Genomic DNA, 114,688 nt, shown 5'->3' with positions numbered 1-114,688 from the left:
GTGTCCGTGTGTGGGGACAGGCGGGCTGTGTGTCCGTGTATGTGTGTCCGTGTGTGGGGACAGGCGGGCTGTGTGTCCGTGTATGTGTGTCCGTGTGTGGGGACAGGCGGGCTGCGTGTCCGTGTATGTGTGTCCGTGTGTGAGGACAGGTGGGCTGTGTGTCCGTGTGTGTGTGTCCGTGTGTGAGGACAGGTGGGCTGTGTGTCCGTGTGTGTGTGTCCGTGTGTGAGGACAGGTGGGCTGTGTGTCCGTGTGTGTGTGTCCGTGTGTGAGGACAGGTGGGCTGTGTGTCCGTGTGTGTGTGTCCGTGTGTGAGGACAGGTGGGCTGTGTGTCCGTGTGTGTGTGTCCGTGTGTGAGGACAGGTGGGCTGCGTGTCCGTGTATGTGTGTCCGTGTGTGGGGACAGGCGGGCTGCGTGTTCGTGTGTGTGTGTCCGTGTGTGGGGACAGGCGGGCTGCGTGTCCGTGTATGTGTGTCCGTGTGTGGGGACAGGCGGGCTGCGTGTTCGTGTGTGTGTGTCCATGTGTGAGGACAGGCGGGCTGCGTGTCCATGTGTGTGTGTGTGTCCGTGTGTGGGGACAGGCGGGCTGCGTGTCTCTGTGTGTGTGTGTGTCCGTGTCCGTGTGTGTCCCTGTGTGAGGACAGGCGGGCTGCGTGTCCCTGTGTGTGTGTGTGTCCGTGTGTGAGGACAGGTGGGCTGCGTGTCCGTGTGTGTCTGTGTGTCCGTGTGTGAGGACAGGTGGGCTGCGTGTCCGTGTGTGTCTGTGTGTCCGTGTGTGAGGACAGGTGGGCTGCGTGTCCGTGTGTGTCTGTGTGTCCGTGTGTGAGGACAGGTGGGCTGCGTGTCCGTGTGTGTGTGGGGGGACAGGCAGGCTGCGTGTCCGTGTCCGTTTCCGTGTGTCCGTGTGTGAAGACAGGCAGGCTGCGTGTCCCTGTGTGTGTGTGTGTGTCCGTGTGTGTGTGTGTGTGTCCGTGTGTGTGTGTGGGGACAGGCGAGCTGCGTGTCGTGTGTGTGTGTCTGTGTTTGAGGACAGGCGGGCTGCGTGTCCCTCTGTGTGTGTCCGTGTGTGAGGACAGGCGGGCTGCGTGTCCCTGTGTGTGTGCGTGTCCGTGTCCGTGTGTGTCCCTGTGTGAGGACAGACGGGCTGCGTGTCCGTGTGTGTGTGTCCGTGTGTGAGGACAGGCGGGCTGCGTGTCTGTGTGTGTCTGTGTGTCCGTGTCCGTGTGTGTCCCTGTGTGAGGACAGACGGGCTGCGTGTCCGTGTGTGTGTGTCCGTGTGTGAGGACAGACGGGCTGCGTGTCCGTGTGTGTGTGTCCGTGTGTGAGGACAGGCGGGCTGCGTGTCTGTGTGTGTCTGTGTGTCCGTGTCCGTGTGTGTCCCTGTGTGAGGACAGGCGGGCTGCGTGTGCCTGTGTGTGTGTGTGTCCGTGTCCGTGTGTGTCCCTGTGTGAGGACAGGCGGGCTGCGTGTCCGTGTGTGAGGACAGGCGGGCTGCGTGTCCCTGTGTGTGTGTGTGTCCGTGTGTGGGGACAGGCGGGCTGCGTGAGGACAGGCGGGCTGCGTGTCCCTGTGTGTGTCCGTGTGTGAGGACAGGCGGGCTGCGCGTCCCTGTGTGTGTGTGTCCGTGTGTCCCCGTGTGTGGGGACAGGCGGGCTGCGTGCCCGTGTGCGGGGACAGGCCGTGCGGCTGTGTGTGTGTAGCGAGAGGCGCTGCCCGCCACCAGGCCCGCTCTGCTCCCCTCCCGCCGGGCGCAGGCCGCGGAGCGCCGCCCTCGCACACTGCGGGCTGGGCGCCGGGGCCAGCTTCTCCTCCTCCCTCCCGCCGCTGCCGGGCCCCTCTCCTCAGCCCGGGCCCGCTGCCGCCCCGCCCTCCGCCTCCCGTTTCCCTCCTTCCCGCTTCGTTGGCCGGGCGGTAGCCGGCGCGGCCCCTTTAATTCCCCCGCTCCCCTCCCCCACCCGGCCGTTTCAGCCTCCATTTTCCAGCGGATCCGGCACCTGGAGGCGGCGGCGGGAGCGGCCCGCGCCCCGCATTCGGTTCCGTCCCGGGCATGGCCGCCAACATGTACCGGGTCGGAGGTAAGCGTTCCGGGGGTCCCGTCCCCGCCGCGGCCCGACCGGGCCGTGCAGCGCTCCCCTCCCCCGATTCCCTCCCGCGTGCGAGCGGCGCCCCGGGGCCCGGCGGGCCGCAGCGGCGGGGCAGGCCCGGCCCGGGGCGGGGCGGCGGGAGGCCGAGGCCGGGTAGGGGCCGTGGTTCAGATGCAGCTCTTGGGGCCCGAGGGTAGCGAGGGAGGCTGGCAGAGCGCGAGGCCCGGGGGGCTCTCGAGTGGCGGTCGGAGGCCGGGGTGGGTGAAGCGAGCGGGGCGGGAGCCAGGCAGGGAGTTGGAGTGACGAGAGGAGGCCTGGTGTGGGGTTAAGTGGGGTGAGGGGCTGCCGTGAGGACCCTCTCCTCGGAGCGTGGAGCAGGCGAGGCGTTGTGGTGTGCTGGGTGTGCTGCGAGTCGGGGTTGTGGGGCGCAGTTGGGAGGGCTTAGGCGGGGGGCAAGGGATGGAGAACAGATCTGTTGGAGTTCGAGGGTGCAGGGGGATAAGGCTATGGCGGCTTGGGCAGAGGGGAATAGAGGGCATATCTGGGGCTGGGGAATGGGCAAGGCGAGATGCGTTAGCCCGAGCCGAGGCAGCGTAGGAGAGCAGAGAAGCCGTGCGGAACGGAGTCAGGACGGGTCCTGCAGTGGGACCTGGGGAGGAATGGTTGTTTAGATGGGGTTCGTGCGAGGTTGTAGAGGTGTGGACCAAGTGGGAGTTGCTGAGATGAGGAGCACAAAGATGGGCAGAGACTGCTGGTAGGCTAGGGGCACGTCCTGCACATCTTGGCCTTCTCTTCCACTCTTGCTGTTTTGTTGTGTGCTTTCCCATTAGTCTTCTATTCTACTTCTGTCTGATTGCCCTTTGTTTTGCCTCACGTGAAGAGAAAGGAGAGGGAATAAGGTTCGGGAGTGCATTTTATAGAATGTAAACTGAAGGTGGCTTGGCATGAATTTGTGCTCGGCCATTTTACTTCATAAAAGCTGTTCTGTGAAACTTCCTTTTCTCCAAGACTTATAGGATGTGTGGGAAGATGATTTTGTGGGCTTCCCTCTTTTCCAGAATGCCCCGTTTCTTGTGGAGCTCTGTGAAACTGGAGTAAACAAGGGGGGGAAAAATAAGGTGGCCAAGCCACCCTGTCTGCCTGCTCTCCATCAGCAACTACTTTACGTTCTTCTGCTTTTCTGCCCTACCCTTACTTTGTGCTCTGAAAAATGTCACATCTTTTATAACACTGGTACTACTTTTTGTGTTCGTCTTCAGCTTTGTGGAGGCATGATGAGGTCTGCCTCTTGACTGTCCTGGCTTTGTTTCTTGGGTCGCTACAAGCTGATAGTTTTTGCGTTAGCATTAGGTTGGTTTGGAGATGCTGGAAGTTGAAAGATGAAAGACAAGATGAGGTGTGAAAATTTACATCTTGATTCCTTGATACCACTTGTAAAGGGAGTTGTTTTCTGGCAATTATTCTTTAGTTTTTGATGTTACAGATACTATTTTTTTGTGTGGAATGTTGTTGCTAGTGTTCTGCGTGACAAAATCTGGACTGTGGTCCCCATGAGTGGTGGGAAGGGACCTCTGGAGACTGCCTCGAGCCACCTTCCTGTTAGAAGCTCTTCTGTTTCAGCAGGATGGTTGGAGTTGTTCTCAGATGGGTTCTGAGTACCTCTAAGGGTGGTGATGTGACCCTTGTTTTGGATCTTGTCCAGTATTTGACCATTTTTATGGCAAATATTTGTATCTGTGTGCCTTGTTGGATTTTCTTGTGTTCCAGACGGTGTCTCTCGTCCTACTCCTCTGTGTCTGAGAAGAGCCTGGCCTATTCCACACATGCCTCCTACTCAATAGCTGTAGAGAGCAGAGACATCTTCCCCGAGCCTTTTCTTTCCTGGGCTGACCTAACCTGCCTCTTTCTGTCTTGCTTTGCATGCCCCATGCTCCTGCACAACCACCTCAGTGACCTCTGATGGACTTCATTCTCTGTGTCACTGGTAGTAGAGAGCCCAAGTCAAGTTAAACGATTTCATGGGTGCTTAGTGGAAGGATTTGTCCCATTGCCCTGCCAATATGGCAGTGCTGCCTGCAAGGGTGTGCTGCAGGCTTCTGGACAATTTTTTCTACCCAGGTGCCTTCCCACAAAGATGCTGTGCTGGCAGCCTGTGCCACTAAGGGAGTTACCCTGCCCTAGGTGCGGGCCTCTGCTCTAGCCATGGCTGAACTTCCCGAGGTTCTTATCAACCCCTTTTCCAACTTGTTGAAGTCTCTCTGAATAGCAACCCTGCCCTCAGTATGCAGTATGGTTTTCTCAAGTCCCCAGACTTTTGGAGATACTGTAATCCTTATCCAGATTATTTAAAAAAGTAATAAGGAAGGATGTTGGTCCTTGAAGGAATTCCATTAGTAGCCAGCAGCCAGGTGAAGGCTGTGCACACAACCTTCACAATCCTTTGAACCTGGTGCTCCAACCTTTACTGTTTGGTTATCCAGGCCAAACATCAGCACCTTGGTTTGAAGAACGCTGTGAGAAATTTAGTGTGGTTGTTTACATAAAGCCATGGTGTCCAGCACCCCCTGCTCTCTCCTCAGCCACAGCGCCAGTCTTTTTTGTCCCAGGAGGGGAGTTGGGTTAGTCAGGTATGATTTGCCTTTGGTGTATCTATTTTGGCTGGTCTCAAGTCACCTTCTTGTCCTTCTTGTATTCGGAAACAGTGTCCAGGATTTGCTCAGTAACCCTTGTGGGCAAAGGGCAAGGCTGCTGGCTGATAGCCAAGGTTACCTCGCTCTGCTGTCATACGTATGAATGAAGTCTGGATTTGACATGTTACCACGATCAACATATGGATGGATGCAGCTCCTTCTCTGTGAGCACTCTGCTCAGCCTCAGCCAGAAGAGTTTGTGTTATTGAGTTGTTTCTGACCTCTGATGCTGATATCTCCCAGTAATGGTTTTGTGCTCTGAAGTTGCATGTGAACTCCAGGGCAGGATTAAATCCTAAATGGGATTTGTGCATACTAATTTCATACTCTTCCCACTGGAAGACAAATACTCAGCAGATAACCTGTTATTGTACTCGTGGATAACAAATTGTGTTGTGTGAACTTCAGACCTAACAGCTTCCAGAAGCAGCTTGCTCACTATGGATCAATAAAGCTCCTAGAAGTATATGTTGACTTAGTAAAGGTGGTCATCACTTTTGGCCTAATCGTGAAACAGTAAGTTTTTGTTCTCAGACACAGATGGGTAGATACCAGTTCTCTATATGGACTGGGTTTAAACACGTAGTTGGCATCTCTTACAGAGGACTTGAAGTGTCTTGTTCTTTTAATGTTGGTGTGCAGCAGTTCCTGGATAGAGGAGCTGAGAAGCCTGCACTATGGGTGCTGAAGTGAGCATGCAAGTCTTCGTGGTGGTGTGTTAGCAGAGTGAGCATGCTGAGGGTTAAGGGAGTTAAGAGCTGCCATGTAATGGTAAGTGCGGAAGTTGACTGGTGGCATCGAGCTACTTGGAGAAAGCAACTCATTCTCCTGCTTCCAGCCAATTTTCTACTGGTACATTTCTGAAGGGGAAAAAAATTGGTTTCCAGGCAAATGGGGGATTTGGCTAAATGGCCTTCAGAGGTCACTTCCAACCCGGACCATTCTGTGATTCATAAGCTAGCATAAAGGATGTGATACTCTTTAAAATTTGTAAGGAAGATGCCAGGGTACCAAATTCCAAAATGAAGTCTGGGATCTTGCTTGTTGTCCAGAAGGAAATCCCGGAAGTGCCTACCTCCAGTGTAAGAGAAGTGAAGATTTTTTTGTCAGCTGCTGTACAGCCATGAAATAAATGGCAGCATGATGAGAGTGGGCTGCTTTTACTTGGAAGGAGTCGTGGTGGGCTGGTGTGCCACTTCATGGAGTGGACTGGCTGTATGCATGATCACAGACTGTATGGGAATGCTGGATAAATACCAGATCTGAGAAGCCTGGGACCTCTGAGCTGGAATTTGGGGCCTCTGATGAAAAAATGCATGTGGGAGAGAGATGTTCATTGTTCTAGCTAGTGCCAGTCTCTGCTTTCAGGAGAATGCTGTGTCAGCTGCCTGGAAGAGAACAGGTCATCTTGGTATCAAGAGACTTTCTAGCAGCTATTCTGTCTCCACCTTCTCTGGGAGAGTTTAACGGTGGTGTCACAAGTATTTTTTTCAGCGGCAGTAACTGATTGAGCCCCACTGCAGGTTTATTGCCCCTCTGATGTTCCCTTCATGTAATAAAACAACGATTTTTGCATTTCCATCTTAAACTGATTTGAGGAACTTAGTTTTTTCCTCCTTCTCTCCTCCTCACTCTTTGTTTTTTCCTGGATTATTTTTACTCTGCATCAGCTACCCGATCTGGTTCACTGTAGGACTGTGCGAACAGCTGAATGGGCTCAGTGGGAGGGCTGGGAACAAGGGGATGGGGAAAGAAAGGAGAGGAAGGAAGGATGGAGGAAGACCAACTGAAGCAGCACTTTTGCTGAGACAAAATATGTCAGTTTATGCTTTCAGATGGAAAGATTTTTATGGTTTTGACTTCTGTCAGTGACCCTCTTGTGTGGGAGGAGAGATCAGATACAAAATTATCATCACTTTTGATTTGGGCACATTTAAGGTGTGTTTAAGTGGCATTGGAAGGTAGGATGAAAGGGCAGTCAAGCACATGTGTGCTAGCCATCTTACTTGATTCAAGTAAATGAAATTTTGACACCCCCCCCAGTGCCCTGCATGAGTACCCAGGGTTCCCATCAGCTTTATTCCACTGTGCTAGGAACTGAAGCACCACAACCTACTCGGTGAGATTTAGATCCAATATTGGTATGCCTGTCTCTGCTGCAGTCATACTTCTCGTTTCAGCATAGCCATCCCTGAAGTTTTTAAGAATGGCAGCATGACATCATCTCTCTGTTATTATAGGGTGTTATTAATGCATGCCTGGGGACCATGATTTGACCTGCACCCCGTCCTGTTACATACCCCCGGTTGGCATCCAGACTGCCCTGGCATCGTACAACTCCTCACATCCATGCTGCTGCCAGAGAGCTGCGGGCACATGAGTCCATTGGTCCTCTTGACATCACAATGATGTCAATAATATTTTGTGCTTTTCCTGGTAAAGAACTGAGACACTGAGATGTTGAGGTAGTTCACATAAAAGCATGTTGTTGAGTATGTAATTCAGATATTTTAACTGCAAGGACATGTGTAAACCCTCTCCTGTCCTCTTGCTTTCAGTGCATGTATATTTTGGGTTGCAGGAGAGGTTACTGTGGGATATTTTTGCTCTGGTTTTGTTGTTCCTTTTTATGGGGTTTTGTTTGTTTTTTCTTTATTAACTTGCAGCTAAAGTGGAGTATTTGAAGGTAACCCGAGGTGACAGTGGGTTTATTGGAGAGAGGTATTAAATAACCACCAAAGATAACAGAAATGAGGGCTTATTCTTGCAAATTGCTAATAGGTTTGTGTGGTCATCCTGGTAGATACAGAACTGCTTCTTTCAGCAACAGCCAGGCAGTGGACTTCTTCATCTTTTCCTTTTGTTGTTTCTAGTTGTATATACAAGTTTTATCTTCTTGTGTTTTACAGTGTTCCTTCCCTCTCTCCCCCATATTGGACTGCTGCATTATTCATTACCCTCTAACTGGAAGATCTTGGGAAAGGATGTTGTCAGCCAGCTTAGTTGTGTTGGGGTTTAGACCTCTAACAATTGTGCCAGTACTCGCTTTGTGGATTCATAAAGTTGTTTGCAGCTGGCAAATAGAGTGAAAGCACTGAACTGTCTTCTGTCAGAGGGAGGTATCTCCATGTCTCCACTAAGGTGATGCTCACCTAATGCCTCTTCTCATTCTTAGCCACCTCTTTGGCTGTCTGGTATCCCTGGCCCATTAGAAAGTTAGCACAGCAGCAGAGACTGTTTTCTGCTGGATGAATGAGTTTAGAGAGTTTCTGGGCTGGTGTGTGGGAGGCTGTGCCAGGGTGGCTAGATGGGAGGGTTGGTCTGGGGAATGTAGCCTTTCTGTGGTTGTGCTTCTTTGGGTTTGGTGAGACACTTCTAGACAAGGGCCACATGCTGATTTACTCCTAGGTGACCCTGGGAGTCTGTGGGTTGTCTTGGTTTGTTTTGGCTTTCAGTGCAGGTGAATAAGATATTTGATATGCAGTTGTGAAAAGGGAATTTTAAAGTCTCTAAGCATCTCCTTTCCTTTAGTGAGATTTGAGGTGAATGTAAGAGATTTTTCCTTTTCCCTCACATCCAGTTGTTTTTCAAACAACGTTCTATGTTTAATCATCCTATCTTTAAATAAATAAAGGATACTTAATCTCTCCCCATTAGGAAGAGAAAAGAATAAATTGGTTGCTGTTACTATTTTCACTTCCATTTATAAACTACTGAGCAGTTTGGGGCCACTTGAAAGCATAGGTATAGACTGTCAGACGTCACCTCCTATTCCTGCACATCATCTAGCAACAAGTAATCTGTTAATTATTGTTACCTTTGCACCAAATAAGGAGTTTTTATACTGTATCTTATGGCTTTGCGAGATAGTTATTTTTTGAAGTCTCAAAGAGATAAATAACTGAGCCCTTCAGCTGCTTTGCCTGAGTTTCCCCTGAGGTTTAGATTGCTGGAGCTGTCAGGACAATACCCCTGTAAGTTATAACCATTCTAGGTTTTCAGTATCTTGTAGCTTGCTTCCACAGATGCAATATATGGAGGCTATGCTTCAAAATGTTTTTAAAAGTCTGGTATGATTCCTCTTCTCATCTTGCAAACCCAAATTTGGTCTCTTGCGTTGCCTGTTGTTAACAAGAGCTAATGAGTTTCTGCTGTAATTATTTAATGTGTAGGAAAGCATTTCAGTAGGGAAAGACATCGAGGAATTTTTCACATTAAAAAAGACAGAGCCTTCTTTTAGAAGAATCTCTGTTGTGCCACAGTTCAAAGGGGGTTCAGCCCTGGCGCTTAGATGAATAATTTAATTCTCCAATTGCAGAGGGCAGCTTTCTCATGTCCAGTTGGATGTAGGTTCCACCTCTTGCTGAAGGCTAATACATTGCTCTCAGTGGTGTTCAGAGTTGGTGCTGGATATTCAAACATAACAGAATTCCAGTTTTAAATATATCTGGCAACCTTTTTATCTTCATAGATTTCACAAATTTTCTTTAATTTTAGGCTTTGCTCCATATTTAATTTAAAGAAGAAAGTGTTATTTTTGAAAGCCTCAGGAAATGTCTTTCTCCCCCATGTTGCTCCAGCACTTCTCTCATGCCAGTTGCTTTTGGAAGATTCTTAGTGGATTAAATAGTATTTGATGCCTCGAGACTCATGGAAACAATTCTTAGAGAAGAATTCAACCTGTAAAGACAATAGCCTGCATGCTTCTGATTTATTAGTTTACTTAAAAAAAAACCACCTTGAAATTTCAGCCTGACCTCTGTGAAAAAGTGTTTCTATTGACTTATAATAATCTCTGATGAGCTGTTGAGACCTTGGCCTGAACAAGAAAGTCCTCTCAAGCAAAGCTGATACCTGTATTTTGGGTGTACTGCCATTGTGGGGATCTGCCCTTTATGTTCATTTCTGTTGCCTGTGGACACTGCTTGTGGGATGTGAATGTAAGTAGTGTCTTGTGAGAAACATGAAGGCTTCCTCAATTTGTTGTTCCCGTAAGCCATAAGGAGAGGCTTAAGTCCTGAAGGTTTGAAGGTTTTCTTCATGGTCTGCTGCAGAATTAACCATCTATTTGGTTTTGGTATATGACTCCTAACTAAACATCAGTTTCTGCTTGCTGAAGTGAGAAGGCAGATGGATCACCTTCAGCCCAGCCCAGAAGGAACCACACACAAGGTCTCCTTTTTCCAGATATTTGGCTGGATTATCTTCAAGGGAGAAGACTGTTCCTGAGGTAATTTTTACTTGACATTGATCAAGGAAATAATTAAAAAAATCAGTTGTCAGCTTTAAAGTGAGTTTGCAAGTAAGAGGAGAAATGAAGGCTTCTCCAGTCTTTTCCATGTGTGTTCCTTGCAAGCTGCTTAATCTTTGTGGTGCCTGGTATTTCACAGCTCTGGTTCTGTGCATTGCCAGGTGCCCAGTTGTGTACTGTGTCAGATGTGGCCCATGGTAATATTTCTGTTAAATTGCACATGATGTGCTCTGTTTAATTTGGGGACTTTATGCTTTTATACAAGATGTAGGAGGACAGACGATACTTGATCAAGCATGAAGTTAGTGTGTGAGCAGATGATTCCTGATTTAGCACAGAGCTTGTCCTTACAGAGTTAAGTTGTCAACATCAAATTTGAACCAGCCATGTGAGACAGTTTCTGTGGATGCTTCTTTAGGTAGCTGTGTTGATTTAAGCAATGCCTGTTCACAGACACTTGTTACTGTGCTCACATTGCTTCTTTAGTGTGAGCACACAGTTAAACAGATCAGGAAATTGGTTTGGTTGGGAGGCAGTTTTTTGACCCAGGTAAGTTCCTAATCAGGTTTACCACATGTGCGCCTGCTCCTATCCAAGGAGAAGCTGTCACAGCTTAGGGGGGTGGTGTGAGAGGGTGGGGGGTGAATCAGCTTCAGTGGCATTCTTGTTTGAAGAAACTATGCTGGGAGTTTATAAAACTTCATCCATGTTTTGCATTGTGAAGCCATTTTCCTTTTGGTCTGGCACTGAAACCCTTGCTCCTGGATTTAGTATATATACACCGTGGCCCTAAGCAATTAATTCAGATTGGCTGACCTAAGTTTGATATTTTTCTTAACCAACCAACCAAAAAACTACTTTGTTGTTGTTGGCTTTTTTTTCCTTGATGGTGATACTAAGCTTCATCTTGAATACTTCAGAGGTTATTTTCATCTCTCTGGATACTTGCAAGGAACATGAAGCTTATTTTTTGTTGCTCTCCATACTGCCTAAGTGTCTTTTGGAGAATAATGTTTTTCTTATCTGTTCTTAGCAATGAGAATTGTGCTGGAACAGACTGTTCTCTTGGCTGCTACAGAAGTGTAGTTTGAGGATATTCCTCTCCAATGCCCACCCCGCCCCCTCCAAAATACACTCCCATGACTTAAAAAGTTCTAGTCTTACTAATTTCTCCACCTGCTCAAATGTTTCTGTCTTTCCTATAAGTGACACCATCCCGGTGTCATCCCAGCTTTGGGGAAGGGTTTTTCTTCTAAGCCTGGACTGTTTTCACGAGCTGGTTCATGGTTCTGCCCCACATTGATGCAACTGCAGTTGCACAGGCTCACCTCTTCGCTACTGCAGAAAATGTTTGTAGAGCTACACCCTTGGGAACGGAATTGCTGGAAGAGGTAATACAGAGAAGGCTTTGTGTCCAGATGACTTTGTTTCATACTTAAAAATCTGATATAAAACAGTAGAAAAAGTGGCTCTTCAGGAGGATTTAGTGTATGCTTGTCCTGCAGGAAGCTGGTGGGAGGTGACTTAGTGTACTGAAAGGTCAGTGCTGCATGCAAATATGCCTCAATTATCCACTCCCAGTATCTCAGCTATTCTTTGAAATGGGTTTCCTTGTACTGCCATATAATTTATTTCTAGTAGCAACATTGCTTCTTTATCCTCAGGGTAATACTTTGGAAGTTTATTTCCAGGATTCTCACAAATTCTCTCTTGAAGTCTTGTTTATAAACAGTTTCCCTACTTTATCTTTGAGCTGTCTACCTTCATAGCAGTTATTTCAACGTGTCATAACTCTTCTCTAAGAAGAGTCACTTGTGAAGTGCCACTGATGCCCACAACCTTTTTCACTAGTACCAGCAGATGCTGTCCTTTGCTTTTTTACACAAACCTTCTGCACACTGAAGACAGCCAACAGTGCATTGAGAAACAGAAATAGTGATGCTGACTTGATCTAGCATTTGTACCCTTCATCCCCAAGCTGTTTTTTTGCCTCCTTCTCCCACTTGTTTGTGATTTTACACTTTTACTGGGAAAGGAACTGTGTGAACTCTATGCTTCATCTATAGACATGATCTTGAGAGTCTCTGGATCGTTGCTACTAGGCAGAATGCTTGCCTTCTTCCCTGACATACAGGGTGAGCTTTAGGGAATGCACGTGGTGATAATGCCTCAAATCAGAAGTTACTTGAGCCCAAGACCTGCCTGGAACATCACTGACAATAGCAGTGTTTGAAGGCATTCAAAAAAGCAAGCAAGCACTTTTCATTATTCCCCCAAACGCTGGAACCTCCAGTGATTTGCTTTGGAATCTAGTCTGTTAAGTGTGCTTGAAATCTGAACCATCTCATATTTCATTGCCTGTCTTACCTGTCTCACTTTCGTTTGTTATTTTGGTGTCTCCCTTTTCAAGATAAGCAACAGTGATCAGAACTTAATTGTTTGAGTCTCCCATCCTTCTGTGAAATGTTTGAAATTAATCAAAGGCTTCAGGACTTGGTAGGGAAGAGCTACTGTGTGGTTAACAGAGTTGCATAAACCTTGTTTCACTAAAAATCAAGGGGGGAAAATGATACAATGTAGCTGGATGGAGGACACAGCCTCAAGCTGCGCCAGGGGAAATTTAGGCTTGAGGTGAGGAGAAAGTTCTTCACTGAGAGAGTGATTGGCTGCTGGAATAGGCTGCCTGGGGAGGTGGTGGAGTCGCCGTCCCTGGAGCTGTTCAAGGCAGGATTGGACGTGGCACTTGGTGCCATGCTCTAGCCTTGAGCTCTGTGGTAAAGGGTTCGACTTGACGATCTATGAGGTCTCTTCCAACCTTGGTGATACTGTGATACTGTGAAATAACAGAAGACCTCTGGGAAGTTTCACATCCCTTTATGCTTCAGAGTCAAGACTGAATCAAGCACCCATCCATTTTCCAAGCAGGCTGCATGTCACTAGCTTACATGAAGCTTTTTGCTCCATAAAGGCAGAGACTTTCTTAGCTTGAGTAGTGTTCTGGGTGGCAGGTTTTGTTTTTGTGTGTAACCATTACAGGTCCTTCAAAAGTTCAGCTTTGTGTGAAGTTTTTTTTTTTTTTTGTGGAGTTTCATACTACATGAGAAGAAGTTGCACTGATAAAAGCTTTTATCAGCTCTTTTTATAGGCCTGTGTATAACCCATAGTCCTATTACATGGACACTGGTAGAAATTGTTGCTTTGGGATTTGATGGTTTTTGAAGGCAAGTCACAAAAACTGATATGTGATTTTGATCAGGAAACAGGCAAGTTATTTTCTAGATACGAGTTCTGGACATTTGGAAGAAAATGTAATGTGAATGTTTTGTTTACCACATGAATGCGCAGATAATCCTTGTTTCTTCAGTGGTTTTGAACTTTGGGAATTGTGAAGATGAGGTAGTAAGCCTATTCCTGCTTCTTGATGTTCATGTGTTTGATCACATTCTCTACCTTTAGAAATAAAAATGCAGTCTTTGGGAAAAGAGATCCATTAACAAACTAAAGAAATTAGACTACCTGTTTCTTACAAGCTTGGTGATTGGTGAATTAAAGTAAGACGCTTATATTTACACTGATTATGAGATTCTGCCCATTTTTGTACAGGTTCCTGGCTTCTGGGCACTTGGCAAAAAGTGCATGTGTGTTTTCATTTGTATATTCATGGTTCTCCCACTTCTTTTTTTTTTTTTTTTTTTTTTTGTCTTGCTTGCTGAGGGCTGGAATGGCAACTTGTTCTATGTTTTGTTATTGAAAGTAAGAGTAGAAGCTGGTATGAAACTGAGAATATGGACTTCTGCCATGCATTTTGAACAGATGTGACTGAACTTCCTTTAGTAAAAAGCAATCTTGAGGAACACTTGTGCCATGTGTATATGTCTAGATGCAGTGTAGGATTCAATTGTCATAGAAGCTTTAGTTTATTAAATGAAACTGAATTACTTATCCTTTTCTTGAATATATCCAGACACTTCACTTTACAGCTCCAGGGTTCTTTCAAGTCATGGTGTTTTTCTTGGAGAAGGTGTAGAAAAGGGGAAGTTGAGCTGAGCATTCTACATATCTATATGTACATACAGCTGTGCATTCAGGTTTTGGAGATTTTACAGTATGTTGTGTGAGCTGGTAGAATCCGCAGAGGCTATGTGCTTTCTCACCACTGAAGTGCTTGGCACGTGGGTGTTATGATGATGTATTTGTGTTTTTAATAGATTATTGTCTTCCCACTACTCAGGATTGTACAGGCACCCTTGTTACACTGTCTTCATACCCTCCAGGAGGGTAGAAGTGACTTTTCCTTGTACTGGCAGGTCTTGTAGGAGAAACAAGCATTTTATGTAATTACAAAACAACGTTGTAAATTAAGATTTTTTACACATACAATTTCAGTGTGTAATTAACTAGACATAACTGCTGTTCTGGAGGGAGTGTGCTCACAGAGCTCTCTGTGTAGACCATCTCTTTGTGTCTGTCTACTAAACCTGGAAAGCTATGGGACCCAACAAAGGAGTCATGCTGTAGAAAGAGTATTAGCTGCCAGGCTGAAGTAGGAAGTCATAAAGGGAAGGGTAGGGCTGCAACAGTTCCTTCAACAGTGTTTTCTGGCTCCAGTCTGCAAAGCTGCTTGTACATCAGGAGAATTTGGCTGTGGATTGTGTTGCTTGTGCATGAAGCCATCCTACCCTCATTGAACTGTGGTTGCAATGTCTTTAGCCCTGATGGTGGTCTATAATATTTGAGTGAGTGCCAGAACCTGCTGGGTCCTGTGATCGGTACCTCTTTAGGATGGCAGCCTTCCTTGCTGAAGGAAACCGTGTCTGGTTTTACCTGACTTGGGACTACTTTCACTACCTGGTTAGAGATTGGGTAGTTGCTGTTCTGGAGGCACATGCACACATGGAGTTGGGCTGTTATTGCATATTTATACTTAGGAAGCTTATTGTAGGCTTTGGGTTTAAGGAAGTGGTACATTGGTGTGTTAATCTTGTTCAGTTAGTGAAAACTAGGCTTATTTTTCTTCAGCAGTAAGAACTTGTTGCGTAGGCCCTTTTTACATGTTTTGTTCTGGATAAGCTTTTTTTTCATTGAGACCAGGCATATAATCTCAGGAGTATGTTGTGTGAGCAGTGGTTTCTTCTCACGAGCATATTCCCTTTTGAGACGTGTATCTCAATTTAAGATTTCAGTCAAGGCTTATTTGTTTTGATCACTATCCTCATGAGCTTTCTGACTTGGTTCCTTTGCTCAGAAGAGTAAAACTGGCTTGATTTCACTGGGGTGCCTCAACCTCTCCTTGCTAAATGTATTGATGGTTTGCTGTTTAGGGATTTCTGCAGGAGATACTGCTTGCTTTTGCTCTGCCCCTCGCTAAATGGCAATAGGTAATTTGATGCTTGTGTGCTTGGGTTGTTGCTCCATTTCCAATCTGGTTTTAGGAGTTGAACAGTAGTAGTGGTGATGCCCATAGCGCAGCAAGCTGAGGACAAGGCAGTGTGTATCCTGTGCACACTAGCCACAAACACTGCTGTCCAGTAAACAGGAATTGGACTTGTGCTGACAGTGTATCTTCAAAACCATTAAAGACATTAATTGTAAATACCTGGTTCATGTGTACTGCTGGGTGTATTCAACCACATAAATCTTTTAGCGATAGAAACAGCTGTTCCACTTTCATGTTTCTGGTAATGAAAATGTTGTGCTGGTGAGGCTTCTTCTGTTGAAACTCTATCTGTTCTGTAACTAAACATTTCATCAGGTGACAGCTGCTGTGAGAGTTGCTGGGTTTTGAACAGCCAGAGGGCAAAGGAGACTTGTGTTCTGTCAGGTGAGATTCCTTGACTGGTAGGACTGAAAGCAGTATAGGCTCTCTGATCTCCTATGTCATAAGAGCATAGACCAGGAGAGTTTGTATTATCCAAAATATAAAGTTATTGACAGTTAGGGGACCAAGCTGCTGAATAATTTGAAAACTGGAGGTTGTTAAAAGAAATTGGCCCAAAGTTGAACTGGAGCCCCAGAGTATCAGGAGGCATCTACTTTCCTTAAAAGAAATCATAACGTTAAGGAGGTCATCATAATTTTATGCACTCTCTTGATGCTCATCTTTAATTCAGGGCAGCAGCTCTGTGGATTGGGTAGGGGAAATACTTGTACCTGTGAAGTTACATCTTTATCATGTCTGGAAATGCATATTGTACCCAGCATCAGCAGTGAGTAGCTTCAGCCTTTGTCTGTCCTGAATGCATCTCTAAGCAAATGCAGCATGCAGTGTATAGGACTTCTGGAGGTAAGGCAGGGAGTATCCAATGAGGTCAGTACTTGCAAAGTGCTTGGAGCTTGAAAGGCAATTTGAGTTGAGAAGGATAAAAATACTTTTGGGCATTTTTGCGATTTGATCACCTAAAGGCCCATAAGGTTATTAGGTAGCTCAGCCACTTCTAACCATACAAAAATACCACCTCTAGACAGTGTCTGTTTTTTTCTTTTGTGGTAGCCATTCCTGATTTTCTTTTCCATGAACTGATGTAGACTTAATCAACAACTGACATGAAGAGGGCAGAGCAGGAACCTATTTTACAATAAAGTCTTGAAAGCATATGAGAGCAAAAAGAAAGTCTGATATGTTTATTGCTCATAAGAGAACAATTCTTTTACTGCCTTTGTGGAAATTTTCCATCTTCTGTGGTCCATAGGCTGTGGTTCTAGCTGCTGTAGGCATGGTTATCTCTGTGTGTTACAGCAGCTCATACCTGTGTAATGCGGCACTGCTTTCTACTAAGCTGTGTATATTCACAGCTTCAGAAAAACAAGCTATACAATAGAGAGGCTTTTTGAATAGATTTACCTATGCAGGTACTTCTGCTCTGTGACAGTACAGGCAAGAGGAAGAAACAAATCTTGAGTTTGAGTCGGAAGGCCCTTTTACTGTCTTGTGGCATTGCCACATTCTGTCATAGCTTTTACATGATCGTAGGGAATGTCATAATGTGCGCAAATGATGCTGATAATTACTATCATGGTGTGGATGCATGGGTGATTAATTCAGCGACTGTGAGTCTGAGCTGCAAGCTGTTGTGAAGATAGAGGATTGAGTCTCCAACTTTAGTTGAGGTGGTTGGGTTGTGAGGGGTGAGGTTTGTGTATTTCTGTCTGTTGCTGTTGGTAAGATGATGTGCTGTGCATGTGTGTTGCAGAGCAGGTAGAATGGTCCTTTCCTGCACTCGTGGAAAGTGAGAAAGCCATTATATAAGCAAGGGCGGGCAGCCTGTTGTATTTGAAGGGTCTGACTTGCTTGCTATTAAGCTCTACTTTTCTGCCCCTGGACTATATTTTTTTGTTTTACTGTACTCTTTCCTTCCTGTTCTGCAGCAGGAGCCGAGATGTGTATCTTCCTGTTCCGAGGTTTGTTAGTTTTGTCTTGTTCCCCATCCTCTTCTTCAGCTGAGGGCACAGGGACTCTGGCAGTTTTGTGCATACCGGATGTCTCCAATTGAGAACTGGATTGTAGGGAGCCTGCAGAGGGTTTTTGTTGTTCGATGTGTGTGCAGTTGTAGCTGTCTTGACAGCAAACTGGAATAACATTAGTTGAGTAGGCAGTATGAGAAGGATGCACTACAACCCACGGTAGGGAAGCAAGCTGGAGATGTGGGGGAAGTGCTGCTCAAGGGGAAGGGAGATATTTTGGAGTGTAGGGGTCAGTGGAGCATGCTTCTGTACTTCCTTTAAACCCTGTGTGCAAGAAATCATCCTTCAAGGGTTTTGTTCCTTGTGGAATAGTTTTAGAGTTTTTTCACCTGCTAAAGCATCGAAGTGTGGTTTGTTGAACTTAAGATTTCCTTATGGTGCGTGTGGAACAGTGTGCAACTCGAGCATTTTTCTGTGCAGGATGGCATTTTAATTTTAGTTAAAGTCTTTAAAATCTCCATGAAAAATGCAAATTACTCCCCTCAGATTTGCTCACATTCTGGTTTATGTGATTTGCAGTGCACTCGGCAGTGCTTGCAGAGAAGAAGAAACTATTTTCCAGGTAATTTGAGTAATGGGAAATAGGTCTCCATTAGTTGCATAGCTACTGGTGGAATGCTTAGCATAGTTGTGGGATTAGTCTAAAACACGGATGAGATGTACTGGGCTGTGCATTTGTGATGTGATGAAATCATCAAGCTCTGGTCTAAGTATGCATCTCTACACTGTGTCATGTGTCAGCTCTTGGAGAATCCCATGGGACAGCTTCAGTTCCACCATTCAGCATCACAGAGTGGATTTGGGGATGTTCCTGGTGCTGGGCAAAACAATGTTTTAGGGTTTTTATTCTTCACAACTGTTGGATACCACTGTGAGCTATTCTTTGGTAAACCATTCATCTGTGATAAACTTTTCTTAAATCCAGGCCAGATTTTGCAATCAATAACCAGTAGCTACATGAAAAAATGAGTTAATGTTCACTTGAGATAGAAAGCGTCTGTGAGAATATGTGCACATATGTGCACACAGAGAATCTGTTAATGGTGTCAATTGTGAATGTTTGTAACAGTCACCTGAAACTCATAGAATTAGACAAGGTTATAATTTCAAGACAGAAATTGACATTTCTTTTCGTTTTTGTAAACACTAATTGCAGATTAAGTTTTTGGTTTGGCCTCAGTCCAAATACGTGGAAGGAAGGGTAGACAGTTAACATGGGGATGAGGTAGAGGGAAAGAACTTGTCCTTTCTTCAGGTGGTGAAAGGTGGCCAGTGAGCTTGGAGGCATCTCAAAACTTCCACAGCCTCCCCTGCAGTGCCTTTGTAGGGCATGGGTAGTTCTGCTGTGGGAGAAAAGATTTCTGTTTCCTCCGCTGATCTGCAAATTGTTTAATGCCTGTCATTGTTATTTCAGTCAGCAGTTGTTATTGCTGAAGCTGTCAGATATCTGTTTCGGTTTTCTGACTTTGGATAGAGTTGGTCATAGTAATGTTGAGCCTGTTGTTTCCCATTTGTGTGTTGCACAGAGTGGGTGCAGGGAGTGGAAATTCAGGTTCTGGTAACTTGGGCGTTTTAACCATTTCTGGGAACTTTGTTTTTCCACAAACCAGATGTCCAATCTGAATTCTCTAGATGAGATCATTCTTCAGTCTAAAGCCTGCAGGGAAGTGACATTTAAGAGGAACTAACTTTTGCAATTAGGAAGGAAGTTTTGGTGTTGCTCAGATATGTGTTCGTATGTGTGAAGATAGCTGATGATCATTCTGAGAGGTCCAGAGCACAGAAGGCACAAAAATATAATAAATCTGGTGTAGCATTCTATGCTTTATTAGCCCTGCATATGGTTGTAGAATCCAAGATGCGTCTGCTTGAGTATTGATGCGGCAGCTTTGTCGCTTACCACTTCAGTAAAGACCTTGTTGAGGCTTCGTGGTCCAGGTGTCTTTATAACTCCTGGAATATGGTGGTTTGTTGTTTCTTTCTTTTTTTTTTTTTTAATATCTAAATTGTCACTCATGGGATTGTAATCCCTGGGACTTGTGACTGCTCTTCTGAGGCAGCCCAGTCCTGTTAAAGGGACGTGAGAGCACTTGAGTTGTTTGCAGATAATGCAAGCTTCAGGCCCTGCCGGCTTTGCCTAGCGCTTGCTGCTGTGCTCTTAGGTCTCCTATTGTAAGTAGCTTGGGCCGTTAACTCCAAGGAGACATAGAGACATCAGCTATAAGCAAGAGTCAGAAAAAACGGAGGTTGAGTGACATGGGGAGCTGGAAATTCTCCTGTAGAGCATGTCGGGTGAATGCTCTGCTGTCTCCCTGGCCACCCTGGAGATAAGAAGGGAGTCACTGACTCTCTTGGTTGCAGCTTTTCAGGAGCACAGAGGTTCTTGAGAACTGTATCTTCCTAAACGGAGGAAGAGGCAAAAGTATCTCTGACATTAGCTGCTCTTTTAGCAAGCATTCTGGGGATTTGCGGCCGACAGTTTAGGTACTTGTCTCCATTTACAAACGCAAGCATTGCCGAACAACCATTCATCAGTAGAGCACCGTGCTAATGTTCATTGCAGGATTACCTTAGTCGTGCCTAGGGGCTACGGGTGTTCTGCTCCGAACACAAATAAACTGGGAAATCTGGCAGGAAAACGCCTTACATTCAGAAGATTAGAAGGAATCACTGTTAGATCTGCATGCAAGACCAGCAGCCTGGGTGGCTGGCTGCGCAAAGGTGAATTCGGCCATCTCTTCACCTCACTGTAAGGATTAAGATTCGGCTTTCTGGAGTATTGGGAGATAAAGATCAAGGACATTCAGGCCTCTTGAGCTTCTGTTTCCTTACCTGTAAAAAGCAGTGTTTAAGATTAGTAACAGCAAATAGTTTATATGTCACTCCTTGATGCTTCTCTCATTTTTTTTTTAAGGCACTACCTTGGCTAAATAAATAATTCTCTTCCTGTAACTTAAGATGTTTATCTTGCTTGAAAATATAAGCGTTACTCACCAGTTTAGTTTAATATATGGAATTTTATTGAGAGTATTCTAGTATAATATAGGTGTAAGAGATCAGGAAGTAGAGGAAAAGATAAGCAAGGAAGAAAAGAAACTATTTGTATTCTAAGTAAATGGGCAGTAAGTGAAAGGTGAGATGGAGGGGAAGAGGAAAGATCACATATTGCCAGTGAGAAGTGGCTGGGTTTTGATAAGAGGAGGAAGTAAAGACAACAGTGTGAAAGTAACAATCTGAGAAGGAAGATGCTTTACTTACCAGGCTGACAGTAGAGCTCCTTTTTATATTTTTTTAGCGGATTTGTTGCCTTCTCTCTCTGTGTGTTCCTTATACTGGCATGGATTTTCTATTTCCTCCCTTGAAGTCTTGCATTTATCTGAGATAACTGCTTGTGCCAGGAAATCAGTTCAGTATGGTGTCTCAACAAGTCTACCTGTGAGGCTTTGTTTTGATTTCTACCAGTATGTATTTTAAGAGTGGGCCTTTTTTCTTTTTGTCAGATTATGTCTACTTCGAAAATTCTTCAAGTAACCCGTATTTGATACGAAGAATAGAAGAGCTCAATAAGGTAAACATTTTTTTTCCATCAAATGTTTGAAGATGATTGAATTTATGATGTGTTTGAGTTGATTAAAATCAAAACAATTCTTTAGCACTTTTCTGGTCATTAGAAGGTTGAAAATACTTTTGTTCTGATAATTTTCTGGAATGCTTTGAGACCTGCTGGGTTGTTCTCCTTCGGTATGAAAGGACTGAGCGTCCGTGGCAGGTCATTCTCAAGGTGATTATGCCCACCTGTAGGGCAGGACGTTTCTGCAGTTCTTCAGTTCCGTGCCAGGATCTTGAGATAGGAAGATAAAATAACAGTTTGCCCGGAGGATGGAGTGCTTTGTAATTTGATCTTTCCTAGGGGAAACTTGCTCAACAGGAAGGTTTGGAGCCATTACCTGCTTCCTCGACTGTCTTTGCTGGGTGCCCTTTGGGCCAGTCTATTATTTCTTCTGCCAAATTTCCTTTTCAGTGATTCTAAAAGAGAAGCACAATTGCCCGTGTGTGGTAAACAAGCTGAAGTACTCCCTGCTGAAATTTTACGTAGTTGAGGAGGGAGGGAAGCTTTTAGCTGTGTCCTAAACATGCCACTTTCTCAGGTTTAATACCAGCCTGTCCATTGCAGTCCATACGGAATGGGATTGCAACAGCGTTGGTTAGAATTTGAATTGAAATTAACTTACTAAAATTAGATCTTTTTCTTCAGCCACTGGTGATGGGGAAACATGTTTTTATAAAGCAGCTTACTTACATAAAAACAAAGAATTTGAACGCTAAGACATCCTTGTAGCCCCTTCTTTTTCGTGAAGATCTTTTGAAGAAATACTTTATCTTCTCTGTTAGCAAAAAGGAGCAAGTTCTTAGAATGTTCCTGGAGGGTCTGTAGCCACGGAGTATCAGTAGCTGTATTCCATCATTTTCAGAGTTCAGATTTGTTGATGAATTTTAAAGAAAGGATAATACTTGTGTTCTTCTTTTCTCTATTCTTCCACTCCTTTGAAAAAGGAACTTGCAGTCTGGATCTCTCATCTTGGTGTGTCTCCTGCTTAAGTTGCAGTTTCTCTCACCTACTCTTGGAAATTAATCTTTCAGGTTGAAAGGAATGTGCCTCATGTTGCCTTTGTCCACTGCAAATTTCACAAATGAAGCCTGGGCAGTTAAATGAAATAGATAATTCAACGTTGTATGTATCTGTTTTAACAAGATGGCCCCTGACTTTGTATTTTAGTTCCCAAAAGCTCTGAATCATTCAAAAGAAAACAGTAGAAGTTCTGCAGACTGTACCAAAAAGTGGTAGAACTGGTAGGCTGCAAAAGGAAATATTTGTGCATATATGTGTTGTCTGTTTTGGTTTGTATTTGGGGGTTTTATGCGTGTGTTGGCAAAACTGGTGTTCTAAAAGATGCAACTTTTCCTCCATTTGCATTTCAGCAACAATCAATATATATTGACTTTTGTCTCCTTGTGGACAGATTGCTGGTCCACTACACCCTTTTTTTTTTTCCATAATAAGTTTGCTTACTTTAAAGACAGTATATTGGCTAGGACTGGTAGGGCAAATACACTTTCTGATTTGTATTTTGTATAAAGTACACAATTTCTCAGGTGTCATCTTGTAAGTGGTTGAACACCTATCTCATTTTAAGAAAAAAAGCCAAACGTTTAAAAAAATCAGATTCTTTGGGTATTTTTTTGTATATTGGCACTGGCATAGCTTCTTTGGTTCTCTTTTTGGAATGTTTGGCCTGGTTTTTGTGTGTTGGCCATTGTTTAGCTCACCAGGAAGAAAATCTTTTATGGTTTCTTTTGTGAAAGTAGTAATGACTTGGTTCTTTCTTGCTTTTCTGCTGTCCTACATAGTCTGGAGAGCAGCTTAAATTCGAATTCTGTTGTTGCATTTCACAGTTAATTTTATTTAAGAATTTAAAGATTCTTTTGAATTCTACTTGATGTAGTCATCACCTGAAAAAGTAATAAAGTGGCTTGTTAATATGTTGTAGCTGCAGGCAAGTGTTGTGGGGTTGGTTTGGTTTTATCTCACCCCTCAGAATATCTGTAGCTCCTAGAAATGGTGTCCCACAGAAACAGTTCAAAGGGAAGGCCCAAAACCTGTTTTCCTACCGCCGAATGGATCATACTGGAGATTGTGTGTTATGGACTCATAGAATCATTTCAATTGGAAGAAACCTTTAAGATCAAGTCCCAGCTGTTAGATAAGGTGCATGCAGCTGCAAGATGCTAAAAGGTGATGATATGCAGGACTTGGGCAAATGAAATGGAATTTCTAGTTCAGTGTGTGCAGTTCCATTCTTCATTCGTGCTCATTTCTTTTTATTTCCTATTTCAGACTGCCAATGGAAACGTGGAAGCAAAGGTGGTCTGTTTCTACAGAAGAAGAGACATATCAAGTACACTTATTGTCTTGGCTGACAAACATGCAAGTAAGCCTGTTTGTGGTCAGGTTGCTTCTACACATACTGCCAAACATGGATGAAACTTTGATACTGCAATTACAAATACCAGTGTTATTATTCTTAAATGCCCCTTTTCTGCAGTCATCTTCAGCAGTATGCATAATCTGTTTTCTCTCTCCCTCTCCTACCTCCCTTATTTGTTGTTTTCTTTTCCTCAAACCTTTTAAAAACTCATTTAGTGTGTAGCTTGATTACGGAGGGGACAAGACAGAACTTTTCAGCTGGACCTGACTAAAGACATCTTCATTGCTCCACAGAAGTGAATTTTTTAATTTTAAGGATGAGATAAGATATTTTTCCTGTCTCATGTATTACTTGTTGGTATTAATTTGGTTTGTTGAGTAGATGCAAGGTGATGGACACAGTACTAACAAGCCAGAGTTACCAAAACGGACATGGTGAAAGGGAGAAAAAGATTAGGCAGGTAGAATTATTGAAGTGTTTTTACTTCTGAGCAATGAAATATGTGATATATTATAGTTCAGATTGCTTAAAATATAGCAAAAAGCATGGAGGACTGTGTCAGACCTTGTAATTCAAGGCACACAGCTAAATGAAAAAGAAGCAATCAGGTCTGGGCATGTTGAACTTACGATGTAGCTGCCAAGCATCATTGTCTTTTAATGTGCTTCTTGGCATATATATGAATAGACTGAGATGTATATGTAACACAGATCTACAGCCTTGTACTGCGCAGGGATTGATTAAATTCAGGCTTAGCAATGAATAATAATGTCTTGCTGTGTTCACAGTGCTGTAGTGCTGTTGGGGAAAACATGTAACAAACCTGGCCTCTTATTTGTAAATATGTGAATATTTTCTCTTGTATAATTTAAGTCCCGTCATTGCAACCATATCTTGGGAAAAAAAGAAAGTGGCATTGAGATGCAATTTGGCTACGGAATTGTGGTAGCAGGCAAAGCTTATTTGGTATCTCTGCAGTGCAGCGGTGTTCATTTTATCTGAGAATACTGAAGCTTAACAGGAGCTTCACCATAAACAATATAACTATTGATTCCTTCATCTGCATCAGACTTCACTAGATTTAGTAAAGAAACCCGGTCAGAATGATTCAAAGAAACTCGTGTGAGGCTGATGATGAAAAAACGTTTTAACTCGCCACAGAATCACAGAACCTATAAAAATGCTCTTTGAACCCGCAAAGGCTGAATTCTTTTTGTAGTAAGAAATTCTAAGATTTGATTTGAATGCAAACAAATAATTCATTGTTCGTATTCATTTGAGTTTGAAAGACGGGAAAATTCTTATATAGCATAATCCTGTTAATAGAGCCACCAGAGAAAACTGAATCTGCCTCTTCGTCTAAATTTCATTAGTAACTAACATTTTTTTCCCACTATGTTTCCTTCTGGTGCAGAATAAAATTGTTACTAAATGACTCCCATTTATTTAGATAGATGTGCTGTTGTGTGGCTTCTGATCTTCTTAAGGAGGAAGGAGAGTAAAATTAAGCTTTTGGACAGCCATGAATTCCTCACTCTGGGGAAAAAAAAATACATCCTTCACAATATAATGAAATTAAATTTTGTGGATGTTAAGATTTTAGTACAGATAGTCAGCATTGTTACTGACTTGGAGTTCATTTCCATAAAGTCTCCTGTTGCCTCATTTTGATGCATTTGCAGTAGATGTACGTATCTGCATCACTGATCTTTTAACTGCCTTTGTTCAGCTGATTAATGGAGCTTTTTGACTGCAGACATTTCTGGATTCACACAGTCTTCTCTTTAAGATGCCTTTATACCTACTGTTGAGATCAGTGCACGGAGACAGACAAATAATGGGAAGATATGGTCAGAACATGAATGGAGAAAGTATATGTGTGTGTGTGTGTATACATATATATTCTGTAATATTTCTTTCATTTCCAATAAAGAAAGGAAAAAGGTGATTGTCAAATGAATGTTTCAAAGTTAAAAAAAAAATATATAACACCCCCATCTTATGCTGTAGCTTGCCTAATCCATCAGATGTTTCAAACAGACCAGTCTCAGATGCATTGTCTTTTTCTCATAACTTTATAAAAAGAAGTTATTTGGGAGGAACATATTTTGTAGTTGGTGGCTGTAAAATAGTACTTGATATAAGCAATCTGGTTCTTGGATTTCGTCTGTGATCTTACTATTTTTATCACAGGATATAAAGCTTGTCTGGGCTGTCCTATAAATTGTTCAACTTTATAATGCCTTCCATACATTGTTAACACTTCTTATTCATAAGCCTCTTTAATCTCCTCAGAAGTTATTGTAGGGAATTTCTCCACCTGTTTGTGAAATGACCTGCTTCACCGGTAGGAGACTATTTAGTGTTCTTGCCCAAAGACTTTGTAGTGGTTTAAGATAGATATTGTATGCAAATAAGATTGCAGATAGAACTTAGTGGAAGAGAAGTTTACTCCTCAAGCTACTGTTGGATGCTATGGCTATATGGATTTCTATTTCTATATATAAACGAATAATTCTCTGTCTTACATAGTTTCTCATAAGTAAATATTTCCAACAGCAGAAATATAACCTCCTGACCTCCCTTCAAGCGATTCACCCCCCACATTCAAGTACTTGTGATCTGCCTTATGACCACAGTTGCTATATCAGAAGTTAGCCTGATTTGTAGAAGAATAAGTGACTAGTTGGTAGTAATGGGAGAACGGAGTAGTTCGTGCTGACTGGTTTGGCAGGTTTATGGTTAGTTTTCAGCAGCTGATGTCTAGGTGCCAGATGCACATGGCTACATGGTTTTCTAAGTGCCAAAGCTTCTAAAATTAAATGTATTGCAGTGGTGAAGTGTTGTTGCTCACTCAGTCTGTGAGTTGGCTGAGACCTGTGTACCTCAACAGGTAGAGTGGTCTGTTGAGTTGGGAAGGTTTACAAGTTTAGGTAACTCCAGTCTAAATGCAGTTTGACAGTAGCTTCACAAATGAATTCTTATTAATTTCTTCCATTTTATCCCTCTTCTCCATTTTCTTCCAACACCACATATATGGATTAAAGGAACATCAGTTTCATTAATCTACTAACAACACTTTGGCTCTGTCATAACTGAGAGTAGGAAATGGTGTTTTTTCCTCATTGGGGGATGACACAGTGAGGAATACTCTGCTGAAGGTCCAGACACTATCTCTTTGCTCCATATTCTACCTTTAATAGTGGCCATGCCTGCAAAAGATGATCACAAGAGGTTTTGGAAGAGATCATAGTAGAGGGTCTTGATAATATAACAGACTCTTTCTGAAGCATCCACATTTAAGGATTTCTATTTGTTAAAACTTTCACAGATTCCTCTAACTATGAATCAAAACCTGGGTTTTGGTAGAGAGGATAAGGCAGGCTGAGGCTTAACATAGACCTTTTGGTACTGGACCTGGGCAAAGGAATGTGATGCTGTATTGTTTGTTTCTTCAAATGTAACACTTCTGTAATATCCTTCCAAGCCGCTTAGTTGAGACGTTAAAGCACCAAGAATAAGCTTTGTTTGCCACCCAAGGAGCTGTTGTGCAGGTCCCTAGCATTTGCTTTACTCTGTTCCAAACTTTTGGACCTTATTTAATTTTTTTTTTCCTTGACATTTTTTGTTATTGATAACCATGTTGGGTAATTCTTATGCTACTAGAGACTGTCTACCAAGCTATTGTGCTCTCTAAACCTAATTTCTGTATCTTGTTTGCCTTTGTGTTTCTGAATTCTGCCATGTAGCCACCTGTACGACATCCAGAATGCAGAAAGAGGACTGGTGCTTTTCACCTCTGGTGTTGTAGAAATCCTAATCTGATCTGTAGCAAATTGCTATTCTTTCTGGTGCCTAGCAAATATTGATGTTTAATTTCACATCTCACACACGCAGTCATTTTGAATTACAATTGCTGCCTCTTGGGTTTCTCCTGCCAACTCAAAGTTTACTCTTTTTAATTATTTTCCCCCATGTATGTTAGCTTTCACACAGAGCTTGCTGTTTGTGTCCAATCTGCCTGTCTTTTATTCCCAATATAAGTTTTCTTCAAGTTTTGTTAACATGATGGTGATGATACTGTTATCAAAAATCAAATAATACTTAATCTAATACACTTTGCAGCTAGTTCTGCATAGCTGATTTACTCCTGTTTGCATTAAAATGTTTAGTTTTAAATCTGCACAATCACATCTGTCAAGCAAGGAGATTAATTTTTAAGTTGGCCTTTAGGAGAGCATTGAAGTCCAAATATACTGCACCTGCTGTATGCCCATACCCCTTATTCTGCAGACTATGGTCCTTACTTCCCAAGGGCTGCCATACTCAGAGATACAGTCTGCTTCACTGAGAGCTTGAGCTGTAAGAATGTAAAATGCAGCTATGTCAGACAGGCTTGTCCTGGAACTTGAGTTTGGGTCAGCCCCTGCTGCGATTTATAGTCGACTTAAGCCTTTGCTGTCTATGCAGAGGCAGTGACAGGGTATTGGTTACAGTTTTTGTTAAAGCCACTCTGCATGACTTCAGTGAGGCAAGGAGGTTCTGTGCTGGATTCTGCCCTGCTTTCTCCTTGCCTTGGTTCCAAATGCATTTGCCAGATTCATCCTCTTTAGCACTGAATCGTGGCTGTGGGAGAAAGGAGGGAAGATGCTTGTGTAGATTCTTGTGTTCTTTGTTATTTCTTGAAATATTCCTACCTCTGTCTTTGAGAATTGTGACAATTTTGCCTCTGTGTGTGTAGAGTTGTTTGTTACTTGTAGAGATGTCTGTCTTTTTAGAGGAAAGAAAAAAAATTGTGTGTTTTCTCACTTTGAAAGGCTGTGCATAGCAGAACTGTCATAAGAAAAAAATGTATACTTCCCACTATCCTTACTTTATTACAAAAGCTAGAGACATAAAAAAAACCCCACTAGTTTGAAGATAAACCTACCTGAAGGGATTCAGTTCCCAAGGTTAGCTTGGCTGTGCTGGGCAGTTTAATTTTGTTTGTAGATTTGAGCAGCCTGTAGTGGTTGATACAATTTTTTAAACGCTTCAGGCTATTACATATACTGATGCTATTAACTATTTTAGGTTGCTCCTATAAGGACTCTTCCTGCATTACACAGTGCACTACTCTCCCTCTCCCAAAACCTGCTATAAGTGTAGGCATTCAATGCCTTTTAATTTCTCCATCCTTCAGTTTTTAGTCAAACTAGCCTGGAACTCAACTTGCTGACTTGTTTGTGGATTGCTGCTTGGTATATTTATAGTGTAGGTCAGCAGCCACAATATTAATTTTCAACTAGAACAGAATCCCCTTCAGTAAATGAATTGCAGAACCATGAAACTGTGGCACAAACATAAATTTGGTGTTCTAGTTCCTAGGAAAGTATTAAAATGTGAGTGCATACTGCTTTATGCTTAACAGCTCATGTGCTGTAAGAGCTATTGTATGTTGCAGTCTGGTTTAATTATGCTACTTTTTTTTCCCTTTCCTTGCTGGAGCAGCTTACCTGAGGGGCATATAAACCACAGATCTTTTTCCAGGACAGTAAAACAGTGATAAATTGTGGGGAACCTGAAGGTATATAATTTTTTGTCGCCCCCTTTGGCATAATGGCAGCCTATTTAAAACTAAACTAATTTTAGTGTTTTATAAAACAGAGATCTCTCCTTTCCAATTGCTTTATTTTGGGGATATATGTGAGGATTATAGTTAACTAATCTTAAGGGTGTATAAGTCATAACTACGCCTGTATGTGTTTCTGACTAGAAAAGGTTCTTGGCAACAACTGTTAAATTAAGCTTCAGGCACGAATCTGCTCTTTGTGAGTGCTACTGCAATAAAATTAGAGTTTTACAATTCATGTATGAAACTTTACAGCTCATTCTACTACAGTCTGGGAAACTTATCCCATAGGTTTGGAAAATATAGTAACTGCCTCAATTTGTTAGGAAAGGGAAAAGTCTGAATGTTTTCCAGTCCTTCATTGGGGAGAAGCTTAGCTTTTTAAAAAAATATTTTGCCTGTTACAGCTTTATCTTGCATAATTGACAAGATACTGATGAACACAAAGCATACCAGTAGTTTATTTCTTACAAGGTGCCTAGAGATGTTTTGGATCAGTTATGTATCAGTGTGGGTGTGATTTCATTTGTTTAGCTTGGCGTTAGTTTAAAAAACTGGTTGGGTTGAGATTGAATAATTCAGAGCCTGAGGTGGCAGATCCTGACTGCAGACTAAAGCAAGGTTTTGAAATGCAGGAGCATTGCACTCAAATGTGTGGTGTGATAGGGCAGGGTGGGGTTGCTAGAGTGGCTTTAGGCAGCTGGTGGCATTCCATTTAATCTTCTGTCTGGCTATGGTTGGGGTGAAGAGAACACATTAAATAAGGAAACCAACCTTTTCAGTGAACATTTAGTGCAAAAGCTGTTGGGATAGCACAGTCAGTTACCTTGACAGAGGAGTACAGTCTAAGGTAGTTGATGCCTGACAAAGAGGAAAGGCTTTGATTTTATTGCCTTGATCGTGCTATGTCAGCTTCTTTCTCGTGAATCTAACAGTGCAGTGATGGTCTCCAAGAGCAGCTCCCTTCAGAGCTTGTCTACTGGTGGCAGATCTGTGTGGCTTTCAGCTTGGTGAGCCAGTGTGACCTGCAGGCACCTGGAATACATTGATCCCAGTGGTAAATATATACAGCTCTTCACAGACATCATTTAAGCAACCTCTACTAGTTACCTAATTGTTCACTTGTCTGAAATAGGTTTCAGAGGAAGTAAGATTTAGTCTCAATAATGTGTACTGTTTAACAAAGATTTTGGAGCAGCTCATCCTGATTGGCTCAGGAGCAGTACCTACACTGTTCTTGATGATCAACTTTGTCTCTTTGTAACTAGGAGAAATGGAAGAAGAGATGGAAAATCCAGAAATGGTTGATTTACCAGAGAAACAGAAACATCAGCTACGACATCGTGAGTTGTTTCTCTCTCGACAGCTGGAGTCTCTGCCAGCCACACACATTAGGTAATGACTGCTTTCTCCCAGTGCTTTTAATCAAAAAACAAATGGCATTATTATTATTCAAGTATTCTTGAATGTGAGATTAAACTCTGTGTACAACTGTAGTAATGCCATTTTGTGAACCGTGTGAGCATTGAAAGTCTTTCTTCATAAAATGTTTCTCTTTCTTTTAGAGGCAAATGCAGTGTTACTCTGTTAAATGAGACAGAATCCCTTAAATCATATCTGGAACGGGAGGTATGAACCATTTTGTGAATTGTCAAGCTTCAACATTTTATTTTAACAGAATTTAGGGGTGGTGACTTTCACAAGTTTTCTGGTAGGAGAGTGGCTCTTTCATTTCTGCACATACTGGGCATTGGCATTGGGAAGCTGTAGGCCCCATGCAATTTTCATTCTGGTGTACAACTCTAGAGGCCAGACCTGCTGTTTACATCCTTGTGACTGTAAGCTGCCGCTTCTATAAGAGAGCTCTACTTGCTCATGACACTGGCAGTCAGAAAGTTCAAACCTGGAGGCTCATGCCCCAGATAAGGTGGGGTAGGAGATGCAGTAAATATAAGAGGGAGCAAGCCAGCAGGCTGTATTTTTTTGTATTTTCTTTATCTTGAAATCTTGCAGATTTATGTTAATATGATTTAAGCTTGATCTTGTGTCAGATTTGAGGAGTTTAGTTCCCTGCTTTTTGAGTTCAGTTGGAAATATTTATATGTAGCACTTCATATGCCATTACAGACACTTAGATCCTTGAAAAACAGCTTCTCAGTTAACTTAAGTCCTGCAGAAATTTACCCAACCTGACTCTTTAAAGATACCTTTCATACCAAACACTTGAAACTGAATTGTCTTGCTCTGTTAATTGTTGTTCAGAATACAGAGCATACTCATAGTTGGGCTTTCCTTTTAAATGCTGTTTTAGCTTTTGTTAGTATTTAAGTATAAGGTTAATTTTGATCTGATATTCTAGTTTAAGAGAATTTGAAACAAAGCACAGGGATTAAATAGCTGGGTTTCTGTTTGGAATGTGAGTCTGCAATGTGAGTCTGCTCAGGGCTGCTAACTGGCAGCACATCAAACAAGGGCTGTTGTATTCAGGAATGCTTCTAACCAGCTAGCAGCCTGGAATATGCTGACTTGAAAACAAAAGTTAATCAAACTTAAAATTATTTTAGATTTACTCATACCCAGCTTTTGAGAAATGTTCTTTCTCGATTGCTCCCAACACCTTTTTATTATCACTGATGTTACCAGTAGGTATGCAGAGACAGAGAAGGGAGCTGGCTTCCTCTAATCATTCAACTGCTCAGTTGCAGATGTAGAAATAGAAAGATATTTCTTTTTTTCATCCTTCTTTCTGAACTCTCAAAATGCAAGATGAGTGATGTGAGTTATTTTTAAAACAGAGCAGTCACTTAGAAATTTCACAGAATGTGAGAGCTCCCTGAATGTGTCCTGTCACTTAGCATGGTTTTTTGCTGTGGTGCAAACTAACTTGGGCAGATGGTAAAGAAATGAAAAGCTCAAGAACATAAATGTGCTTGGCTGAAGGGTAAAGAGATTGAGAAAAGGAGATAGTCACTGCTTGGTGAGTTCCTAACACTGGTGTTGTTTTGAACTGTTTCTTGAAATTTCCCCCCCTGTCCCTAAACTCTTCTTTGCTTTCAAAATGTTTGGTTTAATTTTTTAAACATGGCTTCTGTCGATAAAGCCTAAGCAGTTCTAAGGCATCTGTCATTAGATTCTCTCTGTGTTATGACCACTGTAAGTATATTTTAAGCCTGATCCTGCCTGCCTCAGCAGAGCTTACACACGTAGGCAGACATTTTTGAGGTGACAGTAAGCACAGCAAAATTTACATTTGTATTATCTCTGGTTTCCTCCTTCTGTTCTCTCTTCCTTGGAGAAATTTCTCCATTCAACTTGGAGAGCATTGACTTTTTACTGTGCCTGGAAAAATGTGGTTTGTAGCAGGAGTGAGTAATAGGAAGAAAAAGAAGGAACTGGAAAGCCTGAATTTCCTATAGATTTGGAATTCCCATGGAGATCAAGACAAGGGCACAGCCAGTTACAGCAAAATGTCTATATTCTTCAGGAGACTTTTATTTGTACCATCTATTTTACTGCTCTACTAGGATATATCTGGAGGCTTGTGTAAATTTTGCCTTCTGGGCAGGATACCTGGCATTTCTGTTCCTTTCAATACTCCCCCTAAAAATAAAATGCTCTCTAGTTAAATATATTTCCCTCCTTCCCTCAAACTGACGTAATGAAAGTATGTTTGCAAGCTGTAAAGAACTAACCACTGTTCCTGTACCGGACTTTATCTTTGAGCTCATTTTGTTTTTCCACTTCTACAGTTTCTAAGTGGCTCTGTTTCTTGGTGTATAGCTACAGGTAGCCTTGGGACTTGGGTAGGAAAGCTCTGAGTACATGTCTAACACTTGAGAATGTCATGGCTTAATTGTAACTCTGGGCAGGCCACTTTAGTTTTTCCAAATGCTGGTAATTTCTGGCATATGAAATTAAAAGAGACAATGCTTCTTTTTCTTTGCTGTTGAAAACTGCATACACAATTTTGATGGCTAAAATGAACATGAAGGATTTTAAAGAGCCATATTGTTTTGTTGTGAACACTACTCTTGTGAAGCTCTGCTGAAAAGATGTTCTTGCTTGTGTAGTGGTGGTTGGGAGTTCATGTGTGCTTTAGTGTTACATGACAGTCTGCTTTGTTCCTTGGACTAGAGTTTGCATTGGCACTAACCTGACATCTATTAATGCTTTTAGGCATCCTACTCAGTTTGCATGATCTGGATTTTATGCTTCTGTGGGGGAAGATGGTAATGGTATTGCATTACCTCTGGGGATTACAGCCTGTGTTCTAACTTGGGCCCTTTATTTCCCATCTTTTCTCTGTTGAAGAGGCTCTGGTCAGGGAAAAGAGCCCTTATTTCTTTCATTGAACCTGCTTGACTAGAGACAGTGTGAAACAGAAGGATGGGGTTTATTTTGTAGGGAAGGTTTATGCTGGTAATCACTAAAAGACAAGCAATCAAATATCATCTATTTTATACAGCAATGTCATTCATTTCAGATTCAATCGTATCCTCCCACCCTAAAACCCAACCACAGACAACCCTCCTGGTAGACTCGTCTGGATGTTGGAACAGCATTTTGCCTAGTGTTAGCTATGACTTTTATCTTGTTACCATGATACAAGATGAGATTGTTCTTGCCCTTGAAGTTCATGCTTTCATGGTGGGGAAGCAACCTGTGTTCTGCTGGAGGAGATGGGTGTGAATTGCCTCTTGTGCTGTGCTGCTACCTTTTTATGCAGCAGCTTTCTTAAGTAGTTAAGCAGGTTTAGCTGGTTTGCTTGGCTCTTTGTGGGTGGTTTTGGTTTAGTGTGGTGGGGGTTTGTTGTTTTGTTTTTTTTTGTTCCCTCCCCACCATGTCGATTTCTTCTTGGAAAAATGCTGGGGTTTATTAAAATTAGAACAGAAAATACAGAGATGCCATGTTTAACAGTCTTTAATTTCTCTGACTGGAGGTATTATATATGTAAAGAAAACACAGGAGCCCTTACTTCTGTGGCATCAGCCTTAGATTAAGAAGTGTAATGTGCAGGGCTGGTGAACAGAACTGGCCTGTATCTTTGCAGCCCTAGCCCCCAGTGTTTTTGCCATGTTACTGGGGAAGCTCCCAGTGATTCTTCCTTTGTATGACAGATTGGGAGGCTCTTTTCCTTCACCACCTCCTTGTGAGGATGAACAGGGCTTGGAACTGATGCCAGTTTTGCCCTAATTCTTCTGGCATGCTGTTAACACATACAAATATAGGGAAAAGGAAAATGAGTTGAGCATGAGGTGAGATGTATTTAACAGGGTGCCTGCTACTGACACAGAAAATATGGGGAAGAAGAGATGGAAACCTGAGATGTGAAAAATGGCACATAGCATATCCTATGTCTCTGTTCAGAAGCACTTGTCTTTCCTGGTGATGGTGTTGCTGTGGGCAGAGGTGATGAAGGGTCTCTTATTTCTTGTCATACTAGAGCTCTCTTTCTGTCTCTCATCCTGTGCTTGACTTTGGAGCATACCTGGCCTCCAGTGTGTCTCTCCATAGGTATAGCTAAGTACTTATCCATGCAGAAAAGATGAATTATTTATACTGTACAGGTTTGAGTAGTTACAGTTTTAACCATAGAACTATTGAGGTTGGAAGAAACATTGTGAGCTCTAGATCTTGGATCTCAAATCCCACCACTGCTGCTAAACCAATGCCACTAAATGGTGTTCTTGAGCACCACATCCATGTGTCTTTTAAATATTTCCAGGGATGGTGGCTCCACCAGTTTACTGGGCAGCCTTTTCCAATGCTTGATAACCTTTACTGTGAAGAAATTTTTCTAATATCCAATCTGAACCTCTGGCACAACTTGAGGCTGCTTCCTCATGTTGCATATGAGAAGAGACCAACCCCCACCTTGCTCCAGCCTCTTCTGAGGTAGTTGTAGAAGGTAGTGAAGTCTCCCCTCAGCCCCCTCATCTGAAAACTAAACATCCCCAGTTGCCTCAGCCATTCCTCATAAGACTTGTGTTCAAGGCCTTTCACCAGTTCAGTTGTTCTTCTTTGGACAGGCTCCAGCACCTCAATGTTCCTAAATTTGGAGTGTTTCCTTTGTCCAGCTTGACAGGACATTGTTATTCAGATATGGCTTCTGCTTTAATCTTACACATGGAGGCAACAGAAACCAAGCAGCATTTCAGCCATTTCCTCATCTATTTGAACAGTAAAGGCAAATTAGTGTATTGTCACCTGCAGCTAATTACTGCTGCTGCCAAATCTGCTACCCCCCTGCCAGTAATGAGCAGAAAGAAACATAGTGATGTCAGCTTAGGCGGTGCTGGACAAATTGGTTAGTAGTGCATCTCTGTGTCAAAAGCCAAGCATGCTGTAGTCTACATTAGCAGGAGCTTATTGAGCAGATGGAGGGAACTGATTTGTCACCTCAGTTCATTGCTTACAAGACCACTTCTGGATTGCCATGTCCAGCTTTGGTCCTCCCAGTGCCAGAGAAGCATTAGAATCATACAATCATAGGATGCCAGAGTTGGAAGGGACCTCTGAAGGTCATCTAGTCCAACCCCCTCTGCATTAAGCAGGAACATCCTCAACTAGTTCAGGCTGCCCAGAGCTCTGTCGAGCCTGACTTTGAATGTCTCCAGGGATGGGGCCCAATCACCTCCCTGGGCAAGCTGTTCCACCACCCTGATGGTAAAGAACCTGTTCCTAACATCCAATTTAAATCTGCTCTTCTTTAGTTTGAAGCTGTTGCCTCTTGTCCTATCACTGCAGGCCTTTGTAAACAGTTCCTCTCCAGCCTTCTTGAGGATCCCCTTCATGTGTTGGAAGGCTGCTGTTAGGTCTCCTCCAACCCTCCTCTTCTCTGGACTGAACAACCCCAGCTCCCTCAGCCGGTCATTGTAGCAAAGGTGCTACATTGACAGAGTAGAGCAAGTCCAGCAGAGACCACAGAGATGGTCTGAAGTTTCATGTCTATGCAGTATTTCATTGGTATGAAGTTATGCTTTAGTTTGTACCAGTATTTCTGTGCAGATACATCACTAGCATCTGATACTGGTGTATGGGAAGTGCAATTTTGTGTTCTGAAACAGCTGATATTACTAAAAATTATCTCTTGGCCCTTCTGAGCCTCAGTTGTGCAAGAGGAGCTTCATTCACTTCAAAGACTGTTTCAAGGTAATGGCTGCTTTAGAGGAAGGCTGGTACACATAACATAGAGGAAAGTGACAGCATATAAGGGAGGAGTTTTAAACTGTCCACTCTGGTTGATTCTATGATTTATTGTTGGTTCACCTCATTAAGAATATCTATATAGGTAACAAACTTACATTGTAAAAGTTGGTGGTATATATGCAAAGCTGAAAGTAAAAGCTAATAATACTGTTTGCTTTTTTTGCTCTTGTTTTATTTCTAGGATTTCTTCTTTTATTCACTAGTGTATGATCCTCAACAAAAGACCCTGCTCGCTGATAAAGGAGAGATTCGAGTTGGAAACAGATACCAGGCAGATATAACAGATTTACTAAAGGAGGGTAATTCCCATAATTTCTTTAAATTGCCAAGAGGCCATGGCAAATGTAGCCACTTTGTGTGCAGCCTGCGTGGGTGTGGGAGATGGAAGCTTCAACTGCCAGGTCATGCATACAACGATGGCCTGATTTGTTGGGTGACCTGAGCTGTTGCCCACTGAATGCAATTAGTTCTGTCTCAAACCAGTCTTTAAGTGGGCGTTTGTCCAAATCATAGAAGTTGTTGAAGCAAATTGAATTAATTGCCCCTCTCAGAGCCTGCACACTTTTTATTAAGAGATTTCAGAATTTCCATGGGAAACACAAATTTTCATTGCTTCTGTAAAGCCTTTTGTGTTTTTAATCAAGCCCCCCTTCCCTTTATGAACCCTTTCCAAATTACTGCCAATTAAATGCTGTCTCTCCTCATCAATTTGCCTGTTTCTGCTGCCTGTTTCTCAGAGCCCTCTCCCCATCCCAAGTGTTGGCTGCCAGCCTAGGCTTCTCACCTGCACAACAGGCAGGAGGAAGAATTTGCTGGCCTGAATGTGCTGTAAGACTCAGGCTGCCCCCACTGCATCATGGAGTGGTAGAACCACTAGGACCTTGGCCCAAAGAAAAGGGAGCAGTAGCAGTAACTGATATTAGTTACCAAACATTAGCTAACTTTTTATTTGTCTTTGTGCTACTCCAGAAGTGGATGGAAAAACTGGGAGTGATGGCATCTAACTGCACCTTTCTGAGACTCATGTAATGCATGGGGAAAGGTCTCTCAGCACATTTCTAATAGAGTATGAGTTGTGGCCCTGTTTGAAAGGACTTTCTCCAGACTGGGCAGAGATGAGTCCAAAGAGAAGCTTCTCTCTTTGCTTAGGAGCTTTGCTGATGCTGTTAGCTTTATGTTAGAAAATGCAAACAAAATATTCAGGAATCTTGTTTAATTTGTCTATAAAACTGGTGTTTATTCAGCAGCTGGGCAAGCTGAAGTGAGGATGAACTAATTTGAAAGGCATTCTTTTCCCTCAGTGGACCAACATGCAGCTTTAGAAAACGATAATCTCCAGATGTTTTCAAGAGTGCAGAAAAAATAAGTCTCAGTAGCTTCTGTGTTTTTCCAAGGTGTTTTGGTTTGCGTAGAGTCAGGAAAATAGAAGCAAGTGAGTCTGATGCCACAGTTTCCCATTTGGCAAGCAGCTGATCCAAATGGACCAGCTACACTTTACTGGCTGAGCACTGCTACAAGTGTCCTTCTTTTTCCCCAGGAACTGCTGCAAGATAAAGAGAAGGGAAGAGAGGTTAAAGAGGGGCTGTCAGTATGGGAGAGGGATGTAGTCTATTTCCCATTACATGTGCTCTTGAAAACCACTTATTGAAATTCTGATTGCCTGAGTCAGACAAACTGTCAATCTGTAACTGTCATGGATAGAGGTGAATGACATTTTCACAGTGGCCTGTTAGGCAAAGTAGCAATGAAGTTATTGTGAGGTAAAAAGAAAATCTAGAAAGTATATTTTGAAACAGCCATACCAACCGTTTCTGATCTGTTTATCAACCAGGTGAGGATGATGGAAGAGATCAGTCAAAACTGGAAACAAAAGTTTGGGAAGCCTTTAACCCACTAGTAGACAAGCAGATAGACCAGTTCCTGGTGGTAGCACGGTAAGAGCATTTTACCTCTCTTTTGAATAAGCAGATGTTAACAACTCTTCCAAGCGCTTTCTGTGCTCTTTTTTGCTTTCCCAGTTGGAGTGCTGGTTTTGGTTGCTTGATTTCGTTGCTCCATTGAAATGATAGACATATTAGATGTCTTCCTGGGAGCTGCAGGAGAAACAAATTTACAGTTTAGTTATTGCTTTTATAAAAGAGAAGCGAGTGGCATGTGAAAACTATCCTGTAATTGACGAGGTTTTTCAGATACTTCAGGCAGTACACAGAAGGCTTAGAGAACTGAATTCTTGACAGCTCATAGCTTATGTCCATTTCTCCATTTTCAAGTCCTGTGACATTTTAATGTCTGTTAGTCTTTTGCCAAGAATTCTGCTAAAGTGTTTTTGATGGATCATGGATGCTTTTTAATGCCTGGATGCTTTCTAATGCCTGGGTTCCGATAGGTAGACATGATAAAGTCTGTACAGATGGTGAGATGTGTGCTTTCATTTAAGCCAAAAGCAAAATATTTTTGTACTTTCTCATTGATACATATTTGCATGAACACAGGCCTAAACTAAATTTTAGGCCTTGATAGCAACTGGTGACTGAATCATTTGGAGGGGAGGGGGGAGGAGAAAGAAAAAGTAACGCTCTCCAAATTCTCTCTTTCAGGTAAGTTTCTAGGACTGTATGTGTGGGAAGTGGTGCAAGTAGATGGATAATTGGACCCTTTGATTGCTTTTTAGTCAGTGGAGCAAGTTACCATTGGATATGGTTGAGAGGAGTGCATAAAGTTTTACAAGCTGTTAGCCATATCTGGTTTACCGGTCTTGAGAGTTCTGTTCATTGGTTATGGTAGCTGACAGACGTGAACCCAGACTTGCCTTGGCTGAAGCAGGCAGCCCTCCCTCTAGCTATGGGAAACAGAGTTAAGTCTGTATTTCAGATACTCTGTTGAGTTGGGCACTATTTATGTCAGCCTTTTAGTTAATTTCTTTTTACCCTCTTGAGTTGCCATGCTTTGAATTTCCTCCTGAACTTTGCTGAGCGTGGCATTGCTGTGCCCATTGTGGAGTAAGTTCATGGGATGTTCTCCAGAGAGGTAGTGGTAGAGCTGCCTGGACGGAGCCCTTCAGTTCTGGTTGAAGATATTGGATGATGCAATGAGGGTGCATTGGTAACAAACAGCAGTTAATGTGTTCAGCATGCTGAGTGGTGCAAGGTCAAGAAAATACTGGGAAAGGGAAAAAAAAAAGAATTGAGGTAAATGAAGGAGATGGTGGAATGCAATGTTTTAAGTATTCAGGATGAGAAGCATGTGTACTCAAAAGTACACAACCAAAACATTTTTTCCAGGTACTTTGAAGATAAAACTTGCTACTATTAGGAATTTTGGGTAATTTTTTTTATCATGAATAATCTGAATTGCAGCACCTAAAAGCCTTTGCGTGGCCACTCGGGCCTTGTGTGAGAGGCCAGTAACAGAGCCAAGAGTGAAACTAGGTTGGTTAAAACAAAAAATGGTAACTGCAGTCCAGACTGAAGAAAATATCACAGTTCAGAATCCAGTGTTTTATTTTTACCTTTGGTTAAGCATGTGCTTTTTGTCATATGGACTTTTTTAAGGTTCATAAAGTTCATAGTGTTCTGGCTACACTGTAGAATCGCCATCAAATTTAGGTGCTTGGAAGTTTTGCTGTGCTGCTTACACAATATATAGCTGCTTCTCTTGGTCTGTGCCAACAGTAAAGCCACACTAGCTGAACTAAGTGATTTGTGTCAAGAGATTAATTCTGCTTGACTAGATGGACATAGGGAAATGGATGAAAATGGGGAGAGGATCATCCAGTGATGTGGAACAGATGGAGTGATGGGGAGAAATGGAATGTCTCCAGCAAAGGGTATCCCTGCTTCTCAAGGGCTCCCTTCTTGATAATGTTCAGGTTTCACAGTTGCTTCTAATCAAGTGAAGCACAGTACACACTGGAAAGATTCAAACTTTGTTTTCTGGGATAATTTTCAGCAGGATTGATTCAAACTGCCACTCAGCCACACAGTGGTCTGATGTTGGTGTCAGAAAGACCTAACAAGGAAGCAAGAGAGTGGAAGTGCCCTGGCAGGCAGGGGTTTGCATATAGGTTGGTTTAGATTGACCATAGAGATGCTTTGTGATGGAACTTTCCAGCTTGTGTAGGCTTTTAGTGGCAGAGCTGGTTTTGGTAGTTCTTTTTTGCTATCCATTGCTGCCTGCTGGGTTTGCCAGCACAGCTGTTTGAAGGTGGATACTGTAATGAGAGTTTCATAGAATCAACCAGGTTGGAAGAGACCTCCCAGACCATCCGGTCCAACCTATGCCCCAGCCCTATCCAGTCAACTAGACCATGGCACTAAGTGCCTCATCCAGTCTTTTCCTGAACACCTCCAGGGATGGTGCCTCCACCACCTCCCTGGGCAGCCCATTCCAATGCCCATCACTATCTCTGTGAAAAACTTCCTCCTAACATCCAGCCTATACTTCCCCTGGCACAACTTGAGACTGTGTCCCCTTGTTCTATTGCTGGTTGCCTGTCAGAAGAGACCAACCCCCACCTGGCGACAGTGTCCCTTCAGGTAGTTGTAGACAGCAATGAGGTCTGCCCTGAGCCTCCTCTTCTCCAGGCTAAACAACCCCAGCTCCCTCAGCCTCTCCTCATAGGGTTTGTGTTCCAGGCCTTTCACCAGCTTCATTGCCCTTCTCTGGACACGTTCCAGCACCTCAACATCTCTCTTGAATTGAGGAGCCCAGACCTGGACACAGCACTCAAGTGTGGCCTGACCAGTGTTGAGTACAGGGGAAAAATAACCTCTCTTGTCCTACTGGCCACACTGTTCCTGATGCAGGCCAGGATGCCATTGGCTCTCTTGGCCACCTGGGCACACTGCTGGCTCATCTTTAGCCTACTATCTATCAGTACCCCCAGGTCCCTTTCTTCCTGGCTGCTTTCCAGCCATTCTGTCTCCAGCCTGTAGAGCTGCTTGGGGTTGTTGTGGCCAAAGTGCATAACCCTGCACTTGTCCTTGTTAAATCTCATCCCATTGTCCTCTGCCCACCCATCCAGCCTGTCTAGGTCCCTCTGCAGGGCTCTCCTACCTTCCAACAGATCCACAGCTGCTCCTAGTTTGGTGTCATCTGCAAACTTACTGATGCTGGACTGAATCCCCTCGTCCAGATCATCAATAAAGATATTGAACAGGACTGGGCCCAGCACTGATCCCTAGGGAACACCACTAGTGACAGCTGCCAACTGGATGTGGCACCATTCATTCTCTGGGCTCTGCCATCCAGACAGTTCTTGACCCAGCACAGAGTGAATCTGTCCAAGCCATGAGCTGCCAGCTTGACTAGGAGCTTGTTGTGGCAGACAGTGTCAAAGGCTTTGCTGAAGTCCAGGTAGACTACATCCACAGCCTTCCCCACATTCACCAGGCAGGTAACCTGATGATAAAAGGAGATCAGGTTGGTGAGACAGGACCTGCCCTTCCTAAAGCCATGCTGGATGGGCCTGATCCCTTGGCTATCGTGTAGGTGCTTTGTGATGGCACCCAAGATGACCTGTTCCATCACCTTGCCTGGCACTGAGGTCAGGCTGACAGGGTCTGTAGTTTTCTGGATCCTCCTTACGACCCTTCTTGTGAATGGGTATCACATTGGCAGCTTCCAGTCTTCAGGAACCTCTCCAGTTAGCCAGGACTGTTGATAAATGATGGAGAGTGGCTTGGCCAGCTCAGCTGCCAGCTCTCTCAGCACCCTGGGATGGATCCCATCCAGTCCCATGGACTTGTGAGGATCCAAATGACGCAGCAGGTCCCTTACTGCTTCCTCATGGATTAGAGGGGTACTATACTGGACCCTGACTCCATCTGCCACTTCAGGAGTCCAGCTGTCCTGGAGACAACCTGTCCCACTATTGAAGATTGAGGCAAAGAAGGTGTTAAGCACCTCTGCCTTTTCCTCATCCTTTGTCACTCTATTCCCCTCTCTAACAAGGACTGGAGGTTGTCCTTGGCCCTTCTCTTGCCATTCATGTATTTATAGAAACATTTCTTATTTTCCTTGACAGCTGTGGCCAGCCTAAATTCTAAATGGGCTTTTGCCTCTCTAATTTTTTTTCTACAAGACCTAACAACTTCCTTGAACTTTGCCTGGGACACCTCCCCTCTTTTCCAAAGGTGATACACTCTCTTTTTAATCTTTAATTCCTTCAGCAGTTCCCTGCCCATCCAGTCTGGCTGCCTCCCTCGTCGGCTCATCTTCCAGTGCAATGGCACAGCTTCTCCTGTGCCTTCAGGAGTTCTTTCTTGAAGTAGGTCCAACCTTCCTGTACCCCTTTGTTTTTAAGGGCTCTTTCCCAAGGAACTTTCTGAGTTAGTTCCTTAAATAGGCTGAAGTCTGCCCTTCGGAAGTCCAGTGTGGAGGTTCTGTTGATGCCCCTCTTGGTTTCTCCATATATTAAGAACTCTATAATTTCATGGCCACTGGACCCCAGTTACTGAGAAGATTAGTATTGCTGCTGTCTAGAATCAGCAGATTGATGCAGTTCATCATTAGATGCCACAGTTCAGCTAAAGCTGGGGATGGGGGAGTTGTGAAGCTGTAGAGATAGCAACTGGGAGTCTGGGGAAAGGACTAAGTGTGAATCACCACAGATTCAAGCAGGGTGAAGGAGGAGGTTTTTATTTTTGGCCAAATGAGATAATTGATGACGACTACTGCTTAAACATTTACCTTTTCTCTTCCTGCACTGCTTGGTACTAGTTTGTCCCTCTACATGCTCAGCTAGTTTGAGGAAGTGATCTGAGTAGAGGACAAAAGAAATATCAATCCAGCTGTTGAGGGCTTTTTTGCTGTAGTTGCTCAGGGTTCAGCTTTAGTCTACTGTGCAGGAGCACAAGGGTTTTATCCAAGTGGCGTAGCAGGCAGCCTGGGGAGTAGGGATTGCTGGAATCGATGTTCCTGTTAAAGGTTTGCATCACTAATTTCTGTAGGAATAAAACAAGGAGCATGGGGATTGTGGCCTCAGATGCAGGAGTGCCTGGAATTGTAAACTATTCAAGAATTGCTGTATTCTCATGTGAGCTATATAAAACATATACATTATACCATTTTATAAAATAAAGAGTTTTCAGATTTACTGAAACTTCCAGGAAAAAAAGCTTGCATTACTGCATTTTTCTGTCTGGTGTTGGCATCTGTCTAACTTTGGAGCACTGCTCTTGCTGTTGTGGAAGACTTTTGCCATTCATAAAGCTTATTCATGCTCAGTTTCTGTCAAAGCTCAAGTCTTGAGATAAAGGTAAAAACTCGTTGTTTGTGATCCTTGAGCCTTTCCTTGTTTCCCTTCTTACACCTAAGCCCCTATGGTCATATGAACTGAGCAGAATAAAGCATTCATAGTAACAAACCACATCTGAAGAGAACAGTCTTTGGCTCAGAACTAATGCCAAACCATGTAATCTTGTTACTGAGAAATGTAATCTGCTGCCCTCAGAAAGTGTTGGTTGAGTGTTTGTATTTATGCTTTTGTTTTGCATGCAAAGTTAACACTCAGTTAAATTTCTTTCAGGTCTGTTGGTACGTTTGCCCGAGCACTAGATTGCAGTAGTTCTGTCAGACAGCCAAGTTTGCACATGAGTGCTGCAGCAGCCTCCAGGGACATCACGCTGGTAAGATTTTGAAGAGGACCTTAAGTTTTTGAGAGATGCAAAATATTCACCTCAGCAATAACAACTGGCAAAGAGAGAGGGGCAGATGGGGCCTGCTGTGAAGCAGATCCTGTCTTTGTAAAGGAACTCTTTGTTTGCATATGAAGTAACTTTTTCTGGCCTTGTGTGCCTCCTGTGATCCAGCATGGATAATTCTACGTGATAATGTTTCATGTGTTTCGTTTCACTACAATGTTTTGATGACATTCTTGCCTGGGTTCAGTAGCTGTCTTGAGTAGAATGCAAATGATGAGCTGCTTATCTGCGCTGTTAGATTGCCAAAATGCCGCTCCTCATCACTTCCCCAGTACCAGGTTGTCATGGGCATCGATGGGCAAGATGATCTTGGGGTGAAGAAGGCTTGTGGCCAGATAAGAAATTTCAATTGATTCTGTTCTTATTTTGATGAGCTCCGTTTTAGAGTACCTGAAGAGTTGGTGATGTTGTTAATATTTTGCAATCACAAATGATTCCAGAGAGGTAGAGGAGTGGGAAAACTTAACTTCTCTGTTTAATGCAAATCTGTATAGAACGTATGAAGTCTCCAGGGAACTGTTATCAAAGCCTCACCTCGTAACTGGAATAACGTGCCATCGTATATAAAACACATTCCAGGATAGGTTAATTATGCACGTGCACAAAACTGGTATGATGAAAGGCAAATAACATCCTGATTAAAACTACAGAAATCAGGAAATAAAGCCAGGCTTTCGTTTACTAATACCATTTCCTCCCCCGCAACATATTCTCAGTTCTTGTAAATCACAAATTGCAGACAGTTGTAGTGCAGCTTTCTGAGAAGTAATTGCTCCTGGGAGTAATTCTTTTTTCCTACTCAGCTAGTGTGTGTGACTTGACTAGAATTTTTTGGGGGGGATTTCTGGCCTTCGAGGTGACTATATGCATGTGTTGCTGCTCTTAAATACTTTTATATGCATTTTTGTGGATTATTTGACAAAGTGCATGAGTGAATTTATTATAAAATATGCTCTTGGACCTCTGTCTTCATGTCCCATGTGTGGATGATACCTAGCAGCCTCTCTGGTGGAGTAAGTCCCTGAAGGTGTTCAAGAAAAGACTGGATGAGGCACTTCATGCCATGGTCTAGCTGACTGGCTAGGGCTGGGTGCTAGATTGGACTGGATGATCTTGGAGGTCTCTTCCAACCTGGTTGATTCTATGATTGTATAAGTGGGTTTCTATTATGTCTGTTTTTTTATGAGTGATGGAACCAATGAGTGGCTAAGTAGGAATTATTTATATGCAAGGGCTTGTGTTCCATGGATCCCTCTATTCATGAACATTAAACTTGTCCACTGACAAATGTTCCCATATCAGACCAACCATAAGTTTTTCCTGACTTTGTGTTAGGTATAGAATACTGCACCTACACTCTGGGTGCAGAGTTGTTATTGCTGTTTCACTGCTGAGCATTTTTTCTCCCTAGGTGCTTGTCTTTACATGTATCTTTCTCTTTTGCAACCGTGTAGTTCCATGCTATGGACACTTTGCACAAAAATGTCTATGACATTTCCAAGGCAATCTCTGCGCTTGTGCCACAAGGTGGGCCAGTCCTGTGCAGGGATGAAATGGAGGAGTGGTCTGCTTCAGAGGCAAACCTCTTTGAGGAAGCACTAGAAAAATATGGCAAAGATTTCACTGACATTCAGCAAGATTTTGTAAGTATCTAAAGTGAGGGCCCACATGGTCACCAATTCTGATCAGTGACAGAGTTAGTTCACAGCTTGTCTAAACTGTGTGCTTTTTCTTCATGTTGAAGAGGGCATTGAACTAGAGCATGTGTCTTGCTGTAGATTGGTGAAGGGCATACCTCGTTCTGATGACAGCCTGTTGTAGAGTCTAATTTCACATCACAGATGATAGTTTTTCCTTTAGAGATGTTAATTTAAAATGATCTGCTCCACTACAGCTGAGGGAGAATTTAGAAGAGTGTTGTGACAGCCTAGCTGCTGTAGATTAATTTGTGTTTGAAGGAGAATAAGTATTGGGCCTTCTGAGACATGAACATGTAGTCACTTTTATAATGTCATTTCAGAAAGGGCTCTTTGAAAGTTCAAAAAGGATATTTTGGGCATCCAAGGCAAGTATCCTGTAGTTTGGCCAAAGCTCCACCCTAGGTGTTTAGCCTGTAGATTGAGTGGAGCACTGTGAAGAGAGATAGGTTTCACTGTATTGAGTCTGCTGGAACAAAAGTATTGTCAGCATTGCTTGTCCTGTGCTCTAATCTTTTAGAGGGACTTGGAAACAGCACAATTCTCTGTGGTCCTGCTGAAATCTTTGTGCGTCTCACGCAGAGAACACAGCTGGCAGGGCACAATTTTGTTAGTAGTTAATACTTTTTTTTTAATGGGCCAGCTCCATAGAAGCCAAGCAAATCAGAACTGTGCTACTGTAGTTGTGGCTATGATACTGTGGAGCCAATGTGGTGTAAAAATTTACCTGCTCTGCTTCTATATAAAAACACTATTTGTGAAAGGGTGTTTAATTTAATGAGAGTCTGATGTGCATCTAACACCCATAGGAGATTTAAACACTGAATGTCTCTTTGTTAGTTGCAAGACTCTACTATAAAAGGTCTGTCAGAGGAATCCTGTGAATTTCAGTGAGGCTGTATGCCACCTCCCTGCAATGACTGTTGCTTTTCCTTTATGTCTCTAGCTCCCGTGGAAGTCCTTAACAAGCATAATAGAATATTACTATATGTGGAAAACTACAGACAGATACGTTCAGCAGGTAAGAATCTCAGTCACCTATTTAATTCTAGCAGAAGATGATTTTCTTGCCCTTCAAACCGTTTGTTGTTTCTTTATTCTCCCTCTTGGGGTTCAGCCTTTCCAATAGGTGGGCTCTGTAATGATCTGAAACACCAAGCAATCTCTTGTCACCAAACTTATCAGCCATTCTATAGATACAAACGTGGCATTTGCATTTGTGCTTTCTTTTCATGTTTGCTGCTACTTTGATTGGAACTTTCATATGTCTGTGTTGGAATTCAGCAGTTTGATGAAGGGAATACAGTTAATTTCTGCCCACAAAATTCAAGGTCAACATTAACTTCAATTTTGACTCTTTATGGAGGAAGGTGAGCAGCTGCTGTACAACAGGCACCCATCTGTGCTAATTCTCCATTTCTGCCTGCCTGTGACTTTGATTGTAGATGCATGCAGGTTCCCCCAGGAAGCACTACAAGTGAAGTGTTTGTCTGGGAAGCATGGATGGCTCAAATTCCCAGACTCGTTATACTTGAGAGTCAACTCACTAGTGTTTATGATCATTTTTATCTCTACTTGTTTAATTACAAAGGCTGCTTGATCCCTAAAACAAAGAAAGCACAATGCAAGCAGCACACAAAATGTTGCAGAATATCAGTTGCTAAAAACTAATTCCAGTATTTCATGGGAAAATTAATTAAAAGAGAGAAATCTAAAATGGACTTTTCATGATAACTATCAGCATTGTATTGAGGCACCTTTTTAAGTATTCAGAAAAGTAGAGTTATAAAAAAAGTCCTGCCTTAACTTGCTTCGTTGGAAATGCAGCCTGGGATGAAGGAAGGGTGCCTGAGGCATTGACCAGTATTTGACATGTGCTATGTTTGGGCACTGTGTGTTTATATTTGGGTGTTTAATGTAATTTTACCATTTTCTTTCTGATCAGAATGCTGTTTAAATCACAGAAGTATCTTCACAACAAGTGAGAACTCTTTTTTGCATCAACTCTGTATTATTTTTTAAAAGATTAACTGTATCCTCAGTCCGATATTTCCTCAAGTTCATTCTTTTGCTGAGTGGTAGGAAAGTGGAGATGGTGATGGAAGTTTTTGTGGTGGGGAAAGAAAGGTACTGGAGAAATGAGTTCATGGTATTTCCTTCTCCACTGAACTCTGTGTGTGGCTGATAACAGTGAGTTCTGCTGTATTGTTTGACTAGAGCTGTTCAGGAGATGATAGCTGAGTGTATTCGGCCTGTGCCACACTCAGTGTTTACAATGAGAGGAATACATTTATCTTCTTCACAGCAGCTTTTATCTTACTTCATTTCTTTCAGTGATATAAATCAGTCTAGCAATAAGGTAGGTATTACTTCAGCAGTCTCAGTGAAAATTAGAATCTTAGGCTGTTGCCTGAAAATGTCACATGAGTGCAGTCAGAACAGCAAAGAGTAGTAAGGAATTCTTGGGGAAGATAAAATCAAAAAACATCTCTGTGCTGCTCAGAAAGTCACAACTGTGACAGTTACAACAGTTGGTACAGTTACAACAGTGAAGTTCAGTTTCTGCCTACTTGAGGTATGTAATCGTTGTGGTAGTGGGAATAAGGAGTAGGGAGCAGTTTCTTTGGTGTTCACTCTTAGGTACTGTAGGAGACAGATGTTCCAGGTGTTTGATCCACACCTGTGTTCTGGGAAAGCAAAACAACTGAAGAAACCGTGCCTTGATTTAGCTGCTTAAATCTTTTGCTTTTTTTCCACTTTATTGAATTTACTTATTCCCAAAGACAAAATTGCAGAGGAAATATCTGCCTAAAAGACTTCTTTTGTTCTTGCAACAATTAAAAACCTCAAGCCTAAATTTTTGTACTGTTTTGCTGTATTCCTATGCAGTAAGTTTTTCATCGTGGTTACACTGTACCTTGAATGTGTTGCCCAACATCATGCAAGGAAGTGGGATTTGGGGAAAACTTCCAATTAGAGGCTCTGTGCTTAGGAGCCAGTGTGAGTATAAGCTGAACAGCTAGAAATTGCAGTCCAGGGATAGCACATCAATTAAGTCTGAACTGAGCCGAAGACCTCATCTCAAATTCCCAACTTGTGCAAGCAAATAATACTATTAAACATTTATGAAAGGCTTGGGAGAGCTATCTATATATAACCACAAAGAGAGTATAGGAACTTGTTGGTGAAATAATGGTGTAATACATTTGTATTTTACTTGATGTGAGCAAAGTCCTTGGTGAAGCACATCCCTTGCTGCTTTTTCCATCTGTTTCTTTGCAGTGTTTTGTCTGTAGACTCTTTTCCTTAATCTAATACCACAAAATGGTTCTAGGGCTAACAGCATTTTTATGCATAAGATATTGAATGTGTGCAAAGTAAGAATATAAAAAGTGTGTATTCCAAGTTGTTTCATTTCCTCTTCTCCTAAGAGGATGATTTACATTATACTCTAGGGTCATGTGTTATTGTCTTTAAGAAAGCATTGATAACTTTTGTCATTCTTGAAGAATCTTTGGCTAAGCAAACATAAAAATGTCCATTTGAACTATTTCCATGAATTATGCAATATAGTAGTGAAGTTATTTGTCACCTATGAGTTGCCTGCTTTGATGAGGAACAGTTAGGTGGGAGCTTTATACATCCTTCTGTATTTTCTTGGAGTAAGAAAGCACTAGCTATAATCCTGAAGCAGAATCCATCTGTTTCTTGTGAATGAGAAAGCTAAATTTTGAGTTGACTTCAACAGAAGATCCTGTCTCATAATTGAGCAATAAAATACACTCGGGGCTGGTATACCTAAGGTTGAAAACTTTAATAGAGCACTTCCTTCTCTTATGAGCAGGATAGTGTGTTTGAGGTCCATGAAAATGGATTTCTTTTGGAGTCTGTATTCAGATCTCTTATTTATTTATTTGGCTTCAGCTGTAAGATGCTTTAGAAGATTATCAACATAACTAGGGACTCAGTCATTTCAAGAGAAGGACTGACTCTCCAAGAGCACAACTGTGAGGAGGAGTAAATCCACTGTAATGTCAGTGCAGAATTTGTTCTCTGATGTAGACTCCTGTATGCCTGTCCCAAGTGATCCCAAGTGCTGTCCCATCAAAGGCACCCTTTTGAAGTTGTCCTGAAGAAAAGGAGGGAGGTGCAATTCAAGTCCAGTATCCTGTATCTCCTTTGAGTGCATCCTTTCCTTGAGACAGATTTCCTGTGTCAGTTCATAAGAGCATATATTTCTGGTTTAGGTTTGAAATGACATCCACTGAGTAAGTCCTGTTTGTTGGCTTGCTCCAGTGATTTCCAATCTTAAAAGAGTTGATGTGATGAATATGCCTACATTGTAATTCAAAGTAAAGGTTGAGTTCTTATGTTGTTGTGAATGCCAGTGTTTTTATTATAAAAATATTTTTAAATGCTACTATTCTTCTGCATATTGTGAGGGGAAGTTCTGAAGACTTCAGTGCATAACACTTTCCAAATGTTGAGATGCAGTTGAGAAGCTCCTGGGACATGGCAGTGGCAGATGACTGTTTAAATCAGTTGTATGCTTCTCTGAGAAGTGAAGGCTTTAATTTTTGCATTTTTATTTGTGTTTGAGAAGCATCTAACTTGAAAGAGGAAGATCAAATACGATGTTTCTACTGTTCTGTTTCTGATGTGGAAGTGCCACCAGAGGTAGGAAGAACAGACAGAAAATCAGTTTCAAGATATGCATATGTTGAAAAGGTACTGTAGAAAGTGGAAGAGCCCTCCCAGATAGGGAGCTTAGAGGAGTGAGCTCTGGGAAAACCTCGATGTGGATAGAAAACATCTTTAAGGGAAGCAAGCTTTCTCTGTACTTAGCCAAGAGCTGAGAGTGACATCTTAATGGACCGGCCTTTGTAAATACTGTGTGCTGGCAAAGTAGAAATAACATCAAAGAAATGTTTTTCTGCATACATAGGACCTTTTATCCCCAAACACCTCCTGGTAAGCTTACAGTAACATGAATCTATGGCAGTTTTGGCAAGCAAGTGACAAAAGACCGTAGGTACCACAAATCAGTGCTTAGATGTGTTGCTGGAGGACAAGCAGCTGGTAACGCTTGTTCCGAGCATATCACAGACTAACTACCTTCCCTGTCCCAATCTCTTCTACATCCCAGCAGCACTTGTGTATGTTCAGAGTTTAAAGAAAGAATAAACACTGTGAAAGTTCTCCTCTAAATCCAGAAAATGTAATTTATCTTCTGTGTCATCAACTAACACAGGCTCAATATTTGAGGATGCTTGAGATATCCCCATGCTGTCTAACAACTCAGCTCTTGTGTTGTAGGCCATGAAATACTCCCTGTGTTCTTGGGTTTCTTCAGCTATTTCCTCTTTATAAATGTACACTCTTTAGAAGAGGACCACAGACGTTTACTTGCTATGTCACGTTAGAAAACTCTTGCAAGCTCAGTGGGTACAAGGAATGATGTAAGATCTAAGGAGGGGATGCGTAAAGGACAGATGTTTGCTCCAGCTCTAATGTGCAGTGCTTAGTATTTTAATCCCTTGCTACACGTGAGAGAGGTTGGTGATTTCTCTCTTTTATAGATGGGGAAAATATGATGATGTAAATAAGAAGATGATATACACTTAAGATGTGCCTGCATAAATAAAGACAAAAGATTTTGTTTAGGCCAGACTGCTAGAAAAAGTTGTAAGCATTCAGGGTATGTTTTTGTGGGTGAGGATGCTGATAACCACATCAGACAACATTAAAAATTTATAGGGTAAATAAGCTTCAGGCACAAATCAATAACTGGCAAAGGATCTAGCAAAGCACTTTCTCTGTGGAGGGATTATTCTGAAATTGTGCACGAGTACATTTCAGGCGCTTCTCTTGTACCTTCTGGTATTAGTCACTGTCAGAAAACAGGACACTCATCATATCTGTCTATTGATTGCCTGCAGTCACAGGTACTTAGTGCAAAACCTTCTTGCCCGGTGCAGTGTGATACCTTCTGAAAACTTTGTTTCCCCGTACACTGGTTGGTAATGAAGGTGCACACAGCTCAGTGCTGAGCCCCAGGCAGCTTTAGGAGAGGAGAGTACTGCTAGGTCCAGGTAACTTTCAGCAATTGTTAGCTTGGAGCTCATACCATGGTCATCAATTGCAGAGAAAATCTGTGGTGTGAGGTTAACATTCATCATCAGTTCACTGAAATGTTGCTTAATACCATAAAAGACTTCAAGCCAACTGTGGATTACATTGTAGGTAGGAGAATATTTCAGCTGCTAGTAACACTTTGTGCTTGCATGAAGTTTTTACATTTATAGATTTCCAAAACTGTCATAAAATAATGACTCTAGGTAGTCCCCTAGGAGATGGTGTTAAGAAAACTGCAACATTTCCTTCACCCCACCCCAATCTAGTAATCTAGTGGAATTTTTTTTTAAATCCCACCACCAGTTCTCTGCTGAATTTCTTTCTTGGGGCTCAAACAAATAAGATTCTTATGCAAGGTTCATCAAGCAGTATTTTAAACTGTTTACTAGTATCTTATGTTGGACTTCCTTGTAATTCCTGGGGAAGGTATGAGCTCTGATCATCTGCTGGTGTAAGTGACCATGAAAAGCTGTAGCTGGGGAAAGACTAGCTGTTTTTCAGTCCATGCTGGAACAACCTCCACTTCATGAGCAGAAGGGCACCTGAGTGTGCATGTTTTTGAAGGATTTTTTTTTTTTTGAGAAGTCTCTCTCTGGAAGGTAGAGAAGGATTTCTTATGCTTTTTGGAGAAACATTGTCATAGCATTTTTTGAGGCCTGTCACTAGATGATTTGGTTTCTTAAATAAAAAGACTTGGGTAAGCTCTCTTGATGTTCTGCTTTGAATTTGTGGTTTGTATTCAGAGGGAAAACCAATTGCAACAAAATGTCTACTGTTGATCCCTCCAAGTCTGTAGGATTGTCACCTCAAAGTCATTGAGGACAGTTTTCAGGTACCAGTCCTTTTCCTAGATGAGATTTAACAGAAGCAGTCTGGGAGACTTGCCTGCACCAGCAGAGAGAATTCAGCTTTTGGATGAAGCTCTCTAAAGGTGTACTCATAGTCTCAGGATGACTTTCAGAAATTCCATTTTCTCAGTCCTGGTTCTTTTGTCTGACAACTTTGTTCTTTGATTTCTAAGACAGATTGACTTCTGTTTACCGGAAAAGTAATGAGGGGAAATCTTTAGGAGTCTAGAGAGCTTTGACGAGGAACTATGAGACTGTCAAATGCAAAAATCTTTGCTTAAGTGTGTCCTTTATATCAAAGCAAGCTTTGTGCTTATGGAGTGTGTTTATTTTGTTGTTTCTACGTCTGTCCATCACATCCCTTTAAAAAAGATTTTTATGTTTGTCCAGCTCCTCAGTGGCTCACTTCTTGCTTTTATGGCGTTTTCTGGTGCATCCTGTTTCTGTGAAGATACTGACTTCAGCTTTGCTCTTCTTTTTTTTCCCCCTATAGACTGTGCCCTGAGGCTTCTGCTCAGAAAATGTTAAGCTAATCTATTTGTCTAGAATTTCACCATGCTGATGTTTTGTCTGGAAATTGTGCTGTTACTGGCATGGATGATGAAGAGCATGGACCTGGCTCTGAGGAGGAGGTTGGGTTACAGGCCTCCAGAGGTTCACCCTAAGTTAATTTAGCTTATGTAATAAAGAGAAAACTTGAACCTCAGAATGTCTGTCTTAGACTTTATAACTCAAAACTTTCATACCATTTAAAAGCAATTCTTGGCTAGTTATTAGAATTCATTAGTAATTCCCTGTCTCTGTTGTGTTCTTGTTGGCTATCAGTAAATTCACAGCTGTAGCTAAACAAAAAAAAGGAGCAGTGCTGTTGGAGAATTTACTCCATACATACCACCAAAAGGGTCCTCTAATCTGCCTAACACCAGGAATATGCACAGAAGTTAATGGATGGTTTTACTTAAGAAAGGCCACACAGAGACAAATAACGTGTCCTAAGCATGTATCCCCATGCTCTGAAAGCCTACCTGTTTGTGTTTTCCCTTAAACACATCTCTCATTGTTCCTTAGTATCTCCTGGCCATGGTGTTTTTTGTTAGGGGCTGGTCGTTTGCTCTCTGATTAACGTCTTTTTACTGCTTTTGCAGTTCTTTGCTACCTGTACCCTGACACACGCACATGTCTAGGATTTGTTTCCTGTTTGTCTCAAAGTAGGATAGATGCTTAATGTTTGTGTGCCTGAAGCCTCTCACCTTGAGAAAGTGCAGGTGTCTACAGGTTGCCCATGGCTGATGTTTAGTCAGAAGTGATGACCAACCATAAAGTGTGTTAGGTAATTCTGCGCTGGTTTTGAGTTGAGCTGTTGGCCCTTTTAACTTTGAGATAGTATATCCTGTGTCACTCAGTCTTCAAACGTGAGGGTTGTCAACAAAAAAGTCTTCATTCAAACTCCATGACTCAGTTCAGTTTTTGAGGAGGTGTGATAAGATCTGCATTAGTTATACCTATTAGTTGCCAATTGGTGAATATTGTCAGAGAGAACAAACACAGACTGATCTGTCAGATCATCCTCTGCAGGGAGCAAAAAGAGCTCTGGGATGTCCAGTACATGACTTTGTATTGAAATGAATGGGAATGAACAGTTTGTTGGGAATCAAGAGTTTGTCCTTGGAAACTGCAAGTTGTCATCTCTCTCTGTGTGTGGTCATTTGATGCCTGCAATTGTTTTTAATGGCTGTTTTCATATGGGAAAAGGATTTTGTGGTAGCTGCTCAGCAAAAGGAAGACTTCACTATTTGTTAATAAGTGCTGTGGTTCTTTTGCAGGTGTATTACTTGACTTCCAGGCAAGGCATTTATTTTTATTCTAACTTATGTATTTTTCCTTTCCTTTTTAAAGAAACGATTGAAAGCAGCAGAAGCAGAAAGCAAGCTGAAGCAAGTGTATATACCCAATTAGTAAGTATCTTCTTATGTTGTTTCTTTGCAGAGGGGCTAGTGCAGCACTTTCTGTGGCCTACCAGCATTATGTATTTGCTTTAATAAGTAAGAGAGACATACTTGAACTAACGTGTCAGAGAACTATTAAATTATAAAATACAACAAACCTTCTGGTGATCCCTGAGCAGGCTTGAATTCCTGTGTATTTTATCTGAGTTGGTGTTCAACTAAACATCCTGATGCCAACAACTAGAAACCCTGTGGAAGAAACATTGATAGCTTTAGTTGACCAAAGCTGGCTAGAACAAAACAGCAGTCCTCCCAGTGTGCCTGTGCTGCTGCTTGTGAGTGAAAGACAAAGCTGTTTGCCCATGCTGACCTTCCACTTCTGGAACACAGGGTATTTTCTCTATGGGCAGCTAAGGGCTTTTCCTTCAGGGCTTTCCCAGGCTGTGCTGTCATGTTACTCACTTCCTTCATAGTCTATAATGTTCCCATACTGAAGCCACCATTACTTATGTTCCAGCTCTTAGTTTTATACCAACTGTGAGAGTTGGAGAGTTGCTAACAGGTTAGCACAGTTGTGAGCAAAAGGGTAGCTCAATAATACATATATCTTTTTTTTCATTTTTGTAATCAGTTGATCACTAATGCATAACTGTTTTCTAATGTGACTTTTGTATCTATGTATATACATGTTATACATATCATGGTAGACTATTAAAAAAATCAGTAAACTGTGTTTCTTCTATTGCATTTCCTTTGCATGATGCAGTCAACACTTGTTACGGTACAGAGTTTTGTCTCTTCTGCCCTTTATCTTCTCAACTTTTCACTGCCAGACACGTTCCTATGTGTATTATTCCCACAAACTCCTTTGTTCTTTTGTATTATCACCTTTCAACTGCTTATGAAGTTCTACCATGTGTTCTGTTACTTAAGGCAATATGACATTTGACATAATTAGCATGCAAAACAGTCCCTTATTTCTTGTGGAAAGAAAGGACTTCCAATTTAATTTTTGCTTTGAAGTATATCAATGTCTCAGGTGAATTTACTAAAAACTGGGTGTGATATTCAGTGTGAAGCCAAATAGTTTTCCTGCCCTGCTGTTTTTTTAACAGTATTGCCTTTTGTGGATGGTGTTACTCTGCTGGAGGGACACTGGACAGAAATGAAACATGAATTCACAATGTGATGAGCTTGTAAAGCAAAAGCCAGTGTAATTTTGACTTCAGATGCAAAAAGATACTGCAGATGAAAGAGACTGGTAGTCTTGCTGTTGCTCTTGGGTTATAATGTATGTAGATTAAGGCTCTGTATTTTAAAGGTTATGGTGTTCATTTGATAATGGCTGGCTGTAGTGATATCTTATCCCTCCACACTGTAACTCAGAAAGATAATGCTTGTTGCTATCTAGAGAATATAATCAAACCAGCAACTTACCTCTGCTTCAGGAAAAAAGACTTGTTTCTCTGCCTGTGTGCTATTTTTATCTCTGGCTTTGATTTCCAGTCACAGTTCATTTTCCTGAGTTATATACCTTTACTTACATATTATTTGACTGATAAAATGGGTGTCAAACTTTCTTCCTCCTTCAACATCCTTTCATGTGTGTCAGGAATAGTAGCAATTGTGTACATTACATATTCAATCCCACATGAAGGCTTCTGCTGTTTTTCTGCTTATTAATACCTCCAAATGTGGCAACAATTAAGTATTTCTAAGATTCCTGGATTATTTCTACTCAAGTTTCAGTACAAGGTCTGGCACAGGGGAATGTATTGCATCTGCATCGTCTTGTGGCCTAGAAGAAGATTATATTCTTAGCTTGTAATAGCAATACATGGTGTAGGGATCTAAATATCAATGTTATTGATTTGTCCTTACCGTGTTACTGAGCCCATTCTTGTTTTGAGGCTTGAACCATAATAATTCACTTGTCACTTGGAAAATAAATTACTTGATGTAGGCTGTCACAAGCCCTACGCAGAAGCATATCAACCAGTGATGAGAAACCAATCCTAACAATAACTGGTGCAAAATTGTTTGCACAGAGACACCCAGAAGGATGTCAGACTCGAGCAATTTTATATATATGTTTTCCCCCCACCCCTGTCTCTGCCTGTCTTCTGCTGATGGGATTCTTGTTTGCTATTAGTAGGAACATCTAGGGATAGGAGAGGAATATAATAGGAAAAAAATTGAAGTGATCTTCAAAGGTTATGTCTCATGTTACATACATATTATACAGTGAAAAAGAACAGCTCTGCGTGAAGCTTTAGAGTTGATGGTTTTTAATATGAGACTGTGGCTCATATTTATATTCTGTGTAACTGAAGCATAGAGTCATACAGACAATTGATGTGAGGTTATCAAATCCTCAATCAACACCCTAGTAATTGGACAAATATTTCTGCCTAGGTGTTGGACAAACACTTACCTGCTTCTTCCAAAAACCACCCTGGGTTTGGGACAGATAGCTGTAGTTAATGTGACTGGACTCAATGTTTGTATGCTTGGTAGTGCATCAGATGGAAAAGCACTAATATACTTTCCTGTTGGAAGGGAAAAGCATAAATTCAGTTGAATTCTTCATTCAGGAAATACTGAAAAATATCTTGTGGTTGTTTTCTGTAGCTATTTCTTTGTCAGTGGGAGCAGTGTTAAATGAGCAGCAGAAGCCTGAATGCATGAAGAGATTCATCCTGCCATCCACCAGCACAACTGTGGGGTTTGGAGACCTTTCCTCTTGCAAATGCAGCCTCAATTTTTCTCTCCTAGATACTCTTCAGGCTGTTGTGGAAGTCATACTCTGATTTTACTAATCTTATGGGACCATACATAGTAGTTCCTTGAACTTTTTTGACGATGGTCTGGTTGTGTATCTGGTGCATTTTGGGATTAGAATATCTGAAATCACAAAGGCAGAGATAAAATTTTGCGAGGCTTTTCTCTTCTTTTTGCTTAGATCTAAGGGATATCAGAAGGGGTGAGAACAGTAGGGTGAGAATGAAATGCTCTATACCATCCCCAGTCTCCAAAATGCACTGATGCAAAATGTAAATTTTAAATTTACATCTGTAAATGTAAATTAATATATTCTGCTGGCAGTATTTTATCTGAGAATCTCAAAGCACTTCTCAAGCTGCAAATGCTGCCTTGCCAACACTTGTAAAGTAGGGAAATATTATTCTCCCTGTCTTGGTTCTAATTTAAATTCCCAGAGACTCAAATATATTTGATGGAACCAAATAACAATTTGTAGAGTGCCCTCCCCTCTTCCCCCTTCTTTCCCAAAAGAAAGGAATTAGATGCAGAGAGAGGAAAAGGTAAGCACACCCAAGTAAATAATCTCACTCTGATTTGGAAGTTAAGAAGAAAGAAAAGTTTAACAATAAATTAAAAAGGTATCTGAGGTAGGAAGGTTACAAAGGTATGGGGAAGGGAAAACAAATACAAAATGTGTACATACGACCAGATTTTTATGTCGGTGGGTTTGTCCACCTCGTGGGTGATGGCCACGTGGTGAAACAAAGACAATCAGGAACAGGATGGTGATGCTGGTAAGCAGGGAGGCAGGGAGCACAGAGAGGGAGAACAGGAAGCGCCCCTGCTTTTATGGATCTTTAAGACAGGAAGGGGGAGTGGGCTAACCATGAATCACCTGATGGTGTTCAGACCCACCCCTGGGGAGGGGTCAAGTTCAGGGTCACTCCCCTTGGAGGGTTAACCCTGTACACTCCCTCTCCTGCCTCATTTTTAAGCTAACAGGGAAATTGGAGGAATGAATCAAAGCGTGGGATGACTACAAGGGACAGCTGCTTAAGTTGAAGAGAATCCCTTTGTCTCTAGGTTGCCCTCTGCTTAAACAACAAGACTTTTTTTCCCTTCTCTATTTAATTGCACAGAAGTCCATTGCAACACAGAAAGCTTCACGGTGTAATGCTGTTCTTTTTTTATAGCTGCGCTAGTTTAAACTGCAGTCCTCCATGTTTGGTTGGACAGAGCAGCTTATTGTCAGAAAGCACTGCTTTGCAGTCATTAGACCCATTCTTAGATGTGAATATTTGCAGTAATCCAGAGAGTTGTGATGAGAGCTCACTTCTTAGTGTCTGGATAGGGAATCTATCCACTTGCACTAAATTGTTGGAGGTAAATGGCATAGACGTTCCTTACAAAGGGTTTTTAATGTTTCCTCTTTCTGAGGCTTTATTTCTTAACTGTTCTGTTGTGTCTAGCACCACTGTGGCTTTCTGAATAACAGGAAATGTTTGTTGATGGTGTTAAGTTTACAGACATTGTTAACAACTAAAATTTTGTCACTGTGCTGTGGGTGAAATGGTAGTCATTTAGGGAGGGGATTTCTGTGTTCTGCATGGCTCAGGATGTGGAGGTGTGATTGGTTGTTTTTTTGGGGTGGAGCCAAAGTCCATGATGGTTGACTTTCAGTGCTGACTTTCAGTTCTGCCTTTCTGTGTGTGCTTTATCACCATTTTTTTTTCTTGTTTTTTAATTGAAACTGACCTATGGAATACAACCCCAAAACCTGCACTTTGTGATCCCTCTTCTAGTATAACTGACTGCTCCAGTGCAATTGAAACTCATTTAAGAGGTTTCTGTTCTTGATGTAAGAACTGGAGATGATAATTTACTGCACCATCAATATTCTCATTACCTTATTTGCATCTTTCACTTCAGTTTCATTAATTGCCTAATGATTCATCCAGTTATTCATCTGATTCTCTTGTTAATAGCTGTAGCAGGCTTTGGTGATATCAAACAAGTTTAATTAACATATCATCAACAATTAAGAGCTTTTTGCTTTTCACATGGTGAAGACATTAGCTGCCTAAAACTTATGGTTACTGCATCTGTGAAGCCTAACTTCAGTTTTGGAGCAGCACACATTCTGTTGCTTCTTGCAGCAGTACATTAATTGTACTGTTGCAAAATCCTGAAGTTATTACTACAACTTCAATGTGACAGTTTTGTGACCTGAGTGATTTGGTGATCAGCTCTCAGTTGTATATCCCTTTCATTTGTGTTTGAAGTTTGGTAAGGATGTAGAGAGGACAGCACTTAGACCATTACTCTCCTTTCTGCACAAGGTCTTACTCCTGTGGGTGCGTGCACCAGTGCCTTCTCACCTGCTTACAACCAGACAGATCAGGGCTTTTCAGCATGCGGTTCCAACAGACAAAACCCCATTTTCTGTGCCTTACTGATGACTCCTTTACTGCCTTTTTCAGAGGATAAACCAATGCACAGAAAGGAAGCAACATGTCTGATGCTGAGCCATAAGCTGTGGAGCGAGGCTTAGTTTTTTCTACTTCAGTCTTTTTGGTCTGTCTGTTGAGCAACACTGCTTGTAACAGTGGGCATCTGTGAGGGCTGTTTGTTTTACAGCATCTTGGTAATGTTTGCACATGGAGTTTGCTAGTGAATCATTGGCAAAAGTTCTTTTGCAGCAGGTTACTATAGTGACATCCCAGAGCAAATATGCTCAGCGGCATGAATGTACTTTCTTTCAACTTTCCCTTTGTTAAATGTCTCTGCACATCTCCTGCCATCTGTAGCTGTCAGAACTTCGTGCTGTTCTGATAAGCACCCTGAAACACTTTTAGTCCTAGTAAGAGCTGGTCAAGTAAGCAAAAGGGGAAAACCGTGGCTTTTTGATCTAAATGCTTTGTTTTCCTCTTCTCTGTTTCTTTTGAGTTGTGTATGGGCTCCTCAGTGTACTGAAGGAACAAAGTGTTAGCAGTATTTCTGTGCTGATTAGTTTCCTAAGCTTTCTTTTCTGCAGAAAGGCTCTGGACTTTACAGCAAGGAATACCATCAGAATATTATCTAAAGTTTTTCTTGGACCAGGCAAATATTCTTTTACCTCCTTATGCACTCTATGTGTGGTCTTTGTAGATTGTTCACTGCAGAATCTATTTTGTCTCTATGGAAATGGAGCATTACTTAGTTCTGTATCTCACTGTCTGATCAGACATTTTCAAATGAAGAGAAGGATCACCTTCTGGTTTCCAGGACAGCGTAAGCTTTCCAGTAGTGTTTGGGTTTGTTCTGGAGCTGCAAAGGCCAGTTGTCTTCAGAACTCAGTCACTAGGTACTCCTTTCCTTTCAAAGGTCATTGCTGAGAATGTGAAACGTAATATTGGTGCCCTGTTAGAGATTAATTTGGCTGTTTTCACTCAATGCTTATTTTTGCAGTACTAGCCAGAGCGATCATGAAATCACAGAATGTTAGGGTTGGAAAGGGCCTTGAAAGATCATCTAGTTCAACCCCTTTGCCAGAGCAGGATCACCTAGAGTTAGGTCATCCAGGTAGGTTTTGAATGTCTCCAGAGAAGGAGACTCCACAACCTCTTTGAGCAGCCTGTTCCAGTGCTCTGTCCCCCTCACAGCGAGAAAGTTTTTCTTTGTGGTCACACGGATCTTCCTATGCTCCAACTTGCACACATTGCCACTTGTCCTATCCTTGAACATCACTGAGAAGAGCCTGGACCCATCTTCTTGACACTCACCCTTCACTTATTTATAAGCATTAACAAGGTCATCTTTCAGTCTCGTCTAGGCTAAAGAGCCTCAGCTCCCTTAGCCTTTCCTCATAAGGAAGATGCTCCACTCCCTTAATCATCTTTGTGAATCTGTGCTGGACTCTTTCAGGCAGTTCCCTGAGGCCCTTCTTAAACTGAGGGGCCCAGAAATGGACACAGTACTCCAGATGACACCTCACTAGAGCAGAGTAGACAGTGAGGAGAACCTCTCTTGATCTGCTGGCCATGCCTCTTAAAATACGTGCCAGCATACCCTTGGTCTTGGCATCAAGGTCACATTGCTGGCTCATGGTCATAGGATTATAGAATTACAGAATGGTTTAGGTTGGAAGGTCCTCAAAGATTGTCTAGTTCCAATCTCCCACCGTAGGTAGGGACACCTCCCACTGGAGCAGGTCACTTAAGGTCTTATCCAACTTGGCCTTGAACACCTTCAGGGAGTGAGCATCCACAACCTCCATGAGCAACCTGTTCCAGTGTTTCACCACCCTCACTGGAAGGAACTTCTTTCTACCATCTAGTCTAAAGCTACCCTCTTCTGGTTTAAATCTATTACTCCTCATCCTGTCATTACAAGACCTCCTCAGCCTTCTCATAGGCCCCCTTCAGATACTGGAAGGCCACTATAAGGTCTCCTTGAAGCCTTCTCTTGTCCGGGCTGAAGAGCTGCAACTCTCATAGCCCATCCTCATAGCAGAGCTGCTCTAGCCCTCTGATCGTCTTTGTGAACTCACTCCAACAGTTTGATGTCCTTCTGGTGTTGGGGGCTCCAGAATTGTACATAGTACTCCAGGTGGGGTCTGATGAGAGCAGAGTAAAGGGGGAGAATCCCCTCCCTTGCCCTGCTGCCCACATTGCTCTTGATGCATCCCAGCACACAGTGGCTGTCTGGGCTGCCTGTGCACACTGCTGGCTCATGTTGAGCTTTTCATCAACCCAGACCCCCAGGCCCTTTTCCTCAGAGCTGCTCTCAGCCATTTGCCCCTAGCCTGGATTTGTGCTTGAGATTGTGGTGATCCAGGTGCAGGACCTTACACTTGGCCTTGTTGAATTTCATGAGATTGTCCTGGGCCCAGCTCTCCAGCCTGTCCAGGTCCCTCTGGATACATCCTTGCCCTCTAGCAAGTCAATTGTGCCACACAGCTTGGTGTCATCTGCAAACTTGATGAGGGTGCACTCGATTCCTCTGTCCATATCACTGTCAAAGATGTTAAACAGCACTGACCCCTGAAGGATGCCACTTGTCACTGGTATCCAGGTGGACATTGTGCCATTGATCACCACTCTCTGCATGCGACCATCCAGCCAATTCCTTATCCAACAGTGCTCCATGTTTTTCCAGTTTGGTGACCAGGATGTCATGTGGGACAGAGATCAAATGCTTTACTCATGTCCAGGTAGATGATGTCAGTTGCCTTTCTCTACCCACTGTTGCTGTGTCATCCTTTCCTCTGCTCTCTAGCAGGTCAATCCCCAGCCTATACTGATCGATAGGGTTGTGCTTTCCCAGATGCAAGACTCTGCACTTGTCCTTGTTAGATTTCATTCAGTTTCTTCCCACCCAACTCTCCAGCTTGTCTAGGTCTTACCAAATGGCAGCACAGCCTTTGGGTGTGTCACCCACTCCTCCCAGCTTTGTGTCATCAGCAGATCTGCTGACAGTGCACTCTGTGCCCTCAGACAGGTTGCTGATGAATATATTGAATAGTACTGGTCCCAGGGCTGGCCAGGTTTGAAGAGACCTCCAAGATCATCCAGTCCAACCTAGCACCCAGCCCTAGCCAATCAACTACACCATGGCACTAAGTGCCTCATCCAGTCTTTTCTTGAACACTCCCAGGGACAGCGACTCCACCACCTCCCTGGGCAGCCCATTCCAATGCCAATCACTCTCTCTGTGAAGAACTTCCTCCTAACATCCAGCCTATACTTCCCCCAGCACAACTTGAGACTGTGTCCCCTTGTTCTACCGGTGGTTGCCTGGGAGAAGAGATGAACCCGCACCTGGCTACAGCCTCCCTTCTGGTAGTTGCAGACAGCAATGAGCTCTGCCCTGAGCCTCCTCTTCTCCAGGCTAAACAACCCCAGCTCCCTCAGCCCCTCCTCATAGGGTTTGTGTTCCAGGCCTTTTACCAGCTTTGTCACCCTTCTCTGGACACATTCCAGAACCTCAACATCTCTCTTGAATTGAGGGGCTCCGAACTGGACACAGTACTCAAGGTGTGGCCTGAGCAGTGGATACAGACCTCCAGCTATATTCTTTCCCATTGACCATAACTCTGACTTCTTTCCTTCAACCACTTCATATCCACCTCACTCCCTGACAATCCAGACCACACTTCCTCAGTTTAGCTGCAAGGCTGCTGTGGGAGATGGTGTCAGATGCCTTACTGAAATAAAGATAAACCACATCCACTACCATCATCTGTCCACCTGGTTATCATAGTATCATATCATAGTATCACAGTATCATCAGGGTTGGAAGAGACCTCACAGATCATCAAGTCCAACCCTTTACCACAGAGCTCAAGGCTAGACCATGGCACCAAGTGCCACGTCCAATCCTGCCTTGAACAGCCCCAGGGACGGTGACTCCACCACCTCCCCGGGCAGCTCATTCCAGTGTCCAATGACTCTCTCAGTGAAGAACTTTCTCCTCACCTCCAGCCTAAATCTCCCCTGGCGCAGCCTGAGGCTGTGTCCTCTTGTTCTGGCGCTGGCCACCTAAGAGAAGAGAGCAACCTCCTCCTGGCCACAGCCACCCCTCAGGTAGTTGTAGACAGCAATAAGGTCACCCCTGAGCCTCCTCTTCTCCAGGCTGCGCACCCCCAGCTCCCTCAGCCTCTCCTCATAGGGCCTGTGCTCAAGGCCTCTCACCAGCCTCGTCGCCCTTCTCTGGACACGCTCAAGCATCTCAACGTCCCTTTTAAACTGGGGAGCCCAGAACTGAACACAAAAGGCTATCAGGCTGGTCAAACATGACTTCCCGTTGTAAAACCATGACCATGTTCCTGATCTGCCTAGAGAGAGCATCGAGGAGAAGTTTCTCTGTCACCTTTTCAGGGGTGGAGGTGGGGCTGTGACTAGTCTACATTTAATAAATATTCTAGGTCACTGAACTGAGTGTGACTTCTGTGTCAGTGTGCAACTGATATGTAGGAATACGCATTTTAAGAAAGCTGTTTTATAAAGCTCATTTAGAGACATTTCTGCTTGAATCACAGTATCACAGTATCATCAGGGTTGGAAGAGACCTCATAGATCATCAAGTCCAACCCTTCACCACAGAGCTCAAGGCTAGACCATGGCACCAAGTGCCATGTCCAACCTTGCCTTGAAGTGCCCCAGGGACGGTGACTCCACCACCTCCCCGGGCAGCCCATTCCAGTGTCCAATGACTCTCTCAGTGAAGAACTTTCTCCTCACCTCCAGCCTAAATTTCCCCTGGCGCAGCCTGAGGCTGTGTCCTCTTGTTCTGGTGCTGGCCACCTGAGAGAAGAGAGCAACCTCCTCCTGGCTACAACCACCCCTCAGGTAGTTGTAGACAGCAATAAGATCACCCCTGAGCCTCCTCTTCTCCAGGCTAAACAATCCCAGCTCCCTCAGCCTCTCCTCGTAGGGCTGTGCTCAAGGCCTCTCACCAGCCTCGTCGCCCTTCTCTGGACACGCTCAAGCATCTCAACCTCCCTTTTAAACTGGGGGGCCCAGAACTGAACACAATACTCAAGGTGTGGTCTAAGCAGTGCAGAGTACAGGGGCAGAATGACCTCCCTGCTCCTGCTGACCACACCATTCCTGATGCAGGCCAGGATGCCACTGGCTCTCTTGGCCACCTGGGCACACTGCTGGCTCATGTTCAGAATAAGTAGATTCCAAATAATGGACTTTATTAATTGGGAGTAAATGGACTATGCCCACTCTCTTCAGGTAAGAGAACACAGGTGAAGCATAACTGGCACAAGTTGGTACCAAAGGTTGCCTTCTTTTTGTTGCTTGTGTAAACTGAGATCCTAACAGCACTATGGAGTCTTCACATGTTTTGTGAGTGCCTCGTCTGCTCCTCGTCTCTGAAACTTCTTCTGTGTCTTCTCCCACCTTCATGATTTCCTCGGAAGTCCTGTCCCTGCAGTATTGACTTTCTGCCCTTCTTGTTCCCTCCCAAGCCAAGGATTTTCTTTTTATGCCTCATTTCCCTCCTCAAACACCTATTCCTCTTCAGAGATTTTGTAGTATTCCACACTGCTGTCTATGCCAAGGTTTTGTTTGCCCTTCCCTTCTCAGGTCCTGTCAGTAGCTTTCTCTGCTGAGTCAACATTTTTAAGAGAGAATAGGGATGAGCTGAGATCATTCAGATGCTGTTCTGTAAGAATGCATTAGTGACAGCCATCAATGTATTTCTTGCTCTGCAGATCTTGGGCTTTCAGACCTTTTGCACTTAGTAGAAACCTGGATGCTTTCTGTCAGAAAGGCAGACCATAGTTTAAGATTTGTCAGAAGGCTCCTAATCATGCAAATCTCTGTATATGCTACCCCAAAGATTTTATTCAGTGTTTTCAGTGTGCTCACGTGAATTGTGGCTCCACAATGCAGAACTTTGCGATAGACAGGGTGGGCATATTTGTGACTGCCTGAACAAGGCAGGGGTTGCCCTTCCTCTGCCTACCTTTCCTGCTCTATCCCTCAGCTCTCTTTTTGGGGATTTAAATGGAAGATCACCCCTGAGCCTCCTCTTCTCCAGGCTGAGGGAGCTGGGCCTGTTTAGCCTGGAGAAGAGGAGGCTCAGGGGTGATCTTATTACTGTCTACAACTACCTGAAAGGGCATTGTAGCCAGGTGGGGGGTGGCCTCTTCTCCCAGGTAACCAGCAATAGAACAAGGGGACACAGTCTCAAGTTGTGCCAGAGTAGGTATAGGCTGGATATTAGGAAGAAGTTCTTCCCAGAGAGAGTGATTTCCCATTGGAATGGGCTGCCCAGGGAGGTGGTGGAGGCACCGTCCGTGGGGGTCTTCAAGAAAAGACTGGATGAGACACTTAGTGCCATGGTCTAGTTGATTGGATAGGGCAGGGTGATAGGTTGGACTGGATGATCTTGGAGGTCTCTTCCAACCTGGTTGATTCTATGATTCTATGATTGAGGACAGAGATCTGTAGGTGAGATGTTTGTTTCACCTAGATTAGAATGGCAGGCATAGTAAGATACCTACCTGCCCTCACTGGTTTATTGTTTTCAAATGAACTTGGACTCTTGAAAATGGCATTTAAGTGTTACTCTCTTTTTTTTTTTGTTGTTATTGCTGTTGTTTAAATATTATCAGGAGACAATGTATTCTTGGAAGTCAAATTGCTGGTAAGTACAGCGTGTTCTGGAAGCCATACAATGAATGAAATTTATATCTTCAAACATTTTGGGTTGTACTTTTGAAATGAGGTGCCTTAATTAATGTCTTGTCCTCCTTTCTTGCTTTGTGTTTTAAGTAACAAGCCAAACCCCAACCAGATCAATGTAAATAATGTCAAACCAGGAGTGGTAAATGGTACTGGAGTACAGGCACAGAACGCGGGAGCAGGACGGGCCTGTGAAAGCTGTTATAGTAAGTGACGTGCCAGTCTGGCAGTTGTGCATAGTGTGAGTGCTGTGCTGGAAAGGCTGAAGTAAAAGCTGTGGTGTTGTGGGGGGAGATGGTAGAGAAGGGTGGGGACACAGAATTTAACATAGCAGCATTGAAGTGAAGATGGGGTTTGAGTTACTACATGCAAGTTTACATTTGTAAATAGAATTAGGAAGTACTAAGAGGGAAGTTATTAAATGCCCAATGTTATGTCAGGTAGCTATTGAGCAAAGACTTACATCACCAAGGTGTGAATTTGACAACTTTTTCATAACCTTGTGGTAGATTTCAAAATATATGATGATACTTTATTTGGTCTGCTGTCTGGTATTAATATACAGAGTTGTAATGACTGTGCTGTTTTATGGGGAGCCCTTAGAGATGCTGGACAGTGGGACTGTCCAAGAAGTCAAGTCACAGATTGTATATGGTTAATGTACAAAGAGTTCTTGAAGACAATCTTCCTCTCCCATGCTCTGCACACATTGTTGTGTACCAGCCTTGCAAAATGAGAACTTTGTTTCAGCAGGAGGGAATTTTCCCATCCTACTAGCTGTTTTTCTACTACTCACATCCTAAAGGGGGTTTATATGTGTAATTAGTTATGCTGAAATCATAAGTACATTTAACAGTGATGACAGCGAAGCCATTGTCACATTTAAACGTCTGCTTGAACTCTGCACTGTCTTTGTGTGGGTTTTCTTTTGTGATGATTCTTAAAGAGAATAAGCTCTGAAAATTGATCCTGTTTAAGGATATATATAATTTCCACCTTTGTTATCTCTAGCCACACAGTCTTACCAGTGGTATTCTTGGGGTCCCCCTAACATGCAGTGTCGCCTCTGTGCATCCTGTTGGACATACTGGAAGAAATACGGTGGCTTGAAAATGCCAACACGGTTAGATGGGGAGAGACCAGGACCAAACCGCAATAATTTGGTAGGTATCTGCAGAGCAGGCTGCTCAGGGCTCTGGCTTGTTCACTGTTCTTAAATATTTAAAAGGAAAAAGAATGCCTTCTGCCTCCATTGTTGTCCTTGGGGGGTTGGTATTTCATGTCTTGCAGAAGCTGGCATGTTAACTTCAGCTCTAAGTGATTCGTTGCTAGGTACTGCCCCAAGAAAAAAATCCAACCATTATTTGTTTAGCAGACTAGCCATGGTGGGATAACTTAATGAAGATGAAGAACACTGCTGAAATGCCATCCAGTGTTTCCAATATTGGGTTTCCACAATTTTTGCTGGAGGGGGAAGATGGCTTTTTTTATTCCTTAATGGAATTTGTTATTTCCTGAAACCTGTTCCCTTTCCTGAGGCATTTTGGAATTAGGTACCTCAAATAGCTAGTGGCGTTTCAGAAATCCCTTACCCTGTTTTTCTAGTCCATCCTTTTTTTAAAATTTTAATTAATCCTCTCTCTTGGGTAGGGTTGAATAAGCATTGTATGGACTCCTTCTATTGAATTTTCCCCCTTTTTTTTTTTAAACACAACATTCTCAGAAGTTTTATCTTTGGTAAGAGAGGTGCCCATGCTAATGTGGCACACTGATGAAGGGAGAGATGGCCAGGTCACTATCAGCTGAGGTGACAAGAAGTTGTTGCCAGCAAACCTCACCTGTTCTACCTGAGGGTAGGTAAGGAGCAGCAGCTACAAATCAGCAAGATTGGAAATAGATGATTTTTAAAGTCCCTTCCAACCCATTCTATGATTCTATGAAGTTCAATATGGAAGCATTGAGCTATTTGGGAAAAGTACATGGACAGACAAAAGTGCACATTGAAATTTAATCTTAGATTACTTTTTCCCTCTGTCCTAGTATTTGCTGTATTTCCCTTTCTATATTTCTTTCATTTAACCTCTGTCCAGGATTCTGTTTGCCCTCTGAAGCTACCTAATTGCTGAGATAACTGCCAAGTTTTATCAAACTTATCATACTTCTTGTTTATTAATTAAAATTGTTTAAGTAGTCTGAGGGGAAAGCCTGATTTTCCCCAAACTGAAATTTCCTTTTGTTTTCCAGATTTGAGTTAGCAGGATACTACTTTCATTATTTTATTGGTTGACTTGTTATCTTTTCATGAAGATACAGCTATGGCTCTCTGTAGTCAATAACTATCTTGCAGTAGCATTATTTATTACTTGCATTGAGTATTCCATGCATTCATGGAGTTCAGAGTAAGAATTAAAACAGATGTTCTTGCAGCTTGAAGACAAAAACATCCTTGCATGCTGTAAGTTTGCTCTTGCAAACTTGTGATGTATATTTTGGTCATTCTTTCTGATTTTTCTCTCCTCCTTACAAATGATTTGTTTGAAAGAGTTTGCATTTTATATCCAGGGCAGCTCTTATGCACCTAAAGTTGGAGAGTCTCTTTCCACTGACTGTAAGCACTGAATCATGTGATAGTATCAGGTAACTTCTTCAGGTCTGGCTGTTGTACCCCTGTTTTTAAAACTTGGGACAGCAGAGAAGTAAATACTTCCCTGTGAAGACAAAACGTTTTCCTTCATTTCATCCTTTGAAGTTTTTCTATTTTGGAGGAATAGTCCAAACATTGATGTGTGTGATTTGGGAAATGGGGATAGTAGGACTGACAATATTTTGATCTGCAATACAGTCTCTCTTCTTACATTTGTGTGTCAGTAGTTGAAAGTGATTTTATATTACATTCTTTCTTTAAAACCATACTTTCTAATAATCACTTTCTAGTAACCATGTTTATTTTTTCCCTCTCTTTTTAGAGTCCTCATGGTGTGCCAGTACGAAACAGTGGGAGTCCCAAATTTGCTATGAAAACACGGCAAGCTTTTTATCTCCATACAACAAAACTGACAAGAATTGCCAGACGTTTATGTCGAGATATCTTGCGCCCTTGGCATGCTGCAAGACATCCCTACCTGCCTATTAACAGTGCAGCAATCAAAGCAGAATGTGAGTGCTGATGCACCTGGGACCAAAGCAGAAGCCCTTTGAGTTTCCTTTCTTACAAAGTCTGAGTGGCAACCTCTTCAGATGCTCTCTTGCAATTGATTTCACAAAACCTAGCTGTATTTGCAGAGCATTCTAACTGATTGTAGGCTGGACAGATAACTGAAAATGCACAAGTTGTTTGTTTTTCAATATCCATCTTTGCTGATCCATTTAGTGATCTTCTGAATTCATGCTTGCAAACTCTGCAAAATTGCAAAGCTTGAGTTATTCGTATAGTTTTGCTGTAATATCTAAATGTCTTTACCCTCTAACTGTTTCTTTTTGCTTTACAGGCACAGCACGTTTACCTGAGGCATCAGAAAACCCTTTGCTATTAAAGCAGGTGGTTCGAAAGCCTTTAGAAGCAGTACTCCGGTATTTAGGTATTAAAAAATAACCCAAACACAAAACCCACCAAACACAAAAAAAAACAAACCCACAATTGAAAAAAAAAACCCTACTAATTCTGCCAACCCCTCCTCCTTTTGTTTGCTTCTGGATTTAGATGATGGTTCTGAATTGAAAACAAAGCAGGAAAACCTCTGTGTGAACTTACTTTTCCTTCTTGGTTTGCCAATCCTAGTGGCTCAGCAGTCCTCTCTGGGCTCGCAGAGCTGTGTCAGAAAGTTTTTCTAGTGAAGGGAAGGATGTGTTTGTGTTTTTTAATGTATTTGTGGACAAGTTAGAAGGCATAAATATGTTTTGGGAGCAGTTGATCAGTCAAGTGTTCCATTTTTCAGGCTATCTGGAGACAGTTCCTATAGTTGGGTCCTTCAGGAGGTCTCTTGGATTAAGGACAGCACTATGTCCCACAGCCTGTGAATCAGTTGGTGGTTCTTCTGTGCTGGAGCTGAACAATACTTCCATTCTTCACTTTCTTCTTGGTTTGGGTTTTTTGTGTTGGTGGGTTGTTTTTCTTTTTTTAAGGATTTGGACTATCAAGGAAGTACTGAGTAGATCTGTCCAGGACTTTGCTGTAAGTTTTAGGTGCTGGAAGCATCTGAAGTGATGCTACATGACACACAAGCTCTGACAAATGAAGTCAAAATCATTTTCCCTAGTTGCTAGAGATACCCTGAAGACATGTCTCAGGTTGTTAGAGCAGTCTAATGTGAGTCTAACTGCAGAAAGCTAGCTTGGGCAGTGATACCTTGAAGGCTTCCAGATTAGTAAGGAAATTGATTGCCTTTTTATTCTGTTAAGAAACACTGGAGTTTTTTTTCCTTTGAACATTTTTGTTGATGAAATACTGTAAGACTCAGAGTTTATTAAATATTTACTGCTTCTCTGTTGAGTGTTGTACTTCTACTGTATACTAATGAGATACTGGGGCTGAGAAACCTTTGTATATGTATAATGCAACCAAAGCAAGCCACTAAAATGAGAAGTTTTGCAGTTGGATAAAATCCTGCTTTTAATAGTTGTACAGAATGTAGCAGTGGATTTTGAGATTTCATCCATTTTGACTATTGAGCTGGGTGAAGGGAGTGAAAGAAGTAGAGGGAGCCTGGTGGACTGGAGAGGACTTACTCAGTCTTTTTAGTGGGACAGCTTGTGCTTGATCTTTGCCTTGGCCAAAAGTTTGAATTCATACCTTTGGTGTTCTTTACAATAGTGTTTTGGATGCTTAGTTGTTTGGCCAGTTTGGAAATTGTATTTTTTTAATGAACTTTGCAAAACTGGCAGAGGTGGAATTTTCCCCAGTGTTTAGAGTCTTTCATGGCTACTCAAAGATGGCTTTTAATAGAGCCATCTCCAAAATGATCCCATATTGTTGGAGAATAGTGTTTTAGAAATAGGTAGAAAGTACTTTTGTTACCAACTTTTAGGATAATATTCTGTAATTGATTTTAGCATCTTCAGCATAGGTGAATTCCTAAATATACTTCAAATGCTTTATTCCAGTCAGAATTATTGACTTGAGGTATTTTGTATGTAAGGGGAAGTATACTGGGTCACCTTGAAGTTTGCAGTTTGTTTTCAGATGTACAATTCCAGTATCTTTGCTAATACAAAATACACTTTTTTTACAACAGAGTCTCATCCATGCCCTCCGAAACCAGATCCTGCAAAGAGCTTGTCCAGTTCTCTCAACAGTCTGACTCCTGCTAAGTTTACACCTGTCATTAACAATGGGTCACCAACTATCCTGGGAAAAAGAAGTTACGAACAACACAACGGAATGGATGGTAAATACATCTCTACAAAACCTACGTTGTCTACTTAGGCTTTTTCTTCTCTCTTCTGTGTGCAAGGAGATTATTTATAACTATAGCCCTTTATAGAAAAATCCAAGTTTCTTATTCTCGAGGGAGGTTATTTTTTTCCCTTTTGTAGAACTCACTTTTCCCATTTCTCCTGGGTGAGACATGTGATGTGTACTGCCTGAGTGGTGCCTTCATATAAAGCTCCTAGAACTCTGCCCGCCTTGGGCAACCTTGCAAATGGGATAGTGAAGGAGAAACTTCCACTGGGTTTTTGAGTAGTATGAAGAAAACCTAAATAGCTTTTTAGGGCAATTCTTTCTTTTTCTTTTGAGGTTTACAGGGTTTTACCTGTAGGTAGTAGCTGTGCAGTTCCCAGGTGGCTTTGTAACACGGATCACTTGGCTTTCAGCAAAGCCATCAAAGGCTGCATGCTGTTGAGAAAGGCAGATGTGTCTGGTCTGGTATGGCACAAAGCTGCTCCTGCCTTGCAGAAAGCCACCATTTACTTTTGTTGGCCCTGTAACTGAGCACCTCTGTGCAGTGGAGTTTGGGCTTCATCTCCTAAAGAATGAAAAGCAATGAAATGTTTGAAGGAGGAGACAGATGTAGGAGGTACCTGGCATGGACTCCAGGATTCTGTTCTGAAGAGCTGCTCTTGCCTGAGAGCATTGGGCAAGAGAAAGTGAATGCTTTTTCTCAGATGAGGATAAATCAAGGGTTTGGTCTTACTGGAAGTAAGACCATGACAGGTATCTTTTATTAGTAGGGAAAAGGGATGGTTAGTTTAATGGTGACTGAGCAGAGAGGGAGGTACAAAGAATCTCATTTTTTACCTTTATTTTTAACTTGATATGTGGCTTATCTGAAGTATAATTACAAACATTTGATTTCTTATTTTTTGTGTTTTAACTTTAAGAACTTTTTTAACTGCTGCTGTTCAGGTTGCTGATGTGATGTTTTTCTCTTTTCTGTTCACTTGTGCTCTATCAGGCAACATGAAGAAGCGCCTGTTGATGCCTAGCAGGGGTAAGACCTTGAAGCTGTGCTCAGCTTATGCTAGGAGAGTGATTTTTTAGTTTCATCTGCTGGCTTGTCTGTGCTTTGTGGCTATGAGTCTATGTGCACCTTCTGTGTTGATGTCTAAGTGTTCTTTGGGCAACCATTTCTACCCATGGTTATGCTGCTCACATTCCAGGCTTTTCACATGCAGGTGACAGATTGTAAAGCTGTACTGAAGATGTGAAGTGCTATGTTCAGAATTGATTACTAATTCTTCAAGTGCACAGAACAGTTTTGTAGCAGTTCTGTAAAACTGCTGAAGGCTGTGGTGGTTGGTTTAAAACTAGGTGTTGTGACACTGTTTGACTTTTAAGAAAGGAGTTTCATGTGTTCTGAACTACTTTAAATTCACTTTGACTAAAGTAAATTTGCATAGGTTAAAAAAAATCTGTTCAGACTGCTGAATAGACCTCAGAGGCTTTAGTTTGTGATAACCAAATTCCATAGAACAGAGCAATTTTAGGATATGCAGGTTTGCTTATGTGCTACCATGAAGTGGCTGATGCTGCATGTCCTGATGTTAACTGTTGTGTTTAATGGCTGAGACAGTGGATAACTGCTACCACTGTTTACATGCATGCATGTGTAAGTCATGTAGAATCCACAGTACGAATGAGGACAGCGATCACTCTGCTGTTCTGCCGTCTTTGGGCATTCATACTTGGATATTGTGTTGCTGAGTTTTTAATGTGCTTCTTCACATTTGTGTTTTGGGAAGAATAACAAAACTCTGCTGACTCGGTCAGATTAGCTTCCTCTGGAGCTTTGCCCGGTAGTGAGTGATGTAGATGTGGAGCAGCTCACTGAATTTCTACAGCTCCTAGTGGCTACCTGCTTATGGGCATGCCTGCTACTCCCTGCTAAATTCCTTCATCAGCAAGGGGACTGCTGAGACGCTGAGCAGATTACACCCTTCTGAATATCTGAGATGCTGTGGCCTGACAGACAGAAGTAGAAGAACAGATCCTTCCCACAGGAAGGCTCCCTGCATAGAGCACCAGCTCTGATAATCTGAGACCATTTGCTTACTGGAAATGGAAGATTCTTGTTCTAGTATTTTAAAATGTCTGCCTGCTGGCATATATACTTGATTAGCTACATGCCAGTCATAACTGTTGCTGGAGCAGTGCAAACCCAAGATTTTCAGTGATGTACTTCTCAGGCTCTTCACAATGTGTGTTTCTCTGGCACATCCATGCATAGTTGTGCAGGGGCTGGCTCTCACCAAGCACCTGCTGCTTTATCTGCTCAGGCTGTTCTCACAGCCACTGAAATACTTGGTGTAGTATTTGTTCCTGTAACTGCTAGGTAGCAGAACAAGATTCAGTCCCAGAATCTATGCACCTGCTGGGTTGTGAGTCTTAACTGGACATTTTGTTGAACAGCTCAACTTAAACTTGACAGTTGAGATTTATCTGTGAATCAAAAATGTTCTCCATGCTGCATTTTTGATGTCCAGAGTATTTTCTGACCCTGTATTGCTGGAAGCTTTGCCAAGACAGAGGAAAGGGAACCCCCTGCAAGGAAATAAGATTTAAATAAGTTGAATCAAGATCTGCTGGGCATAGAGAAGCAGATTGTAGAAGTTTGGTGGGTCTGTTCCTGGCCTGGATCCAATTTGTGTGCAAGTGCCCCTGAGCACCGTTTTCCAGTTGCCTTGCATTTGAGCTTTGCTAGCTCTAGGCATGGCTGATGCTGGTTTCCTGCACTGTGCCAGAACTAGGAACATGATGCTGAGGCTTCTCCTTGACTCTGGATGGTGTCATACAGGCTTACTAATTTGGAGCTGGACAGCTAGTGGGAAGGGAGAGGAGGAAGTCAGAGGAGAGAAGAGGCATAAGTTGGAACCATTGTAAGGGAATGAATGGCAGTGAGAGTAATGAAGCCTTGTGACCAGAATTCAAGAGCCAGTGAGTTAGTATGAAAGGACTGAAATAAACCCATCTATCCAGAATGACTGTTTTTTGGATTAGAACTGACCTAAAATAGAAGAAAAAATTAAATGAGAGTAAAAATGAGGTTTTTTTGACCACTGATCACAGCTCTTACAGCTACTATGGGGAATTGTGGGGAGGTTCTTGTTACTGTTGTGCTTTTTCCCTCCTTTTAGTGATACGTGATGGCATATTGGCAGAGAGGCTGAAACTGTATTTTCTGAACAAATTAAGGCACAGGGTTGATACTGTCCAGCTACACTGAAATAGTTCTCAAGGAGATGTTAAACTACTGCAACGTCAGAAGAATTCTCCAGAGTTATTTTTGCATCCTGCTGATGTGCTGTGTTGGTGGCACCTTGCAGATACCTTATGGTTTTGACTGGTCACCCTATTAGTGTCTCAGACATAGAATCATAGGATTGTTGTAGTTGGAGAAGACCTCTAAGACACATGACAGTGGGCACCTGTTGTGGTGGGCTTTAGCTGAAGTCTGTTTGTTGGTGCTGCGAACCTATTGGTGCTGGGCTATTTTTTTAGAACTTATGGCAGAAGTATGCATACTGTGAATTATGGCTGGTTGCTCTGCTGATCGCATGTGATGAGTGTGTGAGGCTTTCCTCATGGCCAGATCATAAAGCAAGATCAAATCAAGAGATTGTTTTGCAGGGAGCAAGCCAAGTAGCAGCTTGTCCTTCTGCTTAGTGTAAAGCATTGAGATCCACATTTATGTGTGTATATTGTTGGTTCAAAGCATTTAAATTCCAGTGGCATCTGCTGCCTTTGTGTGGAATTGGGCTCTTTAAAACTGCAAATCAAACTGTTTATGAAGGTTTTTGGTTGTTTCTTCAAGCAATGTTGCTGGAAGATTTTACCTGAGTCTTTACCACCCATGGTCAGTGCTTTGAATCAGCCCTTGGGAAAACTGATCACTGAGGTGCCTTGATGAACCTTCCTGTGTAAATGGAAATACTGTTCCACTGTTAATGTTGACTTGAGGTTGAATGGGTTGGAGGTAGAAGACCACTTAGTCTATGGGTGGATGCAGAATGGTTAGGTTGAACTCTGTGAAGAGATGGTAATGGGAAGAAAGGAAAGGCTGGGAAAAGAAGAACCTTGGTTGTGAGAGAGCAAAGATGAAAAGGAAAGGAGGCTGCTGTTAGAGACCTGCAGCCAGAGATAGTTAAAACTGCAGAAATTGATGAATTTAAGAGTATTTGAAATTTTTTCTTTGAAATTTTGGATTTGGTGGTTTTGCTTTTCTGGTGGGTTTTTTTTTTGTTTGTTTGTTTTGTTTTCCTGTAGCTCCAGCTTAATGTATCTTTAACTTTTTATTCTTATTCTGATTCACTCCTGCTTAACCTTAGAGAGCTGGACTTTTCCAGGCTTTGAATATTATTCATCCGGCCCAGGCATCTGGAGCTCTGACTGGTGCTCGAATTCGAAGAGCAGTAAAATATTCTTAATCCCCTCTCTCCTTGCTACTTTCATTCTATAAGAAGAGTGTGATCCCTTCTTTTGTTTTGTTTTCCTCTTCTTTAAATGCATTATTATGCATACAGTGCCCTTCCCAACTCTCCTTCAGCATTAGATTAGCATGAACAAATTGCTGCTGAATCCTATTTTTGGAGCATGAAAAGTACATGGAGGCTTGTAAGATGTCTAATGCAGCGAGATGTTAAGAAATTATTAGTTCATTGCAGTTTCATTAATGTTCTGGAGATTGACAGACAGTATTTGCCAGGAAACTTCCTCTAAAAGAGGATGTTGTTTACTCTTTTTCTTGGAGATGTGCAGTGTAGGGTCTATGTGGCCATTCCTGCTGGGAGAAGGGAGGGGGCATTGTCAGAGTTTTTTCCCCCCCCCCTACTCTCTCACTTGTACAGCATGTTAGCTTTCATCTGATCAAATTTGTTTTTCAGGGTGATCACATGCACTCTAAAATTGGCAGAGAGGGAACATGAATGAGTAGCTGAAATAAAGGGAAGGCTTTTCCCAGCAACAAACTTGCATTGATAAAATAGTAGCGGATCGAATGCTGAAAATTGGAGAGGGTTTGTAGAAGAGCCGTGAAAACGGTGAAGGGACTGGAAAACACACCATATAATGGAAAATGCTCTTTATCAAAGTGGAAGTTGTAGATGTTTGTCTCTGCTGACAGGAACAGCAGAAGTGTAATAATAGAGGGCTTTTTAGTCCAGCTGAGAATGGAATAATGAGCTGCAGTAGCCAGAAGGTACAACAAAAAAACTTTGGCTGGAAACAAGCTGCACATTTTTGAGTGAGGTTAATTAACTGTTGGAGTACCTTGCTTCTGCTGCTGGGGATTTCTAAACCAAAATGGAGTGTCAGTCTAATTTAACATGTTCTGGTTTATTGGTTCTCATCTCCTTTTGGGGAAACATAACTAAACTCCTAGAGCTGGAAGCATTCATCAGCCCAGCATGGCATTAGTTTAGTTGTCAAGAGATGAGTGTGAAAGTGCAAATGCTGTTCTTGATCAAAACCAGCTGTCAAGGGGAGAATATATAGAAGCTCTCCAGTATCATCTCTGTAGGTGACCAGACTTATCTCAAAGATACTTTGTGTCTGGCTTAGATCTTGCAGGAAATTTGGACTTAGCTGTATTGCATAAGTTGCATTAAAATTCTACCTTTACTGGCAGTGTGGCCCTGGCTGCCCTTTCAAAGGCAAGGATAAACAGCCAAAGGAGATCTGCCCATTCAAGAATGACTGTAAACAGCAGAGAGTATTGGTTCTTCAATGAATTATGTGATACACAGGAAAATGTCCTGGCTTTAGCTGTTGATATCTGGACCAGTGAAATGTGACTAATGTCAGGAGAGAAAATACTCAGTGCTTCTTAAAGGCATGGCTGCTTCTTACCAGCAGCAGTACAGCTGGAAAGAATGACAAGTTGCTTGACGTGCTTTTTGGAGACCTCAAGAACTGTGTGCCTGTGCAAGTTCCTTGCTTTAGATTATGTGCCAAAAGTACAGATTGTTTTTGAGAACCATATTTAGGATTTGTATTCAGATGTCAAGTGAAACTTCTTTCACTTGCCTTCAGCTTAGCCATGACAGTGTCTTTAGTTTCTTTTAGTGTTAAGGAGAAAGATCTGGAAGTGGAACTGAGAGATAAGCATTGTACTCTGAATCAACTAGTGAAAACCATTCCATTTAGGAGGGACAGTGTGGAGGGAGATGCAAATGGTGATTGAGTGAGAGGAGAGAACATTTTCCAACACCAATGGCGAGGAGCAGGAGTAATTAATATGAGAGGAAATGAATGTACAGCAGTGCAAGGACAGAATTACAAGTGTCCTAATAGTGCAAAGCCCAAATTTGTAACTAAGTGGAATCTACATGCATGATACCTATCATACATATGTATATCACACACACATGTGTGTATGTGTGATGCCCCCAGTTCTAAGAACAGTGCATAATTGAGTGGCTTCCTGTTTCCATAGGTTAGATCAGCAAATGCTTAAACAGTGAGGGACATGGTTTTGTTGTCCTTTTTTTTAAAAAAACTACTTAGTATGGTACAGCCAGACAGATCCTGATGCTCTTTTGGGAATGTGGGTGGATGGTATTGATGGACTCGACACCAAGATGTATAGTGCCTCTCCATTCCTAACATGCTTTTCCAAGTGGAGCTGCTGAGTCACTGTAGTTGGATGACACTGCCCAGAAAGTATTAATAGGGTCCTTGAAGTACTCTCAATAGAAGGTACAGCTTTGTCTGAACAAAGGTGATGTACTGTGAAGTGAATGAATGTGAACTGTAAGACCAAGCATTTTAGGAAGTATTGTCCAAATCCAGTGAAGTTAGTGGAAAGGAGGTGGGTAGCAAACCACTACTTAGCCAAAATTAAAGATCCTTTTTGTGCAGTCTCCTTTGGAGTTACTGTTTGTTTAACGTTGTCTTGGATTTACCTGTCCAGCAACGAACTGCGGTCACTTCTGTGTTTCATTATCACCAAAACAGTCTGTGTTTCTCTATTTGTTGCATGGGGCTGGGCTACTGGATTCTGGACTGTGTGAATTTCTCTCTTTTTTTAACCTTAAATCTTTTTTTTTTCCTCTTCCTTTGCCAATCTTGGTAGGAACTTACTTAGGTAAGTAAATTGTGATTTTAACATTGTTTTTACGTAGAACACAATTTGAAGAAAGTGTTAGTCTAGGTGGTGTTTGGCACAATTCATGCTCTGTTCCACTTGTTGCACTTAACATTGCTGAAAGTTTATAGCTGCTGGCTATTAGAAGGTGGACAGTCAGTCCACTCACAGCACTAACACACTCCTGGCAGCTTAAGAGAGAGGGATACTAAAGCATTCTTAAGCTTGCAAAAGCTGTAGTGTGTCTGTGGCAACACAGAGACTACTTCATGTGAAGCAGTACCTTGGAAGTGAAATCCTTGTTCATCAAGCCTCATTCATGCATGAATTTTTATATATATTTTTTTTTCTAGCTTGCACACAAATGTGGTATTGTTGATGGTTTTGTTCCTGTTGGGAAGGATGGAGTCCCAGGAGAAGGATTACTTTTGGAAAAGGCAAATGCATAGAAGAGTGTGTGGATTTTTGAAAGCAATGCATTTTTGTACATTAATCTTGCTGGTTGTGAGTGTGTGCATTAAATTTCTACATTCCTTGTGACTGAAGATGTGCCTATGAATGTTACTGCCTATTGTCTGTTCTGCATGATTATTTCTTCTTGGTAAACAGAAGTTAAAGCCATCTGTGACTGACTGCTTGATGTCCTGATTGGTAAATAAAAGAAAAAAGAAAGAAGAAGAATTATGTTTCTCTAAGATCAAGGACCCATTTTTTTTTTGTGTGTGTGTGGTGAACATGCTGAAAAGTTATATGTTTGAGAAACTAAATTTTAACAACTCTCAAGTTGTGTCCAGTGGTTCTAAGCTGGACTGCTCTTCCTACTTAGTATCAGTCAACTCTGTACAGATTTCCTCTGAGAAATGGTGTGTTAATATATACAGGCAACAGTGTGTATGATTATGCTTGGAGAAGCATTAGAAGATTTCCACTCAATCAGAGAAGAGGCCATGGTTGGTGCTTATTTTGCAGGTTCTTGAGGCTTGCTGTAGTAACTCCATGGAAATATCCCTGCACTCCAGCCTGCATTGAATAGCTGCTAGGGGTGCACTGCATGGAGCTGGCAAAAAAGCAGGCTGAATGTGAATGGTGGGGAGTAGTATTTGGATGCTACCATCTAGATGCTGAGGTCCTCTTTCTATAAGTGGGACTGGATCAGCAAAAAACATTCACATCTACTCTTCAGGCTTCTAGTGAGGCCAGATATTCTTGTTTGCTTCCCACTGGAAAATTAAACTCTACTATTCCACTGTGTTTTGTTGGGTGCCTGTGGTGGAGTGGTGCTCTAACTGCTGCTGAAGTTTTAGATATTCTCTCATTTTATTTTACTACTTCTGGCAACTCAGAAAACATTAGATTGAAATGCTGGCAGATTGTTGTAAACTGGTTGACTGAGAGGTTGCTGCTTTCATGCTCAGAAGATAAAGCTGCAAAGTAACAATAGTAAGAGACTTGTTTTTCTAGTCCTTCCCCACCTGTGTTTCTCTGGGTGAAAGTACATTCATCTGCAGCTTTGATACCTCAAGAATGAAAAGCTCATTGGGGCATAGTAACCTGTTGTGGCTGGTTTTGGGCCAAAATCTCTGCTTGAGGAACAGTTCTGAGGTCTTTGTCACTAAATTGTGGGGGCTGGAGGCATGCTCTGAGAGCATCAGTCATTCCCTGCCACCTTCGTCTGTGGCAAAGGACATCAGTGCTTATCTGCAAATACACCTCCAGTTTACCTTGTCTTTATTTTATCCTCTGGTACTTCCATTTTATTTCATTATATAAGGGAGTCTGACAGGAGGACTGGAATGGCAGGACATTTTCTAGGACTTTGGGATTTTTTTCAGTGCAATGGGAGAAAAACATTTAACATTGAGTTTTTAGAGGGTATTTCAATTTCTTTGGCTGCAAGAGAAGAGGAAGACCTATTTAGATACTTCATTGTAAACCTTTATAATTTGTGGGTTTAACATTTGGTCAGTCCTGAAAACACCTTTTTCTATGTTTGGGGGTGTTTTAATCTCATTTGGACCAGCTTAGTGTTGTTTCTGGTGTGGAGCTGTGTAAATTCAGGTAGTTGGACCTTAGATGTAACTGAAAAGAAAAGCCACGTTTTCTACCCTGTGACTTCTCTGGACATCCCTTAGTAAAGATAGGGTTGTTGGTTTGTTTTTTTCCTGGAAAGGAACTGCCAGAACTCTATCATATTTTGAATCATAGGATCATAGAATGGTCAAGGTTGGAAGTGGTCTCTGAAGGTCATCTAGTCCAACCCCCCCCTGCAGTCAGCAGGAACGTCCTCAACTAGACCAGGTTTTGCTCCTGGTTTATATTCATATGCTGTCTTACATGTTTGACCTGCTTGTGGATGCATATCTGTAAGAAGCTTCTCTTAAACCTTGATCAGTGACAATGGAGAAAGCACCTTGAGGAGGCCCAAGTTTGATGTGGTGAGTTAACCTGTCTGTACCACTACTTGGACAGAGGTGGAGGATTGGTGTCTCACAGACCTCATATCTTGCATGGAAGCCACCAAAAACTTTTGTGTGAGAATCCGCAGATGTTTCTGGTACAGATACATCCTGTTGACTTGACAACTGTTCTGTAATAAGTTACAGATGTTACATTGTGTCTCTTTGCATCTCTTCAGTGACTGTTGCAAGTAAAAGTGCCCATTTAATAGCAGTGCTATTATTGAAGTGTGACTAAGGGACAGTTCACAGAGAGTGAAGAGTCATATGCTAATGGATAGCTTATAACTGTGATAGCAAGAGTATAAGTTGTACAGAAACTGTAACTTTATTTTGTGTCTTGTTTTACTGGAACAGCTTTATCCTAGAAATAACAGCTTATGGAGTGAGGTGTGTCCCTGTGGTTAGCCCTGCTTCTCTGCGGTTGGAAGGCTCTGAAGCTTTAGGACTCAGCGAGCAATTCTGCTCAGCCTTCACTCAGCTGTATCAGTTTCAATGTCTCTCTTCACCACAGAATGTTCTGGGTGAATTTTGGTGTTTGCAGAACGGTGTCTTTGTGCATCCAGCAGCAGTCATCGCAGCAGCCACGTATCAGCTGCTCCTGTAAGCCAGTCTTTTCTGGCATCAAGAATGTTCTTAGTACAAGGAAAGAGCTGATGTGGAGCATAGTTGAAATGTGTGGCTTCAATCCAGGGTTTGGCTTCAGCTGACTTACATCTCTCAGATCTCCTGTGAATGGAGAAAACGTTACTGTGATAGTGTTATCTTTCTGTTATGGAAGGGGAATGGAAAAACAAGTGCTAGAGCTTAGCTCTGAAGCCAACAGATTCAGGTTGCATCCTGCTGGCTGTGCTGTTTCCCAGCATCCATGGAGCTCTTTGTCCATCCATCTCTAAACGGCTGCCCACAGCTGTGTTTTGGATGTAAGTACTGCTCCCATGTAAAAAAGGAATAATTATCTGGCGCCTACATTGCCTTTGTCGACATCCAGAGGTTGTTACTGGTGGTCTTACTTGGTGCCTGATACATCTGTTCTACAGATTTGGTGGAAATCTTTCTGGCAATTTTGTCTTTAGGGATACTTGAGCACAAAAATGCTGCAGAAAAATGAAATTGTCTTCATATTTGACGTACCTAACAGCATGCATCTACTCAGAATGTAAATCTCATTTGTATATCGACTGGTGATTTGAATGTAGTGTGGTGGCAGTCAGTGTTCAGGAAATGCCCCCTGTTCCGCCTTCCCCCCACTCCTGACGCACTTGCTGTGCCATGTGTTTCCTGGCATGCTTACTGTGACTACTTTGTGTTTGGTTTTATCAAAGAGAACCTCAAGGTTACAGCTGTGAGCTGTAAAAGATAATGTTTGCTGGGCTCTTTAAAAATCTTTGCTGTTTCACCACAGCTTAACTCACTAGCAACGGGAGGTTTCAGAAGTCAAGCTGGGAAGCTTGCTGTAAATGTGAAAGCAGAATTCATACTGGTCATTGCTGCAGCCAATGACAGCCTTTGCTTGTGCCTGTCCTGTAGCACCTGTTGAGTTTGATGTATTAATGCTTTGTTTCTCAGCTGGAAGGGACTGAGAAAGATCTTTCAGTGCACTGATGTTGAGCATGCATCTCAGAAAGCTGAACAGTGCTGAGAAGTTTTATCAGGTTGCCAATCCATTCCCTGCCATACTTTGCTGCCTTTATAGCCACACATCATTCTTTAACATCACAAGACCTTTGTGTGTCCTACAAGGTCTCACATAGGTAGAGTTCAGTACACATGCTATGGCAGCATGCTAGGGTATCTGCTAGTGTAGCAAACAAGTGAGTAAAATCAAGCCATTGTGCTCAGTGCTTTGTGATGCTGTTTGTTACTGGGGAAGGGCTTTGTGTAATGTCTGGAGTTGCTGTGCTCTGTAACTGATGGAGCTATGCCTGTTGAAGTATTTACTTGTGGTAGGTTCAGCAGATACAGGCTGTTTGCTAACAGCTTGCAACTAATGTCTAAGCTGAAGAGTTCCCTGGGGATCCAAGGATGATAGGATAGATTTTATCTGTTGCTATCTTGACAGTGTACAATACCTTTCACTTTCTCCTTGATGTCAGTAAATTCCTCCAAAACTAAACCAGAACACCAGATTTTTTCCCCAAGACTGGAGGAAAACCACAGATCTGAAGGAGGTTGTCTACTTCAGTGGTAGTTTGAAGAAAGGTGTGAGTTAAACAGAAAAGACTGAGCAAATGGAACATGATTTTAACGTGGGGCCTCTGCTCTTTAACCATGTTGTTAAGGAAGCTTTTTTTCTCAGTTACCCTTCTAGGAGGGGAGAAGTTAGTTCAGTAGAGAACTCTTATTTTGCAAAAGAGCACAGTTGCAATGATAGCTGCGTGTGTTTTGATTTTGTACTTTTTTCTGTCTTGGAAAAGCAATGGTCTTACCAGCTCTATTCTCTTTCCTGTTTGTTAGGTCTGCCTAACCACGGACAAACCAGACAAATGGTAAGAGAATGTTCATTTAACCAAAACAGGGAAAAGAAAAATTATTAACCCGTGCTAGATAGAACACCCCATTAAACCCGTAGTGTTTCACTTCCATCTTTGCTGTTTGCAGCTGGTCATACTTCCCAATTCGCTGAAAAGCTTTAATAAAGATAATACTCTTTTGGATCATGTGAAACATCCAAGTCAAATATCAAATCTATGCATATATAAATGAGATTCTGTTTTGAATAGGGACATCTTATTTCTGCTCATACACAAACTGAGTGGCTGTTCATAGCAAAGCTCTGGGATGTGTTTTAGATGGAATGTTTCCCTGAAGGAGAAAGGTTTAAATGATGGAAGGGTTTGTTTGGAAAGCAGTTTTGGGTTTTATTTCTTTTTATTTTTTCTCTTCCTTTTTTTTGTTTTGATAAGGACGTTGGTGTGCAAGTTGTGTGCTGAGAATGCTTGTTGTTTGTATTCCTTTTGTTGAGTAAAAGGTGTTGCTAGTCTTTCATATCCATTATGCTGAGTTTTATCAAAGGACAGAAGCAAATAGCCAGTCTGATCGATGCGTCTCTGGCAAAATGCTTTCTCAAGGAATTCTCAGTGTGGAGGGGCCACTGCAAAGGCTGTGCAACACCTTCCCCCTTACACATGGCTGATGGGAGACTCGTGGGAGAGAACTTCAAGTAATAAATCCCCCCACTGGAAATGATTTGGTATTGATAAAGTGGTGTTTGCCTCATTCAGTGAACTGCCACTTTGTATTGGCATCAGTAGAGAGTCACTCTGACATGAGTCAGTCAACTGTAGGTATGACTAATGGTGACTGAATGGTGGTCACAAGCATTATTAAGGCTAATAATGTTCTTGGAAGGTGTGGAGTATCATGAGGTTAGGCTAGAACGTGAGCATGCTATTCTGCTTGTGAGAGTGAATTCATTTGGTATGTTACTTGAGCATCTGATCCAAAGTGGTAAATTGTCCTCCCCCGTGAAGTCAGCTTTACTATTTTTATCCCAGAGGAGACTGGCTACTTGTTTGTGTCTGCTGAATAAATCAACTCAGTGCAATGGGGAGAAATCTGTGATGACTGTTCATTTTTTAAGTGTTTTAGGGTGGAAGCCCTAAGCTACCTTGATTTCTTGGTGAAGTGTGCTACTGAACTGAAAGTCAGAAGTCTGCATTTCAGGGTGTACCATTTGAAACAGATTACTCTGTGGAGGTAGAGAGAAGGCAACTGCTAGGTATTTCCAAGAACTTTCTCCTGAGTTTTCTCTGTGCACGTAGCACGTGTGGAGAAAATGTCCTTTGCAACACTGATGAAAGGATTTTCTTGGAGAAGTCTGGAGGGGGATGGGGAAGTAAAAGTTTCATTTGAAACTTCAATAAATCTCAACTGTAAAATCAGTTCTTGAAGTATTTCAGTGGTCTGCTGCAGTGCCTAAGTTGTCTTGTGTAAGATGGAGTTGGGCAACTGAGAAATTATGTTGCCATTGCACTTGTATCAAACAGCTTTAAAGAGCTTAGGATTTTAAAAGGTGGGATTGTGATTGTTTAGCTCCTAAAGCTCTGATTTTGTACAGGAAGTAGATCTTGTTAGCAAAGTTTATAAAGGCTGGTCACAAAAAAAGTCTACCTTTTTGTTTTGCTTTTCTCTTCAGACAAAAATGAGGTGGGTGCAGGGTTGTTTAGGGCTTTTTCCTTGGTTGACAGTCTGAAGTCTTTAATTTCTAAATGTTAGCATTTGCTTGTCATAACTTGACACTTGGGTACTTCACTACTTCACATCCCCACCTTGCTTTTGGAGGTGAATCTCAGTTTCTTATTTCATGGGCAGAAGGGGATGCCTTGGTGCATCTAGGGAAATGGTCTGACCTCAGATGATGGCCTGTGAAATACCAGAATTTCTACTGGGCTGTTCCTGTTGAGCTTTAATTCATGCAGATTCATTTTTCTGGGTCTTTATTTTGCACCTTTCCTGACTGTCCAGTGTTACTGATTTCAGTGGGATATCTCAGTGTGCTGAAAGAGGGGCAGCAGAACTGGATTTCAAATGATCAAGGACAACTGACAAGCTTAATACTTTGCTCCTTTTCAACTGCACCTCTCTTAACAAGAGCTCATGTTTTTCCTGTGGATTGGAAGGGAGGGGACTACTGTGAGTCTGAGAAATGATACCTGTCTTGGATCACAAACCAAATGTGTTTTGTGTCTGAAAGTTCTGGTGTTAAATGATGAAAAGATTTGATTATGAAAGCTGCTAAGCTTTGTAGTACTAAATTTGTTTTCAAAGATGTATTTAATTATATACCATCCTCCTTAAATATTAACCTCCCTAGAACAAAAAGGCTATGGGTAAGTTGGGTACCCCAGGATAGCGTCTGATTTTTCTGTTTGATTTGCTGCTACATTTCCTCCCCTGAAATCAATAGAGTTACTCTAGAGTTATAGTAGTAGCTTAGATCTAAGCCTTATGCTCAAATCTTTTGAACTTGATGTCATCTTTCAAACACAAGCAACAGATTATTGCTGATACCTTCCATTTATTATTTGTCCTGTCGCTGGAGTATTGCTGTCCTATTGCATACCGAAGGTGCTTCACTTCTACCGCTTGTGGACAACTGCTTTTATGTGACTTCTGTGTTCAGTCGTGGGCAAGAGGGGAGATACTTACCATGAACTCTCAAACTCTGATACAAAAACTTTTATCTTTTCCTGTGAGCACTTAGCACATGGTACTGCAGGTTTGTTGCAGCCCCTAATTGTACTTTTTATGTATCACGTTAGGGACCAAGCCGAAACTTGCTGCTCAATGGGAAATCATACCCAACAAAAGTCCGATTAATTCGTGGTGGATCCATGCCTCCGGTGAAAAGGAGGAGGATGAACTGGATTGATGCACCAGATGATGTTTTTTACATGGCCACTGAAGAAACCAGGTAGGAAACTTGGTATTTCAGAGGATTTCAAAGGGAAGTCTTTTGGCTTGTGTTCCTCGTGGGTGCTACAGCTGATTTTGTGGATAGATGGAAAGATCTGCTGCTTCAAACTGAATGCAAGAGACAACTGCTTGTGCTGAGGTGGGTAAAGGCTGTGATACCCCAATCATGACTGATAGACCTAATCATGCACTTGCATCCCAGAGAAAGCAGATTCTTCTTCCAGAACAATTCCTGTAAGAGATGGGCTATAAGAGGAGGAAGACCAAGGTGGGAAGTTGACCAGCTCAGACCTATAGATGCCTTTGAAGATCTCACCAATGTCTCAGTAACAGGATAGGAGCCTTCTGGCATGTGCTGAGGAACAGAGCCTTCTATAGATAGAGCCCTCTTGTGTGCTCTGTGTCTCTTGTGTTACCTCTCAGAGCATCTCCTTGTGTGTCCAAGTACTTAAACCTGCAAGTGACACAGAGTGCTTCTGAGGCAGAGTTGCCTCATTTTGGTGGTTTTCGTTTGCCACCAGGAGTGGTGAGATCTAGCCCTGCAGTGCACATCCTTACTCTTTTGGTGGTGCTGTTTCTGCTAGTCCTTCTTGTTAATCTGCCTACAGGATAAACATAGTAAAAGAAACTTTTCTTGCTTGAGTTTCACTTTAAACTCTGTTTACAGGCTGCTGACAGACCAGTAAAAGCTATGTGACCTGACTCGTAAAGCAAAGCTTTTGTGTGTGTGTTTCCAGTACTGTGCAATTCCTAGGAAAGGAGGACGGCTCATGGGTGTGGTGAGAAAGATAGACATGTGTTTGTGTGGTTTCCTCCCAAGAACCCAGTGCCTTTCTCTTGGGTCACCTGGAAGAGGTCAGAGCAAAGCCCCAGCCCAGCTTTTCATCCCTCTATGCAAGCAGAGGTGCTCTCTGGCTTTTGTCTGTCTGAAGCCTGGAGCTATTAACACTTCTAGTATCAGTGTCCCAACTTGCTTTTCTCTCCAGTACTTAGCAGAGATGGACATGGGAATTACTGGATGTCTGAACCCTTACAAGTGACCAAGGAGGTCAAGAGTTTTCTTTGTCTCTTCTAATAGTGATGAATTTGGATCTATTCCAAGTGTATTCATTTTTTCAGCATGAAATGCATCCTCAGAGTCCTGACATCCCCAGCATCCTCCTCGGTCTGCAAAACGTTTCAAGTGTCAAGTGACTACTCTGTGGGGCTCATATCAAACATGAGCTTTGTTGACAAACTAAGACTGGTTAACATTCCAGTTAGTAACCACTAATCTGTTGGATTATCATATTTCAGTGCAGGAAACCCTCCTGTTAGAATCATAGAATCAAACTGGTTGGAAGAGACCTCCAAGATCATCCAGTCCAACCTATCACCTAACACTATCCAGTCAACTAGACCATGACACTAAGTGCCTCATCCAGTCTTTTCTTGAAGACCCCCAGGGATGGTGCCTCCACCACCTCCCTGGGCAGCCCATTCCAATGCCAATCACTCTCTCTGTGAAGAACTTCCTCCTAACATCCAGCCTATACCTACCCCGGCACAACTTGAGACTGTGTCCCTTTGTTCTGTTGCTGGTTGCCTGGGAGAAGAGGCCACCCCCCACCTGGCTACAATGTCCCTTCAGGTAGTTGTAGAGAGCAATGAGGTCACCCCTGAGCCTCCTCTTCTCCAGGCTAAACAACCCCAGCTCCCTCAACCTCTCCTCATAGGGTTTGTGTTCCAGGCCTTTTACCAGCTTTGTTGCCCTTCTCTGGACACGTTCCAGCACCTCAACATCTCTCTTGAATTGAGGAGCCCAAAACTGGACACAGTACTCAAGGTGTGGCCTGAAGAAACATGAAATTAATTTCCTGCTCAAGTCAGGTTCATTCCTATGGACACCTGTAATGCAGCTGTGCATTTCACCCCAGCTCATATCTTGACCTTGTCCTTCCCATCTCCTTTTCTGTTCCTGCGAGTTGCTGTGGCAGTGAGGAATGCGATCCTGTATATAATTGAAATGAAAGAGTATTTAATTTTCAGGGGAAGCAGTTTCCTTCTTCCTCTTGTCATCTTGCTCTGGAAAGGGACATACTGGAATCCTGTTACAGACCTGCAGCTCTGACAGATTCATGTGCCATTGTGGATGCGGGGTACACAGTTTCTAACTCAGTCCTTAGATGCTCAAGGCTTATTTAATCTACAAAACACTTCTTGACGTCTTTATTGTGTAACCCAGAAGAAATACTGCAGTTCAGTGGTAGTAATGTGTCAGTACAACCAGAAGGTCCTGCCCTTCCATCTGTGCAGAATAGTGAGAGTGTTCATCAGGAGTGGTGTTGGTTGTGAGAACAGTTTATTGTACAGGCACAGAATTGTCTACTTGTACAGAACCACTGATGGAGGCAGGAGAGCTCAGTCCCACAGCAGCCACTACATCTTGCATGCAGAAATGGTAGTGCAGCAATAGACATCAGCTCAGTAAGACCTTATCTCTTCCATTTAGTGCAAAAAAAAACCTGAACAGGCAGCTTTGTCTGACAGCCTTGCTGCTTAGCTGACTGATGCATGCTGAAAGGAGATGCTTGGCAGCATGTTGGAAAGCAGGGAGGCCTGAGCGGTGTAGCATTGTGAGCGGCATGGGTTTTCTGTCGGGCATTTCACCTCCAACTTTCCCCTCAACCATCTGCTGCATTCCAGTGTCAAGAATGTAAGCCTTGTTTGTGAACTCTGAAACAATTTGAGCTTTGTATTGCCTCCATAGCAGTCACTCCAGCAGCGATTTCTGCATATCATCCTCCAGCTGAGGGTCAGACTGTGCTTCCAGTCACAGAGAGCAGGTTTTCCTCCAGTTTTATACCCTCCTCTTCTTCCCCTTTTTGTGCAGTGCTGTTGAGAACAGTGCTAGAAAACAGGATTCCTTTGAGGGAGCAGTTTAAAAAGTTGGTCAATTGAAAAGGAATAAAGTTTTGAATCAAGCCTCACAACAAGGACTGGGCTTTTATAATTCATGCAAGTGGAGGCAGCAAGTAACCTGATCAGAATCTAGAGCTGCTATGAGATGCATTTTTGATGGTGGCGTGTCTAATTGAGCACACATGGGTACCCTGAGAGTTTCTGCTGGCTAAAAGTAGATAAACTTCAGCTGAGTCTTGGAAGAATCATCACATTGAGTTTTTTTCTTCATCTTCTTTTTTTATTCCTTACTGCCACTTTTTCACTGAGCGAGGAGAGGAGAGTACAGGGTGGCCTTTCAGCTTCTAAAGGCACTGGAGAAATGGGGACACTGAGCAAACAAAAGCTGTGTCTCTGTGTTTAAGCACTATAGAGCAGGCTTGTTCTGTTCAGTGAGTGAAAAAAGCAAGTGGAGAGATGACCAAATCTGACCTGAGTGAATTAAAAATCTTCATCTGAAGCTGATGTCTCAGTGCTGGTGGTGGTGGTAAAGGTAAATTTTAGAGGGAAAAGGTATTTTGACCTTTTTTTTCAGCAAACAGCACATTTCAAACACAGAAATGGTAGTACAGTGATAGACATCATCTCAATAAGATTGTATCACACAGTATCACAGTATCATCAGGGTTGGAAGAGACCTCACAGATCATCAAGTCCAACCCTTTACCACAAAGCTCAAGGCTAGACCATGGCACCAAGTGCCACGTCCAACCCTGCCTTGAAGTGCCCCAGGGACGGCGACTCCACCACCTCCCCGGGCAGCCCATTCCAGTGTCCAATGACTCTCTCAGTGAAGAACTTTCTCCTCACCTCCAGCCTAAATCTCCCCTGGCGCAGCCTGAGGCTGTGTCCTCTCGTTCTGGCGCTGGCCACCTGAGAGAAGAGAGCAACCTCCTCCTGGCCACAACCACCCCTCAGGCAGTTGTAGACAGCAATAAGGTCACCCCTGAGCCTCCTCTTCTCCAGGCTAACCAATCCCAGCTCCCTCAGCCTCTCCTCATAGGGCTTGTGCTCAAGGCCTCTCACCAGCCTCGTCGCCCTTCTCTGGACACGCTCAAGCATCTCAATGTCCCTCCTAAACTGGGGGGCCCAGAACTGAACACAATACACACCACCAAAGCAATAACCAACACCACACCTCCCTCCTCACCCCCCCAAAAAAAGAGGTTTGTAGTCCTAATAATGTTAACTAACCAAAATACTGGGGAATAGATGATGGTGGTTGAGTTGTGGACTCTGAAGCCATGTGGCTGCCATTCCTCTAGTGCAGTATCATGTGTCTGCTTGTAAAGTCAAAAAATGGTCAAGGTAGAAGCCTGTAAGGTTGGCTGCGCTCCCTTATCAGACCTTCCTTGTGCCCTGGTTCCTGAACAGAAGGCTGTGTATGGTGGGTACTGGTGGACTACTCTCATGTATATTTATTGCTTTCCTTTCTAATCTCTATGTGCCTTGGTCCACCGCAACATCCTCTGGAAATGAAATCCTCATTTTAATGATGTAGTACATTTTTCGTTGTTGATGGTGTCATGGTTTTGTAGGCTTTTTTTAGGAGACTTCCTTTAGCTTGGATCATGGTATTGACATAATGGAAGCAGCACTCCTTCTGTATTGCCTCTTTCTACCTTATTTTGCCAATTCTAAAACACCAGTGCATCCTCCTTCCGTTCTCTCTCTTTCTCTTTTGCTTTCTTTCCATGTGGAAAACTGCTTCCTGCACCTGATAAGACTTGTCACTAGTCTTGTAACATGTACAGAAACTTAACAAATGCAGGATGTGAGCATTACTCATTTCTGGGCTGGGCATGCACCGTGTAGGAGAAAGAAGAGGGACAGGCAGCCTGTTAGTGTCCCCAGTGAGAGGGAAGGACTGGAATGGCTGTGATTGGTTCACTGGTTAGTGCCCATCGTGGAGCTCCCCAGCAGCAGCTCAGCCTTGAGGCACAGCTCCATGGGAGACCAAATGTGGCTGGCTTGTGCCCCGATGGGTTTCTTTTGAAGAGACAGCTGTATGCACCTGCTCGGGGCTGGGGAGTTTCAGAGAGCTCTGAGAGATGGATTAGCAGGCAGGGAAGTGACCAGGTTTGGTTCTAACTTGGCTTGGTAAACTCCCACAAAGCTGCCTGCAGGCCTGTGTGTCTGCAGGCATCAACATAGACTAGTGGTAGGGAAACTGGCTGTTGTAACTAATTCATGTGTTGTATTTGCAGCAGTAGACCCTGGCCCTAGGACGCTGGACCAGAATGCCTTCTGCTCTGCAGGGGAAGGATTCTGTGTCAGAGAATGCGATTTCGTCATGATTTCATCATACTCTAGTGCTACAGGTCTTTGTGAATGGTCCCTCATTAGCTTTCTTGTAGGCCCCCTGCAGGGACTGGAAGGCCGTAATAAAGTCTCTCCAGAGTCTTCTCTTCTTCAGGCTTAACAACCCTGATGACACCTCACCTGGAATACTGCGTTCACTTTTGGGCTCCTCAGGGATCTACTCAAAAGAGTCAAACAGAGGGCTACAAAGATGAAGGGGCTGGAGCACTGCCCTCTGAGGAAAGGCTGAGGGATCTGGGACTGTTTGGTCTGGTGAAGAGAAGACTTAGAGAAGATCTAGTCAATGTTTATAAATATCTGAAGGATGGGGGTCAAGAGGGACGGGACAGACTCTGCTCAGTTTTGCCCTGTGATAGAACAAGGGGCAATGGATGTAAATCACGACATAGGAAGTTCCACCTTCTTCTTTACTAAGAAGGCCATGGAGCACTGGAACAGGCTCCCCAGAGAGGTTGTGGAGTTTGCTTCTCTGGAGACTTTCCAGACCCATCTGAGTCTATTCTTGTGTGACCTGAGCTAGATTCTATGGTCCTGGTCTGGCAGGGCGCTTGGGTTCGATTTCTGGAGCTCCCTTCCAACTCCTGACGCCCTGTGATCCTGTGATGATTGGTGGGTTTATAAATCAGAAAATAAAAGTTCCCTGGGGGAGACACTGCTGAGCTAAACAGCGTCGGCCTGTCCCGCTGAGCAGCCTCTGTGTGCGCAGGCCTGTTTGCACTGGGAGAAACCAGCAGCGCCTCGGTGGCCGCTCTGTGTAATTGGTGCCTTTCTTCCTCGTTGTCTGCAGGAAAATCCGCAAGCTGCTCTCCTCCTCCGAAGCCAAGCGAGCCGCCAGACGCCCTTACAAGCCGATTATCCTCCGGCCCATCCAGGCGGTGCAGCTACGCCAGCCCATGAATGACGAACCCATAATCATTGAGGATTAGCACGCGTGGAGCAGCCGTCTGACTGGCAGTGGATCTGCCTCCAAGAATCTCTCCTCCAATATGTACTTGAGTTTCTATGGCTACAACGCTGAGCTAACTGTTGAAGAGAGGGAACTTTTGAGGAACCGTTTTGCATCTTTTACACCCTTAAAAGGAACTCAGCCCTGCTCTGAGCCCCTGACCACAGACTGCTCTCTCTTGTGCGCTCTCTCTCCTCTCTCTTTTTTCCTTCTTTTTTTTTTTTTTTTAATTTTTTATTTGTTCTTCTATTTTTGGTAGTCCCTTTTCCCCTTTGCTTCTACCCCTTTTGTAGACAGGGGGAGGGAAAGTAAGTTTAACTTATTAAGAGAATGTGGACTAGTTCTTTTTAGCTTTGTTTCCTCTTCTGATGTTCGAGGAGCTAGACCCCCTTCATTTTGTGACTGAGCTCTCGTTGCAAAGCCATTTTTATGAGGCTGTTGTAAGATTTTTCTTTTTCTTTTTTTTCCCCTTTTTTTATTTCGTGGATGGTGCCATTTTTTTATTTCATGTTATTATTTCCTTTGTAGATAAATTTCCAACCTTTAACTAATAGCAGCTGAAAAACCAGCCCCAGGTTCAGCCAGTTTTCTTTGATCCTGTCCCTTCTGTTTTTTGGATCATTTCGCACAGCTAGTTGTGCTCATGCACATGACAGAAACAACTCAGGCTGAGAAAGGAGTGAGCTAAGAACTGAAGAACCTTGCAGAACATTACACTAACATTGTATGCAGTGGAGGCCAGGCTACCAGAGTTAGGTGTCCTTACTCTAGAGATCTGTCCATGGCATTTCTCCCAGTAACCAGCAGTTTGCACGCTGCCTTCTCTCTGACATCTGGAATCCTACTTGCTGTTATACCACTAAGACCCAGCAATAGGGCCCAGAAGTCCAGCAAGTGTAATGAATTGCTTTGCTCTGGCTCCAAGAGTCAAGTACACCAATGCCCAGGGACATTTTGCTTAGAACTCTGAACCTGTTTGTGCATCAGTGTTTTTAGACACATCTCTCCCAGGGCGAGACCTGGTTTCTCTTTAATTGCATTACTGTACTTTTCCCATTTTGAAGGGAATTTCAATTACAGCTGGGTTTTTATTTGAACACGTTGTGTCTGAAATTAAGTGGGTTCCCCCCCCCCATCCCCCCTCGCCCCCTTGGCATTTCTTGTGTTTGAGATTTCTTGCATCTCTTGAACTTCTTATGTATTTGCAAGTCTGTATAATTTCTTTCTCATGTGTCTTCTCATTGCAGTGCATTTGCCAAATGCCCTGCTCTGTTTGGAAAGGATGTAAGCTATCATTTGCAACTTGTGCTGAACTGTACATGTACCTGCCTCAAGCAGACACAGCATGTAATAAGCCCCAAGTCATTCCATATGTGTCAGCGGTGAGATGAGCCAAAGTTGTATTTGGGTTATCACAGTCCCATCTGTGATTCTGTGCAACTCTGCTAACCCGCCGGGTTAGATGGAAAGGAATCCCCACAAAATGAAAACAATTCAGTTAACTTTACTTAATAAACCTGGAAAGTGAGCTTTTGTGAAACATCTGCTTTTTGTCTCTTCTGAAACAGACCCTAGCTCAGGCGTCCCCTGGCCAGCGCACCTGTCTGTGCTCCTTTCTTGACGCCCTGGAGCTGTGTTCTGCTCTCCAGCCTTTGCGTAACTGTGGCGAGTGCCTGTGCAGCCAGTGCAGGCTGAGAGTCACACAGTTTGATTCCACTCTTGTGCAGCTTAAACATTTGTAGCACTTCAGGCCATGACTCCCTCCCACCTCTTAAACATGGCAGCAGATGCAGTGCTGGGACTCTGAATGAGCCTTTTGTCCGTGATGGCTCATGCATCTTGCTGATCAGGGCCATGACTCTGGCATGTGGCAAAGTGAAATCCCTGGGCGTCAGCAGCACTGGCACTGAAGTGTTGCTTCACTTTTGCATCACTCCTTACTGACGTGAGCAAAGTGAGCTCAACACTAGGTCTCATTTGCTGCTCAGGAGTGGTAAGATTTACTCTGTGGCTGCGAGTAGCTCTGCAACTTAGCAGGAGCTCTGTGTCCTGTACTGCTGGTGACATTTTCCTATCCTTCAGGAGAGACATTGCTTCCTGGAGGATTTGGTGTGTAGGAAGGGCACCAAGCTTTACTATAGATGACTGTGTGTGATGGTGCAGGACTGCACCAATGACATTTGGCAGCTTTACTGCACCTCCATCACACTGTAGGACTGACACAAGAAATGCTGCTGACTGCAAGAAGGTTGTTCTGTGAAGAGAAAGATCTCAGAGATTCCCTGCAAAATGAAATCTGAAAAGGTCCCTTTGAAAAAAGGCAGTGCCTGAACTGGGTTCAGCCCCTCTGCAGTAGGATTTGGATCTAATGCCTCAGCTCTAGCAGGGATCTGTACTCTGCCTTGGTCCACTGGGAGCTTTGGAATCCTTGAGTGCTGAGAACATGCTTTAGTTGTATTTTGGTGGAGGATCTATTAATGAAGACTCGGAGAAGCCGTTCAGGCTTGGAGTCGCCACGTGGGGGTGCCAGCTCTGTAGTTTTCCAGCAGCTTAAAAGCTTTCTTGGAGCAGCTCCACAGATTACTCTGGGAGTCATTCCAGGCAAGTAGAAAATATCCCTGACTTTGAAGGATCAGGATCCCTTGAGTGTCCTTTAATATGGATGCTGTTTTTCAGCGAGCAGTAGCAAACCTCACTCCCTTATGTTTCACTGATGATTGCACCAACTTGGGAGGAGGAGCTGGAAGATACCTAATGCTGGCTGAGGAATTGCAGGGTGAATGGTAGGTCCCAGCACTGACCTATCTAAGGTTAAGCTGTCACTTTGTTTGAGCTGGCTGTGCTGATGTGTTGTTGCAGCAGCCGTGATGTGTTGCTGCTGCAGGATTATTCCCCCTCCTGACGCAGAACCTTGTAAAAGAAATCAAAGGTGTGTACAGCTGGGGCAGTGTCCCATGTTCAGTGACTTTTCCATCCTCTGCTTCCACCTCCTGAAGAGCCCTTGAGCTTGCAGGGAACAAATAGCAATGGGTTTGCAGTGAGAGGCCTTGGGCTGGCCTTTGGGCACCCTGGCTCTGTGGCGCAGAGCCTGGTGTCTGGAAGTGCTCACTTGCCTGGCACAGGTCAGTTCTACCACACACATCTCCAGTCTGTAGTAAGTTCTGCTACAGGCATTTGATTATTCCCTTAGCCCTCTGTCGCTGGCATCCCCATCCTTCACTTGCTCTTCTGCCTTGGGGGCAGCCATGTCACAGGCTCAGCTCCTACCCTTGTGCTTCCTGCTCACGTGGATAGAGCACAGTGGCCTCCAGACTCACACAGAATCACAGAATGTTAGAGGTTGGAAGGGACCTCCAGAGACTGAGTCCAACCTCGCTGCAGTGCCTATGATTTCACAGGCTTGAAAGCAGCAGGGAGCTGGTCAGGAAAGTCTTCTAAAATCAAAACAAAACTCTGAACATTCCTACAATACTTCATGACAAATGTTTTTGTTACAGATTTTTTTTTTTTCCTGTGGAATTTTGGGGTTTTTTTCACTTTGCATTTTGCATTTTACCTGCTTATCACTAGCAGCTCCCTATGCTCTCTGCTTTTGATGCTGTAACATGAAAGCTACGCACTGTCTGTCACGGTGCTGTTGAAATAGTGTGAAAAACAGCAAAGTATGACCAAAACTAACAATTCTGAATCTGGCATTCCTGCTGTGGGAGGAGGGCTGTAACCAGGACGCTACTGGAGAGCTGCAAGGCAAAATACACGCTGAAATTTCCTTTGAAATGGAAATTTGGAGCCCGTGCCAGCTCTGCTGCAGCCTCTGGCTCTCAGTGAGAGTGTTACACAAGCCAGACCTTGGGAAGCCTGAGTCTCTCGGATGGTCAGTTTGTGTCCTAGTGGAGCTGCTTTCCACCACCGAGGTAGGGCCATGGAGGAGTGGACAGTTCACCTGCTCGGGCAGCAGCAGCAGCATGCCTGTGCTGGTATGCTGAGTAGTGCTCTGGGAGCTGGGCAAGCTAGAGGGATTTAAGAGAAGACCCAAGAATAAAGCCTCAGAGAAAGAAGGGTTTTGCTACGGTTATATAAACTGTACCTCGCATATCTTCTGGCTTTCTTAGTTCATTAAGAGGGCACAGACATTAAAAGACTTTTAACTTAAAATAAGCACTGGCAGCAGTGTTGGAGGCAGAAAGGAGAGGTTGCTGCAGAAAGGCAAGCCCTGGCCTGACAGCCCTTCCTAGCTGGCAGGAGTTTATTTTCCTGTAAATGTACTTTTGAGTCAATACTTTTCTGGCACGGCCTGCAAAAGCCAATTGTGATGGGGTCTGCGGTGAGCCCCATCTTCAGGACACGTGTGGCCTTCCCTCCCCAAAGGAAGAGGCTGGTGTGCTCCATGTCCCCATATCCCTGCTGCCTTCCCTTCCCAGGGATTGGATAGAAGGATTTTGCTCTGCTCAGCCAGTTTTGAAACTCAGTGAAAGACTCAGCCTCTGATGATTACATTCCACCGTGCAGGCTCTTGGGAAGGGGAAAGCTGTTGCACACAGTAAATTCAGATGGGCTGTGAGGCTGGGAGCTTGTCCCCATCTCCTCTTCACCTTGGAAGAAAGTCAGGCAAGGTTAGGGCTGAAGCACACTTGATGCCTGCCCTGGGCTTTGAGAGTTCATTCACCACATTCCTGGGCTGAGCACGAGGAGTGTTAATTCAGCATCTTTCTGCAGACAGCTTCCTCCCCTCCTGCCTGCAGAGGGACTCTCCACCTCAATCCAGTGCTCAGAGGGCTGCTGGCAGCATCACAGTAAGCAGATTTACAGGTCCTTGCTGGTCCTTCAGCCAAGTTCAGAGATTTTTCCATCTGAGCAGGAGCGAGTTGATTCCCTGCTGCCTGTGCCTTGGCTGCTTCTGTGTGGGACATGTGAGAGGGGAGCATGGAGACACGGAGCGGAGCTGGACATGTTGGCATGCTTGTTTCCTGCGAAGATGCTCATAGTGTCTGCTGGGGCCCGGCGCAAATGAATCTTGATGGGGGCATCTTCCCCACCTTGTGCTGCTGTGGGGACATCACAGCACCCATAAGGCACAGGGTTATGTGTGTGCAGCCCTGTCCCTACCCCAGATAGCTCACTGAGAGCTGTGTCCTGAAGGTGATGTGCAGGTGGAGCACAGACAATGAAAACCAAGCAGCTGCTGTATACACTTGTCCTGCTGCCGTGCTGGCCTCCAAAACTGTGTTGCACCATGGCCAGCTTGACCTCTGGCCACAGGGCATCTGGGATGGGGGGGTGGGGCACAGAACAGGGAGAATTTAATGACAAACTGCCCCATGGTGCAGTCAGGAGGTGATCTTTGCCACCGAAGCCCAGCTCTGAACACTGGCTGTTCCCCAAGACACTCCTTCCCCTGGAAAAACAAGGGGACAACTGTCAGTGCCAGCCATGCCCTGCACAGCCTCCCCACTGTTGCCTGCAGCCCCAGCACAGCGTCCAGCTCTGCCAGGGGGTTGAGAGCCATGCTCATGGTGTCTCTGTAGCTGGTTTGCTGGCTTTTTTTGATTATGGCACTGCTCTTCAGGCTCCTGCACCCTGCCTCGTGGAGATGTCACAGCTGCTCCATGGAGATTCTCATGCTTCACACAAAGTATCTACATCCTCGCTGGCCACGTGCAGCCTGCTGGAATGTTCACTGGCCCTGAGTTGAGCTGGCAGCTTCAGGGCTTTGGGAAGGGGACACAGGGACACTGAGGTCATCCATTCCTGCTTGCAAGGGCAAGTGGGATGTCTGTGAACCCAGTTGTCACAGGCGTGACAGTGCTATCTGCCCTGCCTGATAACCACGGGGGCTCGAATGCCTTTTAAAGGAGAGAAGCAACAAGTGGATGGTTGGAGTTCCAGATAGTGGGCGCCAGGGCCAGGTGGTGACATGCTGAGCCCTCATCAGTGGCATGTGCTACCTGATGAGACCCAGCTTCTGCCAGCCTCTTGGTATGCTTCTGCTCCCATCTCCATTGACCCATCTCTTGCTAATCCATCCAAAGCCTCCGGGTTCCTCTTTCTGAGCCACTCTTTGGTAGCAAGGCAAGGCACCTGCCATGGGTGGGCTGTGTTCTGCATGTGGCTGTCTTCTCCTCCCAGATCAGCCTGGGCTGCCTGTGTTGGGAAGCAGGCAGGGTGCTGCCCTGCCTGCCCCCTACACATCCCAGCCTTAGGACAGGAGGCGACCAGAACCACAGAGCTGCACTGCCAGAAGGCTTTTGCAGAGTGAAATGAAATGATAAATGTTTTGCCTGGCTCCTCTGTCGCATCTCTGAGCACCTGCTGCCACAGATGGCATCCTGACCAGTTTGACCACGAAGCTCCTGCCCAACATCAAGGACCAAGGCAAAACAGGGACAGAGATGGGGCAGCTGGCCATCAGTGGCTATTGCTTGCTGTGGCCTGTGGCAGCCACTGGCTGCTCTGCCATTTGTCACCCCGAGTGCCTGGCCACAGACTACATCTAGGGGTGTAAAAGTTTTAGAGGTGACAGACTCAGTGTGTCACCTGAGAGATACCTCCACACAGGGGTGGAGGAGTCTGGGTGCATGTGATGCCCCAGTTGAGGGTCTGCAGCCCATGCATAGACAACTGTCTTTGGGCAAAGCCAGCCAGCAGTGGGGCTTTTTGTCCTTAACCTTTTTTGTTGGCTCTTTCCCCCTTGCAATCTGTTATTGTCCTCTAACAAATCCAGCAGATCCTAGGTGCCAGAAACTGTGAGACACACAAGCAGCAATGAGTGGAGAAAAGCTTTCCAGCTCCAGCTCCCCATACAAGCAGCCCTGTCTGGGTGTGTGAGTTTTTGTGGTATTTGCATCTGAAGGAAGAAGAAAGAGTTGAGGGGAGGCATCATGGGGAGGGAGAGAGAGGTGAGCCAAAGGAGAGGCAGCCTGAGGGGAGTTATTCCTTATTTATTCTTTACTTTCCCTTCATCTCCCAGCAAAGCTCTCCAGCTGACCTGCCCTAGACAGAGGTCCCAAAGAGCCTTGTATCTTTCAAAGGCTCCTGGAAAAGATTATTCCTGCTTCACAGCCATGCAGCATCAGCAAATACATCTTGCACCCTTGATCCTGGGGGGTGGTTGATGCTGCCCAAGAGATGACTGTGTTTGCTGGCACCAGCTTTGGGATCTGGGCTTGCTTTGGCCTCAGTCCTGCCTGGGAACAGAGATGCTACAGGGACACAGCACCCACTCCACTCCATGCAGCATCCCTACAGGTAAGTGTTGGGTTATAAAGCCCTGATTCTGTGGTCCTTGCTTTATCGGGGGGGGGGGGGGGGGGGGGGGGGGGATATGTTGGGTTGCCAGATGCTCTGTGCCATCTCCCCTCTGCACCCCCATACCCCTTAAGTGTGTAATTGTAGGTGCAGGCACAGTCACATCAGTGAAGATGCTGCCTGCCATGCGATGTGTGCTGGGTCAGGGAGCCAGCTGGCCGCAGCGGCTCAGGAAACCCCGAGGCTGTGCAGGGCTGGCTGCCACTGGAGGGAAACTGGGTCACCCGCTGCTGGCGGGGGGAGCAAGGGCCAGGAGGAACAGTGCCCTTGGCAGGGATGCCCCTGGGTATGGCTGTAGGGTCCATCATCCATGCAAAGAACCTCTCCTGGGTGCTGGAAGGGAAACGCCGGCTCTAGGGATGGAACCCCAAACTTTTGATGTAGACTCCATCATCATCAGCTGAAAATGGCTCTCTGGGTTGGTCCTCAGCCTGCTTCTCCTGGCCTTGGCACAGTGGCAGGTATGTTCTCAGCCTGGGTATTGATGTAGCTGTCTGGAAATGCAGCACAAGAACGTCCTTGTGTGCCACCATGCCACTGCATACCCCTCATCAGCAACTCATTCCATGTGTGCACACCCATGCCTGGCACTGGGTGTGCTGGCACAACAGAAGCCATGCCATCCCTGCTTGCTCAGCCAGTGTCACTCAGATCACCTGTCCAGCTGTCCCCATGGCCCCGCACGGCTCTGCCCTTAGTGCAGGAGCATGCCAAGCCTAAACCAGGGCAGCTTAAGATACAGCAGGCTAAAGCCACTTTGCTCCTGAACAAGCATATCCGCTTGGGATTTAGCGCATTTGCAGACAGGGATTCACACCTTTAGGTGATTTGGTTTAATTCCTCCCAGCCTCTACGTGTGAAAAGCCCTTAGAGAGTGACAGCCTGAATGGGTGCAGCTTCTGCAGCTCACCTGAGCCCAGGGCTTCTTCACCTGCAGCTGTCCCACACACACTGTCAGGTGGATTCATGCCCTCCTCATCCTCCTGCTTCCCCGGCCCCTCGGGCTGGCTCACCAGCTGAGAGTTAGCAGACAGTTTTTAGGATGTCCCTCTCAATGTGGGATAGGAGCTGCTGTGGGTGTGGAGACAAAGCTGCTGATGCCATGCTGGCACCTACTTGCTGCTGTGGGATGCCTTAAGGGCAGCAGATACACTGGGTGCTGCAGAGGAATCCACATGACCACCCATGAGGCTGTGCTGGCACAGGCAGCTGGCCTCCCTGAAATCAATAGCCTTACAAATCCCCAGCCCCTGCCTTGTCCTTGCGGCTGCCAGCACCACGGGGAGTGCTGCTGGCTGGGGCCGGGGCATCCTGGCTCCATCCTGGGGCCACAAGGTTCAGTCACCCCTCCCTGGGGCCATGCGGGGCCGTGGTATCCTGGGGCACCATCACCACCTGCCCCTGCTCTGGGACCTGCGGGCCACAAAGGGCTGCATTGTTGTGACAGCAGCTGGGCGCAGAGTGACAGGGACGCCTGGGCCCTTCTGACCCAGTGGGGCGCACGGCCGGAGGAGAAGCCTGCTGTCAAACACGGCAGGCTGGCGTCGCTCCCCCCCCACGGCAGAGACTTGCCTTGCCTTCCCAGGCTGGCTGTGCGAGGCGATGCAGCCACGCCAGCTGCTGCCAGCGAGGGCAGGCATTAGGTGACAATGGCGGCAGGCGGAGGAGAGCCGTGCTGCCCGCCGATCAATAATGCAGCGGCTTCGCTTTCAGGAGCAGCAGATTGCCTCATCGCCAACACCGGGCAGAGCCTGCGGAGCGGTGATGCAGGGGTGCAGCCCCCAGAACACCCCTGCTGCCCCACTCGCCTCCCCAGGATGCCGTCCTCCCACGCCCCCGCTGCCCGTAGCAGCCCCGCGGTGCAGGATGCGTCCCTCCCGGCACAGAGGGGCATCCCCCCGGTGCAGGCGGTCTGCACACCACCGTAGGTCTCCTTTCAGAGCGGGTGAAGCTGGAGCTCCCGCCTCGGCGTCGCTTCTCGGCTCCCTGAGCATCCCTGTGCAGCCGGAGGGATTTCTGACACGGGCGTTTCCATGGCAATGGAGCAAAATGGCGCCAGGAGGCTGCTGGGCGCTGTGGCAAGGCAGCCTGCGCTGCTGAGGCCGGGTTATGGCAGGGAAGGGCTGAGTGTGCCAGGGCAGCAAGAACATCTGCTCACCCTGCAGAAGGGATGGGAGACGCCTAAGCCACTCTGCTGGGGTTGGGCCCAGGACCTGCACCCTCAACTTGTTCCCTGGTGCCATGGTGTGACTGTGATCTACGGCACTGCCCCGCGATGCTATGCCATGCGATGCCATGTGTGCTATGCTGTGCTGGCAAGGCCACTAAGAGCCACAGCTTCTTGCCTTGCCTTGCCTGCCTGCCACCGCTATCTTTGCTCCCCCCAGGGCCTCCCGCCCTCATACCCCTGCCAAGGTCTCCCGTATCAGGCCTGCTGTTCCAGCTACTTAATCTGGGTTTCTCAGTTACCCCATTCGGAAAAAATGTGTCTAAGAATACCCAGTGATGCTTCCTGGGGTAGGGGGCTGCTGCTTGTCCCCTTCATATGAGCTGCCAGCCCCTGTGCCCTTCGCCCCGCTTCAGCATCATCCCAGCAAGCCTGGGAGTGTCCCACTGAACTATCCTCTGCACAGCCGTGGCTGTGAGTGCTGCAGCGCTGGGCCCAGGCTTTCTGAAGGCAGCTGCTGGCAGGATGCAGCCAGTGGTCCCTTGGCCCATGCACTCAGTGCTGGGCTTCCACAGACACCAATCTGCCACCCCAGCGGACCGCAGCAGTCAGCTGTACACCTCTGCAGCCACACGGCCCAACCAGCCGCCACTGTGTGCACGCAGAGTTTGTGAGCACCCCCGCAGGTGCCCTTCTGGCCCTAAAACAGAGGGGCTAGGTGCCCTCTGGCCGTGCTTAAGAGGGAATAAGACAGCTCTTGTGCTTGCTCCATTTCTCACACGGGCTTTGGGGCTGGGGTCGTGGCAACAGGCACTGCTGATGCCGCGGGTGGGATGCTGGGGATGCAGGGCTCACCCAGGGCCAGGCAAGGTGCGTGCACTGAAGCGGACCGGGCGAGAGCTGGTAAACCCTCACAAGTCACGTCCCTGGATGGCAACCTGCTTGTTGCGCTGGCATCCTTTGGGCTCTCGGAGGTGGGGACCGGCACATGGGAGGTTTGCCCGGGGCGGGAAACCCTCCGACCGGCACCATGCACCTGCCGAGCCGCGCTGAGCCGAGCCGAGCCGGACAGACGCTCCGCGGGCAGCCCCGCCCCGACCCCCCCGGGCGGCGGCGGGGCCAGTGGGCGGGGGCCGGGCGGAGCGGGGCGCACGGCGCGGCTCGGCGCGGCACGGCACGGCACAGCACGGCTCGGCGCGGCTCGGATCGTCTCTGCTCTGTTCTGCTCTCCCGCCATGGCATCCAAGTGCCCCAAGTGCGACAAGACTGTGTACTTCGGTGAGCGCAGCCCCGGGGCGCGGCCCCGGGTCCCCATCCCCGAACCAAGGCGCATTCCCGGGACCCCCGTCCTGGCTCCGGCTCCCCATCCTGGAACCGGCGCTCATCCATGCTTCCCCAAAGCCCGGCTCATCTCCGGGTCCTCTTCTTCCTTCCCGGCGCTGGGGTGTGTCCCCTGGTCCGCCATTCCCACGCCCGGCGCATCCCCGTGTCCCCCCTCTGCCAAGACCCCCCAGCACCCTGCCCGACAGTGGCTGTTCCTCCCCCAGGGTCCCTCTCAGCCGCCGCGGCATGCCCCCCTGTCCCTTCCATGATCCCCATTCCCGGGCTGTGCTGGGGCATGCTTCCCTCTGGGGTGGGGGACAGGACAGTGTGTGTGGCAGGGGGGGTCCTGGCCACCCTCCTCTGCTCCCTGGGCTGAGGAGGCGAAGCAGGGAGTGAGGATCCCTGTTTGGGGGTGTGTGCCTGCAGCCTGGATTGCTGCTGGCGGGGCTCGCGTTCCCCTGTACCCGCTGGCTGGGATCACAGAGGAACCAAGCCTATCCGACATGGGCAGAGTGCTGGGCAAGGGGCTCCTGGGAGCCGAAGGGGTCTCCTGGTGTAGAGCAGCAGGAGGTGGCAGGTGCGAACAAACCCTTCTCCCAGCCGATTTGTTCCCATTCTCTGCAAATCTCACTCAGGTGTGCCGCTCCTCCATCCCCCACCTCTCAGCTCTCTGCGGGCTCTTCCCAGGTGGGTGAGCCAATGAAAGGGACTTTTCCAGAGGCAGTGCTTGGCTTAGAGGTCCATCTTAGCGTGCTCAGGCTGTGTTTGGGCATCAGCGATTCCCTGCAGGTCTCTGAGGGCCCTGCTGCAGGCTGTAGTTGGTCAGGATCTCTGGGAATCAGGGCTGGCTGGGGTGTCTCCTGTCGGACACCCTTGGGATGAGCACCACCGCCTAGGCTGCAGAAAATGCTGGGAGCAGAAGTGGGAAGGAGAGCTGATCCTCTGCCTTGGGAGTCCTTACCACCACTCCTCAAGGAGCTTGCCCCAGCCTGTTCCGGGCCCATATGGGAGCTTCTCAGGGAGTGACCTGACCCCCCAGGCCCTGAGCACTGGCATCTACAGGGCAGGCATCCTTGGGACTGTACTGCAGGCTCAGATGGATTCTAGGGGTGGATCCAGCACTCTAACACCAGCTGCTTCCAGGGACCAGCTGCCCACAAGGTCCAGCTGGCCTGGCCTGGTGCTGCCTGCTTGCCCGCCTCTCTGCCAGTCTCCCTCTGGTGCTCCTGGGTCCAGTCCCTGCTGCCTCAGCATGTTTGTTTGGTGGTAGAGAAATAACAGTGGGTCTTGATGGTGCCTGAGTGTTTGAGGCATTGGTGCTTTCATTCCTTTCCGGCCATCTCCAAGTAAACACAGAGAAATAGGAATTTGCTGTCTTCCTCATTTAAATAAACCTATTTGTGTGGGGGTAGGAAGGGCTCGGCCCCTTGGATGTCTTTCCCTGCGTGACTCTTTTCCTTTTTAAGCAGAAAACAGCATGTCTGTCCAGCCAGCTGGGCACTGGCCTGGGGTCAGAGTCACTGCTCTCACTCAGAGGACAAGCCTCCCCTGCGTGAGGGAGGGCTGGGGCTAGTTCAGAGGCCCTCCCTTGCCTTGCTGCTGAAGGAGGCCAGGCTGTGCCAGGAGGTGAAGTGCCAGCCCCATAGCGGTGCTGGTGCTGTTTCTCTCTCCCCATGTGCTGGGGGGTTTCTGGGTCTCGCAGGGATGTGGTCTGTCTGGGAATGACGCTGTACCCTATGCCCCCAGCTGTGTGCCAAGTGGGTTTCTGTGGGTGTAGTGGTCCCTGTCCAGGTGTCTTGCTCTTTAGCTTCCTCACTTCTGCCTCCCTGGGCATTGAGGGAGTGGCAGCCCCCATCACAGACCTCCTTGCAGGGGCCACACAGTCCCTGTTGCCCCTAAGAGAGACTGGGAGGGGTGGGGGAGGCAGTGTGTAAGTCAAAATGGGAGTAAACCAGAAAGTTCTCTGTTCTTGGAGCTGAGGTACGCTGGAGCAGCATGCCCTTGCTGATGCCTTGAGCTATTCCTTCAGGAGCCGCCTGGGCTCAGGCAGAATCAGCCTGGTTCTGTTTATTTAATACACAGAAACAGGACTGAGCCATCTTTGCAGCACATGTCTCTGGGGATTTCCTCCCGATCGACCACACGGGTGAGTGGGAAGGTGATGGGAGCACTCTGCCGGGGGTTTGGTGGCGCCCGTGAATTCCTCGGCTGGCCCGAAGCTTAACACCGAGGTGATTCATAAAGCCCTGCTTGTTCGGGAGTGCTCCTCGCCCGTGCTGAATGAACGCTGGCAACTATCACTTCTCGAGTGCTTGGGATTGCAGCCGTGGGTCATGTGTGAGAAATGCCACCGTGTCCCGCTGCTGGCCCTGCGCAGTGCCTCGCCAGCGCCAACCGCCATGGGTACCGCTGGAAAAGTCATTTCCAGCCTGCCTGTTGCTTCATGCTCCCTGGAAAAATCCGGTGGGCTCCTCCCTGAGCAGTCAGGAGGATGTGGGCGTTTCCTGAGCTACAGAATGAGCTTTTTTCCTTTAAAAAGCACAGGGAAATATAAAAATAGTTTTTTGGCCGTTTGTTTTTTTTTTTTCTTGAAGCAGGCTGAGGTCTGTGACATTGTTTCCAGGAGTGGCTAGGACTAACTTTCCTGCCTTGGGGAGGTTGGAGGGATGGAGTGAATGTTTAACTGGAGGAGCAGCGCTGCTGGCAGCTGCCGGGGCTGCTTCCCATCCCGCGCTGGCAGGTGGCGGCGGGCTGGGACTGGGGCTGGGGCTGGGGCTGAGTTATCTCTTGCAGCAGGAAGTGCTGAAGGGACCGCGGTCGCCCGAAGCCAAACAGCCGCGCATTTCCCCAGCTCCCTTTTGCATCCCTGGCCTTAAATGAGTTTTGCAGGGTCGCCGGGAGCCTTGGCCAAGCCTTTCCGCCTCCTGTCCTTTCTTCCCAGGGAACTGCGGGGGATCGCGGCTGCGGAGGGTTTCCTGTTTTCCCATCCCAAGTGCGAGGCAGGCGAAGGCCCCAGGGGCGCGGCCAGCAGGCGTGCGGCGCGTCTGGCAGTGGGCATTTTTCAGGGCACGCCCCGCACATGCTGGGGTGCCTGCGGGCAGCCCAAGCCTGCCGCGCCGGTTGTTTCGGAAGGGGCACACTGACAGCACGTGGGAGGCACACAGTAGCCGCAGGCTCGTCCCGTCTGTGTCTGCAGCCAGAGCAGCAAAGCTGCTCCCTGGTGACTTCTGCTGGGGTCTAAACCCATGGATGGACGCATTCAGCTGGAAAGCAAGGAGAGTCCAAGCCTAGCACGCTCAGAGAAGCCCGCAGCAGGCCCCTGACCCCGCTGTCACGCTGATGTCGCGGGCGTGCCGGAGGAGAGAGGTGCAGTGAGGTGTGGGGTGCTCTCCCTGCAGAGCACTGTCAGGGTCAGCTTTGCAGAAAGCCAAGCTGCAGAAGCCACTCTGTAATTAATAAGTAACCGCTGTCCTTGGCTACGGGCGCTGGCTGTTGGGAGACAGTGGCCCGGCAGCGGCCGGGCAGGAGAGAGAGGCAGAAGGGATTTATTTCAGTTAGAGCCGTCCCTAACAAAGGAAGCAGCTCTTCAAGCGCAGCCGGCGCAGCAGTCAGCACGTCAGCATCAGCACAGCCCCTGGCTTGCCAGCACGAAGGCTGGCTGGGCTCCTTGGGTAGCTGCCTGCTCTGATGTCTCAAGTCGCTGCTCTCGGAGCGTGCGTGGACCTTGCAGATTATTCGGTAGCTAAGGATGTGCCAGTTCCCTGCTCCCCGCCCAGGGCCCTGCTAGGGCGGGATGCTTCTGTGGGAAGCTGAAGGATGGGCTGATTAGCATTAGCTTTTCCCTCAGGAAAATAGCTCAAGCTCTAGAAAATTATCTGTAGGAGGGCAGGATGGGACGGTGTAAGGTATCAGCCCCCTTGCTGCTGTGCACTTGGCTGGAGCTGCTGGAGGTCCTGCACAGAACAGTGCTGGCATCTTGACTGTGTTCATAGAATTGTAGAATGGTTTGGGTTGAAGGAACCTTAAAGATTGGTTAAGTTTCAAGTTTCTGGTGATGGGCAGAATTTTAGGCAGCAGGATGAGATGGAGCAAGCTCAGAGCCCTGCCCAACCTGACCTGGGACGCTTCTAGGGAGGGGGCACTCACAACTTCTCTGAGCAACCAGACCCTTGCCACCGTTGTGGTGAAGAATTTATTCCTAAAATCTAATTGAAATCTCCTCTCTTTCATTCTGAAACTGTTGTCCCTCATTCTATCACTGTATTCCCTGATAAAAGAGTCCTTCCACAGCTTCCTGTAGGCTGCCATTAAGTATTTGAAGGTCGCTACAAGGTCTCCCCAGAGTCTTGTCTCCTCTAGGCTGAACAACTGCAACTCTCTCAGGCTGTTCTCAATCCCCTGATTATTTTCATGGCCGGTCTCTGGATCTGCTTCCAACAGGTCCACATCATTCTTGTGTAGAGGACCTCAGAGCTGATGCAGTCCTCCAGGTTGGGTCTCACCAGGACAAAGTAGAGGGGCAAAACTGCCTCCCTCATCCTGCTGGCCACACTTCTTTTTGTGCAGACCAGAATAGAGTTGGCCTTATCTGGCTGTGAGTGCACATTGTCAGTTCATGTCCAGCTTTCATTCACCTGTACCTATAATCCCTTTTCCACAGGGTTGCTCTCAATCCACACATTGCTGAGTCTCTATTTATGCTGAGAATGGCCTTGTGGGCAGCTGGGGCTCAGTTACTGTGGGACACAGGGATATGCTTGGATGTGCCTACAGGGGTTGTGTTGGCAGCATGGATGTCCTGCTCTCCTGATATTGCCAGCCCATGGGGAGCTGTGCTGCACCTGGGGCTGTGGGTGCTACAGGCTTTTGGCTGGCAGCTCTCTGCAGGCCTTGGTGGTTCCAAATGACTTTGTTTGGTGTCTGGTTTGTGGAACTCTGCGCCCATGTTTCAGTTTGTAGATCGGTCTCAGGCAAAGCTCCTTGTGTTTCTATCCTTCCCCTGGCAGGCGCATGTGGATGAGGAGAGGTGCAGTGATGGGACTGGGAAGGAAAGGCGAGGAAAGGTGGAGCAGGAATGCCTAGGTGAGAGGTAATGGAAAACCTGCCACTGCACTGTTGCAATCAAACACAGAGCCTGGAGCGTGTGCATGGTGCCACTCTTGGCTGTAGTGGGTTGGTGGTGCTTGTCACTCCTGCCAGTGGACTGGAAGGCCCTGAAGCAGCCAGGGAGGTGATGGTGAGGGACAGGTCCTGGCATATGGGTGGGCAGAGCTCTCCCACCAGTTTGATGTGCACTTGCTGGTGCGGAGTGCCCATGCTGTGGCCCTCAGGGAGATTCTGAGCATCCCTTCTTCCTGCCCTCTTTGTTCATACCCACAGCCCTGGGCTGAACGTTGCTTGAAGCTGGTTATGCCCTGCTGCTACAGGAAGCCAGGAGGGGGCTGGGGGGCCGAGAAGCCTTGGAGCTGGAGCGATGCTTAGATGGGCTTGGCTGCGTCAGTATGTCTCCGAGTTCTGCTCTCACCAGGACAAGCCAGGAAACTGTCTCATCCTGCTGGCTCTGCCCGCCAGAGATGGTATCTTAATGCACAGGAGGAACACCGAGCTCTGGACCAGCAGTTACCCAGGGAGGGGTTTTGATCCTGTGCCTGCCCATGCACCAGCTCTCTGCTGACTGTTCTGCCCCTTGCCATACAGGGGGCGAGAGGAGAGCTGCCAGCTGCCTGGATTCCCACTGCTGGCCCAGGGTCCTGCTGGCAATTACTTGTGTGTGGGTCTGTGCTGCACCAAGCAAACAGCTGATTTCTCGGGCACAGCCCTGGCTGAGCCCAGTGCCTGGCAAGAATCACTGCTGGTCCTCTCCCAGCACAGCCACAATCGAGCTAACTCGGAGCCAAAGGGATGCATCCTTTGCAGATGCTGCCTGATGAGGTACAGGAGCCCCATGGAAGTTGGAGAGCGGCTGGCTGGAGGCTGCTCTGGCCCCATCAATCAGAGAGGGAGGTTGAAGGCTTGTGGCCAGGAAAGTGCTTGCAGTAGGTGAGGTTTTGTGGTCAGAGAGGCTGGGAGCGGCGGGGTGGATGGGAGCCACGCCGTGCATTAGGGCCGCGGCTGAAGGTTAAACAAACCTCACTCGTGCCTGAGTGGCTCGGCTGTGTGGGGGCTGGGGACCTGGGGAAGACTTCACCTCTCTGTGGGGCCCTGGGAAGCAGGACCCCCTGCCTGCTGTATTTCTTGTTCCCCACCCTGGCTGCATCAAGATGGCTTTGCTGCAGCCTTGGAGAGAACCCAGCAGGCGAGCATCTCAAGCCGGAGGGCTCGGCTGGCCTGCGGGAGAGCTAAATGCACGGCTTGGCCGCGGAAAATCCCAGCGTGGTAACCCGTGCCGCTGGCTGGCTGATGGCGAGAGGAGCTGCCTGGCTGTGCCTGAGGAGGGGATGAGGTGGGGCGTGCGGGAAGGCAGCGCTGCTCCTTCCTAAGGGACTGCTGGGGTACCAGGATTGTTGGCACAGCATGGACAGGAAATCCTCAAGCTCTCCTACTGCCTTCTCCGTCTCCTGGCCATGCTGTGAGGAGCTGTAAAGGGGATGAAGCTAGTGGCTGCCTGAGCTCTCGGCTTTGTTTCCAGCTATTTACCAGGCTCTTTTTCCTCTGCTCATCTCATTCATTCCTTTGTGCCTGCTGCTGCTTTGAAGTGCATCTGCAATTGGTCTGATAGCATCCCTCTCCTCCAGGGATAATGGTCGCTGGGTCCTTGAGGGGATTTGGCATCTTCATCTCCAGACTGGGCTTTGTCAGCCCTTCTCTTTATGCTTCCAGGGCTGCGGTGGGGTAGATGGGGCACAGCCCAGCTCTTCCTAGAGACGCTATGGTTGTTTTTGCTGAATAAGCCTCTGGCTGGAAGCAGCACTGATGTCAGTCTGTGGAAATACCTGTGTGAGGGCCTGGAGCCAGCTCAGTGCAGCCCCTGGCACTGAGACTCGGGAGAGGGATGTGCCCTTCCCATCCTAAAAAGATGCACCCACCTCTGGCCTGTGCCAGCTGCCTTGTCCAGGCATGGTGGGTAATTAAGTGATGAGCTATGTTGTCTCTGGGGTGGAGCTGCTGTGTGGAACAAACTGGTCCTGGCCTTGGATTTTCCCTAGCTCTGCTTTCCCCCAGAGTCAGGGGTTTGGAGCAGGGGAAGGCTGCTCTCCAGGGGTCTCTGCCACATGGGAGTCTGGAGCTGATGCAATGGTGGAGCAGCTATGGCTGGGTGACAGGAAATCTGAGCCCTGGTGCTTTCCCTTGCAGTGATTTATGGGACGGTGTGGCCATGGGCGAGGTGCCACTGCCCTGGAAATGGGCTGGGGTGGCTCCAAGCTGCTTCCTCTGCTCAGCGTGAACAATGCTGCATGGAAAGCTGCGCGGCTGTGCCGGCTCCGGACACGGCCCCTGGGAGCCTCCGCCTGCAGCCAGAGGATGCCGGACCAACCTCTCGCTGACATTTCCACCCCTGGACAAGGGACAGCCCCTGCAGCTCCCAGCCTGTCCCCATGCCCTGGGAGCAGGACAGGGCACTAGGCCACCTCCTCCCTCCTGACCTGTCCAGCAGCCAGGTTCCTCTTGTTCTTCATGGCCTGGGGATGCCTCATGACGTGGGGGTTGGGACGTGTGGTGTGTGCACATGTCAGGGAGCAGCAGGGATTTACAGCTGCCTGGGATACGGAGTGGGGGACACTGCAGGGGCCTCTCATCTCATGGGGGCAGGAAGGAGCTAGTGTGGGCTGTGGCCATCTGTCATTGCAACGGCCTTTGGAAAACATCCGCCCGGAGATTCCTCCTCACTTTGGACCCAGGGCCACGACACCGCAGAGCCGGGGCAGCGGCGGGGAGCCGAGGGTGGCGCAGTCGAAGCACAGCCTGGCCTGGCTGTGCATCCGCCGTGACAAAGCTGAGCGGCTCTTTGGCCCCGAGCCTCTGGCTCAGCTTTCAGCCCATCACGCTCCGCTTCCCTCCCTGCTCGCCTGGGGAGGCACCCATTCCTGCCGGGAAAGGCGAGCGGGGCAGGGCTCCTGCCACGGTGGGCACTGGAATATCTGTGTCCCTGTTGTGTCTGGAGAGTGCTGCAGGGACTGGGGGCTGTGTGCTCTGGAGCTGGGGCTCTGTCTCCAGGGGCAGCTGAGGGCTGCAGAGGAAGAGGAAGGCAAGGTCTGGCCTTGGCCCCTTTCCTGTGAGCTGCCTGCTGCCAGAGGCTGTGGAGACACAAACTCTCCTGAGCCCCGTCTGGAGACGAGAAAGCTCTGGAGAGACCTTGTAGCACCTTCCGGTACTGAAAGAGAGCTTACAGGAAAGCTGGGGAGGGACTCTTTATCAGGCAGCGTAGTGATAGGTTGTGGGGTAACGGCCTCAAACTGACAGAGGGGAGGTTGTGATTAGATGTTAGGAAGAAATTCGTTACCATGAGAGGGGTGAGACACTGGAGCAGGCTCCCAGAGGGGTTATGAGTGGTTCCTCCATGGAAGCAGTCAAGACCAGGTTGGAAGGGGCTTAGGGCAATCTAATCTAGTGGAAGATGTCCCTGTCCATGGCAGAGAGGCTGGAAATAAATGATCTTAATGTTCCTTCCAGCCAAACCATTCTATGATTTGCCCTGGCAGCTTTGAGCAGGCAGGCACGGACCCCTGGCTGTGGTGGGATATCCTTTCACCCTGCTGTCCTCTGCTTTCTGCACTTAGATCCAACAGTCTGGACTTATGCATAGCATCACCAGGAGGTCAGTTCAGAGCTGCTTCCAGTTAATGCTGGTCCCTCAAGCCCACCTCCATATTCTTGCTGGAGCATACTCTTGGGACCATCCCCTGCATCCTGGTGCAATGGCTCTGCCTCTCCCCTCTGACACCGGGCACCTCACTTTGCACCAGGACTGATGTGAAGTGTGGTGTTTACAGTGGTTTCAATTACTTGGCCCTACAACATGTCCCGGATGCAGCTGTTTGCCTTGAGAGGGTGGCTCTAGAAGCCAGCACCTGCCTTTGGGGAGCTCTTGACCCCCATCTTGACCTGGTGCAAACAGGTGACATATATTGAGGTGCTCAGAGGGGAAAAAGGGCTGGGAAATGCACCATTGTGGAGAAGGTCTGCTTGTAGAGCAGGACAGGGCTCCAGTTGCACTTTTATTTGCTCGTTAAATATTTTATTTGGCTCTTCAAATTCAGTTTTACGGTGGCTTTAAGGTGGTCACACTGTTTTACAGCTGTCTCTACACATGTGTGGGTGAGAGGGAGGGCAAATGGGAATCAGTGTGGGGCATGGAGCTGGGAAGGAGCCGGGATGGTGTGAGGCTGGGGTGCAGGATGAGAACTGGCAGCCCATTCTACCTCCTGGGGTGTTCCTGGAGACGTTACACTTGGATGCATTTGTGTAACCAGTCTCAAAGCCTTTTCCTGCCCTGAATTTGCCCACTGATGCTTTGAAACTCTTTGGTGCTGGCAGTGAGTTGCTCCACAGCTTCATGGCACTCCAGGGCAACGCAGGGATGTTGTCTGTGTAGCTGTCTTCATATTGTGCCTGGGCTGGGGCAAGGGGACTGCACCTGCATGGACAAGAGATTAACGTTTTCCAGGGCCAGGCATCCGTTGTTGGTGACACTGGAGGCTGTCTGCTATCCTGTCCTCACAGCTGGAGGCAGGAGGGTGTGCTGGGAGCAGCACTGGGGCAGCTCCGGCTGAGGCCTGGGAGTGCAGCCGAGGCTTCCCAGGGAGGCTGGGTGTGCGTGGGGGAGGCATGACTAAATGGGTGGGGTGGGCATGGTAACACCAAATATTTGAATGGGAGCAGGGTCATGCTGGGTAACGTGGTAGGTAAAATTAGTTGCAGGGAGTAGAAGGGAAAATGCTACTGTTGCTGGACTGGCGTGTGGGAAAGGGCATCTGTGTGATGGCAGAGCTGGCACTGAGGGGGATCAGAGGCTGGTGGGGGGGATTGGGCTTATGGCTTGAATGGCCCCAGGGACCCTGTAGGCTGAAACAGATTGGTCCCTGCAGTGCGGTTGATTTACATTTCACTCTGATGAGCAGCCCTCTCAAGTGTAGCCCAGAGCTGGGCCTCCCCAGGAGCTTTAGCAGGTGCTGAGCACTCACCCCCTCTTGTGTTCCCTGCAGCTGAGAAGGTGTCCTCCTTGGGCAAGGACTGGCACAAATTCTGCCTGAAGTGTGAGCGCTGCAACAAGACCCTGACCCCGGGTGGGCATGCTGAGGTAAGAGCTGCTGGGGTGGACTGGTTGGGGAACCTGAACTGCCATGCAGAGGTGACCTGCTGGGCTCTCCAGCACCCCAGAGACAGGGAGTCCCAGGAACTGGATCGTGGCAGGTACCCAGTGCTGTGCAGATGGGCTGTCCCTGCAGCATGCAAACCCAGGAGCACACACTGTGGCTTCAGATGCTGCTGCCGCTGCAACCCCTGGTACTCAAGAGCTCTTGTGCACAGTCCTGGGCAAGCCACTGAGTGGTGCTGGCACTACGTGTTGGTGCTCTAGCCGTGCCACCCCAGTATAGGCTACCAGACTGCCTGCGACAGGGCTCAGCATGTCCCAGCAAGCACTGGAAGCAGGTCTGTGCACCAGGCAGGCTTATATGGGCACGGCACTGGCTTCAAAGGTGTGTGGGTGCCAAGAGCCTGCACTGGAGTGTGGTTAAAAACACATAAATCTGTGAACGTGTGGGTTGCCATAGTGATGCTAGCTCAGC

General features: G+C 45.2%; 2 protein-coding genes and 1 long non-coding RNA gene across 6 annotated transcripts in view; 2 read left to right on the top strand and 1 right to left on the bottom strand.

Moving 5' to 3' along the window:
• Positions 1–1,781: 1,781 nt before the first annotated feature.
• On the top strand, positions 1,782–94,694 carry MTA1 (metastasis associated 1). Of its 4 annotated transcripts, XM_064147203.1 has the most exons (21): positions 1,792–2,077; positions 20,989–21,056; positions 23,385–23,478; positions 30,355–30,481; positions 30,652–30,715; positions 36,477–36,594; positions 38,127–38,229; positions 43,824–43,923; positions 45,453–45,641; positions 46,642–46,716; positions 54,575–54,633; positions 66,657–66,772; positions 67,578–67,729; positions 69,533–69,722; positions 70,055–70,144; positions 71,798–71,950; positions 72,959–72,994; positions 79,073–79,084; positions 83,998–84,029; positions 86,805–86,956; positions 93,008–94,694. In XM_064147203.1, the coding sequence occupies exons 1-21, from the start codon at positions 2,050–2,052 to the stop codon at positions 93,144–93,146; spliced, it is 2,097 nt and encodes a 698-aa protein (XP_064003273.1). In that variant the 5' UTR covers positions 1,792–2,049; the 3' UTR covers positions 93,147–94,694. The 4 variants fall into 4 exon arrangements, with proteins under 4 accessions (XP_064003276.1, XP_064003275.1, XP_064003273.1 ...); XM_064147204.1 differs by lacking the exon at positions 79,073–79,084 and having other exon boundaries at positions 1,794–2,077; XM_064147205.1 differs by lacking the exons at positions 79,073–79,084; positions 83,998–84,029 and having other exon boundaries at positions 1,786–2,077; positions 93,008–93,095.
• On the bottom strand, positions 56,817–58,264 carry LOC135177851 (uncharacterized). The gene is made up of 2 exons (XR_010303197.1): positions 58,091–58,264; positions 56,817–57,528 (listed from the first exon to the last, which is right to left on the bottom strand). It is a non-coding gene; the product is annotated as an uncharacterized LOC135177851 (long non-coding RNA).
• A 9,089-nt stretch (positions 94,695–103,783) lies between the features above and the next one.
• The window catches only part of CRIP2 (cysteine rich protein 2), a 16,071-nt gene continuing 5,166 nt past the window's right edge, over positions 103,784–114,688 (top strand). Inside the window, exons 1-2 of the mRNA XM_064147202.1 lie at positions 103,784–103,916; positions 114,104–114,198. Of these exons, the coding sequence (XP_064003272.1) occupies positions 103,874–103,916; positions 114,104–114,198 (138 nt within the window). The 5' untranslated portion in view covers positions 103,784–103,873. The remainder of the gene's footprint in view (positions 103,917–114,103; positions 114,199–114,688) is intronic.

Source organism: Pogoniulus pusillus, chromosome 8, assembly GCF_015220805.1.
Source record: "Pogoniulus pusillus isolate bPogPus1 chromosome 8, bPogPus1.pri, whole genome shotgun sequence".
In the NCBI taxonomy this organism is placed as follows: domain Eukaryota; kingdom Metazoa; phylum Chordata; class Aves; order Piciformes; family Lybiidae; genus Pogoniulus; species Pogoniulus pusillus.
Note: the sequence above shows the minus strand (reverse complement) of the source record. Positions and strands in the feature narration are given on the sequence as shown.

What these genes read in the sequence shown, in the direction of transcription:
- MTA1 (XM_064147203.1), top strand. Translation starts at nt 2,050, where the DNA reads ATGGCCGCCAACATGTACCGGGTCGGAG. An exon ending in CAACATGTACCGGGTCGGAG is followed by an intron (nt 2,078 to 20,988) that starts GTAAGCGTTCCG and finishes TCTTTTTGTCAG; the next exon opens with ATTATGTCTACTTCGAAAAT. An exon ending in AACAGATTTACTAAAGGAGG is followed by an intron (nt 36,595 to 38,126) that starts GTAATTCCCATA and finishes TTTATCAACCAG; the next exon opens with GTGAGGATGATGGAAGAGAT.